The following is a 140,537-nucleotide window of genomic DNA, read 5'->3' as shown; positions in this document are numbered from 1 at the left end:
GTACTACATCCTCCAATAGAAGTGGGGACGAAGATGCAAACAAGGAAGAACCAGCTGATTCTTCAAATTCCCAAGAAGTGGCATCCTCAAACACAAATGCCAATGAGCATGATGATGCAAGTCACAGCAGGACTGACGCTAATTATGGAACAGAAGGAGCAGAAGAGAGCACTACATCCTCCAACAAAAATGGAGATGAAGATGCAAACAAGAAAGAACCAGCTGATTCTTCAAATTCCCAAGAAGAGGCATCCTCAAACACGAATGCCAATGAAGACTCTGTTCAGGGTGAAAAATCCGACAGCAATTCTGGAACAGAGGGGACAGACGAAAAGGTCATATCCTTGAAGACTGATGAAAATTCTGATGCAGACCAAAAAGAAGCAGTTGATTCCTCTAATTCTTCGAGCACCCAGGGAGAGGAGGCAGCGTCAGAGGCAAATAACAATGCTGATGCAGGGCAGAATGATTCGAGTGATTCTTCCATCCCTCAAGAAGAAAAAGAGGCTCGCACAGATCTGGGGACTTTGCCAGAGATGAGTACCCAAAGTACTAACAGTGAAGATACAGCTGCAGAGTGACATTCCTTTATTAATTTGTTGTGGATTAAGCTCTCTCTTTTCTCTTTTTCTTTCTTTCTTTTGGGGGTCAATTCTTGATTTGTCAAGATAAATAAAAATAGCGTAGTAAGGTTTTTGCTTCCATAGTTGTATTGCTCTTCATGATATGGAGCTAGTGTATGAATATCTTCTCAACTCTGTGAGGCCAGAAAATGTTGAGAAGTTGAAGAATCGAATTATCTTTTATATCATTTTATGTATAGCCCACACTGAGACCTTGAGTTTGCAATGGAGTGTCATGGAACAGACAAAAGCCTGTCTCCTTTCGCCTTCCCCTTTTCTTAATTTGATCACAGAGAGAGTCCAACATGGGCCACCAGCTTGTTGCTTGCAAGTTCTTGGCACATAATGGTCTACTTCAAATTCTTACATCCACATGCAATGGTTGTTTAATTTTCCACAATTTGTTCCAATAATTCTAATTCAACACCCCTCTCTTTTCTGATTGTTTTTCCTATCTTTTTCAAAGATGGATTGATATGGGCATTGATTGAGATTTAAATTTGAAGTAGAAGAAGGCTAGTTTGCACTCTTCCACGCCACTTTATTGGAATTGAGGTGCCAACCATATGGCAAGTCAGATCCCAAGATTGGTTTCCCAATCCCCATTGCAGATGAGCTTTCCCCGTTTGCAAGCCCACCACACCCATAAAGTTGAAGCTAAGCAACAAGAAGACTCGGCTTCTGAGTCAAAATTGCAAAGCAAAAAAACACCTTAAGCGGTTAATATTAATATTAATTAAGACTATGACTGTGCACCTTCTATTCTGACTCACAACCTACCTCTAAGCCCATATCATACTTTTTTTCATATCAATTTAAACTAATTAGGTTATGTTTGATTCTAAAAGGTAATAAACAAGAAGAAAAACGCTCTAAGAAGTATTTGAGAAAGAAATAAAAACATATTAAGGAAAATGATTTTCTCATATTATATTTTATTATAAAAAAAATTCAAAAGAAAATCACATATAATAAAAATTAATTAGAGATTTATGTTTTTTTAAATAATTTAATCTGTGTATAAAAGAGTTAAAAATAAGTAAAACAAGTTTGAATTAATATATAAAAATAATTTATTAATTTTAACTATATTTTTTATCTTTCATCATTTTTTATTTCTTTCAAAAAATTTCTCTATTTTCTTTTTCTTATATTTTCCTTCAATTTTTTTGGAAACCAAAGATGGTCTTAAAAGTAAAATTTTAATTTATCAAAATTAAAATATTGGTAAATTATAAAAATCATTCTCATACTTTTACCCATATCTTGATTTAGCTCTAAGTTTTTTTTTTTAAATGATATTAATCTTACACTATACTCAAATGTTAAATAAATCTTTTTATTAAGTTTTTAAAATAAAAATAAGAAAAGAAACTTATGTGTCAAGTACTTTGAAATAATATCCATCTTACGCCATACTCAAATGTCAAATAGATTTTTTTTATTAATTTATTTTTAAAAATATACAAATAGATAAAGAAACCTGTACAAGAAGTACCTAAATAAATTAGAGACACCTAAATTTATTATATAAAAATTTATGCAATTATATATGATTCCTCTTTAACATATGAACCTGGCTTAAACTTATATGAGAAGTACTTTGAAAGAATATTAATCTTACATCATACTCAAATATCAAATAGATCTTTTTATTAATTTTTTTTCATTTCTTTGACATTTGATCATAACTTCAAAGAGTGACATTGTATCAAAAAAGTTTAGGAACTAGATTAAGGCATGAGGGATGGTGTAAGTACCATTTTTGTAATTTATTGTCAAAATTTTACATTATATTAAAATTTAATACACCAACTTGCACTTGGTCTCCCATGTGTGGAGGTATTCATATTTTTCCTTCTTGATATTAATGCTCATCTTCAAATATATTTTCCATCTAGTAAAATATGGATGTCCAGTTGTGTGGAAAAAATAAAATCTAAAATCCAAAGTTAAAAACTCCAAATTTAATATATTTAACAAAAAATAATTAAAATCTCACATACTTTTCAATCATAATTTCATATACTTTTAAATCAAAAGTGATACATTATAAAGATAATACCTCTGATTTGAATGAGTATTACTTTAGATAAAAAAAAAATGCAAAAAAAATTAATTAGTTTTAAAGAATTCCATTATTTTTCTTTTGAATGGCGTGTATCAAATCAAAACACACCCTGTCTACGGCAGGAGGTAAAAGAGCCCCGATGACAAACAAAGTACATAATAAACTTTGATGACATGGATAAAGTGCTACTACCATCTAACGGCATCTAACAATTTATGATAGAGAATTAATTGCTATTTCCCTGACAAACCTGTGACCTTGCTGGCTACAATATCTTAATCGAGGAATTGCTCTTCTACCAACCAAACAAAAAAAATTAAGCACTTTAAAGTATCAAGGCAAGGTTGAGGACATTCCAAATGTTCATAAAATCTTTATTCAGCTGCAAGATTATGAGATGACAGATTCCGGAAACACAGCCAAAAGAGGAAGCACAAAAAAGAGAGAGAAAAAGAAAACACCCTGCATCAACATTGCAGTCCCAAAAGGATCACCTTAAGGCATAATCAAAGTTCTTACATGAACTTCCGGACAAATATCCAAGGCAGTCTTAAAAGCCCTGATGACAAAGGAGGAATGTACTAAACAATCTTAATTGCTAGAAATTGCCATCAATGGTGCTGTTTCGTCTCAAAAAGACCATCTGGACCTGCACATCACAAATGATGTATCAAATGAGACATCCCAGAGACCAACGACAGGTCACAAAAAGTTAAGTAAACAGTGATTGAAAATTGATAAAACCAGGAACCAAGGGTACACCAAAAAGAATCTGACTTCATAATCAAATAGGAAAAAAAATCCAAAAAATAAATGATGTGCATGTATAAACTATGATTGCAGCAGAGCATATGGCCTTTAATAGGAAAGAAAAAATCAACTAGTTGATTTCAAACACTGAATACAGATGAAATATGGTTAAAAGAAAAGAACTGCAAATGGCAGCATCTTCCTCACCATAATTTTGTAATCTTCTGTGTCAATTTTTGTCCACAAAAATGTTTGAAGGGAAATTTTGAATACATTGTGGATTCATCTATGGTTGCTAAGAGAGTGAGAGTTTAAGTTCAGGAATGAAGAGATTGTTTACAGTAGTTTTATATTGTGGATTTTAAATTCTGTATATCAAGATGAATTCTAGGAGTTTAAACAGAAAATGAAAAATCACATCCATCTAGTCCATGGACGTGTGTTATTTCAACTTTATTATTCTTTCTTTCTTTCTTTCATTTTGGGGGGTGGGGTTGTGGTTAAAGACGAAATGAGTTTTTCTTTAAGGTTATAGTGGACTTTTATGATACTGCATCCATTTCTATACAAATAATCTTGTATAAGAGGTGCCCCATAAGAATTAGACTACCATGGTAAAACTTCTATAACATAATACTCTTGAGACCAAGAGAAATTATTATCGAAATGGAGGGATTAATTTATCAGTAAATGAATACTTTATTAATTTATTGATAAATATGCACATTAATTTAGACAGATTATTATGTTTCTACTATATAATACTTGTACATGTATGACTTATAAATCCAAAAACAATGGATATAGTCAAAAGTTAATAGTTTTTTAAGACACTCTAAAAAAAGAAGAAATGATCATTAATTGTAGAAGATAGGGTGAGATGATCATAAATCGTAGCAGATAGGGTAAGATGATCATGCATTGTAGAAGATAGAAAGACCCCTAAATGAAAGAGATGTGATGTCAAAACTTAATGCCCCAAAAAATAAAGAAGTTTCAAATATGTGATGGTTTTTAGAAAGAGTTGAAATGAGAAAAATATATGTTATAAAAAGTTACTCAATACTATGTTATGAATTTTAGTTTATTATTTTTTTATGGACTTCATCAATTATTAATTTATATTTCCTTGAGCCTTTAAGGATTTCTAAAAAAATTATTATCTTATACATTTAGCAAGGCTACTAATTTAGTACACTAACCCAAGTTGAGACCAAAAGATTTTATTATTTAAGCAAGATTATTAATTTATCGAACATTTATTTATTGGGATTTTACTGTAGCTTAAAAAGGAAAACCATGTAGTATTTTATCTACAGAACTAGTTATACCTTTGCTAGTGTCTTCCATGCTCAGACTTGATGGGGTGAAGTGAGTTAGGGATCCAAGAAATAGAAAACCTTCTCCAAATCTACAAAACTTTACTTTCAACTATTCTCAAGCAGTTTCTTAGGGGTCCCTAATAAAATAATAATCAGCATTCTAGGTGTACAACCTTTTTGAAATGGAAGTAAATGTAAGTAATGGTATGACACCTGATACCAAGAGCTCGTTATCTCAAGGACTTTAACAATTATGCCTAAATTTCATTTGAGGCATACATGCTAAGTTGCTAACCAAAATAGTGCTTTTACCAAAGCCAAATTTCAGACAAGCAATTAAATACAAAAATGCTATGGCTCTGAATAATCCAAAACAGATGCATCCCTAAATAACAATGCTAGAATCACTTATCCAAATCATAAAAAGGATTGCAGTCTTATCTACACAAGGTTTAACTTTTTTATAAGCAGGCAAGAATATATTATAAAATTTAAAGAGAAACTATACACTAAGCTATACAAGATGTATACAATGGGAGGTATAATTCTATTTTACCCTTTTTTTTTGGCATACTAAACTCCAAAGTGAAATTTGGAGTTAATAAACTGATTGCAGAGTTCTAAGGTCTTTTCTTTTTTCTTTTTTCTTTTTCTTCTGTATGTGTATAAATATTCAAGGTTGGGGGATGCCAGGATGTTCAACTCATCAGATACATTGCCAAAAACATATATTCAACTTCCACTCCAAAACAACTTCAATCGAAAATAATTCCCCCAATTAGGCACCTAAATATCTTTCTTTCATTTGATATGAATGGAGCAATCAGGTCCAACCAACTCAAAACAACAAGACAAGATTGCCAAACTCAGCCAGCAACAGAAGATAATAACAATTGATAAGGTTGCAAGCATAAATAAAAATATGTCCAAAAAATCTAATTAAATTTGATAATGCAAACATAAATAAATTGATACAGAACATACCCCAGGGAAACTCCTTATTACGAATGTGCAAATAATCATACCGCTGCACACACATTTATGAAACAAAGTAATTCAGAAATAGTTGAAATGCAAGAAATAACTCCAATAGAATATCAGAGGAAAAGCAACCAATAGGAGCTGTAATCATCCACAATAATATGAAAGAAAGCTTACAGGGGGTTCTTCATGGTGGGGATGACCCTTTGATAGGTTAACAACAGCTAAGACAGTGCATGTAGCAATGCCAAGGTAAGTAATCTTCTCCCATTTTGCAGTCTCACCTGAAGGAAGAAATTTTCATCTTTAAAAATTGTGCAATCAATTGCATGAAGAAAAACAAAGAAGAATAATAACAGAAATAAGAAACCATCAATAGTCCATATATACAAGAAGAATCAAAATAAAATAGGAAAAATACGGCCACATTCATGATTATCCTTTTTTTCCTGAGAAAATGTAGGAAAACAATGAAATCAAATCAAATCAAAATCTTGGACGAGATTTTTCAAAAATGAGTGTTATTCATTGTTTCCGCTGGTGAGGTGGCTTTCATTTTCGATAGCATTAAAAAGAAAAAGGAAAAAGGAAAAAAGAAAAAAAATGAAAAAGATTGACACAACTTTAATAACTATATAAAAAAATCAAATTCCTCAAATTCCTAATATATATAGTAAGCCATTAGGAACCCTAATTTCAAGGGTTTGGCTCGATATACAGTGCTCAAGGAGGAAAATGAATTAGAAATCACGCTGATGAATCAAAATCAGATACCAAGACAATTAAAAAGAAACAATAGGAATAATGACAAAGACTGTAAAGGGTTGGATCCGATCAAGAGATGAGAAGAAATTACGGGCATCGTCGTGGCCAGCAGAGGAAGAATAGTTCCTCTTGGGGGCAGCCGCCGGCGTGCGGCTTCGAAGAGCTGTTCGAAGACCAGATCTCACCATCGCCATCGCCATTTTCAATTCTGTCTGATTCGTGGAGGGCTCGCTCGGCTTCAAACCCTTTTATTGCTCTTCGGTGGGGATAGAAGCGGTTCACACTCTACAGTTCGTCAGGTTACCTATAAAATAATGCCATATCAGCTTAAATGGCGTGAACGGTGGATGCGAGCCAATTAGGATTCTGGGCCCAATTCTCAAAGCCCAAGCCCCAGTGGTTTCTGTGGGGTGGGGTGTTGGGTTGGGGCAGAGCCCAAACTCATTTGAACTTTGTTGTTAGCCCAGCCCACGTATACCCGAAAATCTAAAGGCCGAGCAATGAAGAGATGTAATACACATGAGGATGCATCTAAATAATTATTTTTATAATACGTATAGTCATTTTTCAAATCTAAACTTTTGTCTAATCATTATTTTAATGAAAATTTTTATATCAAAATTTATTATGATAATTTTAGATTTCAAAATATTTAATATTTAAAAATTAAATTTAATCATTTTTAATAATAAGTAATGATTAATATTATATACTTTAAGCTATGTCATTCATAATGAAACAACTTGTTTAATAAAAATTCTAAAATCTCGCTTTATTTATCATTACCAATTATTTTTGGGAAATTAAACCGGTATATTATATAGGTAGAGATTATAGAGAATTTATCATATTATATTAAATGTACAAAACTTTTGTGAATTATTTTTTTTATCATATTCAATAATATGTATATATATTATTAAAATAATAATTTATAATAAATTATTTCCTTTAAACAATTTTATAAATAATTTAAATTAATTAAAATAATATATAAAAGAACATAATATACAAATAATTTAGTTAAAAATATGATATTAATGGATAAGTATTTATAGATAGATATATCAAATATATTATCCAATAATATTTTATTATATTAATAGATAAATTGAAATTTATTATGATAATTTTAGAGAGGTAAAATATAAATATTTTAATATTTAAAATAATTTTAATCATTTTTTTATTTTAAAACTTTTTAATAAAATATTCTAATATATTTATAATTAATCAACTAAATAATTTTAATATAAAAATATCTTCATTTATGATAATCTAGTCTAATAAATAATATATGATATATACCTTATATTAATTTTTTTATACCAATTATATTTAGACACATCCCACAAAGTCTTCTATATGATTTTATTACCTTTTTTTTTAAGAAAAATTTCAAAATATCAAATTGATGTTTTTGTTTTGTTTTTGTCGTTTTTTTTTTTTTTTTTTTCTTTCAGTTTTTAGCTTCTTGTTCTAGAAAACCAAGATAGAAAACTATGTTCAATCATGATTTCTATTTTCTTTTAACATGATAACACAAAATATTCCAAGCAAGGATACTTAATCTGTAATGATTTATAACTTTTTAAAATTAGTGTGATTATAAAATAATTCAAATTAAATTTGGAAGTTATATATATATATATATATATATATATATAGATATTAAAAAAATAGTTTGTTTAAAAATCATTTAAAGTAAATAAATGTAAAATATTTTAAAATTAATTAAAATAATATATAAATATACGAAATGACATAAATAGGCCACAATGACTATATATATATTTTTTTCATTGATATTTTTTTTATTGATAAATATTTTAAAAAATAAAATAAAATAACTTATTTATAAAATAATACGAATCTAAAATGAATACAATCCTCAAAATAAATACAACACAATCTTTAATCCTTCCACAATATAAATTTGATCAAAATGAAATTCAATACAATCCTATGAATGAATAGAATACAATTTTTAAGCCTTCCATAACATCAATCCAATGAAAACTCAATGCATTTAGTGCTTCACAAAGAGTTGTGAGCATTGATTGTTGAGAAGAGATATGAAGAACACTAATCTAGTGTTGGGCAATAGAGGTAAAACATTAGAGAAAAAGGAAGTATGGACTCTAACGGTCTTAAAGAAAATATCACAACTATGAAAAAGAGCGAACAACAATGTCTCTACTAGAGGAAAACAAAAAATTAAAAACATTTAACGCATTCATAAGAGGAAAAAGAAAAGAATCTCAAATCTTTAACAAAAGGAACAAAAATAATTTAATTAGATTTTTTCAATTATAAATTAAATTAAATGGTGAGACATTAAGAAGGAAATAAAATTTTATAGATTTATTTTTGTTGGACAAAATTTTGGTTAATCTTGATTTTGATGATTATAAAATAAAATTTGAGACAAATGATTACTTTTTATGTGTGATCAAGGGAGAATATCGAAAAGAAACAATATAAATCAAAACTAAAGAGAAGGCTTAAAAAAAGGACATTTCAAGTTCAACTCTTAGAATCTTTTTGTAAAATTGTTGATTTACTAGGATTATAATACATTAAATTTTTTATTTATGCACTCAACCCTGTTGAATTCATCTAACAGGGTTACCTTTAAAATAATCATTTGTCATATCAGCTTAACTAGCGTGGACGGTGGATGCGAGCCAATTAGGATTCTGGGCCCAATTCTCAAAGCCCAAGCCCCAGTGGTTTCTGTGGGGTGGAGTGTTGGGTTGGGCAGAGCCCAAACTCATTTGAACTTTGTTGTTAGCCCAGCCCACGTATACCCGAAAATCTAAAGGCCGAGCAATGAAGAGATGTAATACACATGAGGATGCATCTAAATAATTATTTTTATAATACGTATAGTCATTTTTCAAATCTAAACTTTTGTCTAATCATTATTTTAATGAAAATTTTTAAATCAAAATTTATTATGATAATTTTAGATTTCAAAATACTTAATATTTAAAACTTTAATTTAATCATTTTTAATAATAAGTAATGACTAATATTATAGACTTTAAGCTATGTCATTCATAATGAAACAACTTGTTTAATAAAAATTCTAAAATCTCACTTTATTTATCATTACCAAATATTTTTGGGAAATTAAACCGGTATGTTATATGGGTAGAGATTATAGAGAATTTATCGTATTATATTAAATGTACAAAACTTTTGTGAATTTTTTTTTATCATATTCAATAATATATATATATATATATTATTAAAAAAATAATTTATAATAAATTATTTCCTTTAAAAATTTTTATAAATAATTTAAATTAATTAAAATAATATATAAAAGAACATAATATATAAATAATTTAGTTAAAAATATGATATTAATGGATAAGTATTTATAGATAGATATATCAAATATATTATCCAATAATATTTTATTATATTAATAGAAAATTTGAAATTTATTAGGATAATTTTAGAGAGGTAAAATATAAATATTTTAATATTTAAAATAATTTTAATCATTTTTTATTTTAAAACATTTTAATAAAATATTCCAATATATTTATAATTAATCAACTAAATAATTTTAATATAAAAATATCTTCATTTATGATAATCTAGTCTAATAAACAATATATGATATATACCTTATATTAATATTTTTTAGGGAGAATTACCCAAAAAGGTGGGCTGAAAAATAATGACTATGAAGGTTTACTCTTTTAGATGACAATTTTACCTTTGAATATGTTTTCTATATTATTTATAAATAAATTGAGATTGTCAACGACGTGGAACTCATATATGATGATAAGTACAGGTTGATAGGCAATCAACGGTACATTTTTCGCCTTGAAAAAATTGTTGTCACTTTTGAACATGACTGTTTAAAAATTTGTTTTTTTTTTTCAAAAAAATTGAGATTTTAAAGAACCTTGTAAAAAAATAATTTTTAATATCTCATAAATAAAAATCATATCCTAAAGTTATTATATCGTTTTATATATAAAACATACAATTAAAAACTTTGATATCATAATATAGTGAGTAATTATTTTTTACGAGCACTCATCAATTGAATAATATATACATATTCAATTGACTAACACACACCTATTAAATGGAATAACTCATAATTATTCATTGGGTAATATAGCACATGAAAAAATTAAATAAAAATAAATTAAATTATGTTGTGTAATATATTGTAATAATAGTGTATTTATATCGTAAGTATAATGCATTTATGTCGTACCTATATTTCATTACAAAAGTAATAATTCTAAAAATATTTATTCATACTTTATTGATATTAACACATCGTATCAATATATTAACAACATTTATTTAGTGTTTTGAAATTATTTAATAATTTTTGTGTGTATATATATATAAACTATGTGAATTCAAATTAGTATTTCATTTGGTCTCAGAAATTAGTTATGATATAGGTATGTTGTGAAATATGGTATGATCATACAAAATTATCATTTTTATAAAAAAATTCATAAATTTCCTAATTAAGTTTTATTGTAATGTAAGTGTATTTATATTATAATTATAACATATTTTTGTTGTGTCTGTATTTTATAATAAAAGTAATAATCTTAAGGTTTTTGTTGTGTCTATATTTTATAATAAGAGTAATAATCTTGAGGATCACCTTTTACACCTTATTAATATTCAACATATCAAATATATTAACATCATCCACTAGATGCATTGAGAAAAAAATTTATATGAAAATTTAAAAAAAAAAACACTATGCAAAGAAAAAAAAAATCATATAAATTTTTTAAAATTATTTTATCATAAAAATAAAAAATGATTAAACATTCTCTATTATTTTCTAATTCTTTTTAGAGAATCTGAATAAAAAATTAAACATTTTATCTTCCTTAAATTTAATACAAAAACATAATTTATTAATTTAAAATTATAATATATATATATATATATATATATATATATATATATATATATATATATATATATATATATATATATATATATAAATCATCATTTTTATTATATAATTATAAAACTTATTTTTTTCTTCATAAAATTAAAAATTAGAATAAAAATAAAAAAGGTAAAAAAATAAATAAATGATATTTTGAAAATATTTTTTAAAAGTATTTTTGTTTTAAATAGTAAATTTAAATAACAAATTATATATAATTGTAAGGGTTAAACCCAAAATTTTGATTTAAAATTTAAATATCAATAATTACAATAAATGTGGGACCTATGTACCATAAATGTATTGACAAATCAAGTGAAGTGTTTTAAATGCTTTGAATTTTAAAAGTTTTAGTTAAATGATAGTTTTAGTATATTAAGCTTATTAAAGTCCTCCCCAAGAATTATTAAAAGATACCACCCTTTTTAGTAATTGTTCTGCCCAACCCACCCTTTTGGGTAATTCTCCCTATTTTTTATATCAATTATATTTAGACACATCCCACAAAGTCTTCTATATGATTTTATTACCTTTTTTTTAAGAAAAATTTCAAAATATCAAATTGATGCTTTTGTTTTGTTTTTGTCTTTTTTTTTTCTTCAGTTTTTAGCTTCTTGTTCTAGAAAACCAAGATAGAAAACTATGTTCAATCATGATTTCTATTTTCTTTTAACATGATAACACAAAATATTCCAAGCAAGGATACCTTAATCTGTAATGATTTATAACTCTTTAAAATTAGTGTGATTATAAAATAATTCAAATTAAATTTGGAAGTTATATATATATATATATATATATATTAAAAAAATAGTTTGTTTAAAAATTATTTAAAGTAAATAAATATAAAATATTTTAAAATTAATTAAAATAATATATAAATATACAAAATGACATAAATAGGCCACAATGACTATATATATATATTTTTGTCATTGATATATATATTTTTTTATTGATAAATACTTTAAAAAATAAAATAAAATTACTTATTTATTAAATAATACGATTCTAAAATCAATACAATCCTCAAAATAAATACAACACAATCTTTAATCCTTCCACAATCCTATGAATGAATAGGATACAATTTTTAAGCCTTCCACAACATCAATCCAATGAAAACTCAATGCATTTAGTGCTTCACAAAGAGCTATGAGCATTGATTGTTGAGAAGAGATATGAAGAACACTAATCTAGTGTTGGGCAATAGAGGTAAAACCTTAGAGAAAAAGGAAGTATGGACTCTAACGGTCTTAAAGAAAATATCACAACTATGAAGAAGAGTGAATAACAATGTCTCTACTAGAGGAAAACAAAAAATTAAAAACATTTAATGTGATGTCCCACATCGGATAGGGGAGAAAGTTCCTGGCGCTATATATATAGAGACTTATCTTAATCCTGTAGACGCGTTTTAAAGCCGTGAGGTCCTTCTTGGGCCCAAAGCGGACAATATCTACATGGTTGGGTGCGGGTCGTTACAAATGGTATCAGAGCCGATCCCCGACCCCGGTGTGGGGGTTTGTTTGGCCTCGTAAGGGGTGTTCGTTTGTTTGGCCCCGCAATCTCATGGGACACAACGAGGACGTTGTGTCTGCATGGGGGGATGTTTGTGATGTCCCACATCGGATAGGGGAGAAAGTTCCTGGCGCTATATATGTAGAGACTCATCTTAACCCTGTAGACGCGTTTTAAAGCCGTGAGGACCTTCTTGGGCCCAAAGCGGACAATATCTACATGGTTGGGTGCGGGTCGTTACAAATGGTATCAGAGCCGATCCCCGACCCCGATGTGGGGGTTTGTTTGGCCTCGTAAGGGGTGTTCGTTTGTTTGGCCTCGCAATCTCATGGGACACAACGAGGACGTTGTGTCTGCATGGGGGGGGGGGGGTGTTTGTGATGTCCTACATCGGATAGGGGAGAAAGTTCCTGGCGCTATATATGTAGAGACTCATCTTAACCCTGTAGACGCGTTTTAAAGCCGTGAGGGCCCTCTTGGGCCCAAAGCAGACAATATCTAATATCTACATGGTTGTAGACGCGTTTTAAAGCCGTGAGGGCCCCCTTGGGCCCAAAGCGGACAATATCTACATGGTTGGGTGCGGGTCGTTACATTTAACGCCTTCATAAGAGGAAAAAAAAAAGAGAATCTCAAATCTTTAACAAAAGGAACAAAAATAATTTAATTAGATTTTGTCACTTATAAATTAAATTAAATGGCGGGACATTAAAAAGGAAATAAAATTTTATAGATTTATTTTTGTTAGACAAAATTTTGGTTAATCTTGATTTTGATGATTATAAAATAAAATTTGAGACAAATGATTACTTTTTATGTGTGATCAGGGGAGAATATTGCAAAGAAACAATATAAATCAAACCTAAAGAGGAGGCTTAAAAAAGGACATTTCATGTTCAACTCTTAGAATCTTTTTGTAAAATTGTTGATTTACTAGGATTATAATACATTAAATTTTTTATTTATGCACTCAACCCTGTTGAATTCATCTAAGTGTTAATGTATAATTTGTTTCAAAGAAAAACCTAAGTTTTAATTTAATTAGTTAAAATCTTTTTAAAAGTTGAGCTAATAGTTGTTATGGCACGGTTTTTGTTTCAATTTCAAAACTTATTTTTTCTTCAAATTGACCGAGGTATAGGGTAATTGGTTGAATCGATTAGGTTTGATAGATCAAGGAAAGTCAAATGTCCCTTTAAAGCTTATAAGACTGTTTCAATCTATTGGGCAACGATCATCTTAATAGCTAGTAGTTTTTTCAACTCGAAGATCGCCCCCAAATTGTGGCTAACAACTAATTTCATATTCGATTCCAATTTAAAGGCTTTGTACTTATTATAAGGATTAAAATATCGAAAATCACAAAAATATTTGTAGTTTGAAATTAAGAAATTTTCAAAAATATTGACGAAAATTCTATCAAAAATATCCATAATGTGGAAATTAATCAAGACTCATAAAATATTGGAAAAAACATATACATACATCATATGTGTTTGATATAATATATGATGTTTAATTATGAAATCATAAAGATTTATTTATTTTATATATATTAGATAAAAAATGGTGATGTATATAATTATTTTTTTGGTTTCAAAATATTTATGGCTTATTTGTAAGTCTCTACCGATTAAATATTTAATTACTAATTTATTGTAGAGAAGATATAAACCGAACTCATTTAGAAAGTTGTCATGTTTTTTTATTTTATTTTCTATTATCAATATTTCCTTAGATAGCATTTAAAAATGAGATAACTGTATTTGTTTAAAAACAAGATAATTAAAATTAATTAAGTTTATTAAAATTTTATTTTTATAAAAAAATAAGAAAAACTTTAAGAGACAAAATTAGTACATATATCATTTTTGTCATATATTAAACATGAGGGTAACTTGCCCTAGTTGGGGACACCGTTGTTTCCCTTCGTTTAAAATTCTAATAAATTGGTGATAATGCCGAAAATTTCCCCAAAAAAAAAAAATCTTAAGTTCAAGATCCACTGTTGCTTCTCTTCATTTAAAATTTTAATAAATTGGTGATGATGTTGAAAATTCCCCAAAAAAAACCTCAATTGACTTTCCATTCGCAATTTTTTGTTACCTATGACCAATAAGTGACACAAAAAATGGTTTTTGAAGATTATTTGGGCCTTAATGGAGTATGTTTGAATACACCTTTGTTTATAAACTTGCATTTCATCTTAAACTTAATAGTAGGATATTTCTTAAGTCTTAAAAGAGTGTTTTGTAAACAAAGCCTAAAAGGGAGTTAGTTTGAAAATACCGATTTCTTAAAAGTTTTAATGTAAATCTCTTGGAATCATAATGTAAGTGTAAGATTTGAAAGCTTGTCTTAAAAGCCTTGTTAGTGAAACCTTCACTATGTTGAAGTTCGAGTAAAGTGGACATAGGTCAAATGATATTAAAATACTATGAAAATCTTGAGTTTACATGTTTTGTATCTCATCACTATTTACTTTAAGTAAATGTTTCGTGTTCTGTTGGACCAATGAACGAAGTGAGGCAGGTTCTTCAAGAACCGAATTTTTTTTAGCAAAATAGGTCAAATCTCTCGATAACCATTTAGTTTATAATAGATGTAAAAATGTTTATAAAGCTGACGATAGGTTCATAGAAGGATAATTGCTCAATTTTGATACACTTTACTTGTGTTGAAACTTGTATATATATATAATACAATTTTTTTTCATTTCCAATATCTTTTCATATTTAAATATTTATTTTGTTTACTAAATTTTAAATATTAATACATTTATATAAAAATGAATAAATAATATTATAAATATTATTAATTCTAATAAAATATATATTATATATTTATGATATCACTGATTTAACTGCAGTTCGACCATCGACCCAACTAGTGAATATAAACTAGTAACTTTTTCGGTTCATTGTTCGGTTTGATTTTAAAAACATTGGTTTCTTGTATTCAAAATGACATAATTTACAAAAAGGACTGATATCTAATTCACCTCCATGAATGTATATTTAGATTGGATTAGAACCATAAATTAATAATTTCATATTATTAATTAAATTAATATTTTATTTTATTTTTGGAATTATTTATTTCACTTCGACTAACAGAAAAATCAAATCCAAAATATTGTCATATATCATGCACTAAACAAATATTTCATTTATGTGTGAGTGTCACTTTTAGTATTTCTATGCACTATTTGTTACTTTTGGCAACCCTTTTTGTGTCTACCATTGAAGTCATTAATTTCACTTATTTTTTATTGACTTGTTAATAAATGAAATGGTGAGAGAGTAAAAAAAAGAAATAAATTTGACTAAATAATTAAATTGATATTTCATTTATGTGTTAGAGTCACTTTTGGTATCTCCATATTTCAGTGTTGCTCTTGGTATCTACTTCTGTGTCTAGGTGTGAAATCAACAATCTTGCTCATATTTTCATAAGAATGGGATGGCTTATAAAGAATAAAATAATAAAATTAATGTTATTAATTAGGCCAAATAATGCCTTATTCTTTCCCTATTTTTGTTAATAATTATCAAATTAAATTATCCTACAATTTTCCTACCTTTCAACCTAAGTGACACTGATTCATTAACAATAGCATGACAACTTGGTAATTTTAAGTCACACCCATCTTCTTATTTCTACCTTTTTAGGAGGAATTAATTACCTTCTTATTTTTTGTCCGTTGGATATATTGGGTGTCATATCTCACCAGATCTTATAAGCTTCCTTTGGATTTTGGAAGAAAAAAACTAAAAAGGAAAAAAATTGTGAAAGGAAAATATAGAAGGAGTCTAAATTCAAGAAATTTTTCATTAGCTTTTTTATTTTTATTTTTATTTATTTATTTATTTATTTATTTTTGTTTTTTCAATTTGCATAGTAAACCAAAAATAGAAGTTGAAATGATTCATTTGCTTTCCCTTACTTAAATACTTTCATGATCAAAAGAAGCTTAGTATCATTGCATGGAGACTTTAGAATTGTTGAGAAATCAGTTGAAATTTGAATTTTATGTTTAGGAATTCAAATATAAAAAATAATTTTTTTAACTTATTTTCTATAAAAGTACTATTCATGTATTATTTATTTATGTATAATGTAAAACTTTTTAAAATATTCTTCTTATTTTTAATGAAAAAGTTTTTAAAATATTTATAATATTTTCAATTATTATATAAAATATTATAAAAAATAACTAAAAGTACAATGGACAATAATTCTAAAAAATGTTTTTAATTTTTTAATATTTAAAAAGATAAAAAAATTTATATGTCAAAATAACTAAAAACACTTTCTAAAATTATAGTTAAAAACACTTTAAATTTATTTAAAAAGGGTAATCAAAACAAAATAAAAATAAATAAAAAAATAGTCAAATATGTATTTTTGGCTTTAAAAAAACTGTTTTATAATCTATGTAAGAGCTTATTGTTTTCAAGAACAGTTCCACTTAAGGTGGTACAGAATCGAATTTCACTTTTGACTACGATTTCAACAACACAAGCCTGATTTAAAAGGTACGTAGATAAGAGGCTGAAGGTCATACATTGGCGTAAGAGGCCAAAGGTGAATATATGCTTATATACCCACGACATAATAGAGCAAATAACTAAAGCTTCTTATTTTCGTATCTCCTTGTACGGTTGTACATACCCTGAAGAATATGAGCTGCTTCATTAATGGTTCTTGCTTTAGAGTTTTAACCCAGAATTCCCAAAAACATCCATGGCTGATTTGAAGCATATAACAAAGGATGAGGAAAGTCATTTTATTCACCATCATCATTGAAACAATTCAAACAAAACAAGATTGGGATTTTCAGCTTAATGCCCTTTATTTCCAAACATATCACATATATAGAACTGATCACATATGGCTGCGGACAACTATGTGAAAATCTTCCAAAAAATTCACTCAGAACCTCCTCCTCCCTCCATGGAGTTATTCTTGGTTGGGTTAGAAGCAGAGGGATCATCAGGTTCAACTGTGTTTAGATCCAGGAGTGGTCTTGGGGTACGAGCCTTCTTCGAGAGCTCCTCACGTTGCTGGTATACTCTCTTTTTAAGATCCTCCATCAGAACCTTTAAAATCTGCAGTTGAGTGGGGTTAAGGTTCTCTACCGGTGTAAGCAACCAGGTCTTTGCCTTCATCTCCATCCCCATACGCTTGATGGCCTCCCCACGTTTTTTTTCGACTTCCAGTTGATCAAGCAGAGCATTGTATCGTTGGATGAGCTCACGCAGATTGTCAGTTTGAACACTCTGATCACCAGCATCCAGTGCCTGGCTTTGGCCGTCATACCTGTTTATTACCGCCTCGACCGAGGGGTGGCCAAATGAGAAAGCCTTGCCACCTGGGGAGAAGGCAATGACTGCAGTTTCAGAATCACACAAGGTGGCAAGCTCACTCGCCTTCTTGAAAAGCCCGGATCGACGCTTAGAGAAAGTGACTTGCCGAGCGTCTGATGCTGAAATCAACTTCATCTCGATCTTCTTGCGACCCGCATTCGTCTTTCTCTCCATTTCTAAACGACTAGAAGAAGAATCGAAAGCTAGGTTCCCTTCACACAGAGGCGAACCACAGTTACTTATAGGGCTCTCTAACTCCCACTTGGCCAGGTCTGACATTTCAGGAAATTAATTTCAAGAAAAATCTTATCAGATTAATGTACATATTATGAAAATTATGCATATCAACCTGTCCTAGGACTTGAACTTCTTAGATAAGCTTTACTCCACATCTGGATCTTGAAGCATTAGACTCAGCAAACTCCCTACGGAGAAAGAATACCACACATAAAATCTTAAGAATAATGTACCCAACTAAATAATTTTTCTACCCTCCATGAAGCTATGATGTTTATAAGCTTAGCTATTTGGCAAAATGAGACATTACTCCGTCGAGAAGCCAGCTGTTCCACAGTCAACCTAGCAGCGCTTTTTTCCAATGGCCTTAAATCACAAAGTGATTATCAATTTGCAAAAATGGTAAAGTACAACTTTCCTTTTGTTGAGAAACTTCCCTTCTATGTAAGGTGGTGGGTCCCGTTGTTTTAACCTGAGAAATCCCAATAAAAAGTGGTCCTTCTCGTAACTCGTACGTCTTACCATCTTCTCGACATCCTAGAGTTGAATACATTGGCACCGACATCAACTGCCAACCCCATTCCCGATAAGACTCTTTTTACCTAAACAAAGTTAGGAAAAAAACCATACATCCATAGGAACTTCATACTTAGGAAGAAGCAAACATCCTAAGCAATGCAAATCCCAGGCTAAGTAAAGAATAAAACCAAAATTGAAAGTCTAGCACCCCACTCTATGGAAGAGAACTTGATCATGGAATAGAACAAGACATCAGTGTTTATCTCATCATTTCTGCTTACTCGTCCTGACAATTTAGCTTATAGATTTTGAACTTTAGGGAGTTATTGAATTGCTTTCTTTGGCTCAACCAAACCTTATTGCATAGGGCTAAAAAAGCAAAACTCAAGTTAAGAAATTTGTATTCATTAAATAGTTAATACAGTGTGCCATAACATAGTAGGGGCGAGTGTGTTTTGTGTGTGTGGATGCATGGACAAGCAATGCCTAATAACAATTGTTCGACTACAAATAAAAATCTAATATTAAAAAAAAGTTTCTTATCTGAAAAACAATTGTTTATTTAAAAAAAATAACCAAATGAGGTTATTTTTAAGAGCTCACAGCCTCGGTCTCTCTAGATTTTTTCTTGTATCAACAACACCCTGTAAACATTAAATTTTTTAATAAATAAAATTATTGCTAAATTGGTGTTTAAAATTGTGGCTTCCTAGTTCAATAAAATTTGGGTTTAATAAGTGATGAGTCACACACATTGGACATGTGACATGTGTTCAAAAGGTAACACATGACGAAATTTTAAAAACTACAAAACTTAATCTTGCAAATAAAGTCAAAATTTCTAATTTAAAAGAGAATTAAAAATAAATATTTTCTTGTTGACAGATTTTCTTAATGAAAGAGACAAGTTGTTAAATTAAATAATCAAATTCTTTGAATTAAACAACTAAATATTAGGGGATTCCAAATTTAATTTCATAATTTTACTTATAAGTGTTACACACAATCTACATGAGAAGAGAGACTTCAAAAAGAAAAAGAAAAGTCTTCACAAAATCCCCCTATAAATTCAAGAAACATCAGAAGTGTTACACACACAATCTTTATCTTTTAATAAGTTTATTTGGGAATAAGTCACTTATAACCCTCGACTGATTTTCGAAATTAAGAAAACGTTTTTGTTGTCCTCTTTAAATGAATCAAAGAGAAATATATTTTTTCATAAAATAATATTGCTACAAAGATTGTATCCCCATAATTAGTTTTAATAAAAAAAAATTATTTTACATATTTTTCTATCATTTTGTTTACATTGCAGGACTTCATGAAATTTGTGCATTCATGTCTTCCTTTGGACAACAAAAGAGAATTAAAATAAACTGACATATTAAATAAGACACTTTTAATTAAAGTAAACCTATCACTTTTTGTGAGTACTAAGGCCTTCTTTGGTAATTGTTTTTAAAAACATTTTTGAAAAATAGTTTTTGAAAATAATTTTTTTAAACAGTTTTTTGATTTTTTGTAAAATAAAAGTTTATTTGAGAACCTCAAATGCTTTTAACATGTTTTTAAAAATAATTTTTATATTTAATACTTATCATTGTACATATTTGTATAATTATTTATTAAATAGTCTCCAAAAAATAAGTGAAAATAAGTAAAAAAATATTATCTGAAAACATTCTGTTTTTTAATTGTCAAACATGTTTTTTAGTTTTTCTTTTTTTTTTGGTTCTAGAGAATAGAAAACTATTCTCGAAAATAATTGTCAAACAAGCCATAACCTTTTCATTTGATTAGATTTTTTGAGAAGTTCTCCTCAACTATATCTCTCACTATTAAAGACTTGTAAGAAGCTCCTAAAGGTGGGCCATTATGCATAGAGAGCTTATCTACCTCACATCCTAATAAAACAAACCGACTCTTCTACTTTTGGAGCTTTCACCTATTGTCTCAAATCACATAAAATTTCAACTCAAAATACATCACTTAGTCTAGGCATGCATGCATCCAAAAATGAGAGTGTCATATACAAAAAGAAAAGAAACATTCATCCTTTTCTCTTGTCATAAGCCAAGAAATGAACCCACCCTTTTCAACCTTCTTAAAAAACAACTACAATATATATATATATAAAGTGAGATTTTTATTTAATTATGTATTTATTTTTTGTGTCTCAAACCCTTCAAAGCATTGAAATAACACTTGAGTTCTTCATTTACTTAGAAAAACTTTGTAATCAAAATTCAAAATAAACTTTCTTCATTCAATGTACTTTTGATTGAAATCCATCCATCTTATCTATCATTGCTAAAATAAATCTCTGACTCACATGGTTATTTGTTTTCTCAATGTCTAACTTACAAAATACCCTAACCCTAGAACTTTTGACGAATTGTAGACCATGGCATCCAAAATTTTCCTATTCTCCACAAAGCTCTCTAGAAACTAAACATCATTTTACCTACTACTTTCTTAAGCACATTAACTAATATTTTTACTAACTTATATAAATGTACAAGCAAAGTGATAGGTTTAAGTTCTCTAATTGTTTGTAGGGGTTAAGAGAATAAGACTAAGAACATGACTATTTCGTAATATCCTACGGTGGATAGGAGGAAAATTTCTTGAGATTATATAAATATAGACTTCTCTTAATTTTGTAAACGCATTTTAAAACCTGAGAACTCCTTTAAACTTGGAGTGAACAATACGTACACGATTGGGTATAAATTATTATAAATTGTATTAAAATTGATCCTTAACCCTAATTAAAAGGTTTATTTGATCCCATGATGAATGTCTGTCTATTTGAATCATATGGGATTATTTTAAAATTTGTAACAATTAAGTTATTTTTGAAATTAAATTTATAAGTGTTTTTAGATTTGTTAGAATATTTTGAAAAACAACTAAAACTACAAAGAATATTTTAGAGAAATTTATATCATAAATAGCTACTTAATACATAGAGAATAAACTAATAAAATTATTTTTCATATTTAAGTTCTCAAACAAAACTTTATTCTTAAAACAATTAAAATTATTTTAAAAACTATTCTAAAAAATTATTCCTTTAAATCTATTTTTGAAGACATTACCAAACAAAATTTTGAACTCCACCACAAAAATTCGCTCAAAATTTTAAGATATTAAATAATAATGTAGCATTTTATACAAAGTTAACTCAAAGTGTCACATGCATAAATCAATAGAAAAATATTTAGATACAGAGAATTGATACATATCAAAATTTCCATTTACATCATTGAATATGTATCAGACACTTTTCTGGCAGTGAGTCCCACCCAAAATCAATCACATATTTGATCATTTTGGCTGATAATGTCGATTGTCTGTTTCGATTTTCTCTTTGTCTTTGATAGACCGGATGTCAGTTGTCACAATGAAAATGAAATCAGGGGTGGGAGTGAAACATCGATCGAGAGACGGAGACGGCCGTGGGCCTTTCTTTAGAAAGTAGAAAGAGATAGTCTTGAAATTCGGTGTAAACTGGTCCTCACCCTCTCATTTTTCCAGGAGTGTGGGGTCTACACGGGATGATGATTCCAAAATCGCACTCCTTGCTTCCTCTCCTCTCCTAATTGCCAAATCACCTGCCGGTCGCATTTGGAAATCTTCGTTAATTATAATTTATAAATTTTATAAAAGTGTACCTTATTAGGTAACTTGATAATTATATCATTTATGATTAGACTTGTTTTTCAAAATATCTAACTTTTATTTATTTATTTTTTAAATGAAAATGAAATACGTGGCAAAGAAAAAGCATAGGATGCTTTAAGGCTTAATCTTCTACTTTGTCTTGTGATGTACACTTAGTCAAATGGCTACAATAAATCAAGTAAAAAAATTGTATGAATCAGTGGCGTTCAAAAAATCAGGCAACTCTAAAAAATGTGGGACCGTGAAATTTACAACTCAACAGAAGGATGCGGGTGATCGTAGCAAAACTCAGCCCCCCTGAGAACAGCTGTGTGGATGTTGAAAGTCCAGCCATGATTCACCGTCCGGTGGAGTATGCTGGATTTGAAAATCGAGAGAGTCCACAACATCTTCGGTGCTCCAGCCCGCACGTAGCATCAGGAGGGACAGTACATGCACGTGCCACACCACGCCCTTGTTGTCTTTCGAAACGGCAGCTTTTTTGTCGTTTTGATCGCGGCCGTCCATCATCATCATCTCCCTCACCTCCTCCTCTCTCCACCCTCCATCTCTCAACCTCCAGAACAGCTCCTCCATGCAATAACCCAGTTCCCCGCTCCACCACGCCCGCGTCCCCCCACGCGCCCTCTCCACCGCCTCCGTCCAGAACTCAATTCTCCTCGCCGTCGTCGCCGCCCACGCCGGCGCGCTCACCTCCGTCTCCAGCCGGAAGAACTCCCCTTTCTGGAAGAATTCAGCCATGTCCAAGCTCCACATCCGAACATGTCCTCCGTGGACGAAGAACACCGGATTTCCCGCCAAATTCGGGTTGGAAGGAATGTAACAGTGGCGATATATCGGAACAAGAACCGGAGCTTTCTTCAAGAACCGCCGGGCCAAAGCTAAAGCTTCGTCGGAATCAACAGGCTCATCGCCCCAAGATTTACACCAAAACTTCCCCATGGAAACCGCCTTACACACCTCCAATATTGGAAGACTGGTGAGGATCTCAAGCTGTTGGTGCGACGACGATCGCCAGTTGGGGAAGCCAGGGCCCACCGGAAGGCCTTCCTGGAGAATGGATCGGAGATCGGGAGGGAAGGTAAAGCCGAGAGAGGCTTCGATGGTGGAGAATTCTGAATCGGAGAGACCTTCCTGGATTGGAACGTTGCAAGCGGCGAGATGCTTTATTACGTTCTTGGCGTAGGCAGCGACGGAGAAGCAAACTCGCGTGGGTTTGGGTCTGATGGAGAGGAGAGATTGCGCATTCACCTGTGCCTGTGTTGTGGTTACAGTGGCCATTGAAGGTGGATAATAGGCAGAGAGATAGAGAGAAGAGGTTTGAAAGAAGAAGAAGAAGAAAAAGAAGCGGGTGGTAGTTGTTATAGCCTTATAGCGTAATGCGGGAGCGAAGGAGAAGGGTAGTGAGTGGCGTTGCAAAACAGCTTGGAGCGAAGGAGTCGGTGGGGGAGATATTCACAGGGATTTTGACTAGGTTAGGGGTGCAATGGTGGGGGGTGTGGAAGTCTTCATGGAATTGGCCGCTTTCGAAAGAAAACTCAAAACTGGGCATGGTTGAATGCAGCATGAAAGACGTGTTTTACCAGTTGCGCCGTTGACATTATCAGACTCCCCCTTTCTTCTTATTCCAAACACATCTCCTTTGGAATTCCCACCCCTTTTCCATTCCATATGGGGGGACGGCCATTAACAACTTAATCATCGTCATATTTGAGAAAGCACTAGGGAGGGATGACTATTACTCTTTATTTATCATGCGGATTTCTATTGATTAATTAATATTCATATACAGTCCATGCCAAAAACGTTATAACTGAGCTCTCATAGTCCTCCATTAAAAAACAAATGTTACTTAAATGTAGAATGTTCGTGTCATATGTCCATATGGAGCCGCCTAATTTTTGTAACGCTTCTCTTTTCATTGTCCCACTCTTTAATTGTCGAATTGATTTAAGCAATCACACTAATGGTATCATCAATTAATAATCTAATTACTAACAAGTACAAATAATAGTTGATGGCATTTGTATAATAAACATGTGTAGATATGGAATAGTTCCATTTCAAAATTTCTTCATTTTGTTAAATGATGTAATTTTACCAAATGATTGGCAAACAAATAATCGTGACTCACATGCAAAAATTATAACACCTTCGCATCCGATCAAATGGTCTGGTGATTTTCGCCATTCTCCACGGGTGGTGCGGTGGTAGCTCTTATTCAATTCATTTAATAATTAACCAAACAAACCCATTGATGAATTTTAAAAAATTGTCCTACCATCACTGCCAAATGACAAATGGTCTCATTACACCACATGGTGTATACATTTCAATGTCTTGTGGGAAAATGCCATAAATGTGGTGGAAATTTGGTACCAAGTTTTCTACCCAAAACCCAGAATTCATGGTACTGAGGGGACCCGTTCCTGTACTTCTTAAGAGTCCATGACAAAGGCGTAGGGCCTCTGGACTCATTTTCTTGGTGGGGCAAGAGCTTCTAGACTCTTGGACTTCACAAATCAAACAGACGTTTTGTGGGCACCATATAGCATGGACCACGGTTTCAGGTAAGGCTTTGAAATATTTATAGGCATAAATGTGAATTGACATTTGGGTTCAAATTAGTAGTTGAGGAATATTTTTGGTTCATGAGAGTACTTAATAGAGGCAACTTGCCTGTTGGACTTGGGGTTAGGTCATTACCCAAATCAATTTATTCAATGATGCAACAATTTAAGGGGGTTGATTTTTTTTTTTTTTTTTGCCCAAGAGGGAGGGAAAAGAATCAACTCTAGTGGGTGATATCAGGATCCAGAAGAGAGAACATGTGTCTTTGTCAAGTCATGTGTGCAAAAATTATGTAAATGGAGAGGAAGTTGATGAAGTTTAAAAGAATTTCAAGATATAAGAGTTGTGATCAAAGCTGTAGGATTGAATTGTATAGGATTCAATATATTGCATGACGAGAATCAGTCCTACAAGCACTTTTGAAAATTCAAATGAACATGAAATTTCCAAAGATATGTTTTTCTCTATAACCAAACAACCCCAACAATGTCAACAAGTCATTATGTCTTCCCATCATCTAACACTCCTTAATCAGGTCAAGCCTCAGAGGAATATTGAACCTCCATCACTAGAATGGTCTAAAGCTTGTAGGTGAAATATTGAATAAACATACGATTCCCTGATAACGAAGAATGAGCACAAAAGTAGAGGATGACAACAATTTAGGGACAAAGTTTTGTATTGGGATCGATGATTGAGGTCAAGATAGTATCTACATCTGTGATGTCTATTCAATTTTACCAGTGCTTGATCCTGCTCTCCTACAAAATTTTGTGCATATTTCTCTTGTGTGTGTGGAAAGAAATATGCCCAAGCCAGCAGGAATATCTATTGTAAGCTAAAACTAGTATTGAAGCAAAAAGTATCACCGGCTCTTTAATTGAGGCAAAGCTCTACAGCTGGTGGGCTGTTGAGCATCCATGTTGTAGGCACCTTCATCTTTGGATGGAGCAATCTTCAGCACCTGAGCTAGCATCTTCCATATCCTCCACATCTACATCTTTCCCTGGCCCTCCTATTGCGGCATCTCCAAGATCTCTAGAAGCATCCTCTTCATGCCCAAAACTCCATCCAGGAATGACCTTACTTACCTGTCTGATAACACCACCATTGTCGTAGAAACCTTGTGAGCTCATATTTAACACATTTCTCCCACAGTCTTCAAAGCTGATATTTGAAGGCCACCCAAGATTGGAGTTGGTTGCAGCTTCTATGTAAGTGCTGGAAGCACCCTCAGTTTTGATCTGCCTAACATGTGAATACAGAATTGAGAAGGCAGTTTTAGGGTCCTCAGGCTTATCACTACTTGTTTTCATGTCTGAGGAGGTATTGAGGCCAATGCTGCTTACTTGCACTCCAGGAATGTCTTGATGAACTTGACTATGAAATGGAGGCATCATTGGGTTGCTTCTGTCAATCTCAATGTCGCCACTACTGTTTATGAAGGCACATGTCATTTTTCCATCGTCTTCTTGTTGCGTTGTAGCACTAGAGTGGTTTGCTTTTCCTTTATCTTCCACTTTGTTTAGGCATTCTTTCTCAAAATTGAGTGTCCTGGTTTCAGATTGGACTTTCAATACTGCAGGTTTTCTACCACGAGTTCGGGGATGAGACTCATCCAAAGAAGGTAGTGCATCAACTGCAGGAATTGGTTTTTTTGGCCGTCCTCTCTTTGACGTCTGTCCAGCTAAAGCAGTCCCAATAGTTTGAGAAGTGGGCTCTTCCCCTGTCACTTTTGCAGATGAAGCCTCTGCTTCTAACTTCAATAAGCGGCTCTTGTAATCAGCCAATTCTGATTGCAACTGACCAATAACAGTCCACAGTTGAACATTCTGTGCTGACTGCATTTTCAGAACCAGAACAAACGTCTTTATTTCCACATTGTGAGATAATAAAATCACAGTAAACATAGCAGAATATTTTGAAGAAATAACAAAGAATTCATACTTGACTCTCCCAGAGTTGCTGGTGCTTCTGAGAAAGTTTTGCTGGTAGCTGGATTGTTCCTCTTTGAAAGTGTTGTTCAACAGTTGCCGAGCAGCCTGGCAATGGTGGTGGCTGTGAAGAAAAGTAGCTGCATGCTCCTGGGTAAGCATAGGTACAAGCAGGCTGCAATTGTTGTGTTTGACACCACCAAGATGAGGGATCCCAAGGACCTGTTAACAAGAAAAAGTCCAATTTCATATGATGCAGATCACAAACATTAGGCAGCACAGCAACAATTAAGAACAAAATGGGAAGCTATAGTAATTAAGTCGGAAACAAACCAAGAACAGGCATATGTTTTATAATAAATTGAAAACAATATACATGTCAATGTTCAGGCTATTTGTGAACAATTCACAGCCTACCAAATTATGCACTTTATACAAAAACCATGCTGGATGTGAGGGTTGGAATTTGGAACTGGGCATCCCAATTACATACCAATGGATTTGAAATTGGACCTAAATTGAACGAGGTAAACTCCACAATGCTACATTAGAAGCAAGATTATGGAGTTCAAATCCCCATATTCTAAACCAAATCCAATTCTGCCAACTAAAATGTGGTCCAAGGAAAATCATAATGTTACTTGATGAAGTACGATATTAATGAAGGCACTAAAAGGAAAAGGAAAGAGTTTCATGTCAATATTGAGTAGAGAAATGACCAATGCTGAAAATTACCTGGAAATCCTGGATATGGGTATCCAATGTGGTAACAGAAACCTGGCATCTGTTGTTGGTTATTTGATGAAGTCCCTCCTCCATTGAGGGTAGAAACTTGCCAGTTAGCATCAGCTGTTCCTAGGGGAGTGAGTGGCTGATAAGAGGCAGGGGTATTAGTGCTGCTAAAATGATAACCAGGTCTCTGGGGAAGCCAAAATGGAGTGGTTGATTGGGCTAAATGCGGCGGTGGCTGGATGGGATATGGCTGCTGATGCGGTAATTGCTGATACCGGCTTAGGATGACAGGTGAAGGTGCTTGGGTTGGAATAGAGGGTCTAGAAATCAAGGACTGTTCCGCAGCATGTTGAGGTGTGTATGGCCATTGCATAATTGAAGGGTATTGTTGACTTAAGGAAGATGCATTTTCATGTGAAGGGCTACTAGTTACAGCATTCTTGGCAGCAAAAGCGACACCTGACTGGTTCTGTTCTTCCTTGCTCTGCTCACAATCAAACCCATATCATAAAAATAAACAGAGGCTTCAACTAATACAGTTTATTGGTAAAACAGGCACCCGTCTAATACTTGTGTATCTCGTTATACAAGGAAACATAACATTTATACCATTTAATCACAAAAACAGAAAACGAAAAGGGAAAAAAAAAAAACGCTGTGCAAAAATGAAGATTGCTATTGTTTCTCATCTTCCTAAACCAAACCCCTCATTAACAAGTTGGATATTATCATTCCAGCAAAACCCTTCAGTGCAATAGTCCTCTATTTCCTAGCAAACCCTTTTTCTTTTCCCCATTTTGAGTGTAAATGTTTCAGCTGAGAACAAACCCGAAAGGCAATAAAAAAGTTAACAGAAACCACTCACACAAAATGAAAAGATGAAAGGACCCACAAAGGTCCATTAGCATTTGTGATTATGCAGATGCCATAACTAAACAAGGAAAATAGAAGAAACCCTCACTTGAAAAGCAGGAGAGGAAGCTGAAGAATCATACCAAGTGTTCGCTATTGGTGTCAAGTTCTTGACTAGCAGAAGCAGGAGTAGAAGTAAACTTGGGATCCTTCTTCTTCTTTTCCATGGCCTCGGAACAAAAAGAAAACCTTCCCACCCCCTTTCTCTCTTGCTCAGAGAGATGACTGATCGCTAGTTTCTCTTGTGAGTGGTGAGTAAGTCGGTTCTCTCGAGTATGCTACCCTCTAGAGGCGGAAAGAGTATATAAAAACAAGGACCCATAAGAAAGAGCCAGCATGTCTTAAGAGAGAATGTGAAGGAATTTTTTTACAGCCTTTTATCTGTTTCTTGTTCTTGTTGCTCTTGTCCTCCTGTCTGTTACAGCCAGACCTTTTATTGTTTTTGCTTTTACTTAATATATATATATAATATTTTATTGAGTGAAGCAGTGCCGCCATTTGGGTATTCGAATATGGACAAGTGAGCGTCCTCACTCCTCAGAGACTTTACTCCTAAGAAACCCACTTCCCATTGAAGTGTTTTAGAAATTGCTCTGCCTCTATCTACATAGAACCAAACAGTGAAAAGACTTCCAAGGCGCCAGAAGATAAAGATCACAATAATACAGAAAAGGTGAAAAAAAAAGGTAAGGGAAAAATGGTTCGAATTTGGGAATTGGGTGAGAGTGAATAGACGATAAAGATCACAATAATGCAGAATTCCCCTTTCCTCAATGTGTCCAAAAGGAAAAGGCTTGAGCCCAAGCCCAACAATGACTCATAGGATGTGACATCAGAGATTCCAGACCCAGGCCCACTACAATTTCATTAACAAAAAGGAATATTTGATTTGGAGTTAGAAATTTGTATTAGAGAGATTATGAAATTAATTTTGATAGGGAAAAAGTTGGGAGTTGGAGGGATTTAGAGGGACAAGGTCACGGGAAAGGGCGATTGGTGCGTGGAAGACCACCCCTGCCCTCTCTCTCTTTGGTCAAACTCTAATTTTGTGTCCTTGATGCGCAAAAGGAGATAACCCATATTCCAATGCCTTCGCTCCGATTCAAATCAGTAATCCCACGTGTGACACCAAGGCAAATATAGAATATTGTCTTTTTCGATTAGAGTAGTACAGTGGGCCACTAATTGCTGATTAAGCAACTCATTGCCCGTAATGGGTGTGTGGCAAATGCCAAATGGGGGTTACTTCAATCTAGGCTATGTCTCCGCTAATTTAAATTATCATGGTCCTAGGTCAGTACTGGAACCTATTATGTGCTTTATGTCAATAAGTAAAAACTAACTTTGGATTTCAAACATTTTGAAACTTGGGGCATCAGATGTGACTTGTGAGAGATAAACAGCCTCGAGTCAATGTGCGTGCCCAATGTTTTGAAACTTGGGCTCCCATGAAACCCATCAGAAATCGGGTGGTGTTGAGAGCATTGCCCATTGTCTCAACGAATACGGGTTTCGGAGCTCTGTTTCCAAAAGGGTTATCTAGAGTTTGGACGGACGAAAGAGTCAAAGTAATTGTGAAATTGATAATAGTAAAAACCCTTCTTACTTATTCTGTGAAGATATTATCGTTTTTTAACATTTTTGGCCTCCCTTTATTTTTTCTCGTCCATGAAAAATGGATAGTTTTTTTAATGTGACACACGTTGATTTTCTAACCCCCAAGAAAATTTTAGATGGACAAAATGCAAGAGTGAAAAGACCTTATTAATCCGACTTCCTACCTGTTAGGAGCTCATGTGCAGTGAGGGACAATTGACATACTGGGGCTTAAATATCGTATTTGCGTACACAAAATTATCGATAAAAAGGCAAAAACATAAAAACGCAGATAAGTAGCAGTAGATATGCATGCCCAGGAAATAACACTTTTTACTGTTTTTGATATATAAACTCTTTTCAGCTCCATTAAATCTCAATCACTATATCAATTCCTCGGCTGAGGAAATGCACTTCGATGTTCTACAAACATTCATGGAAAAAGATACCCGCATTCATATATCATCACATAGCCTAGTACAAGATCAATCCATGGCAACAGCCAGAGAAACATAAGAAAGACAAAAAACCACAGTAACACCACAAAATACCAGCAACAGATGGCAAGATGATTTAACTCATTAAACATAGTATGATTTGTCTCAGTACTCGTCTCCCTCGTCACCATCTTCACCCTCAGCCGACTCCGCACCTACCTCCTCATAATCCTTCTCAAGGGCAGCAAGATCCTCACGGGCTTCAGAGAATTCACCTTCCTCCATACCCTCACCAACATACCAGTGCACAAATGCCCTCTTTGCGTACATGAGATCAAATTTGTGATCAATGCGTGAGAATACCTCTGCAACACTGGTAGAATTTGAAATCATGCACACAGCCCTTTGCACTTTGGCAAGATCACCACCCGGAACAACAGTTGGGGGCTGGTAGTTGATGCCACATTTGAATCCAGTCGGGCACCAGTCAACAAATTGGATGGTGCGCTTGGTTTTGATGGTGGCCACAGCTGCATTGACATCCTTGGGGACCACATCACCTCTGTACATCAAACAGCAAGCCATGTACTTGCCGTGTCGTGGATCACACTTGGCCATCATGGATGAAGGCTCAAATGCACTATTAGTGATCTCTGCTACAGAGAGCTGCTCATGGTAGGCCTTCTCAGCTGATATGACAGGGGCATAGGATGAAAGCATGAAGTGGATCCTGGGGTATGGAACCAGGTTAGTCTGGAATTCAGTCACATCCACGTTTAGGGCACCATCAAACCTTAGAGAGGCAGTCAGGGATGAAATCACCTGAATCAGACATTAAAAGTTAGGGCACTAATTGATTCATACGTGAGATAAAGCAAAAAGTGCAATAACATAAGACAAATACCTGAGAAACTAGGCGGTTAAGGTTGGTATAGGTGGGGCGCTCAATATCAAGTGAGCGCCTGCAAATATCATAAATGGCCTCGTTATCAAGAAGCACAGCAACATCAGTGTGTTCCAGGAGAGAGTGCGTGGAGAGGACACTGTTGTAGGGCTCCACCACAGAGGTTGAAACCTGTGGTGAGGGATAGACAGTGAACCCAAGCTTGGATTTTTTGCCATAGTCCACTGACAGTCTTTCTAGTAGAAGTGAGCCCAAACCTGAACCAGTCCCCCCACCCACAGCATTGAAAACCAGGAAGCCTTGCAGACCAGTGCAGTTGTCAGCGAGCTTGCGGATGCGATCCAAGCAAAGATCTACAATCTCCTTGCCAACTGGTACAGAATAGAAACATTAGCCTACAACTTGGGTAAGGAAAGAAGAGAGGGCCAGAAGGGGCACAGAATAATTACTGGTGTAATGGCCACGTGCAAAGTTGTTAGCTGCATCTTCCTTGCCACTGATAAGCTGTTCTGGGTGAAAGAGTTGGCGGTATGTTCCAGTCCTTACTTCATCAATGACAGTGGGCTCAAGATCAACAAAAACTGCACGGGGAACATGCTTCCCAGCACCAGTTTCACTGAAGAAGGTGTTAAAAGCATCATCTCCCCCCCCAATGGTCTTGTCACTTGGCATCTGGCCATCAGGCTGTAAAAGGCATGAAAGCTCAGAAATCTCACGAGTGGAAAATATATAGGAAATAAAGAAATCGAAGAGGACACAATTGGCTATATTAGTGTAAGAGGGTATTTAAAAATACATTATTATTGCACTATATTCCCAACACATTCCTCATCATTTTAAACAAATTGATGCACATCAAGTGAACTGCAGTGCAAAGTATGAAGTACAGACTATAAACTATAAACTATATCAGTCCATATCCTGTGAAAAAATAAGTAGAAAGCTGGAGCTTAGTTTTTCAGTCACAATTTCAATGAACATGGAGGGTACAATGACAAATGGATGTTACATGGAAAACATCAATGGTACAGCTCCTAGCTCCTAAGTGATAGGAATGACATTCAAACAGAGCAATAAAATATATGTTAGTTCAGTCAACAAGAAAAATTGCAGTAAAACAACAGAAAAATGGATGGAATTAAACATGATAGTCTATTTAATTTCAAAACTTGGCAATGAACTACATCGTTTTTCTTTTTTGCATTTCACTAAATTACTAAAAAGGAAAATCCTCAACAAACCAAGAACCATTCAGAGTTGTTAGGCCACCAATTTGACCCGCAAGTTTAAACCATTATGCAATGGTAAGCTGACAATGTATATTAAGATCTAAAGTCCTAACACCCTGCCTCAAGTGCAAACTTTTTTGGGCTTGCATATGATTTCAATAAATTAGGGAAAATAAACAATATAATGAGGTTCAGATTCATGGCCTTCCACGGACTAAGGCTAGGATAACATGATAGAATACCAATTTGACTTATAAACTTAAGAATTAGGCAATGGAGGACTAACAATGAATTTGTCCTTACCAGAATCTCCAATATCCCACACAACCTCTTGCACTGGAGGTGAAGTGCTAAAAGCCTAAAACAGGGTGTTTCCAAAATTTTAGAAAGGAAAATCCAGAAAACTCAAAATATTCCAACCAGACTTTTCTCATCCAAATTTTACAACATTTCCATTAAAAGCTCCCATAAATCCAAATACAAATTTAGTTAACTGGTAGTTGATTCATTCACATCGGCAAACAAATTTTGAAAGAGAAATAAAAAGGAAAAGACCAGTCAATTTAAAACCGCAGTAGAATCAAAGCTAGAGGTATACTTGCATTTCTTAATTTATCTGTAAGATCATTGTAGATAAAGAAAACAGGTCTGAAGGAAAATAGAAAAGACGTCAACGCTACATCTTGAAAACATTCTGAGATCTAAATGATTGAATGGCATGATCCAACCAACATAGCACCTCAAAGTTTACAAAAACCCTAGCGGTAAATGTCTGCTAATGTACGTTACACAACGCAGAAAACCCTAGATCCAGTAAACTGTGATCATAATGCCGACAAAATACAGGTACTCAAGTACTCAAATTAGCATTTCTTCACATCTCTCCAACATTCAACACAGGATCTGGTAGAAATGTTCAGAACATGTAACAGAAACAACAATTCTCTGTCTAAAAATTGGAAGAATTCTAGAACAAATATGATCTAATCGCATCAAATCATTAGCCATTATAAAAATCATAGCAGACTAGCAGTAAGTTCTCGTCATACGGACCATACAACAAAACCAAGATCTAATGAAATACAGGGAAATGGAGTGAAAGAGGAAATTTGAAGGAGAAACCATCGAATTGAAAAACGAAAATGTCGTTTCGTTACCTGAATGCCATGCTCGAGGCAGTATAGTTCCCAGCACGCATTGCCGACCTGAATACCGGCCTGGCCGATGTGAATCGAAATGCACTCTCTCATTTTCAGATACAAAGAAGAAGAAAACGAACGAGAAAAAAAAATGATAAAGGAAACGAAGAAAAGAATGAGAATAGATTTTATCAAGACGCCTCCCCTCCAATTCAAATCCTGGTCTCTGAGAGGGCTCCCGTTTGGGTTTATATAGCGGGAACAAAGATCCGAGTGACTGTGTTAACCGTGGTTAGTTTTACCAAGGGTGAAACACCAGCAATGCATAACCCAATTTAACCCTTGGCTTGTACGCTTGTGGGGTCATCATGGAGTATTAAACGACGTCGGCGGGTGAACCGCGGACCGTGGTATTATTCCTTCTTAGATTAGAAGGCAAGAAAGAGATGATGGGGATGGAGAAACATAGGCTGATGTGCTCTCCCCGCGTGACTTTACTGCGTCATAAATATCAGCACACATTAGTATTAGGGTTTGACCTAGACGTAGGATTTTATGTAAACCTGTAGTAGGTGTTGTTTATTTGGTCCTAAAATTTTGAGTCACACAATAAAAGGTTTCGATTTAGAAGAATGATTGCGACATCCAAATTAATCAAGGAAAAAGGTTTTTCACATGGTAAACCTTTTTTAATTGAGCACACGATTTTAAAATAGTAAGGATCAATAAGCTCGAGAGTAGACAATATTCATGTAAGAATGTTAGGTTTGGTTTGATAAAAGATTTTTAAAATAATTTTGAAAAATAATTTTTTATAATTATTTTATGATGTTTTGTAAATTAAATATTTATTAAAAAATCTAAAACATTTTTAATATGTTTTTTAAATAAATTTTATATGTATATGTTTTATTTTTAATTATATATTATATAATTATTTTTTAAATAAAGGTGAAAATAACTTAAAACAATTAAAAAGCATTTTCTAAAAACACCTTATTTTTTATTTTTAAAAACAAAAAATAAGAAATAATTTTCTAATTATCAAACATATTTTTCTTTTTTCTTTTTTATTTTAAAAAATAAAAAATTATTCTAAAAAACAATTATCAAATAAAACATCATTATTCTAAAGTTCATTACCGTCACAAGCTACTCATCGTCTTAATCACTTATATTTGTATTTATACCATCATTGATAGTTATAATCCTTATAAAGTATTTGTTGGACATAAACATTTAATAAAATAGTGGGAATCCCAAAAAGATTTAATAAACAAATGCAACAAATATCGGAAGTTTAATGGACAGAAATAACTAGTTCTAATCTCTATGATCATCTAATTCTTGTAACTTACGTTTTCTAAGATCCCTAACTTTTTCGAAAGCTAATGATGCAGCCATTTAGACAAGAAGACTGCTGATGCAGCTAAGGTTTCTCTAATTCATTTAAAATCGTTACCAATTAATCTTAATAGGGAGGATAAGCCAAAATTCTGTGTCATGAATTTAGTAGGCTTAATTTCAAGAAACTACTCCAAACCACACTCAGTCATTCATCATGATTAATAGCAACACTGCCTATAGAGGGTTCGGCACATCTGTATCACGACAAATTGGAGAGCCGTGAAGGGAGACCCAACTATAAAAGTACCATGCACTGCTACAATTTTGGAGAATCATTCTGTGCAAGCCAATGTGTGGCCCTTCAGCAATTCAACTACTCTTCTCATGGAGGGCCTTTTCACAGGAAACGCTGCAGTGCATAGAAGAGCCACATCCAAAACTTTCTCAATCTCTTCATAATCACCTGTAGATGGGTTCAGCTTTGGGTCTACAAGCTGATCCAGATCCATACAGCCGCTGCCGCTATTCCCATCACTTCCTTCTGGAGCCGATAATGCAGCCTCTGTTACCCACTTCACTATGTCCCTGTTTTCACCAAAGGAGGGGTCATTGGGCCTTTTCCCAGTTACTAGCTCCATTAACACTACACCAAAACTATACACATCGCTCTTCTCAGTCACCTTCAGCGTGTAAGCGTATTCTGCAGTTGGTCGATTCAACACCAATATAGATTAGCAAGAAAACCATCTTTACATAATATCTAATGATCAAACGAAGATTATCTCAGATTTTTGGGGAAATTGAAAACTAAATATGAGACTGAAACAGAGTGAGAGAGGGCAAACTAAGCTCACCTGGTGCAATGTAGCCATAGGTGCCAGCGACACGAGACATGAACCCGTCACCCTCGCCCACCTCTCGCTTCAGCGTCTTGGCCAGCCCAAAATCAGCTATCCGTGGACTGAACTCCTCGTCCAAGAGTATATTGTAAGACTTCACATCCCGATGGACAATGGCAGGCACGCAGTCGTGGTGCAAATACGCTAGTCCCTGAGCTGCACCAACTGCTATCTTGAACCGCCGGTGCCAATCCAACAAACCTTCACCCTTATCCCCTTGCAACGCCTCACCCAGGCTCCCATTCTCCATGTACTCGTATACCAAAACTCTGAAATCCTCGTCGCTGCAGCTAAACAACAGTTTTACGATATTGCAATGCCGGATTCCTCCCAATGTCTCCACCTCAGATTGGAAAATCGCCTCCGTTTCCGGTTCTCGCCTTCCTCCACAAAGTTTCTTAACCGCTACGGTCCGACCAGTTTTCAGCTTCACTTTGTAGACCCGACCCGACCCACCGGTACCGATGAGGTTTTCGTCCTTTAATGACGCACAAATTTCTTCTTCACTGAACAGGATGGATTGGAATATGGTAGTTTTCCATTGGCCTTTGCGTTTGCCGCCAAATATTTTTGATCTGGTCTTCAAGAACCAGAAGAGTGATCCGAGTAGTATTAATGTAAAAATAGCTAAAACACCAATCAAATACAAGGTGGCGGGTTTGGATCGCGAGCATGGAGGGAGCGGTTTCAGGTTCGGACTGCAGAGATTCGGGTTACCCATCAAACTCTGGAGATAATACTTGTGGCTGAACCCGTCAGGAACTTCACCCCACAGTTGGTTATTGGAAACGTTAAAAATGTTGAGCTTCAACTTCGTTAACTCAGCCGGAATCTCTCCGGTGAGTAAGTTTCCGGCGAGGTCTAGATATGTTAGAACTGGTAAATTTCCGAGCTCCGCGGGAATTTTGCCTCTGAATCTATTACCTGAAAGGTTAATTTCCGTCAGATCGGTCCACGAGCTTACTCTGCTTGGAATCTCACCAGAGAACATATTCTGTTGAAGCTCCAGTTTCTGTAACTTCGTCAAGTCGGTTATACATACAGGGACATCGCCGGAAAATTGATTCCTGCTTCCATCGATAGACACCAGCCTTTTCAAGCCGCATATTTCAGCAGGCAACTTACCCGAAAATTTATTACCAGAGATAAGAAACTTTCTCAGCTTCTGAGCCCCGGATATGGAAGGGGGAATGGAACCTTGGAATCTATTGTTTTCTAGTTGAAGAAGATGTAGCTCAGGCAAACCCCAAAACCTATTAGCCACTTCCCCAGAAAGTTCAGTGTTGAAGATACGTACATAAGATAGAGAATTGCAGTCACTGTACGTCTCCGGCAGATTTCCTGAGAATTGGTTGTTGAATAAGATGAGACGTCGAAGCCTCTTCCTGTAACAAAAAAACAGAGGCAAGTCACCTGTGAAATTGTTACCGGAGATATCAATATCAATCAGAGCAGAACTCCGACCAAGATTTTCCGGCAAAGAGCCTGAAAATCTGTTATTGAAAATCTTCAGCTTATGTAGATTTGGATTTGATGCGAGACTTTCTGGAATTTCCCCATCGAAGAAATTGTCGTTAAGATTAAGCGACTTGAGAGGCATTCCAGCAATCTTTTCCGGCAATTTTCCTGAGAGATTGTTCTGGGACACGTCCAATTGAACTAAAGCTGTCATATTTGATATACTTTCCGGCAGTTCGCCGGAGAGATTGTTGAGGTAGAGCTGTAATCGTTTTACGTTTTTCAATCTGCCTATACTGTCAGGGATCTTACCGGAGAGACCGTTGTTGGCGAGATCGAAATTCGTGGCCGACACGAGACTGCCGACTGATTCAGGTATATCTCCGATGAGGCTCGAGCAAGGAAACCAAAGATTTTCGAGCTTAGTTAGGTTACCAATATTCGAAGGCAGGCGACTGGGCTTGAACGGATTATAAGCTATTTCGAGCCGAGTTAACTCAGTGAGGTTCGTTAAGAATGACGGAATCGAACCGTCGAGGAAGTTTTGACACAATCTCAGGACTTTGAGCGCCGGAAAGCGGCCGAAACTGGCCGGAATCTCGCCGCTGAAGTTGTTGAATGAGAGATCCAAAATCAGCAAGCTACCAAACTCCGGCAAGAACTCCGGCAATTCTCCAGTCAACTCATTTGAAGAGAGATTCAGAGAGTGGAGATGAAAGCAGGGGGAAACTAACTCTGAAGAGAGACTACCATTAAGATAATTATCAGCAAGAGAGAGGTTCTGAAGTGTCTGAATCCTGCAGAACCCTGAAGGAAAGCCACCAGAAACACCAAACCCAGACAAATCGATGGAAACGACGGCATGTGTTTTGTAATCACAAGCAATACCAGTCCATTTGCAGGGATCATCACTGGTGGGAACCCAGTCTCCCAGTCTACCCTCCGGGTCATCAAGCCCGCTATTCTTGATCTGAATCAGAATATCGGCGTCCCTGTTCAGAGAAATCACCAGAGAAACAAAACCCGAAAAGAAGAAGAAGACTAGCAGCAGGCGCAGAGTCATGTTCCAGAGAGCTCTGGGAGTGAGAAGAAGAATAAGCATTGGCTTTAGAGGGCTTGGGGTTGAGGAAACGGATGGGTTCATTGCATGGAAATGGTGACAAGTAGAGTTCCTCCGGGAATCGCAGTTTCGGGCGGCTCACATGGAAATTACTATTGCAGGAAGCAGAACATGGTCTTTGGGAAAATGGGTGAGCACAGTGCTTTACGGATAACATGCAAGATATTAGGTTAGGTACAATTACGCGTTTAAGGCCAAAATAGTGCTTTTTAAGAATAAAATAATCAAAATAATATTTACTTACCAATCTAACCTTTTTTATCACGACGATCCACGTGACTGTTTTTTATTTTTTAATGTAAAAAAATCGATGAATGACTTCCCAAATGATTTAACATCCTAAAAACGGTTTCTAACATTTTTAATACTCACAAGGATAAAAAAAAATTCAAGTATTAAAATATTAAAAATATTTTTTAAAATCATTTCTAAACCAACTCTTAATTATCTTAACTTCAATTTTTTGATTTACTAAATATAAAAAGTTGCTTATACTAATTAAAAAATTATTAATAAATATAGAAAATATTTTTTGTTTGAATCTCCATATGAGTACATTAATAATTATAAAAATAAAAATATAACTAAAATGATATTTAAAATAGAAATATAATCAGAATAATATAAAAAGAATTAAGAGTTTGTTTAATAATGATTGTAAAAAACGCTTTTAATCTAAAAATTATCTTTGAAAACGCTTTTAAAAATATTTCTCTTAACAAAACTTTGAAAAAAAGTACTTATTAAAAATACTTCAAATAAAAATACTAGCAAACACATTTTAAAATCAATAATCCACTCAATAAAAAAAAAATATTTATTTTAATAAAAAAATTAAAAGAATATATTAATTGTTATTGTAATTTTTTTATATAAAAGATAGAGTGAAAGAAGAATAAAATTGATAATTCACTTGAGGATTGTTTATTTTGATAAAATATTAAAGGAATATATCATTATTATAGTAAGTTTTTTTTTTCTTTTCTTTTATTATTCCATATAGGAATCAATTAAATTTATAAAAAATCTACCCCATTTGAAATAATTTCTATGAGGAAATTTTATCATTAAAAACTATTAAAATAAAATAAATAAGGAAAAAAAAATGATATACGTACGAGAAGAGAAGAGAGTAAATGAATAATCATATTCATTTGAAAATAGGATAGAAAAATATAATATATGGTAATACTTACTTTAAAAAAAATGTAATATATTTGGTATTATTTTTAAATCATTTTATAATCTATAATTTAGAAAATAATATTTATTTTTTGAAATTTTAGTGAATTTATGAGGTCAATTTGAAATTTCGGGATTTGGAGGATTGTTGATGGTTTTAGCGTAATATCTCACATTAAGTAGAAAAGGAAGTTTCTTAGTGGGTTCTCACATTAAGTACAAAAGGAAGTTTCTTAGTGGGTTCTTCGGGTACACACGCATTTTAGAAAATAGAGTTGACTGGAGTTGCATGTCATTAAAAATTAGTACTAGAGTTTGACCTAGATTTAGGACTTTATCTGACCCTGTGATACTACTCTTTGCTTGCCCCTAAATCTCAAGGAATATGAATGAAAAGTTTCCATCTTGAGGAATGATTGTATTACCTCAAATTAATTATGGTAAAAGTTTTTCATGTTATATATGTTGTGTGTTGTTTTAAATGATCATGTCATTTTTTAAATAGTAAGAATCTATCATATCAATAATAGGCAATATTTAGGTAAAAATATTAAATTTTATTTTATAAGTGTTTTTTAAAACAGTTTTAAAAAGTAATTTTTGAAAACTGTTTTATGATATTTGATAAAATAAATGTCAGTTTAAGAATCTAAAATGTTTTAACCTGTTTTTTTATATTTTTAGCTATGTTTTAAAAATAATTGTTATATGCAAAGTTTTATTTTTAATCTTCTTCTATATTTAAAATAACCCTAAAAAATAAATTAAAATAATTAAAAAGCGTTATTTGAAAACCTCTTAGTTTTTGTTTTTAAAAATAGAAATTAAATTTTTTATTATCAAGCATATTTTCTTACTTTTTTATTTTGAAAAACAGAAAATTAACCTAAAAAGCAGATATAAAATATAGCTTTTTTTAAAAAAAAAAATCTTATTCTATATCTGACCAATTAAATATTATCGTAAACAACTAGCTAGCTTGAATTTTGTACCGAAGTCAACACTTTGTCAGAAGGTCTAAGTTTGGAAATGAAGTTTAATTTTGAAACATACAAGCTAGAATTTGGATACTTGAATTCTTTGAAATTGAGTATGGAATTGAAAATGTATGATAAAGTCTTACCATGTCCCACTGAAAAAAATATAAAGTTAATTAGAGTCACAAGCTACTCCGTCATGAATTCTGAGCCAAGCTCCTCTGTCATGAATTCTGAGCCAAGCTCCTCTGTCATGAATTCTGAGGTGAATGTAGTAGGCTTAATTTCAAGAAACAAGTACAAACCATACTCACTAATTCATCAAGATTAATGGCAACGCTGCTTATAGAGGGTTTGGCACATCTGTATCACAAAAAAACTGGAGGGCTGTGAAGGGAAACCAAGTATAAAACTACCATGCACTGCTACAATTTTGGAGAATCATTCTGTGAGAGCCAATGTGTGGCCCTTCAGCAATTCAACTACTCTTCTCATGGAGGGCCTGTTCATGGGAAACGCTGCAGTGCATAGAAGAGCCACATCCAAAACTTTCTCAATCTCTTCATAATCACCTGTAGATGGGTTCAGCCTTGGGTCTACAAGCTGATCCAGATCCATACAGCCGCTGCAGCCATTCCCATCACTTCCTTCTGGAGCCGATAATGCAGCCTCTGTTACCCACTTCACTATGTCCCTGTTTTCACCAAAGGAGGGGTCATTGGGCCTTTTCCCAGTTACTAGCTCCATTAATACAACACCAAAACTATACACGTCGCTCTTCTCAGTCACCTTCAGCGTGTAAGCGTATTCTGCAGTTGGTCGATTCAACACCAACATAGATTAGCAAGATAACCATCTTTACATAATATCTATGATCAAACGAAGATTATCTCAGATGTTTGGGAATTTGAAAACTAAACATGAGACTGAAACAGAGTGAGAGAGGGCAAACTAAGCTCACCTGGTGCAATGTAGCCATAGGAGCCAGCGACACGAGACATGAGCTCATCGCTTTCGCCCACCTCGCGGTGCAGCGTCTTGGCCAGCCCAAAATCAGCTATACGTGGACTGAACTCCTCGTCCAAGAGTATATTGTTAGACTTTACATCCCGGTGCACGATGGCCGGCACGCAGTCGTGGTGCAAATACGCCAGTCCCTGAGCTGCACCAACTGCTATCTTGAACCGCCGGTGCCAATCCAACAAACCTTCACCCTTATCCCCATGCAACACCTCACCCAAGCTCCCATTCTCCATGTACTCGTATACCAAAACTCTGAAATCCTCGTCGCTGCAGCTAAACAACAGTTTTACGATATTGCAATGCCGGATTCCTCCCAATGTCTCCACCTCAGATTGGAAAATGGCTTCCGTTTCTGGTTCTCGCCTGCCTCCACAAAGTTTCTTAACCGCTATGGTCTGACCAGTTTTCAGCTTCACTCTGTAGACCTGACCCGACCCACCGGTACCGACGAGGTTTTCGTCCTTTAATGATGAGGAAATTTCCTCTTCATTGAACCGAATGGATTGGAATATGGTAGTTTTCCATTGGCGATTGGGTTTGTCGCCAAATATTTTTGATCTGGTCTTCAAGAACCAGAAGAGTGATCCGAGTAGAAGTATTAATGTAAAAATGGCTAAAACACCAATCAAATACAAGGTGATGGGTTTGGATCGCGAGCATGGAGGGAGCGGTTTCAGGTTCGGACTGCACAGATTCGGGTTACCCATCAAACTCTGGAGATAATACTTGTGGCTGAACCCGATTGGGACTTCACCCGACAGTAGGTTGTTGGAAACGTTAAATATGTTGAGCTTTAACTTCGTTAACTCCACCGGAATCTCTCCGGTGAGAAAGTTGCCGGCGAGGTCTAGGTACGTTAGAACTGGTAAATTTCCGAGCTCCGCGGGAATTTCGCCTGTGAATCTATTACCTGCAAGGTTCAATTCCGTCAGATCAGTCCACGAGCTTACTCTGCTTGGAATCCCTCCAGATAACATGTTCTGTTGAAGCTCCAGATTCTGTAGCTTCTTCAAGTCGGTTATACACACAGGGACATCGCCGGAAAACTGATTCCTGCTTCCATCGAAGGACATCAGCCTTTTCAAGCCGCATATATCAGCAGGCAACTTATCCGAAAATTTGTTACCAGAGATAAGAAAGTTTGTCAGCTTCTGAGCTCCGGATATGGAAGGAGGAATGGAACCTTGGAATCTATTGTTTTCTAATTGAAGAAAATGTAGCTCAGGCAAACCCCAAAACCTATTAGGCACTTCTCCAGAAAGTTCAGTGCTGAAGATACGTACATAAGATAGAGAATTGCAGTCACCGTACGTCTCCGGCAGATTTCCTGAGAATTGGTTGTTGAATAAGATGAGACGTCGAAGCCTCTTCCTGTAACATAAAAACGGAGGCAAGTCACCTGTGAAATTGTTACCAGAGACATCAATATCAATCAGAGCAGAATTCCGACCAAGATTTTCTGGCAAAGAGCCGGAAAATCTGTTATTGAAGATCTTCAGCTCATGTAGATTTGGATTTGATGCTAGACTTTCCGGAATCTCCCCATCGAAGAAATTATCGTTAAGATTAAGCGACTTGAGAGGCATTCCTGCGATCTTCTCCGGCAATTTTCCTGAGAGATTGTTCTGGGACGCGTCCAATTGAACTAAAGCTGTCATATTTGAGATACTTTCCGGCAGTTCGCCGGAGAGATTGTTGAGGTAGAGCTCTATTTGTATTACGTTTTTCAATCTGCCAATACTGTCAGGGATCTTACCGGAGAGACTGTTGTTGGAGAGATCGAAATTCGTGACCGACACGAGACTGCCGACTGATTCAGGTATGTCTCCGATGAGGCTCGAGCAAGGAAACCAAAGATTTTCGAGCTTAGTTAGGTTACCTATATTCGAAGGCAAGCGACTGGGCTTGAACGGATTATAAGCTATTTCGAGCCGAGTTAACTCAGTGAGGTTCGTTAAGAATGACGGAATCGAACCGTCGAGGAGGTTTTGACACAATCTCAGGACTTTGAGCGCCGGAAAGCGGCCGAAACTGGCCGGAATCTCGCCGCTGAAGTTGTTGAATGAGAGATCCAAAATCAGCAAGCTACCAAACTCCGGCACGAACTCCGGCAATTCTCCAGTCAACTCATTTGAAGAGAGATTCAGAGAGTGGAGATGAAAGCAGGGGGAAACTAACTCTGATGTGAGACTACCATTAAGATTATTATCAGCGAGAGAGAGGTTCTGGAGTGTCTGAATCCTGCAGAACCCTGAAGGAAAGCCACCAGAAACACCAAACCCAGACAAATCGATGGAAACAACGGCATGTGTTTTGTAATCACAAGCAATACCAGTCCATTTGCAGGGATCATCACTGGTGGGAACCCAGTCCCCCAGTCCGGCGTATGGGTCATCAAGCCCGCTATTCTTGACCCGAATCAGAATATCGGCGTCCCTGTTCAGAGAAATCACCGGAGAAACAAAACCCAAAAAGAAGAAGAAGACTAGCAGCAGGCGAAGAGTCATGTTCCAGAGAGCTCTGGGAGTGAGAAGTAGAATAAGCATTGGCTTTAGAGGGCTTGGAGTTGAGGAAACGGATGGGTTCATTGCATGGAAATGGTGACAAGTAGAGTTCCTCCGGGAATCGCAGTTTCGGGCGGCTCACATGGAAATTACGGTTGCTATTGCAGGAAGCAGAGCATGGTCTTTGGGAAAATGCGTGAGCACAGTGCTTTACCGATAACATACAAGATAACATAGCAATTAGGTTAGGTATAATTACAGCTCAGGGAACGTGATTCCCCTTTTTGCCAAGCGACAATGACAAAAAGAAACTGCGCTCGTCTCATGCTCCTGAATCCGGAAAGTTAGAAACCACTCACCTAGTCACCTTCATGGGCAGGACTGACCGACTGAGTGAACGAAGGCAGGCTATGAGATCTCATCTTTTGTGGGGAACAGGAAATGTAGCTATTGTATTTTTTGCCCTTTGATTGTTTAGAATTCTAATGAAACTTAAACTAAACCGATCAATCGCTTCCCAAATGACTTAATTATCCTAAATCCACCTTTCGATCTACTTAATATTGAAAGTTGCTTATGCAAACTTAAAAATTATTATTAAATATAGACAAATATTTCTTGTTTGAAGTTCCGAGTACATTATCGATTCTAAAAATAGAAATAAAACTAAAATTGTATAAAGTGGTATTTCAAGCAGAATAATATAAATGAAATTAAGAGTTCATGATTCTAGTAATTATTTTTAATGGATTACAAATACTTTTTAGAATTATTATTATTATGGTCCAACATACGCTTTAAGAATCCAGGTATTCTAGAAAGAGCTTTGAGTTAAAAAACGCTTTTACAAATACTTTTAAATTTTTGAAAAATCACTTATAAGATTTCAAAATTAATTATAATATTTTCTTAAAAAATATTAGATATAGAATTTTCTTAAAAATATTTATAAAAAAAACATTTTCAGTAAAATCACTTTCAAATAAAATGCCATAAAAAAACACCTAAAATGAACGACCCACTCAATAAAAGAATTATTTATTTTAATAAAAAATTAAAGAAATATATTTTTTATTATAGTAATTTTTATATAAAAAATAGAGATATGAGTAGAAGGATAGAAGCAAGAATAAATTTGATAATTCCCTCAAATAAGAGAATTGTTTATTTTGATAATATATTATAGCAAGTTCTTTTTTTTCTTTTGTGAATCAATTAAATTGGAAAAGAAAATCTATACCCATTTGAAATAATATCTTTGAGCAAATTTTACCATTAAAAACTACTAACATAAAAAACATAAAGAAAAGCAAGAAGTGAGTGAAAGGGATAAGCAAGATTAGATTCTCTATGAAAATTGTTTTTTAAAAATATTTTTTAATATTTTATAAAATAAATGTATATTTTTGGTTTCTATCAAGGTATTCAATTTGATCAAATCGAGTGACCCCCCACCACCAATAGGATGATCGAATTTGGGGAGACGCAACAGGGGAGGTTGCTGATATATTATTTTAACTTTCCTCTAAAGGGAGGCTGAGACTTGGAACTTTGAACTTGGGAAAGGTAGGATTACAGGGATCTTAATTATTTATTTAATACATATGCTGCTTGGGAAGTAACAGCAGGCCAAGCAGTCTGCGTCACCGTGAAGAATCAATCGCTTGGAAGTTGGATCAGAAGCTGTCAATCTTTTTGGCCCCCAAGGCCCTGTTTGCTGCATATGGAGTGGGAAGGTAGCTGTCTCGAATGGCAAATGCCAAGAAAATGGTGGGTTCTCTTTTCCCACAAATAGGATTACTTCCCTTCTTAACCACACTGAATATCTCAGAAAATGATTGTGAATCAACTGAGACAGCTATTATCAATGATGGCTGAAAGGATCAATTTTCAGTGCCCATATGCTTAAAAGATCGGATTAATGGAGCAAAGCAAGTATTCGCCTGGATTATGGCTCCACGAAGAAATAAAATAAAATGTTGATTCGTCTCTTCTCTTTGTGTGCATCTGTCTCAGCCATTACAATCAGAACAAATTCTCCGTGACACCTCGACTCGAGGTTGTTGAACTAACATTATCCCTTTTGGCTTATGGGTCCCAGTCTCCCCAACTTCTACTTTTAGGTACGTAGAGAACACGCGGGCATCCCATTTCCAACATATAAAAAAACATGAGTTTTGGTTCAAAATACCCATTTATATATATAAAAAAATATAATATCTAATCGGCATCTTTAGGATCACGTAAGAACCATGTCATAGAAATGTATATATTTTTTTCTATAATTTTTGTTAAAAGTCTTAATTAGTAACCGAATTTTCATTTTTTAAGTGAAACCTCAATTGATAATTGAGACTTCATTTTTTGAACTAAAGTCTCAATTGTCAATTGAGGTTTCAATTAATTTTTTTTAAATTAAAAACTATTAAATTATAATTTATTATCAAAATTAAAAATAGATACTTTAATAATAAATTAGTTGTTAGTCCATTACCTCGTTAGTGTCAACATTATTACAACCTCCTACATTTTTATCCTCATGATTAGTATAATCACTCATCTCTTCAGACTTACAATCAATACAAGCTCCCACCTCTTCAAACCCATTATCAGTGTAATCTCCTACCTTTTCAGACCTACCATCAGTATAACCCTCTATTTTTTGAGACCTATTTTCAGTTAAATTCCCTACTTCCTCGGACCAACCATTAATACAACCCCCTATTTAGATCTACCTCCATTACAACCCCTTACCTTTTCAGACCCATCATCAGTGCAATCCACTACCTATTCAGACCCACTTTCAGTGTTTGTTACTCTATATGTTGATTCCCTTTCATTGCACCTAGATGTTTCCTTAGCTACTCCACTAGGACCTGAGTTTAGGACATTAATTCTACCATCACCAAAGCCATTTATATTTGTCCATATACCTATGTAGACTGACACATCTACTTAGCTAGATTTACTCCCAACCATTCCGAAGGGTAGGCGTGACCTATATCAACCCAGATTGCTACCTTTATCACCACTTCTATTTCCAACTCCAACTCTATCACAAACATGTTCTTCATGTATCACATGTAGTATCTGTTATAGTTAGAGAAGAGCGACCAAAAAGGAAGAGAGTACAAGCTACACATAGATTCTCTTCTTATGGAGGCATGTGAGATTATATATGTTTTTTTTCACTATATAAATGTTTAGTGAGTATTTTTTGTGACTTTAATGAAACTATTAAAAATTACATTTTGTAGTAGACATTTTCTAATTAATTTCATCAACTAATTTTGTCAAAAAATCTATATATGGCAACTTAAGAGTATACTATTATTTCAATAAAAATAAATTTGTCATAATACAAATAAATTAATATCTCAAAAAACAACAAATTAAATATCTTAAATTCATAAATTATACAATTTATATCTTATTTATATCTTATTTATATGTTATATAAATTTATTATTTTAAGATTATTAATTTATTAATAAATAAAATATTCATTTATAATATCTTCTATTTATCAATTTATGTTTGTTGAAGTAATACTAAATTCTTAAGTTTAAATATATATAATTTATTATTAAAGTATATATTTTTAATTTAAATAATAAATTGTAATTTAATAGTTTTTAATTAAAATTTTAAATTAAAAAAAAATTAACTGAAGCCTCAGTTGGCAGTTGAGGGTTTAGTTCAAAAATGAAGCTTCAGTTGTCAATTGAGGTTTCAATTAAAAAATGAAGTCTCAATTGATAACTTTAGCTTCAATTAAAAAATGAAGTTATCAATTTAGGTTTTAACTAAAATTATATATATATTTCTATGACATGGCTTCTACGTAGCACTAAAGAGGACAATTTGAATATAAATTTCATGAAATGGTTAGATCTGATATTTTTTTTTGTATAAATAGATCATTTTGACCCAAAACTCAATGTTTGGTTGCTATGTATGTTAATACACCCATTTTTTTGGGTTTACATAAGATTACAAATTGAATAGCATATGATAAGACAACAATGAAGCGCAATTAGCGAGAATATGTAATTAATATTCTTTAAATATATCAAATTATATTACTATTTTTTAAAACTATTTTGAAAAAATTACTCTAAATTATTTTATAAAACAGAAGTCAGTTTGAAAACTTAAAGTATTTTTAATATATTTTTTATATTTTAAAATATGTTTTTAAAATAACTTTTATATGTGTTATTTTATTTTTAATTATTGTTTATATTTGTATAATTATTTTTTAAAAGTAGAACAAATGAAAACTATGGCCTCATTAGTTGTCTTAACAATCCTATAAAAATTAATTACATAAATTAGTAATTGAAAGTTTTTTTTTAAAAGTGGAGATATAATAGATTTTTTTCAAATGCTTCAATTACACATTCAAAGTTTTAATCATTAAATCCAATATTTGATATAAAAATATAAAGAAGAAACGCGTAGATCCAAATGTTGTCCCTTTATAGCATAATATGCGTATACTTGATTTTGAAGTGTGTGAAGATTTGTAGAAGAAGAATGGTCCAAAGTAAGAGAAATCGTGATGTTTGATTAATACATCTATGCTTTTCGGTTCTAGTACCAAATTGACAACACTACTATTGTTTTCTCTTTGAATTAATATTATTTTGGATAATTATGCTTTGCACTCAATTGGACCTAAAAATTAAGTTTTGATCCGTATAAGTTATATAATTGACGAGGAGGATATGAAATATGAAGAAACCAATATACCATTCAAAACTATATTCCACCATAATATTTGACAAATTTTTTTATCTTAATTTTTTAAAATAATTATTCTGAAAATTTATTATTTTTAGAAAACTAATTTTATAAAAAATATATTCTAAAAATATATCATTTAAATAAAATTGACATATTTTTAGTTATTTTTTATATATACAATTTTTAAAAAATATATTTTTCAATATGTTTGATTTTTAAAAAATAATAATAATAATAATAATAATTTATTTTTATTTTTTTGGAAAAGAGTATTTTTTTCCAAATCACTAAATTATATTAAATTTTATTAAGGTTTACAAAATGAATAAAATTAAAATTTTTTTTTTTTGAGCAAATGTCATTTCTAGAAAAATAACAAATTCATATCCTTCTTCTTGATTTTCACACTTTCTCTAAGTCTTGGACTTAAATGGTGAACATATATGGACCAAAACTTTAATTTTGGGCCCAATTAAATCCAAAACATAATTATCCCTTTATTTTGATCTTAAGCTCATTATTGGTTTGCCATGTTGCCTTTCATTTAGTCAATATTGATTTGGAACTATTGTCGAAGTGGTATCAATTTGCATGGCAGAGGGCTTGAAAATGGATCGAAGAATAACAGAAGGAAAGGTGCAATCTCTCACGTAGGAGAAGAGAAAAAATGGTCATGACGATGTATTTGCAATGGGCTCTTCTTAACCTTGCAGCCGTGTTTTACAGCCACAGTAGCACATTAGGACCAAAATGGATAAAGAGCACGTCTCTACCTTTGCCATGGTAGTAGCCTCCCTTCCTTTTAACACCACCCTCTGTTGGTTTTCATCTCGTTTTTTCTGACCAACCATGGGAATGGAATTCAAAGGACAGAACAAATAAAGGGCCCAAAGGTGCATTTAGGAAGTCTGTTATGGAAAGTTGGATTCCAGGAATTGTTTTAGAAGCCGCTGGCAACTTTCTGTAGAGCATAAATTCCACATCGTTGAGAGGAAAATGACTTCCTTTCCTTCTTTCTTGTGAGGGAAGTTGTTCCCCAGGAAAAAAAGGGCTGGCTAAATGCGCCTAATCTTCTTTCCTGGTCCAAACACTACGAACAATTCCAAGTTGCAATGAAAACAACTTAAGGAATAAGGAAATCATTATCTGCTGAGCTGCTCTGCTCCTCCTTCTAGATGATGGCTGTAATATACTCAGCCGCTAAGCGCCGAAATCTCATGGAAATGAACACAACCAACATTTTCGAAGCAAAAGCCGTTATCGATTTACTGTACTTATGTGATACACACGTGGAAGAACTCTTCTCGATGCATGATGAGGGCGCAGAAGCGTTGAACAGAAGCATCAATCAATGGAGAATGGAGAATGGAAAATGAGAACCTTCTCCTTTTTCTTCTTCCTTTTTTAGGGGCCATTTCAGTTGCTATAATCTCCATTTGAATCACTTCAGTATGAAAGCAAATATCAAAACCATAAAAAATTGAGTGAACTAATTTTTCTCATCATAAAAAAAAAACAAATAAAAAAGTAAAAAACTCAAATATAATTAAAATTAATAAATTTTTTTACCTATTTTTAAATTATTTAACTTTATAAAAATATTAAATAAATTTAAAATATTGAATAAAAATAATTTATATAATTTAATTTTTTTATACTTTTTCTTTTTTCACATTTTCCACTAATGCTTTTCTCTCTTCTTCTCTGCACAATCAGCTTTGGGGAGACATGCCTACTTCCCCCGTCGCTTTTTCGAAATGCCCACTTCTGGCTCCAGCCTGTCAACACAACTCTGCTTCACTCCCACTTATTGGCTGATGAGTTACCACTTACCACTTAGCAAAACAGCTAAGTGGGCATTGGACTGGGCCTGGTGAAGGATCCAGTCAAAATAAGTCCCGTTTACAATTCTAATTCCTCTTGAAATCACTATTGTAGGATAGACCGTCAAAGTTTGATACAATTCCAATACAACACCTACATGTTCTTCATGGATTTGAATTAAATATAAATAAATTTGAATCAAACTTATATCCACCTACATAATCCCTTTAATAAATAGATAATTTTCAAATTAATTTACATTACATAAATTTAAGGGACAATTATGTTTTGGACCTAGTTAGGCCTAAAAGTTAAGTTTTGGTCCATATAAGTTCATCATTTAAGCTCAAAACTTAGAAGAAGTATGAAAATTGAGAAGAAAAATATAATTTTTTTTAAATAACCTTTATTAACTATGAAATAAAAAAAGAGAGTAGAAAAACATTAATTTAAAGTTTATTTCTTTTGTAAACCTCAATAAAATTTAATTTGATTTAGTGATTTAGAAAAAAAATACACCATTTTCCAAAAAAATAAAAAATAAATTATTATTATTATTATTATTATTATTTAAAAATCAAACATCTTGGAAAATATATATATTTAAAATTGTGTATATAAAAAATAACTAAAAATATGTCAAAATTATTTTTTTAAATGATATATTTTATAATATATTTTAAAAAAAAAATTAGTTTTCTAAAAAATAATAAATTTTCAGAATAATTATTTTAAAAAAAAATTAAGATAAAAAAATTTGTCAAACATTGTAATAGAAAATACTCAAAATAGTTTTGAATGGTATATTGGTCTTTTTACATTTTATATCATTCTCATCATTTATGTAACTTTTATGGGTCAAATTTTAATTTTTGAGTCCAGCTAGATCCAAAACACAATTATCCCTAAATTTAATTTGAATTAATTTATCTAATATTTAACTCATTTTAAATTTATTTTTAAATAAATAGGTTTATTAAATCATAAACATATTTAGTTGAATTATTAATTACATAGACATATATGAAACCTAACTTAACGTGATTATTAAATAGAAAAACTTAATTATTAAATGGGTTACACAATATGTACATGCTTAATAAATATACAATATCTGAGTTTATGTTTTTGATATGATCATTATTCATGTTGGGTATAAGTTGGGCTATATAGTAAAATACTTGGGTTTTGACATGAATATGACCCATCAACACGAATTGTCCCGTTATTATCCTTTGGGCACTCCATTTATGTTTTTTTTTTTTTTAAAAAAAATATATATATATATATATATCATTTTTTGTTTTATCATGTGGTTAATGCAGCCGCATGTTACGCCTAACTCTCTGGTTAGTGGAATGTTTAATTTTCAGTCCAGCTCATTTTAACACTTCTTAACTTGGTCTTACAATAAGTACAAATTAAGAAGATGTAAAAGGTCCCAAGTAAAAGCATTTAGGATTAGGCCTTATAGCAATTAGCAAAATGCAATGACAATCATTGCAGTCGTACGAAGAGATAAGCAGAAGAAGAAACCTAGTCAACAAAGTCTTTGTACAGATAATAAAAACATTTAAACATAATGAGTCATAAGTGTAACATTAAAGATTAATGGGGCCATTTCAACAGATAAAGAAAACAAAGGAGGTCCGTTGTCAAATGCTCTGAGAAAATAATTGAAAGTTTTCAATGTCTGATTTTTCCAAATGCCCACAACATCATCATTCACTGCTTGGCAATAATGGCCTAACTGGACCTTCCTCAAGTTGTAGAAAAATTTGGGGGGCTTCAATGGACCGTCAAATTGTAATCAAATGACTATGAAATTCAAATGTCATCTACTTCATTTGGTATATTCTTGTTGAATGGTTCATAATTGCTCTGCATAGTACTCAAACTTTGCAGACAAATGAAGAAGGAAAAGATAAAATTATACTCATTCTGAAACTCCACTTGACATCCCGGCCTCTAGCGCACAAACCAAACAACATTGTCAAACTCGGAGGAGATAGAGATTGTCATCTCTGCAAACCAAACAAAGATAGACACCAATGGCTTTCAAGAATTTGGTATGGCAGAGAAGTTTGCAGCAAAATTACATGTCATGTCTCCGATACCTGAACCTAATTAAACGCATCTCGTCTCCATCAATTGTAGGACCATCCTACAGTTTCTTCCATGATGGGTCACATCCCATAAGCTTCCTAACTTCTTCAGAAAAATTTTAGCGGCTTGAATTTATGCCCGGAAAGCAAGCATCATACCAGGCAAATTTCATTGGATGAAATTACATATAACATTATCATTCATACCCACATGTGTGAACTGCTTACTGGTTGGGATATCAGTTGATGGACAGAAAGAGAAAACTCGCTTGAGAACAGTTGACATAATCAGATTTTTGCTATTCAATGGAAGCAAAAATTGGGTATTGTTTGATGAAGGAAGTTTGTTTGGGTTGGGATATGAAATGCATGCCTCATGTGCAGTCGTTGGGGGGTGGGAAGATAAGAGGTTTTCCATGAGAATGAAATCAAGAGTAGGTAGTTCATGGAGGTTGTGCTTTATGGTTTAGGACGGCTTTTGTCGTGTGGAAAGAGAGGGAGGAAATGTTCAAACACATAAACTTAAGATGTAAAAACCAAATTAAATCATACATACAAACCGAGCAACACCAGAAAACCACTGGCCTCATCGAGTATATTCATGCAACAGGCGATATAAATGAACAGCATCAGCACCACAACATGTTTGCTGATTCCAAATTCAGACATGTTTGTTTCAAGAGATGAAACAAAAAAGTTCAATAAGAAAAAGTTATAACAAAACTTCTGCCTTTCCAATTCTCTTGTTTGCGGTGGCCATCTTCTGACCTTCTGAACACACATACTCTTAATTAAAGCAACAAAACAAGTAAAAAATAGAGTGAGTAGAAACAGAGAGACTCAACAAAATGGGCAAAATCAGATATAAAAGGAACTATAAGTATCTTCCATGTATATAGATAAAAGCAATGATTCCATAGAAAAGCGGGAAGAAGCACAAGCATCATCACCACCATCACGGCAACAACAATAAGATTCAGAAACCCATTTCCATACACAGTGAGGTTCCGATGATCAGTGATGACAATCTCCTTATGCTCTCCCTTCTTCTTCGTCTTCTTCTTGAATATAATATGACAATTAAAGGAAAGAAAAGGGGTATATGAAAAATGGAAAATCTAAAAGTAAAACACTACAACTATTGCCTGGCTCCATTCTGTCTGCCTTGTTACTATGTATGAAGAACAGGGGATTGTGCTGTACAGAGAGAGCTACATTGCACTCTTCGCCTTAAAAATGCACAACTAACACCTCTGTTTTACAGAGGGAATGTCTTGAGGGTACGTTTCTCTTTCTCAACAAAGGCCAGTTTGGTCATTGCAGGGAACTCGGTGAGAATGAATGAATTGAATGGTTGGGATGGACAAAACCACTGTGCTTTTCTAGTGGTTTTGTCTTCTTGAGCCATTTCAGAAACTTGCTCAGGCCCATTGGGCCCAACCCCACCACCACTCCTCCATCCTCCTCTCCACCCACTGAGGAAGAAGATTGAAGCTCGCTGTCTCTCTCCTTTATTCTGCTCTCCTCTGTTAGTGAAAGAGGGATATGAGAGAGGATATAGAGCTTGAGGGGTTTTTAAAGGGCTGGCCCATAAGCATTTTCTACATGCGGCTTGTTTTGTGCTTTGGCTTTTAGTTGGCGGTATTCTGCTTGTGCACGCGCTGACGTACGTAAAACCAAAACACTCGCTGTCTGGGAGAGAAACGTGTCGACTAGGAGTCGTTTTAGGTTTGAAGAATTACCAAGAAGCCCCGGCAGCAATGAGCCAAGGGCGTAAATGTGAAAATAGGAGGAGAGAGTAAGAGCAACATTCGATTAGGGTGGCCGGTGAAAGGTACCTTTCGACTTTCCCTTTGGTCTGTCTTCTGGTAAGACAGAAACCCTCTGTAGGTCCCGTTCAACTATCCCACTATCCTCACCCGCAGGTGCATCCACCCCCCCCCCCCCATCATATTCTGCTCCGTCCCTAACTTAAGAAAAGTGTCGGCTCGGGAAAGGTAATAGGAAAATTGGAAAAATATCATTGATAATACATAATATATAAAATATAAGTGGGTAATGATGAGAGAGTTGATTAAAGTGTGAGATCATCATTTATATGAGCACATGTTATGGGAAAGGGATTTGTAGAGGCAAACCCAAATAATAATAAAATGAGACAGCCACCTTCTTTGACAATAAAGGCAATGGTGTTGTGCCTTAAACGTCAATGACTCCCTAACATTTTCAACATCCCATCAAAGCCCCCCATCCCCTCCTTCATATCAGACCAAAAGCGACTTCCCCTTTTCTAGAACCTCCCTTTTTTTGCCATTTGCGACTGGGCCCTTGTCCTGTTCTTTTCCGCTCGGCCCAATGAGTCTCCTTTGTAGTGGGCTTGGATTTTTTGTATTGGATGGAGATTGGGGAGAGAGAAGTGGATGGGGATTTGGGCTTTAGGATTGGGCTCTTTGAGTTGGGCCCCAAAGATCAGGTTCCACGCTTCCCAACAATTCTTGGTAAGAGCAGCGGATTGACGTCATCGCTCACCAGTTCTTATGTCCTTTGTATCTATTTATTTCTTCCCACGGCCCATTCTTGGCAGTTGTTGAACACTGATCGCCTGCCTCGTCGACCAGGAGAAGAAACGATGCACCCGACTTCTGATGCCAATCAACGCATTGCTAGGATCTCAGCTCATCTTCAACCTTCCAATTTCCAGGTTTCTGCTTTCATTTCTTTGGGCAATTGCTTCTGTTTTTTGCGTAATATTTTTCACTTGTAGTTGATGGACGGTATCTGTTTCCTCTGTATTGCTGAGAAACCTGACGAAAAGGAAAAGGAAAAGAAAAAGAAAATGAAAATTGAAATCTTAAGATTTTGACCTTGTTTCTACTTGAAAATAATGACCTCTGTTCATGAGTTCTGCAATTCCTTGGCTGAGTTATCTGGAGCTTTTCATGTTCTTAGGAACTAAAAAAGAGGACCAAATGTAAAACTCCGCTCTCTCTCTCTCTCTCTCTCTTTTAACTTCTCAGTGCAAAATTATTCCATTTGAGGTTTTGGAAAGCTGCTTTTGGTTGCTAACAGTTGGGTTTTGATTTGGAATTCGATTATCTGGCTTCCACTACAAAGTTATTTCTGTGGAGTTGGAGTATGTCAATTTTAATTCAATTCCAAATTCATTGCTTTTCAAAGCATCCAAAGCCTAAATTCCATACAATTAAACAAAACCTGATAGTTTCTTTTTTTTTTTCCCCCCTTCATGCAATTTGAATTTCAGGTTGCATGAAATCCAACTCCCAATTGTATCTGATATTTGATGGTATTTTTGTGAGTTTAATCAATCTAGGCCCCAACTGACAAGTGTTTGGCTTTCTGTTATTGAAATTGTTTGTAAATTATGGACTCAAAAAGATGGGGGAGAGTTCTGGCTTGAGCAGGGAGAATTGCAGGGCAAAAGGTGGAGCCCCTGGATTCAAAGTTGCTATATTGGGTGCTGCAGGAGGCATAGGACAGCCTTTGGCCATGTTGATGAAGATGAACCCACTGGTTTCAGTGCTTCATCTATATGATGTTGTCAATACACCAGGTGTCACTTCAGATATCAGTCATATGGATACGGGTGCTGTGGTAAATTTATTCTTACTCTTCTTTCATTTGAAGATTTCAACTTGCTGGTTCTAAGAGTAATTTGACTCTGTTGTTGATTTTGGGATACTTAAAGTTAGAATTTTAGACATAATATTACTTCTTGTAATGGGGTTAGCTTAGATTGATAATCTTTTGTCATTTGGGCAAGAGGCCAGCCAATCAGGTTATAATTGTAGGTTCCAGAGTTTGGATTCAGGAATTAGGAAGCATGATGCAGTTAAATGATGTCTGAGAAACCAAACCACATGGATCAAACCACTAAACTTTCTATGTCCATGAAGGAGAGGACTAACAATCCACGCTCTCTGAGAATTTACATTACCCAAAACCCAATATGTCAATTACGGAAGCCCAATTGATGCTCCAGAATATGTACATGACATCTCTTTTGAGCAGTAATGGATTGGATAAAAGGCATGTATAACAACAATAGTTATGTCATCCTAAATGCTTATTAGCAACAATAGTTATTTTGACCTAAATGCTTATTTAGAGGTCCTAACTTGGTTGGGTTGTTCTCCAGTTTTACCTCTTACACTGAGTAATATCTTTGGCTTTCTAGGTGCGTGGTTTTCTAGGGCAACAACAACTGGAGGATGCCCTTACAGGCATGGACCTTGTAATTATTCCTGCAGGAGTTCCAAGGAAACCAGGAATGACAAGGGATGATCTGTTTAACATCAATGCTGGAATAGTTAAGACCCTTTGTGAAGGAATTGCCAAGTGCTGCCCAAACGCTATTGTCAACTTGATCAGTAATCCTGTAAATTCTACAGTTCCAATTGCAGCGGAGGTTTTCAAAAAAGCCGGCACCTTTGACCCAAAGCGACTTTTGGGGGTCACAATGCTTGATGTTGTCAGAGCCAACACTTTTGTGGTATGCACGTCTACCTTGCTGCTTATTTGTGGTCTTTCTATTTGGAATGGGAAATAGTTTATTTTTATCTTCATTCTTGGTGTTAATTTGGTTGGCTTTGCTGGTTTGTTGTGATATTACCCAACTACCAGAAAATATGGTTTCTTGATTCTCCTTTTATTTGTTGTCATTTCTTTTACATCTTTAACCATGTAGATGATTAGTCACTTTATGACAAAAATAACATGTCTTGAGAAAAAATTTCTAAAATTATGACCTGTTCTTTGTTAATATAGATGAAAGGGTGGAAGTGATTTGTCCACTTTCATCTATCTTGTTAAAAAAGATGAGCCGTACAGTTTCAAATCTTCTGAAGCTTTTTGTTATGTTATATCCTTATTAAAAGGTGCTCCATCTTGGCAAAATGAACATGTGGAATCATAAGCCAAAGGAAGACATTAAGGAGTTCTGTTAAGTATAGAGTCAAGCAATCTGAATCTGTAATGGATCTCATGGGAACCACAGTGTGATGTTAGCTATTAAAGGGTGCACCATTTTGATTGCACAGTGCTGGGCACCATGGATTGCTGGATACAGTGTTACAATGATAGATCATAGAATTGGGCCTGCTTACGTGATATGCTTCACTGTTTTCTATTTCCAGTTCTGTCATTGATTTCTATTTTTGTTTTTTCCCTTTTACTTTTGCTTTCTACACAGGCAGAAGTTTTGGGACTCGATCCCAGAGAAGTTGATGTTCCTGTTGTAGGTGGTCATGCAGGGGTTACAATTTTACCTCTTTTATCTCAGGTTCAAGAGCACTTATATCCCAGTTTTCAATTTTTTATGAGATTTGTCTCTAAATACCTTCTGAATATTTTGTTCTACTATGTAATACATTAGTTTTATAAACCAATTGCTCTCCTTTATACAGGTCAAACCTCCATGCTCTTTCACCCCGGAAGAAATTGACTACTTAACTGCTCGGATTCAGAATGGTGGTACTGAAGTTGTTGAGGTAAAACCATTTATTTTTTTTGAACGTTTGTTAACTTAAAGGCCAATTCAGACAGCCCCAAATTCTATGTGTCATATGCCGAACCTAATTGAAATCATGCTTGACTATCATATTTGGATGGATTTAAAATGTAATAACAATTATCATCCCAGGGTGAGCTGAGATTATTATGGGCTGTCATTTTGATTATTAAAGTAAACTGCATTCTTGCACTGAGAAGCACATTAAACCAGCATGTTGAGTGGCATTATAAGTTCCTTCATTGATGTGCTTAATATTCTCTGATTGATTTGGGCTAGCTTAATGTAGAACTGTAACATATCATATTGCAGACAAGCAAGATATGCTCTATTCAACAAAACTGATGAGTTTGTCTAGGAAATGGTCAAGACATTTTTGGTTCATATCATTATGTTGTTTGCATGGAATAGAAGTCCTGATCTTTGCATTATTGAGAGAGTGATATCCTTGAGCTTATTATCCTTATTGGATTTTCATTTATGAATCTTCATAAAGCTCTTTCTACTAACTTTTCACCATTCAATATGGCTATATCTGTTTCCATTATTATAGTTACTTGTTTGAACTATGTTTGACTTGGAATTGTTACTTATCCTTTGCAGGCAAAAGCTGGGGCTGGTTCTGCAACACTATCAATGGTTGACCATTATTTCTTGCTCCTAATCTTTTATTTTATTTCTTTTATTTGCACATGAATCACATAGATTACAGGTTGAACTCGAATAAAAAATTAATACAAATGTAAATAAAAAAAATACAGGCATATGCTGCTGTTAAATTTGCAGATACATGCCTGCGGGGCTTGAGAGGAGATGCTGGGGTTATCCAATGTGCTTATGTGTTTTCTCAGGTTTGTTATCGAGGGCGTCTATCTACCTCCTTCTTGGAACTAATAAATTCACAATTCCAGATGGTGTTTGTAAAGAACTAATGTGTTGCATTTACAGGTCACTGAACTTCCTTTCTTTGCGTCCAAGGTCAGGCTAGGCCGTACAGGTGCTGAGGAGATCTACCCACTTGGCCCCCTGAATGAGTATGAGAGGTCCGTGATAGCCACTGCGTAGAATTTTCCTGGTTATTAATTCCTGTGCTCACTTATGAAAAATATGAGATGAATATTCAAATTTTATGTTACACTACAATTTTTTATAGGGCCGGCTTGGAGAAGGCAAAGAAAGAGTTGGCGTCAAGCATCCAGAAGGGGATCTCCTTCATCAGGAAATGAATTGGATCCAACCACGATTTTCTTGTAGATTGATTTCTGGCTCTTATTAGCTCCCTTTATGCTCTCTGTTCTCGTAGTCATAGTTCCTGGAAATAAGTGATCAAGTCCCTTTTACTTCAAAACCGGCTTGAAGAGAGTTACTTCATGTGCAGCTGCTGAGAGGAATGAAAGGAATGTGGAGTTGCTTCTCTGGGGATTTCAGTTGTACTTTATTCAATAAATGGATGGATATCATATCTGTAAACTTGACGCTGGTTTCAGTTTCAGTTGTACTTTATATTCTTCCCCCTATTCTTCCTCTTTTTGTTCTTTCTAGATGATTAATTAAACAGGGAAAAGTGGATTTGATTCCTAATATGAAAATATATGAAAAAAATAACATCAATTTTTTTAAATTAATATTATCTTTATCTATTTAAAAATAATTTGAAATACATTGAATCATCCAATTATTTTCAAAAATATCATTTTACTAAATATTATCAAACAAATCTTATTCAATCATAATTACCAATTCAAAAAGCAATAAGATTATTTATTAAATATTAAATAATAAATTTAATAATACATAATTATTTTAATTATGATTAATTTATTTAATATAAAATATTTATTTATTTATTTATTTTTATACCATATATCAAAATACAATTATATTGTAAAATATTTATATCTAAAAAACTCTTATAACAAGTTTTATTCTCTATTATATCAAACAATTATTAATTTTATATAATAAAATCAAATTTATTATTGATTTATTTATTATCAAGAATATGAATTTATTTTTAATTTATTAATACTAGAATAAACTCTTTTTCTTTTTCTTTTTCTTTTTCTTTTTTTCAAATTCTTACTTTATAATGTTTTTTTAAAAAAGAATCTCAAATAAAATAATAATAATAATATATTTAAAAGAAAGAAAAACATCGATGTAAAAAAGTGTAGTTGTCAATTGATTTAAATGATATGACAAGTAAAATGATATTTTTTAAATAATTGGATGATTAGTTAAAAGTGAATGTATTTCAAATTATTTTTAAATAGATGAAAATAATACTATTTTAAAAATTTTAAGGTTTTTTTTTCCATATATTTTAATATTAGTGAATCAAATCACATTTTTCTCTAATTAGACCCTTTCTATGAAAATGTGTCACCATGTTTACTTTCCTATTTTATTTATTGTATTTTTCCTTTTTTCTAATTTTAAAATAAATTAGTAAAGGTATTTTTTTTCACTTAAAAGTTATTTAAAAAAAAATGAGGTTTCTATTCAAAATTATCTATTACTCAATTAATTTTTATGTGTTAAAAACAAGAAAATGAAAAATAAATTATTTTTAAATTTAGCCTTTTATATTTCGAATGTAACTAAATTTCTTTTGTATATGATGAATATACATAACTAGACTAAGAGTGTGTTTGGAGTAATTTTAGAAAACGATTCTAATATTTTTAATACTTAAATAATAAAAAAATTTAAATGTTGGAAAAATTAAAAACATTTCCTAGAATCACAATCAAACAAGTAATAAATTATTTATGTAATGTTATAAATTATTTTACAAATGTGATCAAAGAACTCTTTCGTAAAACTGGAAACAACTTTTGGTTGATTAAAAAAACTGCATCAAATGAACCCTATAGCCGTTAAAATTTAATGGCCCGTTCTTCGGGGTGGAAGTAAATTATGGGCTCCGGCCCAAGATCAAATGCATGTTAGCCTGCTCAAACGACTCATACAGCCCGCTAAAACTTGGGCGGCGGCCGCCCAGATTGGGTTTGGGCTGACCTCGTTCGAATTAACAGACTATTTATATGGTTGCTTGAGTTAACGTGTATTCCCAACGTTGGGCCTAAACTGATTCCCAAAGTCTTTGTTCGGCATGGAATGGTGTAAGCCCTGTGATCCGTCCACTGTTTTTAAAAAACAGTCAACTGATTTTAGAAAACACTTGGATTTCAAAATCCCCATTAAAAGCCACTCTAAAAGTCCTAGAATCATCACCACCACTTCTGAGTTCCAATCATCATGCAAATCCTCGACATCTCCTGCTCCGAACGTGCACTTGGGCATGCGCCCATGCCACAAGCAAAGCCTGCCCTTTTGGGTTGGTGGCACATCAACAACATAAAATGGAAAAACATCTACTCAAGGTTTTCTCTAAAGTTTTGACTCATAATTCATAAGGCACAACCCCAACTCTGGTATATATAATAATATATAAATACATGCAAATGTTGGTTGCGCCATGATAAAAGGAGGAAAAGCTTCTGCTGACAGCTTACATGATTAAAGGAAGGAGCTCATCTTCTCAAACCCTGTCCCATCTTCCACCTGTCTCAAGCCTCTCTCTCTACCTACATTATGTCAGATATAAATCCTTATCACAATTATAATTGATGGTATTGCAGTGAATGGTGCAGTGGGGTTTTAAGATATTGAGGGCTTTGCTTTAATGGATTATGATGTTGGAGGTATAGGGTTGTTATAGCCCCCTCCCTCCACCCCTCATCTTCATCATACCTTTATATAGGCCTGTCCCCACATTTTTCTCTCATTACATATGTTCCCACTTTATGCCAAAATTAGGAAAGGCTTAGTGCTAAAGTATCTTTTCTTTTCCTCTCTTTTTCCCATCTGCCCTACCACTTTGTTATTTTATACGCGGTTTTCAAAAGTTTTGAACATGAAAGCCATAGTCACTTCTTTCCTTTTGCTTTTCCAACATCACCTCTCTTGTCTCACCACCCCCCTCCCTCTTTTCTCTCTCTTTATAATTCTCATTATTAATTAACCACTGTCCCAATCACACAGATGTGGGATCATCACATGGGATTTTGATATGCGATCCCGGGGTGGATGTAACTTTCATGCAATCGGTCCTAAGTTGGAAAATGGGTCACGGGGACATATGGGGTCTGCTTGTTTTGACTCCTTTGAGCCTTTGATTGCTGGCCTGGTTCCGATCGACAACCCCCCTTGGCATGAAAACTTGGTGCCGCTGTGGGTCTAGGAATCATTTTTGTAGTTCATTAGGGAGATGGTGCCCTGGGATATCAGTTTTCTTATTTTATGTTCTACAATGTTGTGCGGAAATTTAATTTGGACTATCCTGTCGGTGGTCAATATTTAATTGAATATCGCAACACCTTTAAATTGAATATCATTTTCATCTACTACGGATAAGATCTCTGTAAGGATACCAAACCTACAATTCTTTGGTCAAATGGGGAAATTTTTTCTTATTTTTCTTAACAAACAAAAAAAATTACCATATTTACAATTATAAAAATTCTACAATTTCATTTACCTTTTTCTAGATTTTGACTAAATACACGTATTCATCAATTGTAATTTTTATATCCAAATATTCACCGTCACAACTATAAAAATAATTGAATTTATTAGTTAATAACTTACGAATATTTTTTAATAAAATGGTGCATGAAATTCATCAAGTTCACACAAAAGTCTTAGAACTTTGGAGCTACATAAAATGAAAACGAAAAGAGAAAAATGAGAGGATGACAGTGAATGGGGTTCAATCCAGTGGGGAGCCACCTTCTCTAAACAGAACCCACAAAGCTAAAGTTGTCCCCCTGCCATATAAACCACTTCCTTGCATAGAAGATGGAATCTCATGTCCAATCTCCATCTTCATTTCTACTTTTCCTTGGATTTTTTTTGCTGCAATTAATGCGGAGAGAGACAACCCCATTTCCATTTTTTTTTTCCAGCTGCAACTACTCGAGCTTTAGATTAATATAATAGTGATTAGTCACTGAGATGACTTGATTGTTTTTTTCAAATTTGAATATAAAATTATAAAGAGTAGAATAATGGGGTAATGACTTTAACCGGAAAAGCATTATGAAGTGATTAAACATTATAATTGCTAGGGGCTAAATGGTAATGGAAGCTAGCTAGACATCATTGCGAGAGTTGGGTTAGATTTCATTAGGTGGAAAAAGAGGGGACGAGGGACCACGGCCAAAAAGACGAGAGAAAAAGAGAAAGGTGACTTGAATTTCAATACTGCGTCTCTGCTTTTACTAAATGGCTTTTTGTTTTTCATTGGCTAAAGTATAAGATAAGACAAATCAATTTAGTGGAAGGAACCGAAAAATTGAAAAAAAGAGAAGATGTCAGACAGTAAGGCAATTTTGTAGAAAATATGTGTCTTCTTGTAAGTTGAAAGGAAGATTGACGATTTGCTATATGCACAAAGAAACAGCTAAGCCTCACTTTGATGATCTCCCCACCGCCTTTGTCTCCTAAATTTGCTTGCAAATAAACTTTATTCTCCTTCTTTGGTTTGAATTGCTAGGTTTAGTGTGCTTAATTCAAAAGGAAGATAAATAGAACTAACGATAACTTTGACTATATCTAACATTCCTTGACGCTTCTCACCATAACAAATCCCTGCCCTGTGTTTGGCCTAATGCCGTTTGATAGATATTTGAGATGCAAAATAGGAATTGGGGATCTCTGATAAAGTGGTGGGGCAGGGAAGGGCCTGTGTCAATACAGAAGTTTCTTTCTTTAGGTGCAAAGTTGTTTGTCGTTTTGGTGCCCATTCATCAAACCCCACTCAAAATTTTTTACTTTAATTTATTTGACGTTCGTCTCTTCTCTGCCTGTTTAAGTTGAGGAAAACCATCGCCTTCAATCAATGCCCATCCATATTTCGATACTGATGATTTTACCCTGTGATTTGGGTCGTGTAATGTTTGAAATTTGAATACAAACTCCCCACTTCTTTATCAATGATTGAGCAATGATCCATGTGCTCCTTAGCCTTTTTGAAGCTAGAATTTGGAAACACCATCCCTTAAGTACCGCTAATCACCGAATGATGATGTTTGGTTTGCCTTTGGTTCAACTCTCCTATCCATATTTGATTCAATCCTCTGTTACCCAAAAGGACAAAATGTCCAATTTTCAATTTATGCGATTTTATTTTCATAGTGTGGGTGCGGGTAGTTGAGAGTTAGGTTTCAGTCCGATAACTCTACTGTCAAATCTACCAATTATATATTAATAATCCAGGCTTAGGATAATTGTAAGGTAAACCTACTCAATCATCCTATATAATTTCATTCATATTTTTTTTTATTTACCACTTTCTTCTCTTTTTATGAGCTTCAGCTTCTTTAATGAATGGATATTTCTTGCCCACAATTTATGGCATTGAAGAGAACATTGAATTGGGTCGCAGGGTTAGTTAACGAACTTGGTTCGTCAAAGGGTTTGGTGACACATAAATGAATCAAAATTGAATGTGTCCAGCTGAAATGAGAATGGGGCTATGCCTCATTTTGTGGACAAAGAAAAGAGAATTTTTTAAATTATAATAATAAAAAATTGAAGAAATTCAAAAACATGAAAGTACAAGCAAGAAAAACAAACATTCTTGCTTTCCCTACAATTCATCGCAGTGGAGTCTGTGGAGTGGAGACTGGAGAGTCTGGGGGAGGTGGCCATAAGCTGGAGGTACTTTGACCTTTACGTGATGGAGGTGGTAAACTTACGGGCACCGTTCTTTTCACTCAATAATTCATTTCTGAACGAACCATCCATCAATCAAATCGATCACAGCTCTGATTTGTTTGCTCAAGTGACGGCCCAATCACGCTATTTTCTTTTTTTTTACCATGAAGTGGCATTGGCTTGTCAATTCAGAATCTGCGTCACCGGCGTGGCATGCTACCCCATACATGTACAACAGGTACTCCTACAGTCACAGAACCACTACCAACGGTGGGGACGTGGGCCTTTGTCACGGTGCAGATTTCAAACAATTTGCAAGCGAAGCATAACAACAGACCCGACCATGTGGCAAAAGCACAAATAAATAAATAAAAATAAAACAAAACAAAAATGAAATTCCAGATGTGTACTTTGCATGACTAGTAGTATTCACCTAATAATGATCACAATAACAAAAGGAATTTCAATTGGACCAAAATGCTCATGCTCCATGGCTGCGGATGGGGGTTTTTGTGAGACGTAGTTTGGTCATTTGGGTGGATTAGAGAATCTCGAAGGCCAACAACCGAATGGACAATCTACTAACTTTGTAACAACTATTGTTGATTGCATGTGAATCACGTGCAGGGCAAATGGCAAACATAAGGTTAGGGTCCCATGTTACCTTGTCGCCCAGAACCCAGAAACCAAAATCCCAAGGCTAGGGACCTTGGGTCCACCAGTGGAGTAATGGCGGGTCGAAGGTGGGAGAGTTTTAAATGAAGGGAGGGGGAGGAGGGTGTACATTCAATCTTTTACTTCTTTTAAAGGCAAACTAGCACTCATTGATTCATATGTTGCAGTTCAATTTAATTCGAAAACAGATGATGAAAGGAACCAGAAGCCAAAGGAGTTTTCACTCTCTCTATCAATTATCCCCACAGTCTCGGTAATTGAAAGACACTGCTCCCTGAGCCTATCCACCATAGGGTCTACTATTGAACCACAAACACGTATTTCTACATCCAACCCACCAGCTAAATTTTATGTCCCTTTCAAATCCCTCTCCCAAGTCATAACCACTCCTTAACAACACTGACACCCTTTTCCTTGATGTTCAACTCTGCAACCTCACGAGTCACAAGTCTTTTACAGGCCAAAACAGTAACAGCTAGCAGTGCCATGAAACAGAAGGCAGAAGCAGAGAAGGCAGAGGCTGAGAGCAAGCAGCAGCAGTTCTACTGAGCACATAATGAACAAAAGTTTATAAAGAAACCCAACCCCCCAATCCTACTGTACACAAAAAACTTCAAACATTTAACACCTTAAAGTTAGAGCAAACCACCCCCCGCCAAGAAGAAAATTAAAGATGACAACATAAAAAGAAGGAAGCTAACACGGATTCTTGGAATTTAGAACAAACACACCCATTCCCACATTGCACAGCGCCTCATATGCTAAGGAGATCAGGTGGTGGTGATTGTGGTGGCTGCTGTTGATGGTCTTTTGTTTCTTTTATGGTTGTGGTAGGCGACTCCAGAGTGCATGACGGTGGGGAGGACTCTGTCACTATTGAGTCTCCCTGTTTCGAGCTGGGTGGCTTGGGAAGCTCCGTTAGTATCTGGACGACTTCTCTCATTGTTGGTCTCTCAACTGCCTGTTCTTCAACGCACAGCATTGCTACATAGAAGACGTGCATCACCTCATGGAGAGGAACCGTGGGGAGTCTTGTATCAAGGATTTTGAGAACTCCTTCCTTGTTTGAATCAGTCATTTTTCTGACCCATTGGACTATGTCCACACCATCACCAAACTCCCCAACTGGTTTTCTGCCACTCACCAGCTCTAGGAGAACAACACCAAAGCTGTACACATCGCTCTTCTCATCTACCTTCAGTGTGTAGGCATACTCTGCAAAAATAATAGACTTTTAGATCAAACATCACAGAGCCCTGTATGAAGCTCGAAGTAAAACCAGGAACTGCTCATAAATCTTTAAAAGGGACAAAATCAGCCGCGTTACTTTTTGAACATCATTTGAATCTAGAGGTCACATAAATTTGTCATAATTTCCAGATGGAAGGACTCATTTATGATTAAAAGATCAATCATTGACTGGAAACTCAGTCAAGAACCAAAGGATCCAAGCCCACCTAATAAATTAAAGATGTTTGAAACAGGATGTCGCTTGATAGGGGAGATCAGACAGCAACATCTAAAGTCAAAATATGCAGCACTCTGAAATTTTGAGGTGACATTATCTGAAGATCTCAGTCTAAACCCTAATATGACTCAAAAGTTGAGTTTTGGAAATGGAAGAGCTTTGACAAATTGTAGGTTAGGAGAGTAAAATGAATAATTATCTTAACAGCGAAACTGTGCATAATTTTTAAATTATTTTCAAGCTTGAATCATACCTGGGGCAATATATCCATAAGAACCAGCAATAGCAGACATACACTCCGAAGTGCCAGAATCTTGCAGAAACTTGGCAAGACCAAAATCAGCAACATGAGCTTCAAAACTAGAATCAAGAAGAATGTTGTTTGATTTCACATCCCGGTGGACAATTAATGGTGAGCAATCATGATGAAGATAGCAAAGACCCTTTGCAGCTTCCACTGCTATCTTGTACCTTGTATCCCAGTGTAAATGCCCACCTTTTTTGCCATGAAGAACTTCACCTAAGCTCCCATTTGGCATGTACTCATAAACCAGAAGATTTGTTTCATGATTTGAACAGAACCCCAGTAATCTAACAATGTGTCGGTGTCGAATTCTGCCCAGAGTCTGTATCTCTGCGTTGAATCCATGGTCATGAGAAGACCCCCGGCTCATTGCCGGTAGCCGCTTCACAGCAACCAGCTCTCCATTTGGCATCGCCCCTTTGTAAACAATACCTGCACCACCTTTCCCTATAATATTGTCCTCCTTCAAGGAATCCAATACATCATCACAAGTGAAATCCAACCGCTGGAAAGCTGTTAGCTTCCATGATCGCGACTCACTTGCCTTTTTCAATGACCGAGCTTTGATGATTGCTGCAACTGCAAATGCAATTGAGCAAACAAGCAGCCCAATGACGAGAAGGAGCTTCAAAGAGGCAGAGAGTGGGCCTTTGACGTGTGGTTGGTGAGTGCCATTGGCAACTCCATCCTTGCAAGCGCCCAAATAAGGACCGCAAAGTTCAGGATTGCCGAGGAAGGAGGTGTAATTAAAGTAACTAAATTGACCAGTACCCGGAACCAAGCCAGAAAGATTGTTGTATGAAAAATCAACAGAAGTTAAGCTTTGCATAGAGGCCAGCGAAGCAGGAATGCTACCAATGAGATGATTCCTAGACAAATTCAAGTAATTCAATATCCGCATACCTGTGATCTCAGTCGGAATCTCACCAAACAGCTCGTTCCGACTGAGATCAACAAATGTCAGAACCTTGCATTGACTGATTTCTGGAGTTATCTCCCCGGAGAATTTGTTGTTGCTAAAATCCATCTTCGAAAGCTGCTGCAACATCCCAATCTCAGGCGGGATTCGCCCTGAGAACTTATTCCCATCCAGAAGAAGCTTCTGCAGGCCGGAAAAGTTCCCAACACTGGGCGGCAGCGATCCGGTTAGCTGATTATTTGAAAGACTTATCTGTCCAAGACTGTCCGGGGTGGAATCAATCTCCGGAAATTCTCCAGTGAGGTAGTTATCCTGCAACTCAACCTGAGTAAGCTTAGGTAAGTCAAAAAGCCCTTTAGGAATGGATCCATTGAGAAAATTCTCCCCCATTCGAATCCGACTCAGCGATTCGCACCTTCCAAGCGATTCCGGAATGGGACCGAATAGGAAGTTCCCTAAAGTGATTAAAGTCTGAAGCCGATTGCCTGAACACATATCAGGAGGAAGATTTCCAGTTAACTTGTTGGAGGAAACATCCAGAAGCTGAAGCTTCCCGTTCTTTCCAAGTCCCTGAGGAATACTTCCGGTAAAGTTATTCTCCCACAGTTGCAAAACTTCCAGCTCCGGCAAATCCCCGATGAACTCCGGTATCGCACCGTGAAGCTTGTTTCTGAACAGATTCAACAGCGTTAAATTCTTCAACTCCGCGAACGCCTCCGGAATCTCTCCCGCGAGCACGTTGTTGGATAGATCCATAGATTTCAAACTCTTCAAATTTCCAAGCTCGGGAGTGAGAGGACCAGAGAGCGTATTCACTTGAAGAAACAAGGTATCGAGATTCTGAAGCTTCCCGATCTCCGGCGGAATCTCGCCGGATAACAAACAGTTGGCCATATCCAACCGGACCAAGCTTGTCAGGTTTCCTATCTCCGGAGGAATGCCTCCATCGTAGGTGTTGTAGTAGCCAACATAGAGTTGTTGAAGGCTGGTTAGATTTCCGATCTCCGGCGGAATAGGACCGTGGAGCTCGTTTCCAGAGACGGCCAAATACTCAAGGAACTCCCACTGGCCGTACGCCGGCGGGATGATGCCGGTGAAGAAGTTTCCACCCAGATGGAGGTGCCTGAGATTCGGCATTTCAGTGACAGCAAGAGGCAAATCTCCAGTCATGTTGTTGTTGTACAAGTCTAGAACCTCCAAGCGCTTGAGGCGCGCGAGCTGAGAGGGGAAAGTTTCGTTGAAAACGTTGTTGGAGAGGTTAAGTTGTCGGAGACCAGAGACAAGAGAGAGCTCCGGAGGAATTGGGCCGACGAACTGGTTGGCAGCAAGGGTAAGGTTGACAAGGAAGCGAAGATGGGCGATGTCCGAGGAGAGAGACCCGGAGAGGTTGAGGCCGGAGAGATTGAGAGCGACGACATGACGGCGAGCGTCGCAAGTAACGCCGGTCCAGGTGCAGTGGCTGGTGGATATATTCCAGGCGGCGAGTGGGGATTCGGGGTCATAAGAGATGGCGGTTCTGAGAGAAAGTAAAGCCCTGTATTCCGGTATGCGTGGTGGCGTAGCTGCGAGTGAATGGTAGTGGAAATGTAAGTGAAGCAGTAGCACTAGTATTACGAATCGCATTTTTTCTTTCCCCTGAGCTTTCTCTTCTCTCTGAGAGAGAGAGGGAAGAATTGGGGAAGAAGAAGAAGAAGAGGGAGAAGGGGGAAGGTCGAGAGTAGAGTGAGAGTTCAGTAAGCAGCGCAAGTGAGGTGGGTGAGAAGCGTGATTTTATTGTCTTTTTCTTCTTTCCTTATCCTTTTTATCTTTCAAAAAGGGTGGTCTCCCCTCTCCACGCCACTCCAAATGTTTGTTTGGGCCGTTTAACCCAAGGTCACACTTTCTTCTTATTATTACTCCATAAATTATATAGTTCCCCCTTTTTTAAAGGTAAATTTCATCAAATTTACTCATAATCGGTACCCTCTTTAATAATAATTCCAAAAACCTAAGAATTGCATTGTTGCATCAAATTCCCCCCCCCACCCCCACCCAAATTAATGATCTCCATAATAAATACGCCTATGTGTTAGAGAACCTTTATCCTCAAAATTTTCAATCTTATCTTGGTAAGAAATTAGTGACCATTTTCTAAATAATAGTATTCCTTCTTATACCAAGTGTCCTCCAAAGATGCTATGGAATTTGATTTCTTCAAGCCAAAGTATGTACTTGTTGGGATATTTTACAATTTACACATGTAGCATGCTTTTTGGTCTTAAAAAATTATTAAACTTATTAAATACCATTGGAATATAAATTACAATAAATACCATGAATAATATAATTACAAAGGTTGAAATAATCAGAACATTGTATCAACTTATCCTTGATCTCTTTGAAATATCTATTACTACATTGAAACATTATTATGCAGAATATTAATACTCTAGACTAATGACAACATTAGCACAATTTTGCTTCGGAACAATACTCTTTTAGAATATTATAGCCTTATAATAATGTAGCTATAGAATACTATTTTGTTGTTCTTGAATATTACTATCGTCAAACCTTTACTAAAACAGTGAAACACGTGACACTTACTTCATTTATCAATGTTCGATGATGCTAAGCCATTTAAAATAATACCTCATTGATAATATATTAGATACTGGAATAATGACTTTTGCTATCGATCTTCTACTAGTTTTTAATGAAATGTCTACATAAAATCACCAACTCCATGGAACATACCATAATGATGCTAAAATAATGGATAATGTTTTATTAATGACATGTTAAATGTTGGAGTAGTAATTTTCTTGTGTCATTCACTCCATTAATAGTTCAACCAAGTTATTTCTCCGATCTAATATTTATCGATCATTTATATTAATGTTGTAAAGGGTTCAATGTGAATTGGAATAACACCTCTATCTCTCTATGGGTAGATAGTAGTGGTTGATCTGTGATTAAGACAATACTAAAAGAATAAACCCCATGACAATCTATTTCCCAATTAAACTAAACCAACCTATTACATTGATCATTCTTCTTGTAAAGTGGATAGGAAATCTTAATGGATAAAATCTATCTACGTTTCATTGATTTGAAGGAAATAATCGTGAACAAACAACTTAACATTCTCATGTTGATGACTCGTCATTTACTATTATATCGGAGACTTAAAACTTATAATTTAATTATTACTTTTAAATATTAAGGTTGTTTGATAAAATTAATTTAAAATTTATTTTAAATTATCAAATTAACATATTTATTCTCATAAATTATAATTATGACAAAGGAGGTTAAGTAACAATGGAGGTCTTAGAGTGACAAAAAAAATTATGGAAGTAATTATGATAAATGAAAGTAAAAAGGTAAAAATGAAAATATGAACTTAAAAATAAGTTAATTATTTTTACTTATTACTTAAAGTTGTTTTTTACTTTAAGTCATACCATTGAGTTATTTTATCAAATAAACTTAATTTAATTATTAATTTAAATTAAGTAATTAAATCACTTTAAGTTATTAAATTGATTTACCAAACACCCACCAACTCTTAAATAAAGAATTAAAAAAAAAAAACTTTAATGTCTAACAATGAAACCAATAAAAAAACTAGTTATTTTAGTTACCTTCTACAATATTTAGATCAAGTATATTTAATCATTATTAGTTTAAAATTTCATTAAATACCTTTTTTATTGTTATAATTTGTTAATTTCACTTACTCCCCATTTAATTCAAACTAAGAAAGACATTCAATTAAATTTTAAATTAATGATAATTAAGTATACTTATAATTCGCTTGACAATGATTTTAAAAAATATTTCCAATATTTTTAAAACTTTAAAATTTTTATTATTTAAGTATTAAAAAGATTAAAAACATTTTTTAATATAATTGTCAAATGCACTATTAGTAAAAAACATGTTTTATTTATTTATTTTTTAAAGAGAAAAAAAGAAAAAAAGAAAAATGGAAAATACCATTGTTGAGTTAGTTAGATTGATGTACAAAGTTATCTTAGTTGCACCAAAATTTAAAATTTGAAATTCTTTCCCAGAGCTCATTACCACCTTCATGCCTTGTCCCCGGACGTTACATTACATGTCTATTTTTCATCATGGATCATGTGAACACACCCTTAACCCATTCGGCTTAAATTTAAATCCCAAAAAGCTGTATTGTCACGTAATTTGATAATGTGACATACTTTCCAAATGGAGTCCAAAATGTTAAATATATATATATATATATTTAATAAAGTACTTGATGAATATTGTTAGGCCCGTTGGCACTTTCCGAATTTTTTTGACAAGCATTCCATTCATACATGCTATTTAACAATATTATAAAATTAAAATTATTTACATTACTTAGCTATTTTGATTATATTGCCCACCTTTTTATTAACCAAATCCTATTCACACTCAAGGAAAAGCCTTTTTACTATTTCATCCTTTTTATATGATTGATTTAAGATGTCACATGTCAAAGTTGCGGTGACAGGATCATGCTTTACTCTTGATTTACGCAATTCTTTGTAATACGTTTATGTTCATAGCCCACATAGATTTTGATTATTTTTTTCTATAAATAATTTATAAAAAAACTAATTAGATTAACACGTACGGGAGTCGAACCAGAACCATGTACCATTTATTGGGACAACACTTCCTAGGCCTTGACCAATTGAGTTCCATGTATAATTTAAATACAATAATATAATTATTATAACATTTATTAAAGTAAAATAAAATTTTAATTTTTTTTATAGAAATAATGATTTTTTGAGTTTGATGTTGAAGTCTTATTTAGAATAGTCTACTTGTCCTTTAGTTAGAAGTTGGATGCCATAATTTTAATAATTTTCATGTGATGAGAATTTAATTAAATATGAAATACCTTCATGTATAACCTAAACTATAGCTTTTATAAAAAGTAACCTATCCTAATTCCTAACTTCCCTATTAAGTTTTTCTTTTTAATAAGTTTATTTTTTGTAACTATTCTCCATGGTTGGCCAATATGTTTCCAAGATGTCCAACATGAATAATTTTTGAGACACAAATCTAAATCAATGATTTTGTCATTTTTTAAAATCATAAATAGTCTTGTGAATTTTATTTTAAGACAAATGCTATTGTTTAATATAAACTTTTATTTTTTAATATATATATATATATATATATTTAAATTAATTGATATCTAATTAGGATAAGTTAAATTCTTTTTAATAATTGATATTATTACCATTTGTGCGATCCATCCCTAAGTCGAAGAGTGATATTATTATACTTCAACCATCATTCTTCGATATAACAATCCCCTTATATATATAAAATCCCCGTAAATGGAATCCATAACCCTTACCTCTTATATTAATTTTAAATAAGATTTTCATAATCTTATTTGTTTTCAATGAATATGGATAAAACTTTTTATAATATTTTATATTAATTATTGTATTTGAGCAATTTTAATTGAATTATTAGGATAATTTCATTTTTTTTATTTAGGATTTAGGTTAAATTAAATTAATTATTATTATTTTAAAATTTCATCAAATATCACCAGTTTAACAAGTGAAATTAATAAGTGATTTAACAAAATTTTAAACTAACGGTGAAAAAATTAACTTAAAACTTTAAGGAGATGAAAAGAATTTACCCTTCAATTACAAATCAATGTTTTCGGCCTTACAAGTTCTCTTTTTAAACTCTTTTCACGTTCAATCAAACACTTATCTAATCAATGCCAGTTGTGATTTATATTTATTTATGAAATTAAATTAACATTATTATTAATATTGTTTTATATTTTACATTAGTTGATAACAGGTTAAAAAACCAAAAGTTGAAGACAACAGCGACTTCCCTCGAAGTACGCAGCCTAATTTTTAAGTCATAATTATATACAGCCATATGATTTGATATGGCTACTTAATTGGTAGTCCGATTTGGCACATTAAATGCCCCAAAAGTCAAATTAACTAAACGCCATTCAGCTACTCAATGAGCTCGTATTAAATTAAGTCCCGAAATCATCACAATACCATATTTTAAGATTTTAGTTTTTACCCCCGCAACTAGGCAATGCTATCCGCTCTCCGCAGGGAGGCATCGGATTCTCACCATTTGCTTTTCCATTTTTGCCTTTACAATTAGTGCTAGGCCCGGACCTCCCACGTACAAGACCATTATATTTAGCATTCTCCTAGGCAGATGTTTCAGTATGCTCTGTTGCCTAATCTTGATTAGGACCAGGGCCCACTGATGGAGGTGCTTTAGGGGGTGGGGCCTACCCAGATGGGGTCCAAAAAAAAAGAAAAAAAGAAAATTTGAGTCAGTGCGACCAGGGACGTGGAATACTCTTATCACTCCTGCTCATTGTTTTGGCATTTTCGCAATGAGTTTTCACCCTTTTTAAGGAGCCTTGTGAGAATCTCAGTTATTATGAAAAGATTAAAAAGGTAAAAAAAATATATATACTGTAATTATTAAACAGTAATAATTTTGCTGGTGGATAAAGGCAGTCAAATATGGTTGACTGACATGGAGAGACACGAGAAGTGGGGTTTTGGTAGAATCCCATCCTTCTGTCGCGTTTTCCTTTTGCAACTCCCATAATTACCCAGACCCATTGCAACCGTGTTTACTATTATGCCCTTGGGGGTTCTGAATTTTACATTTGTTTGGGTTCCCTGAGTACGAGTGACAGCCAGGTCCAGGACCCACAGTGATGGTCCCAGAATTTGCTTGCTGGATGAGAAAATGACCAAACAGTCCCTCCACGCCAGAGAAAGCGACGCTGTCACTTTGGAGGGGGAAGGGTGCCTCTGAGTTGAGACCATCTGCCGCTGTTGTAATTGACGGGAATGACCCTGGACCGCTTCCTCATTTAATGGCTTTCAAGCAAGTGTCCCTTTCGGGGTGACAGGTCATGGGGGTTCCAGGGATATTCTGGTAAATTCCCCCCCATCTCACAAGGTTATCTAATCGCCTTTGGACTGCTAACCCACGTTCATCAAAGACCATGATTTAGGCGCCCCTTCTAAAATCTAAATCATCTTGACCCCCACCCCCTTGGCCTTTTAAATTAAGGGCATTGGGAATAAGAAATCAGAAGGTTCTCCTATTGAGAGGTCAATATTATGGACACTACACTACCACAAACACTATTTTTTTTTTTTTTTGAGGAAATAATTTAAACAAGTAATCATTTTTTATGTTACACAAACGTTTTTCTCTTTTCTCTCTAGAAAAACATTTATTTGCCCCATATGCCTCTTCCCAAAACAATCAAAGCTTCAAAATTCAGATGTTGGGTTCCAAAAATGAATAGAAAGAGGGGGCAATGGCACATTGCAAGAAAGTTGTAATAAATGGAAGGGAGTTGAGTAAGCCAAGGGGAAGAGGGGTTGGGTGTGGGGACGGTGGTTTGTTTATTTGAGTAGAGTGGAGTGGGTGGGAGGGAGGGGAGGGGTGGGGAGAGAGATTCGCTTATTGATTCAGTTCACAATTTGAAAACCCCTTTTCACGTAGAATTAGAAACCTTGGGCTAAGTTGAAAGCCCTGAGCCCAAAGCTCTTCCCCTCCCAGAAAACACGTTTTATCGAAACCTTTACCCCCTATCTTTTTCCTTTAATGTCTCGAACACTGTTCCTTTTGTCTCCTCACTATTGGCTTTTGGACTCCCCTCCCTCTCTCCATCTCTCTTCTCCCCATACTCCCAACACTTTTATCATTTTATTTTTGGATTTTCTCTTCTGCTACACTGTCTTCACCTTCTTTCCATTACAAAACCTCTCAGAAAAGTCTGCCCTATCGCACGGACGTTGCTGCAGTAATCCAAGGGTTATCAAAATTTCAATTTTTTATTTTGTCATGGTCAATTTGAAGGGTGCCAATATCCCATGATCCACTATAAAAGTGCAAACTTTTACCTACTCCAAATTGTACAATTTTCAACATACACACTTGTCCTCATTCCGTGTCCTATTAGCCACCTAAGATTTGTTGCGTTCCCATGCTCTTCAATGTCCTCACTGTTTCTACTATTTCGATACTAATTTTTCATCTCTTATGATTTGGAGGAGTCTAGAAGTAGAATGTTGCAAAGATACGCAAGAGGGTGATTACAACCGCTAAATACCACACCCCACACCCCACACTCCATACCACCCTTTTCCTTCGTCAGCCCCTTACATCAGAACTACCCGAGGCCCCTTTTTTTGGGTGAAAAACTAGAATTATTAAAGTTGTGTTTGGGTATTTTCGGTTAATTTTTTGGGTGAAAACCTTAAATTATGAAAGTATGTGTGGGCGTTTTCGGTGAAATAGTGGCCGTGCGTACCTCTCCCAACAAAATAATTTTAGGTGACACCAGTAGGCCACTTGGGATTTCATCGCCAGCAATGATGAATGATGTACGATGGACCGAGGACGAAAATCAGTGATGGGTGGGAAAACTGGGCCTACGTACTAAGCCCAGCCATGCATATTGAGCCATGGGAGGGCCGAATTCTCCTTTCGGCGGCCCAATTAAAGATGAGAGGCATAATGGTGGTCCATTTACAGATGTGAGTGAGATGGGGACCAAGCCTAATCTTTCCGTTAGTGGCACGATCGCCTTGAGGTGGCAAATGGCACCAATCTCATCTGTTAGTGAAGAAGCTGCCAAGAAGAATTTAAATGGAATTGGAATTACTTGAAGATGTAAGGGACTAGTAGGTGTCCATTTCAAACAGCCATCACTTCAGGATTATTGGCAACCAATGTCTGTAGAGATGTCTTCATTTATAGGATTAACTTGTACAGTCAAGCCTCTTCGATTCTTTCTGCTACTTCCTACATGGGCTAGTTATTTAGATTTAGAGGTTGTAGACGAAGAACAGGACAATGCTTTGGTGTATTTGGCTTTACCTTTGTGTGTTTGATTCAAGTGGGGCCTCAGCCTCACATTCCATGTGAGTGTACTGCAGAAATTCCATTTGCTCCCCACAGAGAAAAATGAGGAAAAACATTTCTATATTGCATCCTTTTCAACAGCTGGTACTAGTGGAAGCTGGATTCTTGAATTCATTTAGACGTTACTACCATTGTATCCTCAGCACAGCACAACTAGATTATTTGTCATGTTGGTATACTACAATATTGAAGAATTCCCATTATATGAGGTGAATTAGGGGTCCATGTGCAGTCCTTTTCTTCCGAAGTTGCATCCCTAGGATGACCACTGTTTGCTCAACTGGCCTCTTGGCTTATTTCCCAGTTTGAAAAATACAACTGGGCACGTAACTCTAACATTATCCTTTTTAACTTCTCTTAGAAGCTAGACATTGATAATCATTTTACCCATGAATTTTCTAGAAGCTGATGAATGCAAACATGATGGTATATCAACTTGCAGAGAGTTGTACTAAAGTTGTCTATATGAGTGATTTTTCCCAGAAGTTGCTTCAGATACAGCCTTAATTGTTATGTTGTCTCCGGTTATTGAAGCATCAGGAATTGGGTTCGGCGGTCTGCGAAGCAGCGAGAAAGATTGCTCCAGCTCCGGAGCCACCATGAGAATGCTCAATAACTACATTGTCTGATAGCTCGTTCCCAAGCATCTCCCAAACGCTACTATGCATATAATTTCTGAAAACTCGGTAGTGCTCATAAAGCCCACCTTCCACTGTAATCGCGCTTCTCTTGTTCTCAATTCTTCCAAGCTTCTTTGTGATTCCCACAATGCCAGCTCCAGCAAGACGAGCTCCACGTTCTGCAACTATGTCACATACCTCGGCTACCACTTCTCTTGCTAGTGGAGTTGAATTTGTGATCTGGGTTGATTAAGTAGAATAAGAAAAGGACAAGAACTTAAATAATTCAATTGTAAATAGTATGCATATCATAACAGTCAAGAACTAATGATTTTTTTCTGATTTTCGATTGGTATATGTGCATCTCTAACATACTTGCAGACCCAAGTTTTTTAATATGAAGTTTCAGAGTGGAAGCAGATGACAGAAAACAAAAATTAGCCATCTGATGCACTGTAGTCAAACATTACCCTGAAAATTTCCATCAACTTCTCGTGAACAACTTCATGGTCCTCTGATGTATCTTGATGCATGGCAGCCATATCAGGTGACCTATTTCGAACAACAAATCAGAATTTATAAACTAATGGATGTACTAATTTTTCTATATAATTCACAGTTTCTGTCTTTGGTATCAATGGACTGCACCCACTATATAATTCTCATATACTTTCTTTTCTAATATCATAAAGGAACAAAACATGGTCCAGTAGATTAGAAACCATTCATCAAAATTAATTTTTTTTTTTTTTTTTCTGAACCTTAATAAGTATGGAGTTCTGAGTTTTGGAGGCACATCCTCCCCAAATAGAGCTGTTTCCTGGGCCATCTTCAGTAGGACTCTTCGCACAATTTCTCCCAGATACATTCCTGAAGTGAGCTTTTCGAAAATCTGAGATAAAAGAAGATCCAGAGATAAAATGCAGCAAATGTAGATGTATCAAAGGAGAGACACCTGAAAAACTTTAGTTCCCATACCCGGCTACCAGGATTTGAGCTTTCAGCATCTAAAAAAGTGTCAAACTCTGTGATTGGAAGATGGCAGGAATTGAAGTTTCCCCAGTCCATGCTAATAACCTGCAAACATAAGCATACATATAAACCATTCTTTAACTGATCGCTAGGCAAATCAATACCCAGTAGTTACCTACCATCTCACTTGACTTGTTTGATGAGCTCTGATATTCAGGAACTGCTTGTGTTGGTTCTACATAAGCAGCAGTTGTGGCCATGCCTAGAGTAATTGCAGCCACGGTGTCCCTATTGTAGTATCTACCTCCAGCCAAATGTCCTATAGCATCTTCAACCTGCTTAAGGCCTTTACATGAATAAAACTAGACAACCCACCACTTCTATAATAACAAGGATCATTATGTAGTAAATTTGCATATATACCAGAGTTGGAGCTAAGCAACATACAGAGAAGAACTAACAGAGCTGCTTACCAATTGCAAAACACGCAAGTTCACGCCGTGTTTCTCAAGAGCCCGGTTGAAGTTACTCGCTAATGCTTTCCCAGCCTAATTTCATTGAAATATGTCAGCATGCAGCATGCAAGTGACATTTATTAATCATAGTTTGATAGCAGAGTTCATGTTCAAGATTTAGGACTTTAATGTATTGCAATTTAGGAAGTTCCTGATACTCATACAATTAAAGTATACTACATGTTTTGCTGCAGGTCCCAGTCATCCAACATTTTTAACTGGTTAGGTTGTTCGAGCCCTAAACAAAGTGCAGAACCCACCTGCGATTACACTTAAAGAATGACTGTAGCCTTGTAACAGATTAGTCTTCTACAAGATGTGTTAAATTGGAGGAACTCTTTTTCATATATAATAAAAGGCCTTAGCTTAATTATAGGCTCTGTTTGGGATCATTTTTGTTTTTGGTTCCATTTAGAAGGTTAAACTGAAGCTAAAGCCATAACACTTCCATATTAGGCACTTTCTTGCTCTTTTTGAGTTTAAAAAGCTATTTGACTTCTGGTAGATTTTAACTTGGGAACAATGCCCAGAAACAGGGGAAGGACTTCTTTGGCATGTAGGTTCTTATAATTACTGGTCTCCAAATTAATTTTTCAATGATCCTAACCAGGGAGGAAAAAAAAAAAAAAGAAGAACTAAAAAAATAGAGAACACACACTCAACTGTGTCAGTAACAGAGAAACTCCTCCATTTAATGGCAGCACCAGAGGAGGCTGCAGCTTGGTCCACAGGGTATGATACGATAAAACCCAGAGCTTTTTGTCTATCAGGTGTATCATCAGTGGTCACTTCATGTTCTGAGATAAACTTTGCTAGCTCCAGGGCGATATAATCAAACAATTCCTGGAGGAAGAAATGATTTAATTCATCACTACTACATAAAACTAGCAAATATCCAATTATCAAGGTGCTGAAACAACTTAAAGGAGGAATGACTGCCTACTATCTAATCTCTATACCAACAAAGCAAAAGTTTACGTACTAGTTAGCTTCATGACATATGATTAACCAAAGCGTCACTAAAAAGGCATTGGGAAGAAGTTAAAATGAGGAAATATAACCTTGAAATCGCTTGCCTAAGCAACATTATTTTCATCATAACAATATCATTCCTGACTTGGGGTTGCCATTATCAAGCCTGTAAAATTTACCTGAGAAGTACCACCCATGACATTGGAGGGGATAGAAACCTCTTCCCTATGCAGTTCAGATATGCTCTCATTCTTCCCCCGAAGTCGGGCTCTTAGAATTAAGAAATTGGATCCCCTCAAATTCAACCCATAGTACAATCCTTCCTCATCCCTGCCACCATTGATCTATTGTATATAAACATATAACATGTACAAAATGAATGAAACAGAAGGGAAAAAAGAGTACCCAGAGGGAAGTGAAGCAACGTAGGAGATGGGCATATTTAGGGTGGTGGTTTCTTGAGAAGTGAGCGCTTCATTCATATCAGACACCAATGCATCGGCCACCAGCCAAAGCTTGGAGACAGGAGTGGCGCAGTCCCTTGCAAACTTACGCAGAATGCGTCGAGTCTTCCTCCACTGTCGCTCGCTCTCCTGCTTCCAACGACTCCACAGCACCGCCACCGCCGCTGCCATTGCCGCCGTGGTCACTGCTGCAACCACCACCGCCTTCCTCATTTCTCTCCGATATGTGAAGTTGTCAACGACCAACACTTTCTTTTCTCTCAGCTTTTGCTTCCTTCCCCATGAAAGTATGAAACCACATGTAACTGAAGCCCGATATTCATGCAGGGGAGAACGAGTATCATGGGTCCAAGCCCATGAAGAGTGAGCCCACCTGGATTTGGATCTTATCATGTGGGCTTCCAGTGGCCCAGTCCAGTGCACTTCTGAGTCCTCCTAAATGAAAATGCAGTTGAGTATATTTTTAGATTAATTATAATTTTAAATATTCATGGTGTGAAATCCACAAGAACGAAAGTTGGGTGAGCAGAAAGTCTATAAAGAGGTGCTGCACATATCAAAAGTTCTTTCCATTTGTCAAATTCTGGCCCACATATCAATTTCTATGGTACCACCACTTGAGTATTTTTGTCCTTGAATCAACTTCGTCATCCTATTTTTCTCACTCTTCTTGTTTCCTCACTTATCAACTATTTTTTCACTTTTCTTGATTCCTCACTTATCGAAGTTGAAGCTAGTTATTACTTCTCTAATCAACGGAGTCTTCTCCCTTGTCGCAAGTCCAAAGATAGCCACCTAAGGCCACAAAGCCTTGATTTATGGTCAAATAGTTGATAGGATTTGTCTACAATATTGAAGCACGTTTTTTTTTTTTTTTTTTTTTTGGTATTTATCAAAACTTTTTTTTTTCCTATTGTTTGTATTATATTCTTATTTGTTAATGTCTCGATAACCAAATCATATATATATATTACTAAAAAATAAAGAAAAATATAATATTTTTAATATATCAATGTGATTTATATGTTCATAAATGCATTAATAATAATAAAAAAAAGGAATATAATAGTGGAACTTTTACTATCCTTTAAATTTTGGTTGTACAAAAAATTTAAATATATAATAGGGGTAAACTTATCGATCATCAAATAAAAAAAATAAATCTATACATTTTTAATCTTAGGAGTTAAACAGGAAACTCAACTTTAAATATTTCTTGTGAAGCGTAATAAAACTGATTTAAGTTTCACAATCCAATATATCTTTGTATTTTGACATTTTTATTTATATTCTTATTTAATAGAGCAAATTTTTTTTTTTTTTTTTAAGTATCATTACAATACCTTAATAGTTTCCAAAAGTGGAACTTATGTAGCTACCATGCAAAATAGAAGACAGTGGATTTAGACGTGTGAAAGAGAGAAATTTGAGGAGTGGAAAATATTTTGGAAAACCCCGGTTGGATTTAAGCGGAGTCACATGATCCTATGGAAAATGTGGTCATTTATTTGGAAGGCAAAGTCCCACCGACCTTACAAACTAGCCTTTCACACCCGAAGAAAACAGAAGCACACTTTTTATTCTTTGATTGTTGTTGAAATGTCCATGTCTGTCCATTTTCACTAGACTATTTGTCTCCCTCTATTATTACCGTCCAATCTTTCTATCTTAATCATAATTCACCCTTTTTTCTTCAAAGACACTAATCAAGACTTTGATCATTGCCATCCCACCGACCAACTTTCAATTCGAGGACGAATGGGAGCTTTCAAATTATGAATACAAGAGGTACATTTTGGACAACCTTAAGACCTTAAACTTTTGAACAATTAGATTGTTTTGAGTATGTTGTATAAAGTATGATTCTAGAGGTATTGGGATGAGCAGAAAAATCTTGGGTTGGTAATGAGTTCCCTGACCAACCAGATCACCGACCATTACTTTAGGCTTGGACCATATGGGGCCAAAGTCCAGGAATACACAGGTAGAAATTCTGATTACCCATTTTATCTCGGACAAGTGTTGGGTTGACTGTTGACTATTTGATGGGTGTACCAACCCTTTTCGGACTCCAGGTTGGATTCATTGAAATGATGTCAAATATGTCGGTTTTGTTTCATACACTGCAATTAAGGATGAGCGAACCAGCTTAGGGGGCACCGCCGGCCAGAATGCTGGGGTACGGCACATAATTAGGGATTGTTTTCAAAACTAAAATTGATGGCTTATGGGTGTAGTGGGTCAAGTGTCACTCCTAAAACAATAAATTTTATGAAATTTAGTTTATTATTTATTTATTTATTTTTATTTTAAAAACATTTTATGTGTTTCTAGTTTTTATTTATTTATTTTATTTACATTTTGAACTTTTTTTTAAGAACTAGACATAGGAAAAGAGAGTCAAATTATTTAAGCTTTCTTTATTAATATAACGTCATTATGAATCTAAATGTACAATATTTAGTTCAGAAAAGACCACTTGAAATTGAAGTGATTTACTTTTAATTACCCAAGATTACTTTCACAGAATTATGACTTATTTGATTTCTGACTATTTATTAATACTTGAGAATTTAGTTTCTATTTAACAAAAATTATTTTAATACTAAGATTATCAGTATAAAGTCATTGACTTTATATTAGGGTTTATTGGTGGATGATAGTAATTTGTGTAATTTATATGCCAAAAAAAAACTTATTTATTCATTTCAATTACTATACCAAGTAAAGTAGCGGTGAGGGAAATTACTACTCTTTTATACTATAAACAAATAAAATTGAATTATTTTTATTTTACTCCAATCTACTTATAATCACATTTAATTCAATTTTTGCTAGAAATATTTTTATAAATAAAAAATTAAAATGTAGTTATTCACATCTAATTTGAGTTTATTTAATGGAACATTTTATCTTACAAAAATATCATATTAAAATAAAAATAAATTATTTTAGTATGAAGAAAATAAAGTCCAAAGAATTACATAATAAAAAAAGTTTAATCGTAATTTAATACGACTCCAAAGAAGAAAATGTTTATTTTGTAATAATTTCTCTTAATTTAATCGTGCTGAAATCACTTTGTGCCCTCAATTTTGACAATCATCCCATCATTCTGATTAGAAATTGATTTGTTTAAGGAAGAAATGTTTGACATTAATATTAATTTTTTAAAAAAACTTAAGACATTACGTTAAAAATACGTCCAATATATTTGGACAGCAAGGAAACGTCAAAGCCCTCCAACTGTTCACACGTTTTAGTAATAGATTATGTGTCACATCCCAATTAGCTGAACAGATGAAACTTAATGCTGCCATATCATACCTAACAGTATGAGCTGTTAATAAAAAAAAAAAAAAAATCACTTGGAAATAGTAAAAGACAGCGGAGAAAATAATATTCCAGGTTTCATACATCCTAAAAGGAAAATAAAGATGGACAATATCGAATAAGATCGCATTTATTAAATTCCTTACAAGTAAACACATGGGACCCCGAGAAGGCAAGCGACCACTCGTTCGTATAATACAATGAAAAAGAAGGAAAAAAAAAAGAGGATTTTAGTCAAGTGTGAATCCTCCTCTCAAATATCCTCCAAAAAGGCTGCGGGCCTCTTTTATGCCACGTGGGGAAATTGAACCTGGTCAGCGGGTCAACCAGGAAAAAACACAGAAACTCAAAACTGAAGCCCGGGAGCGAAAGTGCCATGATGATGATGGCCGGTGGTGTGAGGTGAAGAAAGTTTTTTACAGGCCTTTATTTCTCTCAGGAGGTGTGGAGATGAAGAGGTAACTGGTGGTTGAGCCTAAAAGGAAAGGAAGACGGATTGAAGGTTAAAAAGAAAAGCAGTCCGCAACCAACAAAATGAGGACTTGGTTCTTCAGTTCACATGAAGTGTTGAAAGGCAAGTCGGAGGTTTCTGACGAGGTCCTTTGCAGTCGTGCAGAATTCATCTTCCATCTGCAAAAAATGGATGTTGGTGTTAGTGGGTCAGGATCGAATCTGAAAAAAAGACCGTGAATGTGACTATATAGGAGATGTTCTCTTCTCTTTTATCATGCATTATCGTTCCTGGGACTTGAATTTCATGGTTCATTGTTTTAGAGAAAACTAAGAATTTTGGGACTCCAATGTAACGGATTAAATCGAAGAAATGGAATAAATGTAAGAGAAAATGAAATTGCCTGAGCAACGACAGTGATATCCATAATGTAATCCCCAAACGGTAAGACACTGCTATTGACGACTCTTAGACGAAGCTTCTCGATTTCGCCAAGTATTCTCACAGCAAATCCCTTTTGTTTCACGCAGTGGATTCTAATGAGCACATCCTTGTTTGAAACTCTAGCTTCAATTTCAGGGAGTGGTTGGTCGGAGAAGCTATCAGGGTTCTGATCATTATCAGAGAGCTTAGATTTCTTCACTGAGACAACTGATTCCACTGTTTTCTTTGTCGTTTGTTCCTCGAGAGTCTTCACGCGTTCTTGGAGCTGTTTCAAGTACTTGATAGCATCTCCGAGGACAGAAGCCTTGTCCGTCTGTAAACAATCATCAAAATAGTGTTACACACATAAAATCTGTTATTCCTTGGTTGTTTCCTTTCTAGTCTTTCAAGTCGTTGTACTACCTTGTGGGAGTACTCACAACTACACTGAAGAAATTCATACAATTGAGAGTTTCCACTCTGAATCGGGACCTAGACTTCATATATATGTATAGAGTAATTTTTGTAGGATTGTTTTCTTGTACAGGATGTTAGAATTGATAGGGAAACATTTGTCACATACTTGACAAGAAAAGCAGCACGAAACCTGAATTGACCATTAATATGGGGAAGAAACAATTAAAGAAGGTGGAAAAGGAATACTAGAAGGTAAACTTCAACAACTGATAGTACCTTTTTAAGGCCTGGAACAATGGCTGAAAGAGCTATGAACCGCTGGGTAAGCTTTTCTCGGCGCTTTCTCTCAGCTATTACATGATCCTGGTTGTTTAAAGGGTTCCTAGTTATTGGAGTACCAACCCTCTTGGTCCCATGGCCATGGTTTTGGTTCCCATATGAGCTCTTCGAAATCACAGATGCGAAATTCATATTTCCGTGAGATGCAGCTTCGTCCTTTGGCTTCACGGTGCAGTCTAGATTTTCATGGAAGTTCTGGACATCAGTTGGTAGAGGTGAATTTGAGTTCCCAAAAGAAAGCAGTTGGGAGGAGGAAGATGAAGATGCTTTAGGAGTGATACGGTTGGAGGTGGAAGACTCCCAACTATTGGTCTTCAACTGTTTTGCAGTCCTCTCTATGTCAGTCTGAAAATTTTCGACGGCTGAACTGAGTGTGGTTTTGGGACTGAAAGATAGGTAAGATGAGTAGCTATCAGAGGAAAAAGACTGAAAATTGAAGCCATGATCAACTGGGTTACCAAAAGACTGCATCTGATATTGATGTATGAAGGTGGGATCCTCTATTCCCTGCAAATTGATACAACACACTCTCAGAAAGGTACTTCAAAATAAGCAGAATTCATCAACAAGAACTTGTTAAGAAATATAAACTGGTTGTGCATCTTAATTCTTGTGTGAGAATACAACTAATGTACAACTTGCAGAAAAGTCGTACCAGTTCTGTTAACCATTTGGCTGATGAGACATCCATTACAGCAGCTTAATTGTTTTGTAAATTTTCTCAGAGACAGATCTGGGGATTGGCAAATTGAAGAACAAATTTCATAAATTCAATTACTATATCTCAGATCAAGAAGATGAAATTCAGGAACCCATGATTCCAAACCAAAGTAGACAGTGCCACATATACAGAAACATCGTAGTTCTACGATATTGATGAAAGCAAGAAAATCCACAGAACACCCAAGAAAAATTTTCACAACTGAGCTCCTAAAACATCTAAATAAGAAGACACAAAATCAAAAGAAAACGCTGAGAACTAAAAATATATACAGAAGAGAGGACTTTTCTTTTTTTCACATGGGAAGAAGACTTAGAAGCACACCTTCAAACCTCAAAATACGACACCACCGTCCCTTCTCCGACTTGTCTGGAGAAAACTTTTCCTTCTCCTGTAGCTATTCCAACATGCCCAATAAAAACCACTAACTCCCACTTGTGAAAAGTCATGGTATAGTCTTTTTCATATTTTATTTTTTTATTTTCTTAAGAATCAGAACAAACCTCCTGTGACTGTTCATATTACGGCTAATAGTTTTTCTCCACTACAGATTTCCACCCTCCAGGAGAATGATAAGCTGATGAAAAAGGATCAACTTAAAGACTTTCCCAACTAAATTATCTGGTATTTAATATTTATTTTTTAATTTTATCTTCCTGGTCAACAGTGGCACAGGTAAAATATTTTTTTAATTTCTTTGCTAATTAATAATAGGAGAGGATAAGTAATTCCTCCTCCTGAAAAAGACAATACTAAGCAATCGATCTCAAGGGGTCAAAGGCTGCCTTTAAGAACATAGCTTTAATGAAAAATAAAGTTATGCAATCTCTAACCATTTTTTTTTTTTTTGGGTTTGTGGGAAAAAAAAATGAAATAAAATATATTCTATTTTAAAATAATTAATAAAAAAATGATAAATATGTACCCAAAAAAATTGGGTAAATATTTTATTGTTTGTTAATTAGAAGGTATATAGCAGAATATTTTCAAATCCACAATCAGTTAATGTATGAAATGGCTAAAAGGTCAGTGTAGTTTTCAAAATTTAGACAAAAAAAAACCGTTGGAGGAATATTTTTTCCTCTGCTCCATGATCACTAGCATGGGCTCTCACTCCTTTTGGGGACTAAATGCCAAAACATTGAGAATGGAGAAACGATCCTGGTCAACTGCAATGAATTCTTCCTCCCATATTCTTAAATAAATGGAGTCTGTTGGGGCCATGTAAATGCAGGTGCATGAGCCCCACATGAATTTATGCAGCAAGGGAGTTGGATTGGTGGGCGGCTTCTATTTTCCTATGATCAAACACATCAGCCCCACGCAATGTGCCAGATGGCAGATAATCCTACCATATATGTGTTTGTATGTAGTTGCAATGAACTGAAGAGTTTCAATTCACGATATACTCTTGAAAGAACTCATTAGGGTATATGCAATTTGGACCAATCATTTATGCTTCTGGGCTCTCGCCCACGTGGTGGTCAAAGAATGAAATGCTGTAAAAATAACTTCAGAATTCCTCAAATATGTGTGTATTTGTATCGTAAGAAGAGTGTAAATAATTTATATTTTATTTTTGGGAGAGTTTTATTGGGAATTATTTTTATTTTATTTGTCTTATATTTTTGGAAATAGTCTTTTAGGATTGGGTTAGTGGAGTCTCATTCATTTTATAAGTAGAATCCCCTTCTACTTTGAGTCTTGTTCTGATTATAAGTAGATTTTCATTAGGACTATGTTAATGACCTATAAAAGTAGGTCACCTCTCACTCTTTATATATGAATACCAATTTTTCAAAGAATTTTTCAGAGAGTCTTTTCATACAGTTATCTTGAGGAATTTATTCAAAACTCGAGCGCTTATAGAATGTACCAAATGCGAGATTTGACTGTTGAATCCTAGAGGTAGACCACTGATACCCTAGTGTACAAAGTTCGTCTTCAAAGATGGTGGATCTATTTCAAGGACAATGTTTGTCATGCCTCAGTCGATAAGTTTTTCTTTTTATTAATTCAGTTCTTTGTTTGTATCTTTTGGGCTAGTCATTTGTTTCCATACCCTTAAATCCAATAATCTTAAAATATCTCCAAATGGAAGCTTCCTTAGTTCAAACTTGTTCTGACACCTCTAAAATTGATCCCTTCAATGAGACATTCTTTAAGAGATGGTAGGAATGAGTTTTCTCTACAATTGATATAGTGAACTTGGGACACATTTTGATTGACCTAAAACCTTTAAACTTGTGGGGGAAAGCTATCCTATCCGCATGTCATATTCAAAATAGAATACCTTATGAGAAAAATGTGTGTAAGTTGGTTAAATCACTATATGGGTTAAAACAAGCTCTCAAACAATGACACAACAAGTTTAATCATGTGTTAGTAACTAATGGATATTTCATTAATGATGCTGATAAGTGTATCTATAGCAAGTATGAGGATAACACATGTGTAGTCATCTGCCTTTATGTTGATGACATGCCGATCTTTGGAACTAGCCTAAAGGTTGTGTGTGAGACCAAGAAATTCCTAGGTTCTAAGTTTGATATGAAAGACCTAGGAGAGGTAGAGGTGATTCTAGGAATTAAAATAACTAGAACACCTAATAGACTTAAACTTTCTTAAGAGCACTATGTTGAAAAGATCCTAAGAAAGTTTGAACACTTTGATTGTAAACCAGTGTCAACTCCTTATGATCCCAACTCACAGTTGAAGAAAAATAGAGAACATAGTGTTGCCCAAATAGAGTATGCTAAGATAATATGAAGCCTAATGTACTTAATGAACTGTACCAGACCTGACATTGCTTATGCAGTAGGTAGATTGAGTCGGTACACCCAAAGTCCTAATCAGGACCATTGGACTGCTGTTCATAGAGTCCTTAAGAATTTGAGAGGCATCATTAACTATGGTTTGTGCTTTAGTGGATTTCCAAGTGTCCTTGAAGGATTTAGTAATGCAAAATGGATCTCAGATTCAGATGATATGAAATCCATTAGTGGGTATGTTTTTATCCTTGGTGGAAGTGTAGTTTCTTAGAAGTCTGCCAAGCAAACTTGCATTACTTGGTCTATTATGGAGGCTGAGTTTATTGCCTTAGAAAAGACAAGTTCTGAGGCTGAGTGGCTTAGAAATCTCTTAAAAGATATCCCTTTATGGGCGAGACCAATCCCGTCTGTGTCTATGCATTGCGATAGCCAAGCTGAAATTGTTAAGGCTAAGAGTAAAATATTTAATGGGAAGAATATGCATATATACCTAAGGCACAATATTGTGTGGCAAAAGGTTAGGTGGTGTTTGTTTTTTTGGAGTTTTGCTGAAAGCAATTTGTTTTCAAAATTTAGATTGTTTATTTTTCTATTTTTTCATGACTTATTATAAGTTTTTTACTAAATAGAAAAAACCAAAATATGTAGTTTTTTCTAAATAGAAAAAATAACATATTGGTTTTTTTTTTCTTTTTAATATTTAATAGAAATAAAATACTACAAAAACAAACAACCTAATATTTAACACTATTAAGCATTAAAGTTCTATTTAGAATTAAGTAAAAAAACAAACACCACCTTATATCTCTAGAATTTGTGAGGTCAAAGTTGAATTTGATTGATCCTTTGACCAAACCACTAAATAAGAAACTAGTGGAAGAAACATCGAGGGGGATGAGACTTATACCTATTACAGAAGTCAAGAGTAGTGGTAACCCAATCTATTAGAAGGGAAATTTCATGAAGTAGGTTCATATGGGTAATAACAAATCACTCGTTGACTTGAAGTGCTCTATGAACTCTAATTATATGACAGTCCATCCCTATGGTGTAGATAAAGTGTATTCTGCATTAACTAAGGTTGAATGTTTACTCTTAATGAATACCATATTTCTTATGGATGATATGTTTAAATGAGGAACATATTTGATGAATTCACCTATATGAGAGTGGAGGTGGGGCCGCTTCCTATGATAACTTAGGCAAGTTCTCTAGAACTCTCATGAATATCCAGGTAGGGCGCATGACCTAGTTGTGCCAACCTGCTTTGTACAACTCGTAATGAAGTTGAGAAAACCAATGTGGATAAAAGTCCATTGAGTTACATCAAGAAACACTGGTTCATAGAAATTTATTTTCACCATGTTTTGTGATTCAATACTTATTTGTCCTAAGACTAGTTCATAGTCTTTGGGCACCAGTACTGATGCATTGAATTTTTTTTTTCCTAAAAAAATAAAAAATAAAAATAAAAATAAAATTACGTTACACTTTGTGGGAGACTGTAGGAAGAGTGTAAATAATTTTCATTTTTATTTTTGGGAAGAGTACTATTGGGAATTATTTTTATTTTATTCTATTTGTGTTATATTTTTGGGAATAGTCATTTTGGGATTGTGCTAGTGGAGTCTCATTCCTTTTATAAGTAGAATCCCTTTTTACTTTGAGTTTTGTTCTGATTACAAGTAGATTCCTATTGAGACTGTGTTAGTAGCTTATAAAAGCAGGTCACCTCTCACTCTTTATATATGAATATCAATTTTTTTAAAGAATTTTTCAGAGACTTTTCATACATCTGTCTGGAGGAATTTATTCAAAATTGAGTTGTACACATCTTGCTTACAGAGTGCACCAAATGCGAGATCTAACTGTTGAATCCTGGAGGTAGACCACTGGCACCCTAGTGCATGAGTTCATTTTTGAGGATGGTGAATCTATTTCAAGGATAGTATTTGTCATGCCTCAGCCGATAAGTTTTCTTTCTTATTAATTCCGTTATTTGTTTGTGTATTTTGGGCTAGTCATTTGTTTACATACCCTTAAATCCAACATTTGTATTCCCACGGTCCCACCATAGATCCAAGTCTGAAAAATCTAAAAATAAACCTGGAATAAAAGCCATTAAACAGGGCGCGGTTCTATTGTATTTCAAGCAAATTCATCAGGTAATAGATTCTGACAGATCCCTAAGAATTCTATTCGGTGCGGTGATATCAGGTGAATGTCATAGTTTGTATATGCCAGAAACCATTTCATTTTCAACAAAAATTGTTTCCATTCGCTGTTGCTTTTGAGTGGAGAAGCAATAATTAATATGAAGATCGTGAAGATCCAGTTGTAATTGTTTAATGGCTGGATGACATATGGGGCATAAGTGTGTTTACTTTAACCATCAGTTCCAAGGCAAGGGCAACAAAAGGTCTGAAAATCGTTAATCAAGTACTCCCTTAGCACTATTTAATAAACACTATAATCCAAGTTGGAGACTTTATTGTATGTCTTTTCTCAAATTTGTGAAGTATGTCCTGAATAGGAAAGTTAAATGTGTTTGATACCTAGTGGCAGCAATGTTTGTCTCTTTTCTCTTCTCAAATGCAGATGCCCGCATACGCCTTCCTAATACTTTTTTTTAATTGGGTATGGAAAGTCTTAGGTAGCTTTGTTTATTTGAGGTTGATAAGGACTATGAAAGAGATGGAGACATCACATGATAAACGTTGTTGATTATTTTTTTCCCAAACAATGATCCAACCATTTTTTTGACAATTAGATGCTTCAAGGATAAAATCCTCTTAAACCATTCCAAGAAAGCTCTGGAGCAGCAGGCAATCGATATGAACTCGAGCCCACCATCAAAACCATTCCAAGGTCTTGGCTTACATGCATCCCTACTTTTCAACTTGTCCATCCAAGCTTGGTCACTTCATTCTGATTTTTCCGTGGAAATGATAAGAATGGTGTTTGTTTTTTTTTATTTTTTACTAAAAACAATTTATTTTTAGAATTTAAGTTATTTGTTTTTTTACTTTTTTTCATAACTTATTATAAATTTTTTACTGAAAAGAAAAAATCAAAATATTTACTTTTTTTAAATAGAAAAAATAATATATTGGTTTTTTTTTAACTTTTTAATACTTAATAAAAATAAAATATTATAAAAACAAACAACCTAATATTTAACACTATTAAATATTAAGACTTTATTTAAAATTAAGTAAAAAAACAAACACTACCAAAAGTCAATTTTAAAACATGAAAGTTTTGGATAGGATATATGCCTTTAAAATAATTGCAAAAGTACTTCTATATAATCACCACCTAAATTGACAATGAAATCAAAACCCTACGTGCAGTAAACGAGTGGAAAATGTCTGACATTGTCCACCTTAGTTGTGTCTAAAAAGTCATTGTTTTGAGCTGGATGGTTGCAACGATCATAATTTTAAAAGAGAGGGTTAGAACTTAGAACTAATAATTGAAAGGGTTGGTGGTTGATTGCAGTACTCTAAGAATAAGAGGCTTCATTTTCTCATATTACAGAGAAAAAGATGGCTTGGGTTACTTTAATTAATGATCCAAATTAATTTATCATAAGATTGATGGATTTGGTCAACTGAATCAAAACGATGAATTTGTGGGGCATTATTCCATAGTTTTCTGATGTCAGCTTAAATTATTCCATCCTTATACAGTCCATAATTCATGGCAAAACAGTTGCTAAATGCCATCTCCTTTTCAAGTTGGGAGTATTAAAGTGCAGAATGAAAGATAATGTGGAAAGAGAATATAATTAATTACTTTTAATTTTTCATGAGATGCCGATTCATTAATGGTAAAGCCTTGCCACTTTAGAGAAAGCAAGGGAAAATAATGATGCTGCATCTTCTGATCTTTCTTGCAGTCGATTCTTTTATCAAACGATTAGGTATTGTATTTTATGCATCAGTGATTCGAGCCAAAATTATCATTAAATACTCTTGTTTTAGATGCTTCAAATCCTTTTTCAAACTCTCAGGATTTTAAAAATGGTTGTAATCGAAGATGAATAGAGGTAATGATAAGTACTTTAAGATAGTGGATGTATTAAAAAAAATTGATTAATCAAGTTTTAATTTTTATACTTCTATCATAATTAAAATAGGGATGAAAGTTTAAAGGGTGTCAAAACCTTCTATTTTAAGACCAACTGTTTACCAGAATATTTCAATTTTGTATTTAAAAATCATCTTTTGATGATATTGTAAAATTTTATTTCTTTTTAATTCAATCTAACCTAGTAGATTAGTGTTGAAATTCTATTAGTTGATGACATTGTAACTTTAAATCTTTGCTATTTAACGGATGGTGTATGTTTCTTAAGAAAATTTTCGAGTATTGAAAGTAAATATCATATTTGAATGAGAAAATTCTCAATAAAATATGTTGATTGATATTTTTGTTTTCATCCTTACTCTTATTTTTCTTCTAATATCTTCTTGTGTGGATATTAAGAAGAGACCAAGATCTTGTCCGAAGGGATTCTAAGGAGGGTTTCTCGTGAAGATGATAAGAAGTTGAGCTTCTTAAAATACTATATGGGCAATCTCAAAGAGAATTGGAGGTATTGTATTAGATAAAACTTTTTACTCGCTATTTAATTTCTTTATAGCAAAGTTTACCGTTTTGAGTGACTTCTTGTTTTTTATTTTTCAAAGACTTTTCATGTTATTTGATCGGGTCTTTGTCTCTTAATCTCCTTTAAAATTTTGTTTTAATTTATTTAGAATATAAATTTCATGTATTAAGAAAACATTGATTTCATTTGCAGGTAAAGGAAAGACTAGTGGAGAAGATTACGTACGTTTATGGGTAATTCTTTAAAAGCTTCGTAAGTCACATATTCACCCTACTTTTTTTAGGTGTATATATAGGAGAGAAATTAGTGACTTATTGTGAAGAAAAAAAGTACTGCATGCTTCTGTATATTGCCAAAAGAAAATCATGCTGCTAGTTGGCTTGCACATATGTAAATTTTATATCACAAAATATTCCCATTCGAGTTTGAGCAAGTAAGTCAATGGCGTCCAACTTCTAAAGAAGACTTTGCAATTGCACACTAACCAAAGGTTTAATAAAAATATTTACTAATAACAATCTAATTCAATGTGATTAGTACTGCACCTTAATTACATGCCCAAAATAATTACATTTCTTTGGAAGCAAAGGAAGGGTAATGCATGAGTTTTCGTTTCTTCTTGAGGTTCAATTTATAGGTTTTGAATTCATCAACATGATATATAGCAAAACAAAAGTTAAATCCACCTGGACGTGCGCCCAAGCTGAATGTTAATTCACTAGATTCCAATAAGCATCTACTGCATGCCAGCTCGAAGGCCCTCGTTACTCATCAATGTCATGACCTGCATGCACCCATGCCTGGCTCTCTCTCTCAGTTAAGAGTATTTTTTTGAGGCGAGAAGGAAGATAATTACCTTTCTTGTAAAGCTTAATTAAGATATATGATCTGCGGTTGGAATAAGTATCTTAAAGATTTCGAGTGATAATTTATATTAACAACAAATTGTTTTATTAATAATAGATGAATATGATTCTAAGCAATATCCAGATTTTGTGATCCATAGGTTGTTGAATATGGATTCAGCTTCCTTTAAATATGACTAGTTGGAGCACACGATTGCCCGGATCTTGTATTAGATTAAAAGCCTAATGCAAATATTTATTTAACATGTTGGATTAGATAAATCCCCTATTGGAAGATTCCAATATTGCTTCCATTATTTCCACCCACACGCTGATCTAATTAATCTAGTGAAGATCCCTTAAGCAAGCCAAACCGTACGGATGCAGGGAAGCTGCGAAGTCAAGATCAGCTGGTCTCCTTTTTCATTATATTAATAAATAAATGGCATTGTGATCATCCAAGAAGGGAAACTTTGCTGAATTAAACGCATGTATCATGTGAAACCAGTCTATTAATTTCAACTGTTGAAGAAAGCCCCAGGGATCCGCCGTTCCGGCCACCTGCCGGGCCATGTTATGTACACATGGTGTTTAGGTTCTTGTATGATTAAGGTGATAAGGATATACAATCAAGTTGAGAAAGTCAAGGGAGAAAATCAAGGGATTTCCAAGTTTTGAATATTTTGGAATATTTGTAGTTATACCATTTATTTGTATAGTTACTCAATTTATTTTGTTTCCTATTTCTTTGTAATCAGTTTCCTATTTTCGTGCTCATGCAATCTGTATATATACTAACCATATCAATGAGAATCACAAGTAATAATTCTTCAATTTCTCTCTTCCAAAAATCCTTTATGGTGTCAGAGCAAAGGTTTGTTCTTTAATTTTTTTTCCAGCCACGTTCTTCAATCTTCAGCAAGCCTTTCATCCACCTCATTCCAATGGCCACTGAGAATTCTCAACTCATCATTCCTAATGCCCAGGAACCCACAAAACCACTAACCATGATTACTATCCATAACTCTATTAAACTCACACCCACCAACTATCTTTCTTGGAAAACCCAAATGGAAGCCATTCTCATCGGCTATGATCTACAAAAATTCATTGATGGATCCCACCCTGCTCCTCCAACCACCATCACCACTAATAATGTTGTCTCTACTAACCCTACATATCAAACATGGCTACGTCAAGACAAACTATTATTTGGAGCCCTTGTCGGCACTCTCTCATCTACTCTAGTTCCTCTCATCACCCAATCAAAAACCTCTTATGAAGCCTGGCAAATATTGGCCAACACCTATGCTCGCCCATCTCGTGGCCATATCAAGCAACTCAAAGACCATCTTAAAAACATCACCAAAGGTTCTCAGTCCATTATAGACTACATGCAGTCCATTAAAACTCGGGCCGATGAACTTGCTGCTCTTGGTAAGCCTCTTGACCAAGAAGATCTGATTGAAAAAGTACTTGAAGGCCTTGATGAAAATTATCAGTCCATCATTGATGCTGTCAACGGTCGTGATTCCACCATCTCTTTTGATGAACTCCATGAAAAACTCATCAACAAAGAATTGTCTTTCCGCAACAAGATAAGCCCCTCACCCCTACCGGCATCTGCTCATGCCACCAATGTTCGCTTCACTCCATGGTCTGTCACCAATCGCACTCCTCGGCTCCCTGGGTCCACATCCGCACCCACTCAAGGTATCATAAGAAATTCTCCCACCAACACCCGCGACAACCGTTCTCCTGCTCGTCCATTCCTTGGTCGCTGCCAATGGTGCAGTACTCAAGGTCATGTAGTCTCCCGCTGTCCTCTTTTCCGACAACAGTTTCCGCAGGTGCAGCCACCTTCTCGTCCCGGCAATTCATCACAATCTCGACCACCAGCTCCCTGGCAAGCTCAAGCAAATGTTACAACCACCATTCCCCCCAATACCACATGGCTACTTGATAGTGGAGCCTCACATCATGTCACCACTGACCTACACAATCTTGCTCTCCACAGTCCTTTTGATGGCACAGATGAAATTATGATCGGCGATGGCTCTGGTCTCCCCATATCTCACACTGGTTCCACCTCTCTTACCACTCCCTCTCATTCCTTTACTCTATCTAATGTTTTATGTGTTCCTACCATGAAACGTAATCTTATTTCTATTTCTCAATTTTGCAAGTCTAACAATACTTCCATTGAGTTCTTACCCTCTTCTTTTCATGTGAAGGATCTGCACACGGGGGCAATTCTTTTGCAGGGTCGAACTAAGGATGGTGTGTATGAATGGCCTCTCTCCACTACCCAATCACGTCCTCTAATTGCGTTTTCTAGTGTCAAGACCACTTTGTCCGAGTGGCATCATAGGCTCGGTCATCCTTCTTTGTCAATCTTAAAAAATATCATGTCTTCATTTCATTTAGATGTCTCTCGTCCGTCCAATTTCAATTTTAATTGTAATTCGTGTCAATGCAATAAAAGTCATAAATTACCATTTTCTACTTCTACTCTCTCTACCTCTTCCCCTCTTGAAGTTATATTTACTGATATATGGACATCACTAGTCTACTCTACTGATAACTTTAAATACTATGTCATCTTTGTCGACCATTTTACAAAATATATCTGGCTTTATCCCCTCAAACGCAAATCCGACACGCATGATGTCTTTGTGCGCTTTAAGGCCCTAGTCGAAAAATTCTTTAACCGTCCAATTATAACTCTCTACTCTGATAATGGGGGGGAATATCAAGCTCTCTCCTCATTCTTAACAATCAACGGGGTCTCACACCTTACTTCTCCACCTCACACTCCTGAACACAATGGGTACTCTAAACGTCGTCATCGTCACATTGTCGAAACGGGTCTTTCTCTACTTACCCATGCATCCATGCCTCTATCATATTGGCCTTTTGCCTTCTCTACTGCCGTCTACCTCATCAATCGTCTTCCTACACCGACTCTAAACCACCTCTCACCATATTTCAAACTTTTTGGCACATTCCCTAACTACTCCAAACTTCGAAGCTTTGGATGTCTCTGCTATCCTTGGCTTCGCCCATACACATCCCACAAACTCGAGTCTCGTTCCTCCCCTTGCGTCTTTGTCGGGTACTCTCCCACTCAAAGTGCCTATCTATGTCTTGACACATCCACCGCTCGTCTATACACTTCCCGTCATGTCCGCTTTGTTGAGTCAATCTTTCCCTTTGTCACTTCTCATACTTCTCTTCCTCGCGCCACTTCATCCACCATCTCTGAATGGTGCTCTATCACTTTACCAGTCGTGGCCACACCATCCGTGAATGTCGGCTCTGCTCCCCCATCAAGTCTGCTCACTCCTACCGCACCAAGCCAATCCCAAGACCCAAGCCAAAATAATACCACCTGTGCCACACCTACACCAGAGCCTGACAGCCATTTCAGTGTGCCCGTACCAGAAACCAAGTGCGACTGTGCCAATAACCCACCCCTCCCGCCTACTCAAAATGACCCTAATCCACCACCCGACCTCTCACCCTCACCTCATGTCATAGTCACTCGCTCCAAACATAACATCCATAAACCAATTCAAAAGCTTAACCTCACAGACCAACTCCAACAACCTACCCTTGAACCCACCATTGTTACCTAAGCCCTCAAGGACCCTAAGTGGCGACAAGCTATGTCAGCAAAGTTTGATGCTTTACTACGTAATGGGACATGGGACCTAGTGCCATCTCATCCCACTCAAAATTTGGTTGGTTGTAAGTGGATCTTTCGCACTAAATATTTACCTAATGGCTCCATAGACAGGTACAAAGCTCGATTGGTTGCTAAAGGCTTCCACCAACGCCCTGGCATTGACTACTCTGAAACCTTCAGTCCCGTCATCAAACCTACCACTGTCCGCCTTGTTCTCAGCCTTGCGGTCAGCCAGGGTTGGTCACTAAGACAACTTGATGTCAACAATGCCTTTCTTCAGGGCACTCTCACTGAGGATGTGTTTATGTCTCAACCACCGGGCTTCATTGATCGTGATCATCCTCATCATATCTGCAAGCTACGCAAGGCTATCTATGGCCTCAAACAAGCCCCACGTGCCTGGTATCATGAGTTGCGCCAATTTCTTCTCCAATTTGGCTTCATCAATTCCATTGCCGATACCTCCTTGTTCATCTTCAATAACCATGGCACCATTCTTTATCTGTTAGTCTATGTCGACGATATCATTATCACTGGGAATAATGTTGAAGCAGCGCAGACTTTCATTCAACAACTTTCTCAGCGTTTCTCTCTCAAGGACCTTGGCCCCCTGACATACTTCCTTGGAGTGGAAGTTACCTCCCACACCAATGGTCTTTTCCTCAGTCAACGCAAATACATTGCCGATCTACTTAACAGAACTCACATGACTGAAGCCAAGCCTGCTCCTACACCACTAGCAACTAGTCCAATTCTCACTTTACAATCAGGAACCCCACTATCTGACCCGACCGAGTATCGAACAGTGGTTGGTAGCCTCCAGTATCTCTCCCTCACTCGGCCGGACATTGCCTATACAGTGAACAAACTCTCTCAGTTTATGCATCAACCAACAAGTGACCACTGGAATGCAGTCAAGCGTCTGCTGCGGTATCTCTGTGGCACCTTAGACCACGGCATCACACTTCATCGGACCTCCCCACTAGCACTTCATGCTTTTTCTGACTCTGATTGGGCAGGTAACAAAGATGATTTCACCTCCACCAGTGCATACATAATCTATTTGGGTCACAACCCTATTTCTTGGAGCTCTAAGAAACAGCGAACTGTGGCTCGCTCTTCCACTAAGGCTGAATACCGATCGGTGGCCTCTACTGCTGCAGAAATTCGTTGGATTTGCTCTCTCCTCACCGAACTCGGTGTCACTCTTCCCCAACAACCAGCTATTTATTGTGATAATGTTGGTGCAACAAATCTCTGTTCCAATCCGGTCTTTCACTCACGCATGAAACATGTTGCCCTCGACTATCACTTTATCCGAGAACAAGTTTAAAATGGTTTGCTACGAGTGTCCCACATCTCTGCCTCTGATCAACTCGCCGATGCTCTTACCAAACCTCTTGCTCGTCCTCAGTTTGACTCACTCAAGGCCAAGATTGGACTTGCTCCACGGCCGTCCATCTTGTGGGGGCATGATAAGGATATACAATCAAGTTGAGAAAGTCAAGGGAGAAAATCAAGGGATTTCCAAGTTTTGAATATTTTGGAATATTTGTAGTTATACCATTTATTTGTATAGTTACTCAATTTATTTTGTTTTCTATTTCTTTGTAATCAGTTTCCTATTTTCGTGCTCATGCAATCTGTATATATACTAACCATATCAATGAGAATCACAAGTAATAATTCTTCAATTTCTCTCTTCCAAAAATCCTTTATAAGGTCCACATCACTTAACCCTAAGGGATTTATATTTTTTTATGGATAATAATATTAAAAACCCTAGGCCTCGGCCTAAACGTTTATTTTCCTTTCCATTAGTACGGGTTCTTGTTAACCGACCTTTGAAAAGTGGTTGATGGAAATCCAAACAAATTAGAACTCTTTTGAGAGAGAGATTTTGTCTTAATATGAAAATATGGAGAAGGGTGTGAACAAGTAATCCAAGCAATTAATCTCAAAATTAATTTTTTTTTTATTTTAATTGTCCAATTATGTCAATATTGAATAAAAAATTGATAAATCTTGTGTAAAAAAAAAATCAATTACATGAAGGAACACAAGATATTATGTAGAAAAATCACCAAAAACCCTTGGATATAAAAATCACAGAGGATCTCTAAATAGTTAAATAATTTATGAAAGGTGAAAAAGAGTATATGGTTTTATCAAATCGAGTGCACCGACTTTCTATATCTTATCCCATCAACATTTGGACTCCTTTTCCACCTTTCTAATAGAGCACAAATACAACACTCCTTTGTATTCCTCTTCCTCCGCAGATCTCTTGAAACCCTAAAAGTTTTGTAGTGTGAGTTTTTAACCTTTGTTGTAATTAAAAATCCTTTCAATAAGGATTTTGAAAGGTTTGAAAGATGAAGGTAAAAACTTATTAAAGTGACTCTCTTCTCTTGGAGTTTTTGAATTCATTGATTTTCAATAAAACATAATTATTTGTATTTGAAAAATCCTAAAATTTAATTATCCAGAGCTTTAGTATCTTAAAACCTTTTAAAAACAATTTTTAGATTTAAGCGGAGTGGAAATTTAATTATTGGTTATATATATATATATAAATGGAAAAAAATAGAACTGCAACCCATGACTGGATTTATGGTTGAAAACAAAATCACAGCCCACGGTTGCGTTTTTATAGCAAATCCAAAGCTGCAGTCATGGAAGAGTCAAGATACGCAAAAGGCATAAAAAGGAAGAAGAAAGAAAAAATTGTAACAAAGGAAAAAAGAACAGTTGCAAGATGGTGCAGCTGAAAGAAAATAAGACTGAAAAATATCCAACAAGATAACATCTATTGAATTATTGAAATCATAGTCTTAAAGATAAATACAGAGAAACTTCTGTCAGAGGCCAAGAAATAATTCTTTTAGACCCTAAGAAACGTCCCGTCCCCTAAAAGGAAGTGCCATCCTCATCTGATATCCCTCCAAGTCACGACACCACTTACATAATACAACGGGAAAGAAGGGAGGAGGGGCCGTTGAGGTATGAAACCACTCTAAACATAAATAAATACCTCAAAAAAAGCTGCAACTTTCCTTTTTATTTTTTATAGCACGTGGGGTAATTGAATCTGGCCAACCAGGAAAAGACAAACACAAACAATAACCCTACTGCTAAACTGAACCTCAGCAGCCAAGTAGACATGGTGATCACCGGTGGTGTAAGGTGAAGATAGCTTTTTACAGGCATTAATTTCTCTTAGGAGGTGTGAAGACGAGACAATAACTTCAGGTTATACCTAAAGGAAAAAAAAACAAAAAACAGACGGCAATGCTAATTAAAAAATGATTTGGTTCTTCAGTTCATATGAAGCGTAGAAAAAGCCAATCGGAGGTTTCTGACGAGGTCCTCCACGGTCATGCAAAATTCGTCTTCCATCTGCAGAAAATGGAGATTGATAGTAATGGGTCAGAATCGAGTCCAAGAAAAAGAATCAGGAGTACTGTAAACGCGAATCAGAACTGATCATCTTCCCTTCATCATGGATCATATTTTACAACATGGATTTGATGGTTCACCATCATTTTTAAGGAAATCAGAAGAATCTTAGGAGTTTAATCTGATGGACTAAATCCGGGCCGGTAATGAATAAATGTAAGAGGAAATGAAATTACCTGAGCAACAACTGTAATAACCATAATGTAATTCCCAAATGGCAAGCTACTGCTATTGACGACGGTTAGATGGAGTTTCTCGATTTCATCAAGTATTTTCACAGTAAATCCCTTTTGTCTCTCGCAGTGGATTCTAATGAGTACGTCCTTATTAAAGACTCTTGCTTCAATTTCTAAGAGTGTTTGGTTGGAGCAGCTATCAGAGTTCTGATCAGATGAAGAGTGGTCATTATCACAGAGCTGAGATTTCTTCACAGAGACCACTGATTCCATGGTTTTCGTTGCCGTCTGTACCTCGAGCATCTTCACTCGTTCTTGAAGCTGTTTCAAATACTTGACAGCTTCTCCAAGGACAGAAACCTTATCCGTCTGCAAAGAATCATCAAAATAATGTTAAAGACAATCGAATACTGGTTTCATAGACTTTTTTCTTGGACTTGAATGAGGTTGTACTAACTTGTCGGAGTTGATTGGGACAACATTAAAGGATCACATGTATATTATAGACCCACATATTGCTGGTATATACAATGAACCCATTAAACCATATAACACTCTCAAATTCACAATCACAACTACACTCAGGAACTTAATCCAATTGAAACTTGACAATTCTTTACTCAAGACCTAGATGACAGTAGAGTTTTGTTTTTTTTCATTGTTTTCTTGTACGGGATTTCAGAATTGATATTTCCGGTGGGGGAAACATTAGCAATATATTTTGCAAGAAAAGAAGCATGAAACCTTGAAATAGCTTGAAACCATCTTCTACATATTAATGTCTAGGATAAAAAAAACAAACGAAAGAATCCCAAAAGCACCAGCAAGGTAAACTTTCACAACTGATAGTACCTTTCTTAGGCCCGGAACAAGGGCTGAAAGAGCTATAAACCGCTGGGTGAGCTTTTCTCGGCGCTTTCTCTCCGCTACTACATGATCGTGGTTGTTTAAAGGATTCCTAGTAGTTGAACTAACCCGCTTGGTCCTGTCGCCGGATTTTGGTGAATAGTTTTGGTTCTCATATGAGCCCTCAGAAATCAAAGATGCAAATTTCATATTTCTGTCAGACGAAGCCTCATTTTTAGGCTTCGCCTTTTTGTCTTGGTGTCCGTGGAACTTCAGGGTATCAGTAGGTGGTGGTAAATTCGAGTTCCCAAAAGAAATTAGTTGGACGGAGGAGGACGAAGATTTTCTGGAGGTAATGGGTTCCGCAGTGCAGGAGTCCCAACTATTGGTCTTGAGCTGTTTTGATGGCCTCCCTACAACGCCGGCCGCCTGAAAATATTCAATGGTTGAACCGCAAAAGTTGGGTGTGGTTTCGGGACTGAAAGATGGGTAAGATGAGTTGCTCTCAGAAGAAAAAGAGTCAAAATTGAACCCATCAAGTGAGTTATCAAAAGGCGGCATCTGGTATTGATGTATGAAGGTGGGATCCTCCATTTCCTGCAAAAATTGATATCACATCCTCAGAAAATATCTAAAATTACCACTGCTAGCTAGCAATCAAACTCATCTTTCTTATGAACGTGTGAGAGAATATAACTAATCTTACAACTTGCGCAAGAGTTTTACCTGTTCTGTCAACCATTTCCCAGATGAGACATCCATCGATCAGTTCACCGTGTTTGTTTATTTCCTCAAAGATAGATCTGCGGATCATGGGAAAGTTATGGAAGATATTTCATCATGAATTCAATGCCCGTATCAAATGTCAAGCTAAGAAGGAAAAATTGAAAAACCTTTAGTCCAGACTGAAGTAGAAAGCATCAACTATGAAAAGGGGATCCACAAAAAACCAGGAAAAATGTTCACAATTGAACACCCAAAACAGCTATATTTATATATAAATATCATGACCCAAATCAAAGAAAATGCTGATATTTAGAGAATTTCAAATATATAGAGGACTCTAGGAAGCAAAGAAACTATACCTTGACTTTTTACAAGGGAAGAAGACTTGAAGGCACACCTCCAAACTTCAAAGATGATGGAAACTTCTCTCTCCTATTTTCCAGGAGAAAATTTCTCCTCCTATTATAGTTGTACCAACGTGCTTAACCGACACCATTAACTCCCACGTGTGAGTAGTTGCAGCCTGGCAGACTTTTTAATTTTTCATTTTTTAACAATAGCAAACTTCTATTGACAGTTCAAAACACGGTTAGTTTTTCTTCACAATAGGTTTCCAACCTTGACAACCTAAAACTTGGATGAGAACGGGAAACCTCAGGTTTTAGGCTTTTAGCTAGTGATTTTTGCTTCTCCCTTTATTTTACAATGACAATAAAGGTGGTGTTTTTTTTTAATTAAATAAAAAAACTTAAAATATTTTACTTTATTTTTTTTAAAGTTTAAAATAATCTATTAACATCGTCTAATATAATTAAAGTGAACTTATTATTAATAGGTTTAATTTAGTTATATTGAACGATATCGACATATTACTTTTAACTAAATAAAAAAAATCAAATATTTTAACTTTTATTATTAAGTAAAAAAAAAAAATCACTTAATATCACAATCCTTCCTATGATCTCTTTTAGTAAAAATAAAAGATGACTCGTCTTTAAAATAAAGTAAAATTAGGTTTTTTTCCCCTAAACAAGTAACAATCAAAGGGTTGGAGGAATGAAAGCACAGCAACAACACAAAAGTCAGTTTCCATAGAGTTTAGCATTTGTCTTCTTCTTCTTCATTTTTTTTTTTAAAAAAAAAAGACATGAGTACGTTTTTTCTTATCTATTCCTTGATGGCTAGTGTGGGCTTTCACTCCTTTTCAGGGTGAAATGTCAGCATTGAAAATGGGGGAGGAATAGGTCATCTGCAATGAATTCCTTCCCATTATTCTTAAATAAATCGAGGCATTTAGTCTATATACATGCAGGTGCATTAGCCCCACATGAAGTTGTGCAGCAAACTGGTTTAGGTGGTGTTGGTGCTTAGGTAGGTAGTCGTTCTCTTTTTATAATCAATCACATCATCCCCACCGAATGTGATCCCTACATGGTTGCATGCCCTCTTGATCACTATCCGTTATTTCTGCGATGTGGTCCAGCAGTGTGATCCGTGAAGAGATGCACCTGCAGCTTTACATTTGTATATGGTTGGCATGAACTGACAAGAGTCAAAATTTTCTATAGTCCAACTCCATAAATTTAAAAGAATTCATTAGTTTTAGCCTAATAGTAACTCAATTGTCTGCATTACAATATATGGCTCATTAGGGTTTATGCACTTTGGACCAGTCGTTTCTACTCCTAAGCTCCAGTTCAAGTAGTGGTGGTAAGAGAATGAAATGATACGTACCGTAATAAATTCAAAATTCAAACTATCAGTGTGAAGTGCTCAATATATGTGATAACGGATTTTATATTCACAGGGTCAGAATAACATGTCTCAAGAATTTTCAGAAGTCCCTTTCATATACAGCCATGCATGACACTCCTTTTGACAGATTAATTAGTTCTCGCCTGAGGTTCAAGTTGTAGGGTACTGAAAATTCTAAATCTAAAAAACCATTAAAGATGGAGTGTTTTTATTACATTTGGCATCATCTTGTAATCGACTCTTGACATATCCCCGATAATTGGTATTTGGTGTCGGAGGAACATAAGGACCGCTAATCTCATATACCAAAATGTTCAGTGGAGATTTCAAGCATTCCTTTACCCTCTTAATCATTCTGTTTTTAGGCAAAATTGTTTCTATTCGCTGTAGCTTTTGACAAGAGAACCAGTGTGATCGATCATGACCAATACGAGGGGATCATGAAGATCTAATTTTTAATGGTTAGACCATAAATTGGACAAAAGTGTGTTTATTTTAACAATCATGTCCGGGGAACCGGCAAAATGTTTGAAAATTGATTATTAAGACTTCAGTTAGCAATAATTAATCAATACATATTATAATCTAACTTTGTGACTCTAATGTATGTCTTTTGTCAAATTTGCATTATATCCTCAATTAGAAAGTTAATAAATTTGGTAGTGCCAATTTTTATTTGTTCTACTTTGTAAAGATCCCGAGTACGTTTTCTGGATAATTTATTTGGAGATCGAGACTATTAGGTTCATTTGTTTATCTGAGGAGGATAAAGCTGAGAAAAGATATGGTGGCATCACATGATAAACGTGGTTGATATTTTTTTAATTAACTTGTTTTAGCAAGTATGCGGGTCGAGAATACATTAACATGTGGTAGTATTGCTCATCACTTTTATCATTCTCGATAATAATAGAAAGAGTAACATAAGATAGAAAACATTATTAAAACTTAAAAAAAATATATATATCAATGAAATGTATTGCATATTATCATCACCATCCACCCACTTCCAACACAGTACTGGCTGCTGCCACTATTAGCTCAAATTTCCTGGTTACTCATAATTCCATGACTTGCACACATGACTAGTTAGATGATCTCTCCCTAAAGTACTTTGTGAGGGCAGACGGGAGACAATTAGTTAATTTATATGATTTGCGGTTGTAACGCTATCTTAAGATTCCAAATGATGACTTATATTAACACTAAATTATTTTGTTACTACTAGATTAATGTCAATCTAAGCGATGTATAGCTTCTGTGATCTGCTATTTGGTGGGTATGGATTCAGCTTACTTTAAATATAACTATGTCAATCACACGTATGGGTGGTCCTTCTATTAAAATTGAGAGACATATCCAATACATATTAGGAGAAGAGGATCATTAACAGATATTAATATTGCAACATGCACTGATTTGATATAAATTATTAAAATTTTAATATAAATTTTGATGTTTTTGTGTCGGTAATTTGTATAATTTCATTGAGGAAATGTAAACTCCAGGAGGAGCAAGAGATTTCTGGAAAAAGTATGAAAGCGTCCATCTTTTGCTTAAAGTCATTGTCTTGAGCTGGAAAGTTGCATCCAATTAAAATATTTAAATGAGGGGGTTTGGAACAATAATTCAGTGGTTGGAGGGTGCAATTTGTTTTCAACCAATGGTGAGGTCCGAGGAAGTTTCCTTTTTGTCCTAACAGTAGGGGAAAATGAGGAGTTTCGTCAATGCGTTCGACTGCATCTGATCGATAATGTTTAGGGTTGAGGGTCGAAGCCTCGAAGGTACATTAACGTTCCTATTAATATTCCTGTGTTTTGTGATGCCAGGTTAAAAGTGCCAAGTTGCATGGTACTGCAACTTAATTGATAATAAAGAAACAAAAACAAACATTGTCCAAACAGATCTTATTTGTTGAATTGCTAAATCACAGTTTCGAATAAACTACACAGAGATTTCATCCAAAAAGTGCAAGAAATAATTCCCTGGACTAAAACAAAGGCTAATCCAACCTCACAAATGAATTATGAAGTGCTCTTCTTCTGACCACGTAGGTAGTACAAGGAGAAAGGAGAAAGAAAGAGGTCTCGTTCATATGCGAAACCCCTCAAAAAACCCCTCCAAAAAAGCTGTGGGCTTCTCTAAAAACGAACACAGGGGATAAATAAACCTGGTCAACAGGTCAAGGAGGAAAAAAACCAGACACAGCAAGCCCCAGTGCGAAACAGAACCTCAGCAGCTGCAGGTGGTCCAAGACGAAGAGTACTTTACACTCCTTTTATTAATTCACTCACATGGGCGAGGAAAAAAAAAACACTATGTTTAACTGTCACCGGAAGATATACCTAAATGAAAAGGACAAACAAAGCCCAGAACGGCAATAGCAGTCTAGGATGCAATGAATAGTCACATGAACTGCAGAAAGGCCAGTCGGAGTTTTTTAACTAGATCCTTTGCAGTCGTACAGAAACCATTGTCCATCTGCAGGGAATAGAGATTAATGGTAATGGGTGAGAGTCGAATACGAGAAAAATAATCAGGAGATAACAAATTGTTGTAAGCCAAGTTATTCTACAGTTAGTGTGCAACATAGCCGTCTGTCTTCTTCTTAACCCCTATTATAATCTAGAACAGGATTTGATGTTTCAACATTATTCTATAGGCAAAGAAAGAGCAAAAAATCATTGGAAAAGCCAGAGGGATTGGAATTACCTGAGCAACAATAGTAATATCCATAGTATAATCCCCAAATGGCATGAAACTGCTATTGATGACAGTTAGGTGAAGCTTCTCTACTTCTCCAAGTATTTTTACAGCAAATCCCTTTTCTTTCTGGCAGTGGATTCTAATGAGTACATCCTTGTTTGAAACTCTTGCTTCAATTTCAAGGAGTGGTTGGTTGGAGGAGCTATCAGAGTCGTGATAAGATAAAGATGTTTCGTCATCTGAGAGCTGATATTTCTTTACAGTGACCACTGATTCGACCATTTTCTTTGTTGTCTGTTCTTCGAGCATCTTCACACGTTCTTGAAGCTGTTTCACGTATTTGACAGCATCTCCAAGGACTGACGCCTTGTCTGTCTGTGGACAAAAATCAAATCGTTGTACAAAGGCAAAGTTAAACCCTCATTCTGTAGCTCTTTCCCATATATATGTATATGATTACACCCGAATATTGGATGTAATGATATAAGTAAGAGTCCATCTTCAGACTCAAATTTTTTACTTGCTTCCACAATTCAGGGTTAGATAAGGAAAATAATGAAATTGAAACTTGCTACGCTTTGATTTTACACATATCTAGTAGCTTTTGTTTGCTTATTTTGTATATGGGTTTGCCATCACGACATGATTGACCACATGCCTATGGTTAACAGGAAAAGCAGAACCAGGTTGTAAATCTAAAGCTATCTTCTACAGATGAATGCGGAGAAGAAATAAAATATGAAGAAAATGAATGTCCGCGGATAGTACCTTCTTTAGGCCTGGAATGATGGCTGAAAGAGCTATGAACTGCAGGTTGAGCTTTTCCCGACGCTTTCTCTCGGCTATTACATGTTCCTGATTTTGTGAAGGATTTCTTGTGGAACTGAGGCTCTTGGTTCCCTGGCCATATGTTGGTGAATGGTCTTGCTTCTGATAGGAGTCCTGAGAAATCAAAGACTCCAAATTCATATATCCGTTAGCAGCAGCCCTATCCTTAGGCTTCCCGTTCCAGTTTAGCGTATCGTCAGGGATTGGGTTCAAGTCCGAGTTCCCGAAAGAAATCAGGTAGGAGGAGGAAGATGAAGAAGCTTCGAGAGTTTTGGATCCCGTGGGGCAAAACTTCCCACTAGCGGTCTTGAGCTGTTTTCTTGGCCTCTCTACTCCTCCTGTCTGAAAATTTTCAATGATTGAATCGAACAAGTGGGGGTTGCTGCTTTTGGGACTGGAAGATGGGTAAGATGAGAAGTTCTCAGAAGAAAAGGACTTGAAATCGAACTCATCAAGCGAGTCACCAAGAGACTGCATCGGGCTGTACTGATGTATGAAGGTGGGATCCTCCATTTCCTGCAATTAATTTGATATTGCCTTGAGAAAAATTCTAATTCTAGAAGAACTATTCATAAACAAAAGCTTGCGAAGAAATGATTGGTTTATAATTTCATTCCTCCAACTTAACTATCCTTCTCTTATGATACTTGCAAAACTGTCGTACCATTTCTGTTAACCAGTTGGCTGAGAAGACATCCATTAGCACAGCTGCACGGGTCCTTTGTTTCCTCAGAAATGTACTAGATACTGGATCCTGGATAACATATATAAAACAAGTTTTTCTTCAGTTCAGTCACTCTCCCAAAACTTGAAATCAAGAAGGAGAAATTCAAAAACTCATCAACTCAAACCCAGTATATTTTGATAGGGTTCATGACAGAAATAAATTTTTATCAAAACAAAAGGAAAGAAAGGAAATCCACCAAAACACCCAGATTAAATTTTGAAAATTCCATATCTAAAGAGCTAAATATCAAAAGGACCCAAACGAACACAAAAGGATAATGTTGGAAGATAATTAAACAACACCCACAAACAAAAAAAACCCATGAAAACTTACGAATTCGAACCTCAAAACAGCTAAATATGGAGATTGAAGACGCCCCAAATCAAAAGCAAAATCTGATTCTGAGAGAAATTCACAGATGGAGGTGAGTGCTTTGAGGCGCACAGTACTTATAATGGAATCTGAAGGAAACGCGTACCTTCAAACCCTAAAAGAAGACAGTACTGTCGCTTTCCCGATTCTCCTGGAGAAGAAATGCTCCTCTTGTACTTGCAGCTCCATCAAAGTTCAAACCCACTAATTCCCACGTGTGAACGGTGGCCTTCGTACCCATTTTCCTTTATTAATCTCTGATTCACTGTTCATAAGACGGCTTTGAAAGCTAAGTAAATAAAAATATGGGAGGATGTGTTACGGGGAGGTGTACCCTGTTTTGAACGCTCGATAGTCACTGGTTGACACCCTCTATATATCAGCATGTGCTAAATAATACTAAAGGCACCAGTTTTGGATATAAAATCTCTACTTTTTAAGTTTTTCCTTTTAAAGCAACATTCAAAGGATAACAAGAGTGAGCCAAAGGAACCTCCTTTTTCTTTTTCAAATGTTATTTCCTTTTTTGGAGTTTTTTTTCCCCTTTATTTTACTAGTTCTTTATTAGGCCTCTCTCTCTGGCCACTAACAAGAAAAAAGTTTTGCTCGGGCCATTAAAGAAAAAGTTTTTGTTGTTCGTTTCAAGCTGCCAAGCTAATGGCAGATGAAAATTAGTCTTGGTTAATTCATTTTTAAAAGAAATAATAAAAAATAATTACATTCTTCCTTCAAATTTTTTTTTTCATCTTTTTATTTCAAAAGAGATTAATTTAAAATGAAATATGATCAGGAGTCAAAGATTTTGATAAGAGGGAACAAGATTAAAATATGCATTATCATAATCTATATAAATACTTAGATTTTGTAATAATAATCCAAATATTTTTTTTTAAATTAGAAAATAGTAAAAACTATGATTATAAAATTTTGATCAATTCTAGTAATTTTGTAGCAAAAAAAACTTAAAAATTTTGAAGAAAATTTTCTAATACATTTAATTTTTTTTCAAATAAGTAAAGGTCTAGTTAGAAAATGTTTTTTAAAACAAATTTTGAGAATTGTTCTTTCAAAATTTGTAAAACAAAAGTTTGTTTCACATTTTAAAATATTCTTAACTTATTTTATATGTTTTAAAATATACTTTAAAAATCACTTTTATATACAATACTTTATTTTTAATCATTTTATATATTTGTATAATTATTTTTTTAAATAATCCAAACAAAAACAAGTGAAATCAATAAAAAACGGTTAAAAGATATTCTTTAAAACATCCTATTTTAAAAATTGTTACTAAACAAAATCTACGTATAAAATCAACTAAAAATAGTGAGATTTTTTTCCTTAAAATGTAATTTACCATTTTGTAATTTACATGGTATTTTCTGAAAATAAGAACTTGATACATTAGAAAACAATTTCATTGCAGCTAAAAAATAATTTGATTACATTTGAAAAATAACTTAATTTATACAATCATTATTAGTTTAATGATTATCATTTAATTTTTATTCAATCGGAAACCCTACATTAACATTAACTTATATTCAATTTAACAGCTAAAGGTTAAACAGTGAAGATATGGTACAGTAAAATGGACCAAATTTAATCCACATTTGATTCTACAAATTTTTTTTTTAAAATAAAGAAAAATAATTTTCTTTGATTTTACTATATATATAAAGAGAAAATAAAATATTATTAAATTAATTAAAATTTTCTTTGATTTTTCTTCTCAATTTTTTTTTTTTTTTTTTTGAAACCAAACATGGGATAAGCAAATACTTTGAAAGATCGTATTGTATTTTGCAAAATAGAGATGGGTGCGTGCCGTTGTTTTTTCCACGTTTGGTTCATGATGACAGCAAGGGTGAAATATTGAGAATGAAGGCGATCAAAAGACAGCTAGCCCACACCATGAGGTTGCACTCGTCTTCCATGTTTTTCTATCATCGATTCAAGCGCCTTCGCCCACCGCGTAACCTGGTTTGTTGATTCCCCTCATTCCAAATGTGGTGCACGTGCAATGTGAATATTCTATATTAACTAAATCAACCTCCTTTAAAGATAGTTGCAGGGCTTCACAGCCCAACTCCATTAATGCCTTCCAACTATTTCCTATAGTCAACCATATCAAAATGGTCAAACCTAAATATACATATTTCAAATAACAAGGAGAAAGAAAATACAACATACATATGAAGAATCAAACATTAAATCTAGCTAAAATAGCACAACAAGACTATTATGGGTGTTGCCTGTTGAATTCGTAGCTCTTCCGTAGGAAAGCAAGTAAGGAGTATCAAAATTTAATAGTTGTTTAATGACACAATTGTGTTTACTTTGACCATTGATCCCGAAGGAAGTGGCAAAAGTTTTGAAAGAGATATGTTCAGATTCTCCATTATGAATAATTTAATAGATCGCTTTTGTCAAACTTGTGTTATTTCCTTATTGAGAAGGTTGAAGGTATGACAGTGGGCAATTTTTTTGGAAGGAAAACTACAGTGGCCTGTGTGTCCCTTCTCCATCCTTGTTCAGATGTCAAAGTCTAAAGGAGGAATGTAAGGTGGATTTGTTTATTGGATTTGTGTGAGGACAGGGACAACGGAGTTGGTGCCATCACATGATGAACATGCTTCATTATATTTTCTTTATGTTCCAAAACGAAAAGGAGCTGCCTGAGCCATACGGTCATGAGGCATCATTTGAAAGGAGCTGCCAAGGAGGACCATCCTTCATTCCTATTCCTCAATGTCAACTTTACATAAATATACATATGAACCAACAAGAAATCAACATTTCTAAGAGTTTGATATGAACTCTAGTACAAACACAAACTATAAAATTTTATTAATTTTAAAAAATAATAATCTTTTTGAAAGGATTTAATTAGTCTCATTATGATTCATGCATCATGGCTTAATTCCACACTAGGTATGGACATTTACACTACTGTTGCTTGTTCAAAGGTCCTCCTTATTCATAAGTGAAATTTTAAAAAAAAAATATTCTTATTTTGATTTAAAAAGGAGATGGGTAATATTAATAAATTAGAAAAATAGAAAAAATATTTAATGAAATTTCAAATTAATAATAATTAAATATATTTAATTCAAACGTGATAAAAATTAATTCCTATTCATAAATGGTAATCCATGACTTCCTTAAATAATTTTTAGAACAACTCGACGGTCCCAAAGATGGATAAGGATTAAATAAAAACTCTAAAGCTTGCTAATAGTAAGATCCCAAATTGTCGATTTTTTTTCCTGTGTATGCCAATGGAAAATTATTTTATTTATATGAGTACATGTGAATTGTGATCCAAAAATTTAAAATACTTTCCAACAAAAGCAACAAACAGGAACTAAGCTAAAATTTAAGCCTATAGTCAAGCTTTACGTATGGTTCCAAGGAAGGTATTATTATTGAGAGGATAGGTGGTTTCAAGCCTTCTGGCTCGTAAACCTTTTCAGGCTATTGCCTATCCAATGAAAAATCGATAAACAGACTTCGGGCTAAATGACAAAAAGAAGCCGTCAAAAGCATGTCCAATGAAACTCGTGTATTAAGTGGGAACCAAGTCTATAATTTTCAAGTGTGTGTGGTGGAAAGAAGTCCCTCGGTTCCATTGACCAAGTGATTAACACGTGCTGTATTAAATAAGAAAATGTTTTCTTCATCCACTCCTTGGACTTGCCGAAGTTCTTGCAAGACGTGCTCAATAATATTAGCACTTACATACCTACAAAATCAGGAATATTTATTCCATTATTCAATTTAAAAAGCTACTCAATGAGTTTTTTAAATGAAAATAAAATCATTTCATTAGTTATTATGTAACAATTGATCTAATTATTATATTTGATTTCAATCAATATTTTGTCATTAAACCAAAAAAATTAAAGATTTATGGTTCCTTAGTTGGATCGGTTGAATTGCGATTGAACTAACCATGTTATACTTATATAATTTATATATTACATATGATTAAAAATAATTATAAAAAATTTAAAATATATATATAATTAGAAATTTTAATAATATTTTATTTTTATATTTAATATATCAAATTAAGTTATAAAGATAAATATAAATATAAATATATTAATATTTTAGATTTTATTAAATAGAGCTTGCATAATATTTAAATATGAAATATGTTTAAGATGAAAAAAAAATTATAATATTTAATTTTATCTCCATATTTTTATAATTTATTATTTTTTTTCGTAATTATTATTATAAAAATAAACATCAATGTAAATGTTTACAATTGTTCAAAGGTTTTGTATGACAGATATTTGAAAAAAAGAAAATCTTTCTATATATTTAATATTACAACCTTTATGTGCAAAGATGACATGTAGGTCAATGGTCCATTCTTTACTTTGAAACCTGAGGTCGGTAGAACAAGTTATGCAGTATGCAAAAGCTTTTTGAATCAACTCCCACATCGGAAGGGTATTAAGTATTAACCAAATGCAAGGTAGAAATACTTTGCAACAGCACTACTTGCCTAGCTTTCAAATGGATTGGGCTTTGGGTGGTTGAAGGCTCCATGGGCTTTCGTTGTGAGTGGGACTCAAGGAGGTTTTGGGCTTAGTGGTTTGACCTGGGTTTTGGGCCTCACCAGTTCTGAGGGAACCAGACCAGGGGCAAATCAGACCGATGAGGTCACGAGTGTCCGATCAAATCGACGGGTCCAGTTTTTAAAACATTGGCTTCAACACTCACCTGCAAGTCTTCCCACAACTAGTTCAGTTTTGATTAGTTCTCCAATCAAAGAGTTGAGTTATATCTTGTACCTAATAACTAGTTTAAACTTGAAACTCATTTTCAAAACTTTTGAACTTTATTTATGGATAGATTATCACTTGTAGATCATTTTATTATCTAAAGCTTGAGTCTTTAGTATATTTTTAATGCAGTTATTTCAAAACTTGTAAACATTATTCATTGCATTGTGAAACTAACTACATTTTCATTGTAATTAATTCGTAAAACTATATTTTTTCTAATTTAGTCTACTTTGTGAGAAGGTGCTTTTAAGAGTTTGAAGAACACTTTTGAAGTTGGTTTTAAGTGTTAGAAGTGTTTGATTGAAAAGAGAGAACATGCTACTTGATGCTAGGTATAGCGGAAACATATGCCAATTTTATTTTATTTTATTTTTTTAACTTTTCTAGGGTTTTTGAAGACATATCTTGGATGTTGATATTCTTAAATCATTTTCCAAATTGATGAAGAGTACCTTGAAGATCAAATCTCTTCTACTCGGTGACTCTCCCTTTGGATAAAGAGAAATGTGCACTTCTCTTTCACCTTGAGAGGGTGGTGGGTAGGGTTATCTTTGGAGAAAGGAAGATAAAAAGTTGTTTAACCCTAGACCCTAGAATGGTTTATATAAACTACTAATGGGCTTAAGTGACTAGGGTCTATTATAAGTCACCTAATCCAACCCATTGAGTCATATTTAATTAATTGATTTATTAGATGGATTCTAATTAATTAAATAGTATGAACAGAAATCATAAGTCATTGAATTATATGCACTTGTGAAAACTTGTGCAAACTTGTGCTTATGTATAAATATCCTTATGCTTATGCTTAAGAACCCTTATATATACATATAATTAATTAAATAATTTTCTTAAATCATGTGTCACCAAAGAATGTGAGTTTGAGCGAAAACTACTAGAAGTCATAGGAAAATGTTGGCTCCCTTAAATTTAAATTCTAACCTTGAGTTAATATTCCAACAAAGAAGGTTAATTGTACTCCAGTATCGTATGAGAAATTAATTGAAATAAAATTAATCAACTATAAATTAATTATTTTCTTAGGTTTGTGACTTACTATTCAATACATGTAAGTTTCTTAGGAGTTGATATTGGAGTTGATGTTGTAATCTAAGGTAGTAGTTATCAACATCTTATAATTAACTTTTCAATCCTTAAGTCTCAAATAAACTCATATATATCATGATTAACTAACATACTCTTGTCTACAAAGTACATATGTCAAATTCCACTAATGTAATTATTATAACCATAGATTTCATGATTAAAATGCATAAAATCACCCAAAGGAACATATTCATGTCTCAAATTCATAAAATATTATAATGTCTTTATTGAGAATGTCTATTATTACTTGCTTAAACCTCTGGTGACCCAATCCATAGGGTGACATTAGGATCTTACCCACAAATCAAAATCATTGATGATCTAAGCACTAATGCAATGCTTTTTCACGATTGAGAACCCATGCAACATAATAGCTTGGAAAAGTCATGATAATTTGATATCTATCCGATCACAATTCTATTTTATGTGTACACTCATTATGAAAAAACCATTTCGATGACTAAAACTAATCATCCCATCACTTGAGAGATAGTGAATTACAACTTCTAATGAATTGTCAAAGTCCAAGAATTGAACTAGATTTATATGAATAACTTATCACATTGTAAGGAAATTATGACTTAAAGATTTCACGCAACTTTCAATGCACTCAAGTTGTGTACAATATAAATTATATAAGCATGAATGTTCAAATAAATTAGATATATGAAACAACAACATGAGAAAAAGATATAATGTATAATGAATCAAATTGTTATATCATGTCATTGTCTTTAAGGGCTCTATTCTAATAAGAAAAACATTTGTATAGTTGTAAAGATTCATTGGTACCTAAAAACCAAGTGTGCATTGAAAGATTATTTAGTTTAAAAGATCCTTGGTATAGTGGAACACCTCAAGGCTTGAATGAGAGCTTGGAGTTGTGAATAGAAAAGAGGTTGTACCTATTAATATAGAACCCTTATTAATCCTTTTTCTTTCCTATTTTGCATTATGATATATTTGAATATTTTGGCTTGATAATTTATATTATACATGACTTGAGTGTGCTAGAAGTTGTATGAAATATTTAAGTCATAAGTTCTTTGCAAGTTGATGAGTTTGTTCACAGATAGTTGATAAACTTGAACAATCTATTAGAAGTCATAGTGCATTGTTTGTTAATTGGTAATATGACTTATCTTGGTTAGTAGGATAAATTTCTCATGATGGAAGTACTAATGTGTATGGTTACACATTGAATAAGGCTTATGTAGAATCATGATTACTCTAAGCTACTATACTACTTAAGTTCTCAACCTTAAGAGAATATTTTACTAGTAATGAGGTCATAAGTTATTTTGACTTATGAGTAAGATGTTAAAGTAATCGTACATTCCCTACGGATTATGTAAGTGATGATTTCGGTAGGTCACAACAAATATTCTTAGTGAAAGCACCATGACATTGTTTTGTATTAAGATAGTATACCCCTTTAGCGAATCCTAAAGATTAATTGTGATCATGAATTAATCTATGATTATAACAATTCATTCAATAGAATTTAATATATGTCTTTTGTAAACAAGAGTGTGTCAATTGTTGATAATACAACTGGATTTGATACTCAAGGATTAATATGCATATTGTGAAGCTCCGGTTGTTGAAATTTTTTAATGGTTGGATGACATATGGGACATGAAGTGTTTTTACTTTAACCATCAATTCCAAGGAATGGACAAAAAAAGGTGTGAAAATTGGTAATTAAGTAGTCTCTTAGCACTAATTAATCAACATTATAATCCAAGTCGGAGAGTTTAATGTATGCCTTTTCTTAAATTTGTGTATTACGTCCCGAAACGTTAAATATGTTTGATCCCTTGTGGCAGTAACGCTTGTTTCTTTTTTCTTCTCAAATGCAGAGACCCCCGTACCCCTTCATAATACCTTTTTTAATAGGGTAATGGAGACTCTTAGGTAGTCTTGTTTATTTGAGGTTGACAAGGACTAGGAAAGAGATGAAGACATCACATGATAAACGTGGTTGATTATTTTTTTCCCCCAAAAAAGATCAAGTTTTTTAAACAATTGGATGCTTCAAGGATAAAATTCATCCTAAACCTAAACCAATCTAAGAAGCTCTGGAGCAGCAGACAGTCTATGTACAACTTGAGCCAAATTCTCGTGAATATTCGTATTACACAACGGGAAAGAACCAAGAAAGAGGTGCCGATTGAGGCGTGAAACCGCTCAAACAAAGATACCCTCCAAAAAAGCTGCTCTTTTTTTTTTTTAGTTTTTTAGCAGCACGTGGGGTAATTGAACCTGGTCAAACAGGAAAAACACCACAAAAAACAACCCGACCGCTAAACTGAACCTCAGCAGCCAAAGAGCCATGGTGATCGCCGGTGGTGTAAGCTGAAGATATCTTTTTTACAGGCATTTACTTCTGTCACGAGGTGAGAAGACGAAACATTAACTACAGGTTATACCCAAAGGACAAAAAAAAAAAGAAAAAAAGAGAGGAAGAAAGAAAAAAATAGATGGCAATACTAATTAAAAAATGATCTGGTCCTTCAGTTCACATGAAGCGTAGAAAAAGCCAATCGGAGGTTTCTGACGAGGTCCTTCACGGTCATGCAAAATTTGTCTTCCATCTACAGAAAAATGGAAATTGATAGTAATGGATCAGAATGAGTCTCAGAAAAAGAATCAGGAGTACTGTAAACGTGAATCAGAACTGTTCAACATCGATCCCTTTATCATGCTTTATCTTTTAGAACATGGATTTGATGGTTCGCCTTCATTTTTATGGAAACAGAAGAATCTTAGGAGTTTAATCTGGCGGACTAATTCCGGGTATTGAATAAATGTAAGAGGAAATGAAATTACCTGAGCAACAACAGTAGTAACCATAATGTAATCCCCAAATGGCAGGCTACTGCTATGGACAACTGTTAGATGGAGCTTCTCGATTTCATCAAGTATTTTTGCAGTAAATCCCTTTTGTCTCTCGCAGTGGATTCTAATGAGTACATCCTTGTTTGAGACCCTTGCTTCAATTTCTAAGAGTGTTTGGTTGGAGCAGCTATCAGAGTTCTGATCAGATGAAGAGAGGTCATCATCGCAGAGCTGAGATTTCTTCACAAAGACCACTGATTCCATGGTTTTTGTTGCCGTCTGTTCCTCGAGCTTCTGCACACGTTCTTGAAGCTGTTTCAAATACTTGGCAGCATCTCCAAGGACAGAAATCTTGTCCATCTGCAAAGAACCATCAAAATAATGTTAATCAAAGACAAATGAACACTGATTTCATAGACTTTTTCTTGGGCTAATGACATTTTACCAACTTGTGGGAGTTTACTGGGACAATATTAAAGGATCACATGTGGATTGTAGACTCACATATTGCAGGTACATAAGATTTAACAGGGTCAAAATCTACAATGAACCCATTAAACATATAGCACTCACAATCACAACTACAGTAGAGTTTTTTTTTAATTGTTTTTGCTTGTACGGGATTTCAGAATTGGTATTTCCAGCGGGGGAAACATTTACCATATATTGGACAAGAAAAGTAGCACAAAACCTTGAAATGAGCCGGAAGCCATCTTCTACAGAATAATGCCTAAAAGAAATACAAAGGAAAAAAAAAATCCAACTTTCACAACCGATAGTACCTTTCTTAGGCCTGGAACAAGGGCTGAAAGAGCTATGAACCGCTGGGTGAGCTTTCCTCGGCGCTTTCTCTCTGCTATTACATGATCGTGATTGTTAGTCCTACAAGTTGAACTAACCCTCTTGGTTCTGTCGCCAGATTTTGGTGAATAGTTTTGGTTCTCATATGAGCCCTCAGAAATCAAAGATGCAAATTTCATATTTCTGTCAGACCCATCCTCATCCTTAGGCTTCACCTTGTTGTCTGGGTATCCATGGAACTTCTGGGTATCAGTTGGTGGTGGTAAATTCGAGTTCCCAAAAGAAATTAGTTGGACGGTGGAAGACGAAGGTGCTCTGGAGGTTATGGGTTTGGTGGTGCAGGATTCCCAACTATTGGTCTTGAACTGCTTAGTTTGCCTCCCTACACCCGTCTGAAAAGTTGAACCGCAAAAGTTGGGTGTGGTTTCGGGACTGAAAGATGGGTAAGATGAGTTGCTCTCAGAAGAAAAAGAGTCAAAATTGAACCCATCAAATGAGTTATCAAAAGGCAGCATATGGTATTGATGTATGAAGGTGGGATCCTCCATTCCCTGCAAAAATTGATATCACATCCTAAGAAAAGTATCTAAAAGTACCATTCATCAACAAAAACTTGTTAGGGAATAGTACTGCTAGCACTCCAACTCATCTTTCCTAAGAACGTATTGAGAGAATATAACTAATATTACCAGTTCTGTCAACCATTTCCCAGACGAGACATCCATCAGTTCACTGTGTTTGTTAATTTCCTCAAAGATAGATCTGCGAATCATGGAAAAGTTAAAGAAGATATTTATTCATGAATTCGATGCCCGCATCAAATGTCAAACTATGAAGAAAAAATTGAGAAACTTTTGGTTCAACTGAAGTAGGAACTAGAAAGTATCAACTATCAAAAGGGGATCCACAAAAACCAGGAAAAATGTTCACAATTCAACACCCAAAACAGCTAAATATATATCGAGACCCTAATAAAAAAACTATACCTTGACCTTTTACAAGGGAAGAAGACTTGAAGGCACACCTTCAAACTTCAGAGATGACAGAAGCTTCTCTTCTCCTATTTTCCAGGAGAATAATTTTTCCTCCTCTTATGGTTGTACCAACGTGCTCAACCGACACCATAAACTCCCACGTGTGAGAAGTTGTAGTTTTGCTGATTTTTTTTTTTTTTTCAATTTTTTATCAACAACCAACTTTTATTGACTGTTCAAAACACGGTCAGTTGTTCTTCACAATACGTTTCCAACTTTGACGAAACGAAAAACTTAGATGAGAATGGAAAAACCTCAGTTTTGAGCTAATGATCATTTTTTATTCTATCCCTTCATTTTACACTGGCACTAATATCACAATCTCTCTTCTCTAATCACTTCTGACAAGAATAAAGGGTGACTCTGGTCTTTAGAATAAAGTATAATTAGGTTTTTTCGCCCCTAACAAGAAGTAACAATCAAGGGTATGAGGAATGAAAGTCTAACGACAACACAAGGTCAACGAAATTATAAGATGGATAAAAAGTAGTAAAGTGTGGTTTCAGAAATTTCCAGAGAGTTTCGCCTTTGTCATTTTGTTTTTGTTTTTTTTTTTTTTTTTTATAAAAAAAAAAACATGGGTACGTTTTTCCTTACCTATTCCATGATGGCAAAGTCAATGGAGGAGGAAGCATCTTAGATCATCTGCAATGAATTCTTTCATGTTATTCTTAAATAAATTGAGGCATTTAGTATACACATACATGCAGGCGCATTAGCCCCACATGAAGTTGTGCAGCCATGGAATTGATTTGGGTAGTGTTGGTGGTTAGGTGGGTAGCTGTTCTCTTCTTATAATTAGTCACAGCATCCCCACCATCTGCTACATGTTACATAATTGCATGCCCTCTTGAGATGCACCTGCATATATAGCCATGCATGTCACTAGCTCCTTGTGACAGATTAATTAGTTGTCACCTGAGGTCCAACTTGTAGAGTACTAGTTATATGGGAAAATCAGCTTCACAAGATGCCCTTTTAGTATTCAGAATTTGCATACTGGCTTTTCCTTCATGTATCCTTTATGCCACTGAAAATTCTAAATCTAAAAAACCATCAAAGATGGAGTGCTTTAATAAAATCGAATCATCTTGTAATGGACTCGACATATCTCGAGAATTGGCATCATGTGAATAGTGGCATATACCAAAATGTTCAGTGGAGATTTCAAGCATTAATTTCTTTACCCTCTTAATCATTCTGTTTTGAGGCAAAATTGTTTGTATTAGCCGCAGCTTTTGACTAAAGAACCAATTTGAGGATCATGAAGATCCATTAGTTTAATGGTTAGGTGAGAAATTGGACAAGGGTGTATCTACTTTAACCATCATTTACAGGGAGACGCCAAAATGTTTGAAAGTTGATAATTAAGAATTCAGTTATCAATAATTAATCAATATGTATCATAATCCAAGTTGGTAACTATAATTTATGTCTTTCAAACTTGCATTATGTCATCAATTGGAAATTAATAAGTTCAGTAGTAGGGATGACAATGGAATGAGTTTTTTTCGGGTACCCATTCCACCCCGTCCCTAATGAAATGGAGTTTAATTTTAATAAACAGGTTTGAGACGAGTTTGAGGATTTTTTTAATAACCCGAGGTGGGTCAGGGTGGTCGGGTATTGCCTCGCCCCGTCCCGATATATATATAAAATTAAAATTTTAATTCAATTTAATTTAAAATTTAACCAGTTTAATTTTTTAAATGGGACGGGGATGACAATTGTTTTAAATAAACGGGACGGGGTTGGGATAGGAGCGATCGGTCCCGAATTCGTCCTGTTGCTATCCCTATTCGATAGTGCGAATTTTATTTTTTTGGATGTACGTTTTTTGGATGCCTAATTTGGAAATGGAAGCAATTTGTGCCTTTGTTTGTATGAGGTGATAAGGATGAGAAAAGAGATGGTGGCACCGTGGCATCACATGATAAACGTGGTCGATATATATATTTTCAATGAACTTGTTTTAGCAAGTAGACGCATCAAGAATACATTAACTAATCCTCACAAATCGTTCCAATATGAGATCCGGAATACTATTATTGCTCATGACTTTTATCATTTCAATGCTTTGGATCGGACATATCCAATTAAAGAATATTTTAAGCAAGATTGAATTATCAATACCCTCATATTGAGATTAAAAAGCATAAAGATATCTATAAGAATAATAGCCAACTAGTATTGATATTCATTTCATCTATCATAAGGGTTTTACTATCAATATTGTTTAGGTATTTGAGATGGGGAAAAATATGAAATATTTGGATGTTAAATGTCGTGATTACTATAAGAACAATATGCAGAGAAAGTAATTTTTCAGCATTTTGTAACGAGTTATTTGAGACTAAAATTTATATAAATAAAAATTGAACGATGACCATAACATTCTATTTGACAATGATTTTAAGAGTCACATCTAATATTTCTAATACTTGGATTTTTATCAAAAGAAATATTTTTAAGTGTTAAAAATATTAAAAATATTTTTTAAAATTACAATGATTAATGGTCACCATCCACCCAATTCCAACACAACACTGCACCCACTATTAGCTCAAATATCCTGGTTTCTCATAATTCCATGACTTGCTCATATATGCCTAGATAGATTATCTCTCTCTAAGGTACTTTGTGAGGGCAGAAGAAAGACAATAGTTTATATGATTCACAGTTGTAAAGCAATCTTAAGATTCCAAATGATAACTTATATTAACAATAAATTATTGAATTAATTGATTAAAAGGTATGAAAACATCTCAAATTTGTAAAACTAATCTTTTTTATTTTTGAATTTCAAGAGTAACCCATTTTTAATATAAATACCCTTTAGAAATAGTTACTTTTACAAGAAAAATATGAGTGTATTTTTATTCAAAATGAGTATTTTTTTTTTAAATTAGAAAAAGGGGAAGGGGTTAGTTTTCCAAAGTGGGATGATTTAATCCCTTTTAATCGCTTATCCTAAATTATTTTGTTACCACAAGATTAATGCATGAGAATCTAAGCGCTGCATAGCTTTTGTGATCTAATGTTTGGTATAAATATAACTATTAGGATGGGTGGGCGTCATGTATTAAAATTGAAAGAGATATCCAACATACTTGAGGATACGAAGTTCACTATCAGATATTAATTAATATAGCAACGGTGACTTGATATTCCAGGTTTAGTTGATATCAGCTGCTGGCAATTAAGACCTCTTAAAGCAAATTAACTAGGACGCAGGTTGCAGAAGCTAGCTGAGAAGTATTAGTGTGATGGATATATTTCAGATCACTTAACCCACTAGTTAAATTGAGCTTTTATCCCCAAGATTTGTGGATGGAGTTGAGTATCATACTTGGGACAGACAATTAGTTGAATATATCCTGAAAACCCTACTCCTTTTCCCGCTATTTTGAGTTAGTATTCCATATAAATTTTGATGTTTTTGTGTTAGTAATTCTAATTTCGTTTTGCTCATCCCCATACATAACCACTGAAGTTAATTTTCAGACGTATGCATCGAAGCATATGATTTAGAAAACAAACTCATGTATCATCAAACCAACATCTCTATTGAAGAAACGTAGACTCCAGGAGGAGCAAGAGATTTCTAGATGAGAAAGAGTACCAAACCGTCCATCTTTTGTCTAAAGTCATTGTCCTGAGCTGGAAAGTTGCATCCAATGATAATATATATTTAAATGAAGTGGTTTGGAACAATAATTCAGTGGTTGGTGTTTCAACCAATGGTGAGGTCTGAGGAAGTTTCCTTTTTGTCATAATGCAAGGGAAAAAATGAGGAGCTTCGTCAATACGTTCAACTGCGTCAAACCGATGAAGTTGAGGGTTGAGGGTTGTATATTTGGGCGTTCATGTAAAATGACCTTAAAGTCCATGTAAAATGTAAAATGTAAAATGTAAAATGTATATTTGGGCGTTCATGTGATGGAAATTCATGCTATTGGCATTTAGATGTCATATGACCACTGCAACTATTTAATATATCAAAATTTATCCTTAAGTGCTTGTGATAACTAAGATAGAAAGATTTCAAGAAAATTTAAAATAAAACAAAATAAAATCTTTTTTTAAATCTATTTAATATATATAATTTTATTTTGTTTTTATATATTCTTTAATGGTAACTATTTTCATTAATTTAATGTTTGATTACTATTATTTTTTATTCTAAAATTTAGAGTTTTTTTTTTTAAATTTAATTAAATGAGAATGAATTTATATATATGGTTTTTTTTTTTATATAATTTTCATACCAAATCACTAGAAAATCTATTTACACACATGTACAAAATTTCAAATATAATTTTATTTTTAGTATTGTTACATGCATATAAGATAGTTATACAAAATGTCTAAAACACACAATTATATTTACAATAGGCAAATTTATACGAGCATTGTAGTAATAGTATAGATATTTAGTACAAATGTCTTACACATGTATGAAAATATATATATAATTATATTTGACATTTATATATGTGTAAATAATATTATTTTCAATGGTTTAATATCGGAAATAAAAAGAATGAAGAAGAATAGGTAAATAGATATATGTGAATGGTAAATGATATTTATATTTATAAATTTTCATGAAATTAGTAATAATTATATAAAATATGTAGCCTTTAACACCGTTGTCAGATTCATCCACCGCTTAAACATCATTCTCTCTTCATTAATTCACTCACCGGAGAGAACAAGGTTTTAACAGTCACCTCATGTTATGTCATACCAAAATCAAAGAAATAAAAAGGGCACAAATGGCAATGGCAATCTAGGGTGCATTAAATAATCAATTGGTTCTGCATGTCACATGAGCTGTAGAAGAGCCAGTCGGAGATTTCTAACTAGATCCTTCGCAGTCGTACAGAAACCATGGTCCATCTGCAGGGAATGGAGATTGATGGTAATGGGTGAGAGTCCAATATAAAAGAAATAATCAAGAGATGAAAAATTGTTTTATGCCAAGCTATTCTACAGTAAATGTGCAACATATCAGTCTGTCCTTTCCTTGATCTCCATTAACATGAATCAACATCATGCATCATTATCTAGAACAGGATGTGATGTTTCAACATTATTCTATAGGCAGAAAAAAAAAACTTCGGAAGTTTAATCCAAATGGGCAAGAAGGATTGAAATTACCTGAGCAACAATAGTAATATCCATAATGTATTCCCCAAATGGCAAGAAACTGCTCTTGATGACAGTTAGATGAAGCTTTTCTATTTCTCCAAGTATTTTCACAGCAAATCCCTTTTCTTTCTGGCAGTGGATTCTAATGAGTACATCCTTGTTTGAAACTCTTGCTTCAATTTCAAGGAATAGTTGGTTGGAGGAGCTATCAGAGTTGTGATAAGATGAAGATGTTTCATTATCTGAGAGTTGGTATCTCTTTACAGTGACTGCTGATTCCACCATTTTCTTTGCTGTCTGTTCTTCGAGCATCTTCACACGTTCTTGAAGATGTTTCAAGTACTTGATAGCATCTCCAAGTACTGAAGCCTTGTCCGTCTGTAGACAAAAATCAAATTGTTAACAAATACAAAGTTAAACCCTCATTCTGCAGTTTCTTCCCAGGTATTAAAAATTGATATATATTTTTCCAACTCCCAAGAGTTCATTGCAGAGATTTCACCCGTGTATTGGATTTAATGATATAAGTAAGAGTCCATCTTCAGACTTAAATCTTTTACTTGCTTCCACAATCCAGGGTTAGATAGGGAAATTAATCAGATTGAAACTTGCTACACTTTGAATTTACACATACCTAGTAGCTTTTGTTTGCTTATTTTGTATATGGGTTTGTCATCACAGCATTTACCACATGCATGCCTATGTTGAATAAGAAAAGCAGCACCAGGTCGAAAGTCTAAACCCATCTTTCTTCACAGATTAATGCGGAGAAGAAATAAAATATGAAGAAAATGAATCCTAATCCCAGAAGCACCAGTTAAGAGAAATATTAGTCCACTGATAGTACCTTCGTTAGGCCTGGAACAATGGCTGAAAGAGCAATGAACAAGAGGTTGAGCTTTTCTCGACGCTTTCTCTCGGCTATTACATGTTCCTGATTTTGTGTAGGATTTCTTGTCAAACCGAGCCTCTTGGTTCCCTGGCCATATGTTTGTGAATAGTCTTGATTCTGATAGGAATCCTGAGAAATCAAAGACTCCAAATTCATATTTCCGATAGAAGCAGCCCTATCCTTAGGCTTCACGTTCCAGTTTAGATTTCCATAGAAGGTCGGTGCATCGTCAGGGATTGGGTTCAAGTCTGAGTTCCCGAAAGAAATCAGGCAGGAGGAGGAAGATGAAGAAGCTTCGGGTGTTTTGATTCCCGTAGGGAAAAAATTCCCACTAGTGGTCTTGAGCTGTTTAGCTGGCTTCTCTACTTCTGCCTGAAAATTTTCAATGGTTGAATTGGACAAGTAGGGGTTGCTGGTTTTGGGACAGGAAGATGGGTACGATAAGAAGTTCTCAGAAGAAAAGGACTCAAAATCGAACTCATCAAGCGAGTCACCAGGAGACTGCATGGGGCCGTACTGATGTGTGAAGGTGGGCTCCTCCATTTCCTGTAAGTAATTTTATATTGCCTTGAGAAAAATTATAATTCTAAAAGAAGTATGCATAAACAAAAGCTTGTGAAGACATGACTGGTATATAATTTCACTCCTCTAACTTGACTATCCTTCTCTTAAGACACTACTATCGTTATGAACTTGCAAACCTGTCGCACCATTTCTGTTAACCAGTTGGCTGATAAGACATCCATTAGCACCTTTGTTTCCTAATTAGAAATGTACTGGGTGCTGGATCCTGGGAAAAAAAAGGGTATTTCTTCAATTCAGATTCAATCCTTCTATCAAAACTTCAAATTAAGAAAGAGAAATCTAAAAACTCATTAGCCCAAACCCCGCATATTTTGATAGTGATCATGAAAAATGAAAAAAAAAAAATCCACCAAAACACCCAGGAAAATTTCAAAATTCCATGCCCAAACAAAAAAAGAGGGTAATTTTGGGGGATGATTGAACAACATCCACAGAAAACCTCATGAAAACTTTCAAATTCGAACCCTAAATCAACTAAATATATATATATACATATTGGCTTTCCTACCAATTTTTTTGTTCAGCATATTGATAATGTGCTTCCTTTTAAAGAAATAGTCAAGGTGATCGCGATAAAGTGAGCAAAAGGAAGCTTTTCCTTTTATTAAAAAAAAAATCATTCTTTTTTTTGTGATTCCTTTTTCTTTTATTTTATTATTTCTTCATTAGACTTCGCTAGGCATTAACAAACAAAAAGTTTTGTTCTAGCCATTTAAAAAAAAAAAAAAAAAAAGGAAAAGTTTAATGTTATATTATATTGAAGAAAGAAAAAAAATAGTGAGAAAAATGATTTACCTCATATGAAAAAATCAAATATAATTAAAATTTTATAATTTTTTAAATTATTATATTTTTATATAAAGAGTTAAAATAAATAAAATTATTTACCTCATATGAAAAAATCACATATTGACTCCATTAATGCCTTCCAAGTTCCAAGTATTTCCCAATTATACCCCTATCTTGACACCTATTATCAAAATTGGTCAACCCACGTATAGATGTACATATATACTTAAATATAAGAGCCCATTAACGTACATTACGCACCTATTATTTTCGTTATAGCTAACTTATGTTGAGCTTTACACACTTGAAGGCATTATAGAGGGTTACAATCATGTGAAATTTACACACTTGAAGCGTTCGTATAGAAGGTTACAACCATCCAAAATTTGAAATATACAAGATCCTTCTACAACATTCAAATCCTAGACTTCTAGGCCAAGATATTTGTAAAAGATACTTTGGGCATAAGATCGGTATATGAGTCTATCATTTATTTTTAAAAAGCCCATCATTTGATCATTTGGATTAATCATTAAAATTAATTTACTTCTCAAGTAAAATTTGAATTCTTTTATATGTTTTTTTACCTTTCTGTGGTCTAAACCAAGTTGATGAGCTTAAAAATGACTTACAAAAAGCTAATTATTTGTCATCTAGACATTAAATTGTGACATCACTTCTATGACAAAGAAAATGTAATATTTTAAATGAAAAATCAAACATTTAAAATAGGAGACCAAGGCTTTTGTGGGTCTTCCATAAATGCTTTCCAAGAGAGTTTCATTAGCACTTTCGGGTAGGAAAGCAAGGAGAGGTTCATTGTATCCAAATTTAATAGTTGTTTATCGGAAGGCAAGTAAAAAAGAGGTTCATTTTATCCAAATTTAATAGTCGTTTAGGTTATGGTATTCCAGGAAAATGTAAAGGAAAAAAATATATAAAGGAAAAATAAAAAAATAAAAAAATATATTAAAAATCGATAAATTATTTTTATTTACTATTTCAAACTTATTTCATTTATTCTAATCATCAATATAAAGATTAAATAATTTAAAATATATGAGTTTTTAATTAATTTTAATTATATTTAATTTTCTTTTATATTTTTTTATAGTACAACTAAGTATAAAAAAATATTTTTCTTTAAATTTTTCAAAAACCAAACATAACTTTAATATTCAACTTACATATTTAACAGTTGGAATTCAATAAAATAAAAATAGGATTGCATTCAGGAAAAAAAAAAGAAGGAAAAAAAATAAAAGAGAAATAAAAATTAGGTTTGTATTTAGAATTTTCTTATATCTTTTCAAATTCATTTTTCATATTTTACCTTTGACGATGTTGAAATAAGAAAATTTGAATTTTTTTTTATGCTTTTTCCTTTCCTGTTACTCTCTATAATCTAAACCACCTTGATGAGCATGAAATTGAAACATCACATTTGTCTCATTACGTGAAATTGTGACATCGCTTCCTACAAGAAAGAAAATGTAATAAAATACAAAAAAAATGAAACATTGATGTAAAATAGCCGATCAAAACGATTCTGGGCCTTGTCTGTAAATGGGTTTCAAGACAATTTCATTAGCCTTCTCAGGTAAGAAAGCAACTAATAAGAGGTTCATGGTATCAAAATTTAATAATTGTTTAATAAAAGGCAAATCTCATTAGTCCTACCTGAGAAAGCAATTAAGGAGAGGTTCATGGTATCAAAGTTTAATGTCTGAATCACATGCTCAATGCAATTTGTGTTTACTTTGGCCATTAATCCCAAGGGAAGTGCCAAAAGTTTTGAAAGAGATCTGTTTAAATATTCAATTAATAGATTGCTTTATAATCTTGGTCGCAGAATCTAAATAAAAGATTGCCTTATGCAGAACTTGTGTTATTTCCTTAATGAGATGATTAGTAGGTATGATGGTGGGCATTTTGTTGAAACTTGAAAGGAAAACCGGCAGTGGCCCTCTGTGTTCCTTCTAGATTCATGTTTGGGTATCAAAGTCTTAAAGGGTGGATTTGTCTGTTGGATTTCTGTAACAAAGGAGTCGGTGCCATCACATGATGAACGCGCTTCATCATTTTCTTTATTTTCCAATAGGAGAGATGGATATCGGATGCCTGAGCCATAGAATCATCAGGAATCATTTGAAAGGAGCTGCCAAGGAGGACTATTCTTCATTCCTATACCTCAGATGTCAACTTCACCATTATATATAGAGTTATGTACCCAACAAGAAATCTAACCTTTTGAGAGTTAGATATCAAATTTAGTCCCAACGCCCCCTCTATAAAAAGTTAAAAACTTTAACCCCGTTTTGAAAGTTCAACGGAAAATTGTAAAGGAAAGAAAAGAGAGTAAAAGTAAAAGGAAAGGAAATAAAAAATAAATTTAAAATAAATAAATTATTATTTTTATTTATTTAACTCTTTTATATAAATATTAAATAATTTAAAAATATACAAATCTCTTAATAATTTTAATTATATTTAATATTTTTTTATAAGAAAACCAAATATGAGAAAATTATTTTTCTTAATATTTTTTTTTCTTTTTCTAATATTTTTTGGGAACCAACATAACCTAAAACAATTATAATTTTTTAATTAGATTTAATTTGTATCACCATCATTCCCCATGGTTTAATTTCACACTCTTGCTAACTCAAAGATTCTCATTATTTGTAAGGGTTAATTTCACTGATCTTTTCTAATGTTTAAATTAAATATATTTAACCATTATTAATTTAAAATTTAAAGAATGATGATTCAATTCATATGGTCTCACAAAATTAATTAAAAATGATTTTTTATTTTATTTTATTAGTATTAATACAACAAAAGATGATTTTTTTTATTCTGCTGACTTTATTATGAAGAATAATTCAACTTAATTACATAATCTTACAAGATTAAATTTTAAAAATGATTTTACAAGTTTATTCATGTTAATAGACAAAAGTAACCCAATTCATATAATCTCAAAAAATTAATTTTAAAAAATGATTTTCTTAATAAAAAAAAATTGTTAATGTAAATATACAAAAGAATAAAATAAATAATAACAAATTGATTTAATTTATGGTATAAAAATCATTATAAATGTTCAAGTCATACAATCCCAATACTAAATCATGCAACTCTAATCACACTATATAATACAAAACTAATATAATACAAATAGATAAAAAAAAAAATAAGAAAAGAAAAATGTTATACCTCTCTTACAATCTTTTTTTCATTATGACAATTTCCTCTTTTCAATGAATAGAAGTCCACAATACAACCCACAAACAGATATACCAAGCCCAAATGTAATAACAACTTAAGCCTAAAACTACAATTCAAATGAATAAAACAAAGGCTTAAAGCTAAACCCAATATCAATAAGCCCAAAGGCCCATAAACCAAATCTAAGTACATAAACACAAATCACAAAGATTGAAGGGTGGGTTTTACCCATGGCCTTGAAACCCAAGGATGAAAAGGTGTGACAACCATAGACGAAGAGTGGAGGACGACCACTGGTAGTGGATGACTGGTTGGAATGGTGACAATTGATGGGCTAGTGGTAAGTGTGTAAGAGAATCACAACTATGAAAGGGAAAGGGAAGACAGACCATGGAAGATTGTCGTGGTTGTGCAGCGGTGCATCGGAGCAGCAACAACCTAAAACTGGTAGTGGTCATGACAACCAAAGTGAAGATAAATAGTGGAAAGTGGACCGGTGGTGGTTTGATAAGCGGTGCAGCGATGCGGGGCATGGACAACACTACCAGCATTGGAGGTGAGGGACAGGACGTGTGGTGTGGCGGTGAGATGAAGATGATAGTGGCAGTAACATGTGGCTAATGCATGTAGGGCGACGGATTTGGTAAAGATGCAATGGTTGACAATGGTAGTTTTGGGAGTCAGCAACAATGGGAGAGGTAACTATGGAGAGGAGGAGACGATGGTAGGAAAGCAAGGAAGCAAGGAAAAAAGAAAAAAAAATAACGAAGAGAAAATAGAAAGAGAAAGAAGAGAATAAGCAGCATAGACAGGCGTGGGCTATCTCCCAAAAATAGGTCCAACCTAGGTGCTCTTTAGGGGTTTGAACACACTAAGATGCAACAGATGATGAGGATGTGACTAAAAAAAACAAAGGGTCGAATATGGTCTTCTCAAATGGTTGTAAAAATGGGCTTGAGAAATTAGCTAGGCTCAAAACTTTAAAAAAAAAAAAAAAAACAATCCTAAGACTAATTTTGGGGTTTACACTACTCTTTCACATTATGCGTTTATTCCTGTAGGTGTTTCTACAAAATTCCAAGCTATATTAAAACACAAGGACTCTAACTTTTCTTTCATAACTCAATGCCATAAATAAGCTTTACAAGAGAGAGGGGAGGGGAGGGGAGGGGAGGGGAGGGTGAGAGGGGGAGGGGGGTTGATACCTTGGGACAAATTTTGGGGGTTACACATGATGGGTTTTATACTTTTTGGGGTTTCTACAAAATTCTAAAATTATTAGAACACAAGGATTTTAACTCTTCTTTCATTACCTTCTGTCATAAATAAGCTTAGAAAAAAATATGAGAAGTGAATAGGGTGATGATTACTTTTTTGAAATTTAAACTTTAAGATTACAATTGGCAATTAATTATATAATAAATATAATGAAAAAACAATTACATATAAAATAAAAAGAGTAAGAAAGAAAGAATACTAACTCAAGATTTTTATAGTGATTCAATGCAACTTGACTTACATCCACTCTTCTCAAGCTCCAATTGAGTGAAAGATTGACTAACAAAGCTTCCAAGACAAACATTCAAGCTTTATAATTAAATTAACCAACTCCAATGAACACTTACAAATTTTCTCAAAAGATGTCTCACTTTTAAACTTCCCAAATGATACCCTACACTTGTCAAACATTAAGTGATATCTTATACTTAGATTTTTCCCTTAAATGATACCCTACATTTTAGTTCACCTCACAAGGGTTATAAGCAATAATAGAGAATTGATCTCATAATTAAAATCCTAGTACAAATTTAAAATCAAATAAATACAAGATAAACTAGAATTGACGTGTCGTAAGGGATATACATATTTTAAAGCAAAGTGCACTAAAAAAACTCTTGTAAGGCTTAAATAAATTCAATAAAGATTTTGAACTATCTCTTTTTTAATAACAATAAGGTTAGAGTCTTTATATGGGAGAAAGAAGTCCAAAATAGTTGTTAAGCATTGTTTGAGTTCAACCAATTGATCAATTCATTAGCCATTGTATATTAATTATACTAGCAAGTGACCATTGGAATTCAAACCCTCAACAAGTTAAGTAATTGATTGAATTGATCATCAATCGATCAAGCCTCTACCTAAACCAGTTAAGCCTCTAGCTTAACTAGTTACACCCCAACTATTGGAAGTGAAAAGAAACAAAGACACTTTTTGATCGTCGAGCCTAAACAGCTCAACTAATTCCTTAATTCCTTAACTAGTTCTACTATAAAGTGCTTCAATAACTCAATTTGAGGTTTGAAACCTCCAGTAACTTGCATATAGTTTTTTAAGATATTTTAAAATAAGTTTAGAAAGCATTTGGTTTAAGATTTTAATTGAAACATGAAATCATCCATTTTAGAAAAAAACTCTAAGAGAATTTAGCCTTTAAATGATTTTTAGTCCTTAAGTAAAAATATAATATAATATGAACATAGTACACCAACGACCTTATGAAAAAACCCTAAACAAATGGTCTTAATTGATCTTCTTTTTTCTTTTTTTTGTTCTCTTCTTCTTCTTTTTGATAGTCCTTCTGTTTGATATATTTTTATGGTTGTCATTTTGAAAATTATTTTGCCTAAATATACTTAGAATAGACCATTAGTTTTAAGATTTTTTATCATCAAAATCGAAATTAACAAAATCTTTGTTTTATAATTCCTAATATGCAAGTTTATTGCCTTAGAATTTTTTTTATAAGTATTTTTTTTAATTAAAAAGGTCATAGTGAAATTAAATTTAATACACACATAAATTGAGCTTTTGTGGAAAGTTTTCAACAAATTTATGAATTTATTGAATTTCAGAAATAATAGATATAACATTTATTCTATCATTGTTTTTTTTCTTCCTAGTTGCACATTGAAAAACAACGATCTTAATCACAAATGAAAGAATTTGTTGAAGAATTGACTTGATGTACTTGAGTTTTGATTTGATTTGTGCCTGAGTTTGAATTAGATTTTTTCATGAATAAAAATGAAAGATTTTTTACTTTTTATTTTTTAATTATTTATTTTTTAATTTTAGACATTTTGAACCATAAAGCTTGACAATTGAAACTTTGATGATCAATTGACAATTTCATTTGAAGATGTTTTAAAGAAACTGAAGACTCTTTGAGGAAATTTAAAGATGCTTTAAAGCTTGTAAAAAAAGTCTTATCTCTCCTTCCAAAAAGTCTTGGAAACTTTGAAGAATGCCTAAAGATCTTTAAAGAAGTTTTGAACCTCCACCACGACTTTCTTCCACCTTTTATTTTTCTAAATTGTCTTTTAAGTCCTCATTTGGGATATTTAATTTCTTGCTATCGGCTTTAGAAGGCGTGAACTTGAAGTTAAAATCATAATTTTTTAGGAGTGATATTGATATTGTAAAATTTTTATTAAATATGAAAAACTTATTAAATAAGTAAAAATAAAACTTATACAAAAAGTAACAAGTTCCAAATTTTCATATTAAACTCTTTAGTCATAGGTCCTTTAAATAAAATTAGTCAAACAAACATGAATGTTTCTATTGAGTTTAAAAAATAAAAAGATATCTATCCAAATAGGGCCTAAATTAAGTTTTGAAAATTAAGAAATGAACCTTATTTATCTAAGTAAAAGCACCATATTTGTATAACAATTGTATTTTATTATCAAATTAGATGCTTTCTTTATCCAAATTAAAGATAACACATAACATTGTTTTATTTATAAAATATTTATAATATATGATAATTTTTAATTTATTACAATTTAAGTTAAATATGACTATTTTATTTTTTATTTAAAAATTAACTTAATTTAGATACATAAGAAAATGGAAAACGTGAACATTTTCCCTTCCTATAAATAAATTAAGTGAATGTTTTATCTAAGCTCAATCAACATTAAGTATTTATATAATACATTCGTGTTTTTAAACACGACACAACTTTGATGGGAAGCATTCTCTTTTCATTATCTTCTCCTTTGTTACTCCCTTTATTTTTCTATTCTTTTTTTATTTACAATAAATTAGTAGATTCTCTCTTCTTCTTCTTTTTCTGTACAAATTTAGTTTATAAATACAAAAGGATGAAACAATGAAATTAATCAAATATGAAACAAAAAATGAAGTAATATCTATTGTGAGGTTAAATTTTCTTGATGATTGTATAATCTTTATCATTTTTATGGACGACAAATGATTAATAGCAGGGACGAAAAAAGACAAGATTTTAAAGGGGATTTTTTTAGATAGATTTTTTTTTTTTTTTAAATAAAAAATAACAATAACTTTTATATAAAATACAAAAATTAATGTTAAATTAAAAAATAATAGTTTTTGAAAATTATTTAAAAATTTTGAAGGTATAAAAAATTTTAGTATTTCAAATTTTAAAATTTGTAAAATAATATTTAAGACAAAAAAGTACCAAACATATTATGGTATTAATCATTTTTATAATCTAACTATATATAGGTATAGAAAAATTATTTATGCCAATATCCATACTTATATAATTTTGTCATCAAAATTCATGTGGTCAAAGAGGAAGAATAGTTTTTGTTGGAGTAAATCGTGTAAAATTATTTAATGTTGCATGACTTCAATTTTCTAAAAACCCGATAGTGACTTTAGAAAATATTTATAACATTTACAACATTTAAAAGTCTTTATATTTTAAAAAATTTAGAAATATTTTCTAAAATTAGTATCAAATACACTCTAACTCACATCATATTTTTTTCCCAATAAAATAATAAAAAAGAAAACATGGATACTAAATAATTGGAAGAACCCATTCAAAAAGATTAAAGGAAAAAAAGTGCATTGCACTAAAAGAAAAGTAATAAAGGGAAGAACGAAAGAAAACCAACAATAATGCCCAAGACAAGACTCCAGCTACGTTATTGAATTATTTAATATCAGGTGATATTGCATAAAGATTTCACATAAAGGACCAGTAGAAGTCATTTCACAAAGGTCCTAAAAAACCTGGCCAAACATGATAACGTCTAAAAGACTAAAAGAGAGAGCCCGTTCCCTCTCAAAAACCCTAAGAAGCAACCGTCCAAACAGAGAATTCAGGCTTTACAACATTTGGGTAACTAAACGTGGTGGTCGACCATGCAAAAAGAAAAAGAAAAAAAAAAACTCAAAACCCACCAGCAAATTAAACCTCAAACAACTGTGAGAAGGTCGGATGGTCCAACTAAAGAAAGGGATTTTGGGGCTAGGTTTCTCGCAGAAGTGACATATGAAAAGATTAGGAGATGCAAATTAACTAGCTAGATCATGTAGCTTGAGATTGCTCCCAGTTTTTCATCTACCAACGGAGCTTTGTATTCCATATTACATGAACTTTAGAAAAGCCAGTCGTAGGTTATTCACGAGATCCTTCACTGTCACCTGGAACTCATCACCCATCTGTGAAAAAGGAAAAGAGAAATCATTGTAATAGGTTTGAATTGAAATATACCATTCCACTAACATTGAGCTTTATTTGGGGAAAGCCATGTTTTGGATAAAATTAGTTTAACTTAAGTGTTTTTCTTCTCTTCCTGAGAAGATGGGAAATGGATTAATTGATAGATGTATGGGTGACAGAATTTACCTGAGCAACAACAGTTATATCCATGGCATGTTTCCCAAATGGCAACACACTGCTGTTGACAACAGATAGATGATGCTCCTCTATTTCACCTAGAACTTTGGCTACAAATCCTTTCTGTTTCTTGCAGTGAATCCTGATGAGGACATTCTTATCTGAAACTCGTGCCTCAATATCTCTGACTGCGTCCTCTCTGCAGCCATCGAAGTTCTCATCACATGAAGAGGTCTCATCGTCAGCAGAGAGCTGAGACTTCTTTATAAAAACCACTGATTCCACAGTGGTTTCCTTCATTTGTTCCTCCAGTGATTTCACACGCTCTTGAAGTTGCTTCAGGTACTTGATAGCATCTCCAAGAACTGAAGCTTTGTCCATCTAAAAAAGCAGTAAAGATATTGCAATAATAAGTTAAATTAAAAGTTCTACAGTCCCTTGCCATATGTCAAGGAAAAAATTGAGAAATTAATTTTTTGATGAACAAGAACTTAGTACCTTCTTCAGACCAGGAACAAGGGCTGAAAGAGCTATGAAGCGCTGGCTGAGTTTTTCCCTCCGCTTTCTCTCTGCCATTATGTGATCTTGAGCATGTGAAGAAGTTCTTCTCATTGGGGTAACCCTCTTAGTTCCCTGGTTGGCCTTTGGGACATAGTTTTGGTTCTCATAGGAACCCTTAGAAATTTGAGAAGGGAAGTTCACATTTCCATGAGATACTACCTCATCCTTCGGCTTCATGGTGCAGTCTCCATAATACTGATGAGTGTTAACAGCAGGCGGTGAACCATTATTCATGAAAGAAAGGAGGGAAGAAGAAGAAGACGGAGGAGGTTTTGGAATAACATGCTGTTTGGTATCAGAGCTCCAACTGTTAGTCTTGAGCTGTTTTGCAGGCCTCCCAAAGCTGGCGTAATGAGTTTCGATGGATGAAGCACTAAAGGTAGTGCTGGTGGTTTCAGGATTTAAAGTGGGATAAGAGGAATAGCTCTCGTGATCAGAAGATAAAGACGGGGCCCGGAGGTCCTCTCTAAGTGCAGTTGTTATGTGTTGCGTGGTGAACTCGTCAAGAGAGTTCACATGACATGGATCGATGAAGTTGTAATCATCCATTCCCTGTACATTCAAAAAGCTAAGAAATTGTTCGCAAATATTCATGAATGTACTCATAAGTCAGCCCTTCTTATAACTTCTACAATATAATAAACTTACCAGATCCGAAAACCATCTGTCAGATGAGATATCCATTAATGCAGTCTTTTTTTATTTTTCTCAGATATGGGCAGAGGGACCTGCAATTATTGGAAAGACTTTAGAAGTACTCTTAGAAGCTAATAAACGCGATAAACTATTTAACAAAGGATGAAGGAAACAAAATTTTCCAGAGTCCCAAGATGTTGATAAATTCGAAAATACACTCTCCATGTGCTCTCTAGCACTGACCCAAAAATAAAAATAAAAAATAACCCTAGAGATGGATCATCAGTTGGGGTCGGGAAAGAAAGGGAGAGAAAAATGGACATACAGGAAAATAAAGGCTTGAAGATCATGACTTCCAGTTCGGAATCCAGAATATGAGGAGTTCGTGATTTATAGAAATTCGAAACCCTAACCCTAAAAGCTGAGGCACAAGGGATTTGAAGGAGAAACAACGTTGGAATCCATATATACCTTCTTTTTGAGGTACCATATCTAACAAACCTGGCAAAAGGGTGGGGATTCCAAGCCCAAAACAGCAAAGAGAAGACCAAAAACTTGATATCAAAAGCTCAAATCCATTTCATTGAAGCACGTAGAGATAATAAATTGAATGACCCGGATCTTCTTCAACAATTCAAATTGATCATAAGGACCCCCGAAAAGGTGTACCAAAGACCTAACTAGAGGAAATTAATATGGGAAGCTTACCTTACAAAATTTTCAACTTGAAGGCTAAAGCTCTCCTTTTCCAAATGGGCAGATATGGCCTTCTCCTCCTAGCTCTTATAGCAGTTGCTCATGGTTCATCAAGTCTTCTCTCCCACGTGTGAAAACTTGTCTTCTTCTTCACAACTAATAAAAAAATAAGGCTCTGCCTTTCATTTTTGACGTGAGAAGGAATCAAGGGCACTTGGTCTTAAATAAAAAGGAAAATCTCGACTTTGATATGGGAAAGAGATTTGGGATCTACAGTAAACCAAAAATAATAATAAACATTTTATTTGATTTCACAGTCTGCCAACCCATTGCAATTATTCATTAATCATTTAGACCCCACGAAAGTTTTACAAATTCAAGATGCTCCCATCTTGACGTTGTCATCTTTACGTCATCAAATATGTTCACATTTTTACGAAGCTTCTTGTCATCTCAAAATATAAATATGAAAAATTGTTAAAAGTAATTTTGAAAGAGTCAAATATCATGTATAAACAACACAAATAGAATAGCGTGTCTTCTCAAAGGACACCATCAATAATAATTTTCAAAGTTTAATTTCTCTAATCTAAGCTTCTTATTTTGGCCAATAACCAGTAGGGGCTCCTCTCCAAAAGCAAATAATAATTACACAGGTGTCACTTAATATATTAGCAACAATCAATGACATTAGTCAATTATATGTTATCATATCATTAATCATCGATCATTAGATGTTGATTGAAGAGTTAATTGTCTAATTAAAATTTTGGACTAAATGATGGTCTAACCTCCATCCACATGGGAACCAAAAGTTGGTTACATGTGAAGACACCAGGCTACTCATCTTCTTGATGAAATATTTAAAAGGACACCTCTGACTGCGACTGGGTTACTTTCCTTTGTTTTTGGTGAATTCTTTCACATGGAATATTAAATTCAAAGCTGGTCAAGTTCGACCATCTCTGCTCTAACCACCATTCCTAGTAAATTGGCGTAAAGACGATCCACAAA

General features: G+C 34.3%; 17 protein-coding genes across 24 annotated transcripts in view; 2 read left to right on the top strand and 15 right to left on the bottom strand.

Annotated features, from left to right (window-relative positions):
- Window positions 1–811, top strand: part of LOC100249180 (uncharacterized) — a 3,276-nt gene extending 2,465 nt beyond the window's left edge. For all 3 annotated transcript variants that reach the window (XM_010648620.3, XM_002263268.5, XM_059738610.1), the window contains exon 2: window positions 1–811. This exon is cut by the window's left edge and continues 1,418 nt beyond it. In XM_010648620.3, the coding sequence (XP_010646922.2) occupies window positions 1–581 (581 nt within the window). In that variant the 3' untranslated portion in view covers window positions 582–811.
- A 2,227-nt stretch (window positions 812–3,038) lies between these two features.
- On the bottom strand, window positions 3,039–6,814 carry LOC100250749 (cytochrome c oxidase subunit 6a, mitochondrial). The gene is made up of 4 exons (XM_002263977.5): window positions 6,604–6,814; window positions 5,925–6,031; window positions 5,751–5,793; window positions 3,039–3,343 (listed from the first exon to the last, which is right to left on the bottom strand). Exons 1-4 carry the CDS (start codon window positions 6,710–6,712, stop codon window positions 3,306–3,308), a joined length of 297 nt encoding a protein of 98 aa, XP_002264013.3. The 5' UTR covers window positions 6,713–6,814; the 3' UTR covers window positions 3,039–3,305.
- A 10,941-nt stretch (window positions 6,815–17,755) lies between these two features.
- Window positions 17,756–18,930, bottom strand: LOC100254278 (agamous-like MADS-box protein AGL29). The gene has a single exon (XM_059737773.1). It carries the CDS (start codon window positions 18,636–18,638, stop codon window positions 17,922–17,924), a length of 717 nt encoding a protein of 238 aa, XP_059593756.1. The 5' UTR covers window positions 18,639–18,930; the 3' UTR covers window positions 17,756–17,921.
- A 3,370-nt stretch (window positions 18,931–22,300) lies between these two features.
- On the bottom strand, window positions 22,301–24,595 carry LOC104878606 (uncharacterized). Its single transcript, XM_010649187.3, has 2 exons — window positions 23,058–24,595; window positions 22,301–22,735 (listed from the first exon to the last, which is right to left on the bottom strand). Exon 1 carries the CDS (start codon window positions 24,084–24,086, stop codon window positions 23,094–23,096), a length of 993 nt encoding a protein of 330 aa, XP_010647489.1. The 5' UTR covers window positions 24,087–24,595; the 3' UTR covers window positions 22,301–22,735; window positions 23,058–23,093.
- Window positions 24,596–25,793: 1,198 nt separating this feature from the next.
- Window positions 25,794–29,367, bottom strand: LOC104878599 (uncharacterized). Of its 2 annotated transcripts, none has more exons than XM_059738609.1 (4): window positions 29,038–29,367; window positions 28,046–28,526; window positions 27,324–27,532; window positions 25,794–27,244 (listed from the first exon to the last, which is right to left on the bottom strand). In XM_059738609.1, the coding sequence occupies exons 1-4, from the start codon at window positions 29,119–29,121 to the stop codon at window positions 26,312–26,314; spliced, it is 1,707 nt and encodes a 568-aa protein (XP_059594592.1). In that variant the 5' UTR covers window positions 29,122–29,367; the 3' UTR covers window positions 25,794–26,311. The 2 variants fall into 2 exon arrangements, with proteins under 2 accessions (XP_059594592.1, XP_010647477.2); XM_010649175.3 differs by having other exon boundaries at window positions 25,794–27,217.
- Window positions 29,368–30,865: 1,498 nt separating this feature from the next.
- Window positions 30,866–34,772, bottom strand: LOC100854977 (tubulin alpha chain). The gene is made up of 4 exons (XM_059738608.1): window positions 34,278–34,772; window positions 32,341–32,575; window positions 31,892–32,262; window positions 30,866–31,809 (listed from the first exon to the last, which is right to left on the bottom strand). Exons 1-4 carry the CDS (start codon window positions 34,368–34,370, stop codon window positions 31,153–31,155), a joined length of 1,356 nt encoding a protein of 451 aa, XP_059594591.1. The 5' UTR covers window positions 34,371–34,772; the 3' UTR covers window positions 30,866–31,152.
- Window positions 34,773–35,792: 1,020 nt separating this feature from the next.
- LOC100242284 (LRR receptor-like serine/threonine-protein kinase HSL2) lies at window positions 35,793–39,235 on the bottom strand. The gene is made up of 2 exons (XM_059738607.1): window positions 36,461–39,235; window positions 35,793–36,306 (listed from the first exon to the last, which is right to left on the bottom strand). The coding sequence occupies exons 1-2, from the start codon at window positions 39,105–39,107 to the stop codon at window positions 35,939–35,941; spliced, it is 3,015 nt and encodes a 1,004-aa protein (XP_059594590.1). The 5' UTR covers window positions 39,108–39,235; the 3' UTR covers window positions 35,793–35,938.
- Window positions 39,236–41,341: 2,106 nt separating this feature from the next.
- On the bottom strand, window positions 41,342–45,221 carry LOC100247421 (LRR receptor-like serine/threonine-protein kinase HSL2). Its single transcript, XM_002263115.5, has 2 exons — window positions 42,204–45,221; window positions 41,342–42,051 (listed from the first exon to the last, which is right to left on the bottom strand). Exons 1-2 carry the CDS (start codon window positions 44,851–44,853, stop codon window positions 41,684–41,686), a joined length of 3,018 nt encoding a protein of 1,005 aa, XP_002263151.3. The 5' UTR covers window positions 44,854–45,221; the 3' UTR covers window positions 41,342–41,683.
- Window positions 45,222–55,827: 10,606 nt separating this feature from the next.
- Window positions 55,828–60,491, top strand: LOC100260994 (malate dehydrogenase, glyoxysomal). The gene is made up of 9 exons (XM_002263634.5): window positions 55,828–56,148; window positions 56,844–57,059; window positions 57,643–57,957; window positions 58,657–58,746; window positions 58,871–58,954; window positions 59,578–59,613; window positions 59,736–59,825; window positions 59,923–60,017; window positions 60,128–60,491. The coding sequence occupies exons 1-9, from the start codon at window positions 55,843–55,845 to the stop codon at window positions 60,198–60,200; spliced, it is 1,305 nt and encodes a 434-aa protein (XP_002263670.3). The 5' UTR covers window positions 55,828–55,842; the 3' UTR covers window positions 60,201–60,491.
- Window positions 60,492–66,893: 6,402 nt separating this feature from the next.
- LOC100855393 (leucine-rich repeat receptor-like serine/threonine-protein kinase BAM1) lies at window positions 66,894–70,946 on the bottom strand. Its single transcript, XM_003635513.4, has 2 exons — window positions 68,094–70,946; window positions 66,894–67,587 (listed from the first exon to the last, which is right to left on the bottom strand). Exons 1-2 carry the CDS (start codon window positions 70,684–70,686, stop codon window positions 67,127–67,129), a joined length of 3,054 nt encoding a protein of 1,017 aa, XP_003635561.2. The 5' UTR covers window positions 70,687–70,946; the 3' UTR covers window positions 66,894–67,126.
- A 6,984-nt stretch (window positions 70,947–77,930) lies between these two features.
- Window positions 77,931–81,844, bottom strand: LOC100853826 (probable hexokinase-like 2 protein). The gene is made up of 9 exons (XM_003635437.4): window positions 81,512–81,844; window positions 81,286–81,436; window positions 80,798–80,977; window positions 80,093–80,167; window positions 79,799–79,954; window positions 79,626–79,724; window positions 79,409–79,539; window positions 79,118–79,199; window positions 77,931–78,887 (listed from the first exon to the last, which is right to left on the bottom strand). The coding sequence occupies exons 1-9, from the start codon at window positions 81,781–81,783 to the stop codon at window positions 78,564–78,566; spliced, it is 1,470 nt and encodes a 489-aa protein (XP_003635485.2). The 5' UTR covers window positions 81,784–81,844; the 3' UTR covers window positions 77,931–78,563.
- Window positions 81,845–85,015: 3,171 nt separating this feature from the next.
- LOC100267933 (transcription factor bHLH18) lies at window positions 85,016–87,776 on the bottom strand. 3 transcript variants are annotated; one of them, XM_059738605.1, is made up of 5 exons: window positions 87,579–87,776; window positions 87,189–87,266; window positions 86,471–87,040; window positions 85,758–86,111; window positions 85,016–85,533 (listed from the first exon to the last, which is right to left on the bottom strand). In XM_059738605.1, the coding sequence occupies exons 2-5, from the start codon at window positions 87,222–87,224 to the stop codon at window positions 85,459–85,461; spliced, it is 1,035 nt and encodes a 344-aa protein (XP_059594588.1). In that variant the 5' UTR covers window positions 87,225–87,266; window positions 87,579–87,776; the 3' UTR covers window positions 85,016–85,458. The 3 variants fall into 3 exon arrangements, with proteins under 3 accessions (XP_059594588.1, XP_059594589.1, XP_059594587.1); XM_059738606.1 differs by lacking the exon at window positions 87,189–87,266; XM_059738604.1 differs by lacking the exon at window positions 87,579–87,776 and having other exon boundaries at window positions 87,189–87,569.
- Window positions 87,777–101,964: 14,188 nt separating this feature from the next.
- Window positions 101,965–104,831, bottom strand: LOC100242433 (transcription factor bHLH18). Of its 3 annotated transcripts, none has more exons than XM_002262728.4 (5): window positions 104,740–104,831; window positions 104,381–104,457; window positions 103,661–104,251; window positions 102,809–103,177; window positions 101,965–102,572 (listed from the first exon to the last, which is right to left on the bottom strand). In XM_002262728.4, exons 2-5 carry the CDS (start codon window positions 104,414–104,416, stop codon window positions 102,492–102,494), a joined length of 1,077 nt encoding a protein of 358 aa, XP_002262764.1. In that variant the 5' UTR covers window positions 104,417–104,457; window positions 104,740–104,831; the 3' UTR covers window positions 101,965–102,491. The 3 variants fall into 3 exon arrangements, with proteins under 3 accessions (XP_002262764.1, XP_019074243.1, XP_010647474.1); XM_019218698.2 differs by having other exon boundaries at window positions 104,381–104,524; window positions 104,740–104,814; XM_010649172.3 differs by lacking the exon at window positions 104,740–104,831 and adding an exon at window positions 104,548–104,714.
- Window positions 104,832–108,027: 3,196 nt separating this feature from the next.
- LOC100259543 (transcription factor bHLH18) lies at window positions 108,028–110,419 on the bottom strand. Its single transcript, XM_059737772.1, has 4 exons — window positions 110,334–110,419; window positions 109,610–110,185; window positions 108,848–109,216; window positions 108,028–108,616 (listed from the first exon to the last, which is right to left on the bottom strand). The coding sequence occupies exons 1-4, from the start codon at window positions 110,367–110,369 to the stop codon at window positions 108,542–108,544; spliced, it is 1,056 nt and encodes a 351-aa protein (XP_059593755.1). The 5' UTR covers window positions 110,370–110,419; the 3' UTR covers window positions 108,028–108,541.
- An 8,414-nt stretch (window positions 110,420–118,833) lies between these two features.
- On the bottom strand, window positions 118,834–121,564 carry LOC100254129 (transcription factor bHLH18). The gene is made up of 5 exons (XM_002262807.5): window positions 121,309–121,564; window positions 121,012–121,084; window positions 120,304–120,873; window positions 119,513–119,881; window positions 118,834–119,277 (listed from the first exon to the last, which is right to left on the bottom strand). The coding sequence occupies exons 2-5, from the start codon at window positions 121,045–121,047 to the stop codon at window positions 119,197–119,199; spliced, it is 1,056 nt and encodes a 351-aa protein (XP_002262843.3). The 5' UTR covers window positions 121,048–121,084; window positions 121,309–121,564; the 3' UTR covers window positions 118,834–119,196.
- Window positions 121,565–126,087: 4,523 nt separating this feature from the next.
- Window positions 126,088–127,945, bottom strand: LOC132254032 (transcription factor bHLH18-like). Its single transcript, XM_059737737.1, has 3 exons — window positions 127,358–127,945; window positions 126,520–126,888; window positions 126,088–126,258 (listed from the first exon to the last, which is right to left on the bottom strand). Exons 1-3 carry the CDS (start codon window positions 127,943–127,945, stop codon window positions 126,184–126,186), a joined length of 1,032 nt encoding a protein of 343 aa, XP_059593720.1. The 3' UTR covers window positions 126,088–126,183.
- A 9,087-nt stretch (window positions 127,946–137,032) lies between these two features.
- On the bottom strand, window positions 137,033–138,875 carry LOC100251406 (transcription factor bHLH18). Its single transcript, XM_002270412.5, has 4 exons — window positions 138,840–138,875; window positions 138,129–138,743; window positions 137,640–138,011; window positions 137,033–137,452 (listed from the first exon to the last, which is right to left on the bottom strand). Exons 1-4 carry the CDS (start codon window positions 138,873–138,875, stop codon window positions 137,378–137,380), a joined length of 1,098 nt encoding a protein of 365 aa, XP_002270448.3. The 3' UTR covers window positions 137,033–137,377.
- Between the last annotated feature and the right edge of the window lie 1,662 nt (window positions 138,876–140,537).

The sequence above is a fragment of the Vitis vinifera genome, chromosome 7 (assembly GCF_030704535.1).
Source record: "Vitis vinifera cultivar Pinot Noir 40024 chromosome 7, ASM3070453v1".
NCBI classification, from domain to species: Eukaryota; Viridiplantae; Streptophyta; class Magnoliopsida; order Vitales; family Vitaceae; genus Vitis; species Vitis vinifera.
The sequence above is the reverse complement of the archived record's forward strand: the minus strand, read 5'-3'. Positions and strand labels throughout refer to the sequence as shown.

What these genes read in the sequence shown, in the direction of transcription:
- LOC100250749 (XM_002263977.5), bottom strand. Translation starts at nt 6,712, where the DNA reads ATGGCGATGGCGATGGTGAGATCTGGTCTTCGAACAGCTCTTCGAAGC. An exon ending in TGCTGGCCACGACGATGCCC is followed by an intron (nt 6,032 to 6,603) that starts GTAATTTCTTCT and finishes TTCTTCCTTCAG; the next exon opens with GTGAGACTGCAAAATGGGAG. An exon ending in TAATAAGGAGTTTCCCTGGG is followed by an intron (nt 3,344 to 5,750) that starts GTATGTTCTGTA and finishes TGTGATGTGCAG; the next exon opens with GTCCAGATGGTCTTTTTGAG.
- LOC100254278 (XM_059737773.1), bottom strand. Translation starts at nt 18,638, where the DNA reads ATGTCAGACCTGGCCAAGTGGGAGTTAGAGAGCCCTATAAGTAACTGT.
- LOC104878606 (XM_010649187.3), bottom strand. Translation starts at nt 24,086, where the DNA reads ATGGCCACTGTAACCACAACACAGGCACAGGTGAATGCGCAATCTCTC.
- LOC104878599 (XM_059738609.1), bottom strand. Translation starts at nt 29,121, where the DNA reads ATGGAAAAGAAGAAGAAGGATCCCAAGTTTACTTCTACTCCTGCTTCT. An exon ending in CCCATATCCAGGATTTCCAG is followed by an intron (nt 27,533 to 28,045) that starts GTAATTTTCAGC and finishes TCTTGTTAACAG; the next exon opens with GTCCTTGGGATCCCTCATCT. An exon ending in AGCAACTCTGGGAGAGTCAA is followed by an intron (nt 27,245 to 27,323) that starts GTATGAATTCTT and finishes GTGGAAATAAAG; the next exon opens with ACGTTTGTTCTGGTTCTGAA.
- LOC100854977 (XM_059738608.1), bottom strand. Translation starts at nt 34,370, where the DNA reads ATGAGAGAGTGCATTTCGATTCACATCGGCCAGGCCGGTATTCAGGTC. An exon ending in GCCTCGAGCATGGCATTCAG is followed by an intron (nt 32,576 to 34,277) that starts GTAACGAAACGA and finishes TGCCTTTTACAG; the next exon opens with CCTGATGGCCAGATGCCAAG. An exon ending in TGCACGTGGCCATTACACCA is followed by an intron (nt 32,263 to 32,340) that starts GTAATTATTCTG and finishes ATTCTGTACCAG; the next exon opens with TTGGCAAGGAGATTGTAGAT.
- LOC100242284 (XM_059738607.1), bottom strand. Translation starts at nt 39,107, where the DNA reads ATGAACCCATCCGTTTCCTCAACCCCAAGCCCTCTAAAGCCAATGCTT. An exon ending in CTATGGCTACATTGCACCAG is followed by an intron (nt 36,307 to 36,460) that starts GTGAGCTTAGTT and finishes GACCAACTGCAG; the next exon opens with AATACGCTTACACGCTGAAG.
- LOC100247421 (XM_002263115.5), bottom strand. Translation starts at nt 44,853, where the DNA reads ATGAACCCATCCGTTTCCTCAACTCCAAGCCCTCTAAAGCCAATGCTT. An exon ending in CTATGGCTACATTGCACCAG is followed by an intron (nt 42,052 to 42,203) that starts GTGAGCTTAGTT and finishes GACCAACTGCAG; the next exon opens with AATACGCTTACACGCTGAAG.
- LOC100260994 (XM_002263634.5), top strand. Translation starts at nt 55,843, where the DNA reads ATGGAGATTGGGGAGAGAGAAGTGGATGGGGATTTGGGCTTTAGGATT. An exon ending in GTTCTGCAACACTATCAATG is followed by an intron (nt 59,614 to 59,735) that starts GTTGACCATTAT and finishes AAAAAAATACAG; the next exon opens with GCATATGCTGCTGTTAAATT. An exon ending in CCCCTGAATGAGTATGAGAG is followed by an intron (nt 60,018 to 60,127) that starts GTCCGTGATAGC and finishes AATTTTTTATAG; the next exon opens with GGCCGGCTTGGAGAAGGCAA.
- LOC100855393 (XM_003635513.4), bottom strand. Translation starts at nt 70,686, where the DNA reads ATGCGATTCGTAATACTAGTGCTACTGCTTCACTTACATTTCCACTAC. An exon ending in TTATGGATATATTGCCCCAG is followed by an intron (nt 67,588 to 68,093) that starts GTATGATTCAAG and finishes TTATTTTTGCAG; the next exon opens with AGTATGCCTACACACTGAAG.
- LOC100853826 (XM_003635437.4), bottom strand. Translation starts at nt 81,783, where the DNA reads ATGAGGAAGGCGGTGGTGGTTGCAGCAGTGACCACGGCGGCAATGGCA. An exon ending in TCATGGGTGGTACTTCTCAG is followed by an intron (nt 80,978 to 81,285) that starts GTAAATTTTACA and finishes TTCTTCCTCCAG; the next exon opens with GAATTGTTTGATTATATCGC. An exon ending in CAAACAAGTCAAGTGAGATG is followed by an intron (nt 79,725 to 79,798) that starts GTAGGTAACTAC and finishes TTATGTTTGCAG; the next exon opens with GTTATTAGCATGGACTGGGG.
- LOC100267933 (XM_059738605.1), bottom strand. Translation starts at nt 87,224, where the DNA reads ATGGATGTCTCATCAGCCAAATGGTTAACAGAACTG. An exon ending in CCAAATGGTTAACAGAACTG is followed by an intron (nt 87,041 to 87,188) that starts GTACGACTTTTC and finishes ATCAATTTGCAG; the next exon opens with GGAATAGAGGATCCCACCTT. An exon ending in ATATCACTGTCGTTGCTCAG is followed by an intron (nt 85,534 to 85,757) that starts GCAATTTCATTT and finishes CATTTTTTGCAG; the next exon opens with ATGGAAGATGAATTCTGCAC.
- LOC100242433 (XM_002262728.4), bottom strand. Translation starts at nt 104,416, where the DNA reads ATGGATGTCTCATCTGGGAAATGGTTGACAGAACAG. An exon ending in GGAAATGGTTGACAGAACAG is followed by an intron (nt 104,252 to 104,380) that starts GTAAAACTCTTG and finishes CAATTTTTGCAG; the next exon opens with GAAATGGAGGATCCCACCTT. An exon ending in TTGTTCCGGGCCTAAGAAAG is followed by an intron (nt 103,178 to 103,660) that starts GTACTATCAGTT and finishes GATTCTTTGCAG; the next exon opens with ACGGATAAGGTTTCTGTCCT.
- LOC100259543 (XM_059737772.1), bottom strand. Translation starts at nt 110,369, where the DNA reads ATGGATGTCTTCTCAGCCAACTGGTTAACAGAAATG. An exon ending in CCAACTGGTTAACAGAAATG is followed by an intron (nt 110,186 to 110,333) that starts GTACGACAGTTT and finishes AATTAATTGCAG; the next exon opens with GAAATGGAGGATCCCACCTT. An exon ending in ATATTACTATTGTTGCTCAG is followed by an intron (nt 108,617 to 108,847) that starts GTAATTCCAATC and finishes TATTCCCTGCAG; the next exon opens with ATGGACAATGGTTTCTGTAC.
- LOC100254129 (XM_002262807.5), bottom strand. Translation starts at nt 121,047, where the DNA reads ATGGATGTCTCGTCTGGGAAATGGTTGACAGAACTG. An exon ending in TTGTTCCAGGCCTAAGAAAG is followed by an intron (nt 119,882 to 120,303) that starts GTACTATCGGTT and finishes GGTTCTTTGCAG; the next exon opens with ATGGACAAGATTTCTGTCCT. An exon ending in TTACTACTGTTGTTGCTCAG is followed by an intron (nt 119,278 to 119,512) that starts GTAATTTCATTT and finishes ATTTTTCTGTAG; the next exon opens with ATGGAAGACAAATTTTGCAT.
- LOC132254032 (XM_059737737.1), bottom strand. Translation starts at nt 127,945, where the DNA reads ATGGAGGAGCCCACCTTCACACATCAGTACGGCCCCATGCAGTCTCCT. An exon ending in TTGTTCCAGGCCTAACGAAG is followed by an intron (nt 126,889 to 127,357) that starts GTACTATCAGTG and finishes TTTTGTCTACAG; the next exon opens with ACGGACAAGGCTTCAGTACT. An exon ending in ATATTACTATTGTTGCTCAG is followed by an intron (nt 126,259 to 126,519) that starts GTAATTTCAATC and finishes CATTCCCTGCAG; the next exon opens with ATGGACCATGGTTTCTGTAC.
- LOC100251406 (XM_002270412.5), bottom strand. Translation starts at nt 138,875, where the DNA reads ATGGATATCTCATCTGACAGATGGTTTTCGGATCTG. An exon ending in TTGTTCCTGGTCTGAAGAAG is followed by an intron (nt 138,012 to 138,128) that starts GTACTAAGTTCT and finishes CTGCTTTTTTAG; the next exon opens with ATGGACAAAGCTTCAGTTCT. An exon ending in ATATAACTGTTGTTGCTCAG is followed by an intron (nt 137,453 to 137,639) that starts GTAAATTCTGTC and finishes CCTTTTTCACAG; the next exon opens with ATGGGTGATGAGTTCCAGGT.